Source organism: Malaclemys terrapin, chromosome 2, assembly GCF_027887155.1.
Source record: "Malaclemys terrapin pileata isolate rMalTer1 chromosome 2, rMalTer1.hap1, whole genome shotgun sequence".
Taxonomy (NCBI): Eukaryota; Metazoa; Chordata; order Testudines; family Emydidae; genus Malaclemys; species Malaclemys terrapin.
Window position 1 is genome coordinate 127,802,776 of NC_071506.1, and position 144,179 is coordinate 127,946,954.

The 144,179-nt window shown below is 48.7% G+C and overlaps 1 protein-coding gene across 7 annotated transcripts; it reads right to left on the minus strand.

The window, feature by feature from the left end:
• Positions 1-18,926: 18,926 nt before the first annotated feature.
• TACC1 (transforming acidic coiled-coil containing protein 1) lies at positions 18,927-109,419 on the minus strand. 7 transcript variants are annotated; one of them, XM_054017045.1, is made up of 14 exons: positions 109,275-109,419; positions 69,283-69,398; positions 53,845-54,994; positions 52,005-52,040; positions 46,582-46,642; positions 45,381-45,588; positions 39,871-39,926; positions 33,066-33,203; positions 31,722-31,798; positions 31,025-31,068; positions 30,248-30,408; positions 29,092-29,198; positions 25,378-25,498; positions 18,927-24,364 (listed from the first exon to the last, which is right to left on the minus strand). In XM_054017045.1, exons 3-14 carry the CDS (start codon positions 54,690-54,692, stop codon positions 24,296-24,298), a joined length of 1,926 nt encoding a protein of 641 aa, XP_053873020.1. In that variant the 5' UTR covers positions 54,693-54,994; positions 69,283-69,398; positions 109,275-109,419; the 3' UTR covers positions 18,927-24,295. The 7 variants fall into 7 exon arrangements, with proteins under 7 accessions (XP_053873020.1, XP_053873021.1, XP_053873017.1 ...); XM_054017046.1 differs by lacking the exon at positions 109,275-109,419 and adding an exon at positions 106,770-106,892; XM_054017042.1 differs by lacking the exon at positions 109,275-109,419 and adding an exon at positions 96,399-96,713.
• Positions 109,420-144,179: the final 34,760 nt, after the last annotated feature.

Consider the following 144,179-nt stretch of genomic DNA (forward strand, 5'->3'; position numbering starts at 1 on the left):
TCCACTGAATGCACATTAAGTTAATCAAGTGCTTACACCTTGCACAATCATGGTCTACAGTTGCACCTGACTTTCCTTTAAAATCCACTGATTATATATATATATATATCAACCGCAGAATTTGCAGGTTGCATCTGCAGATGAAAAATAATTCTATGACGAACCAGTGAATCAGACAAGGGGTTCTTGAATCAGGACCCTCCAAAAATTATATAGTACTGTGGTATTGGCTGTCTGCTTGGAAGGAAAAACAAAAACAAAAAGCTGTCTAACATATTACATCAGCAAACTGCCTGTGATGTGATGGCCAGTATTTCCCTAGTGTGGAGTTGAGGACCATAAAGTTTTACTTGGTGACAAAATGCAACTAAAAGCCAAAAATGACTGGGATTCTATAAGAGATTGCTCCACCGTTATAGCTCATGAAAATGGGGCTGGGAAGAGTGAACAATGTCAATATAGCTGGTTGGGTAGCAGTGAAATGCCTAACCCATGATTCACGTGGTCAAACGTCACTTTTAATACAACTGTCTACTGTCACTCGTGTGGTTAATAAAAATGTTGCAAAAATGCAGTTTAGAGTGGACATACCTGTGAAAGCAGTTTGATTCACTATGTTCCTTTAGCGATAAAGTAATAGGCCCATTCCTATTTTCGTGAATCTCACTGAACAAAGCATCCCCCCTCGCCCCCCGAAAGCTTCCCTGTGGTTTGTAAAGCAGAAGGCAATACATCATGTATAAGGCTAGAGCAGTTATTGAGCGAAAGCCTAATTCGCCCTAGATACCTCCTCCGCTATGGCAAATAACCTTTCTTTACACAATGGAATAGATCTGTTACTCAGGCAGAGGGCTCCTGGTTCTGTAACTGCCAGAGTGAACTTGCACAGAAACTGTGAGATAAGTGTTTTCTTTCTCAGTGGAGCAGTTTTGCAGAGACCCAAGTCAGAAATTCTGATGAGATTTTTGAGTATTTTTCCAAGCAACGTAAGTAACAATCTCCAACTCCCCACATCTTACTTTTTTTAAAGAATGGACAGTAGTTTTGAAAAACAATTATGCACTATCTTATTATTACTTAAAATACTTGCTTCCCCCCTAAGCATTTCCTGTGGTTTGTGTCATTTTTAGAACAATTTTTTCCCTTCCATGCTAAAGACATCACCCAACTGCTGTTACTGCAACTGTGTGTGTTCATTGTTGTCTGACCATATTCGGGGCCTGCACTTCCTCTGAGAGGCAGCTAAAAACCACATTGGCTGCAATGAAGAGTGGGCACTGACCCATTGCAGAATACTGTAAAGCCAGGCACAGCAGCACGGGCCCTGTTCAGCAGAGCGTTTAAGCATGTGCATAAGTCCATCCCTATTCAGCACCAAGCATGTGCTTAAAGTTAAGCACGTGCTTGTATTGAATAGGGATGAACTGGGTATCAAATTCCTGCAGAAACATATGCCCTAGTCAAGCTCTTGTAAAAGAAAGCTCTTTTTGCAGAGACCCAAGATAACCCCCCTTTATCTCTGGCTGGGTGAAATAGACCGCCAGCAGACGAACAGCACATGTCTAAGTGCTACTTAAGACTTCCACCTCCGCACAAGGTTGCACCCAGGGAGCCCAGCCGTGTTTTCATAGCCTCCTTTCAAACCACACATTACATGAGATTATATGGAACATGCAACTCCTCAGCAGTTTCACAGTCCCAGCCATTGATACTGGCTTTTGCCTATTGGCCATGGCAAAGCCTTCAAGCAGTGAGTTCCTCTCGATGCCCCTTCCAGGGGCAGGAGCTTTTCCTTCCTGGTTTATCATCTTGACGCTTCCAGCCTGTCATAAATATTTTGCCGTTGAGATAGAGCCCTGCCCCAGACTCAAAAGTCTCATGGAAATTGTAACCCAAAATGTGTTATTACGTCAGGAGAGAACTGCTGTGCTCCCTCCCCAGCTGTCCCTCTCAACCACCCCAGAGAGCTGCTTGCAGGAGTGCGGGATCCTAGATACCATTTCTGTGTGCTTCAACACTGTTACACCAGCCTGGGATCTGGGCAGAAGGATCTGTTTGTCTGTGTGCAATTAGAGAGGAGTGGACGTCTGAGACTAGGGGCAGTGATCAGGCATTAATCATGCCTCAACAAATCATTCAAAGAACTGTATTTTTTCTCCTTGCTTCCCCTAGCTGGCTAATTCATGTCTACCTCTGGACATCATCTCTGCTGGTGACAGTAAGAACGAACCACCCCTCGCCTACCTCCTCCCTCAGTAAAACTCAGAATCATCATCAGGGTTTGTTATTGCAGTAGCCCCCCAGAAGACAGCCCTTGCCCCAAGAAGCAGTGTGAACACACAGATATGCACTGACTGGATGTACACTGGTGGGCAGATTCACTACCTGGGACAGTCCAAATACAGTCTAAATACTCCAGTCAGGTTCCATGGCCTTTTTCTCACAGCAGGTTTCCTTAAATAACAGAAGCCGCAAAAGTCTCCAGGTAAGTAAAACAGCACATTTAGCAACAGAGACTTACCCCACTTTCTGAAAACTGAGGCGGGCACTTCCCTGCCCAGTAGGAAACCCTTCCCAGCCATTATAGGAGACCCCCTTCCATATCCTAGCTACATCCCCCACTATTGAGGGTAGGCTGCCTCCATTTATAGCAGGCATCACTTCCAATCTGGAGTCACATGACCCCTCTGTCATGTGCTCCCTGACCTCATAGACTTTAAGGTCAGAAGGGACCATTAGGATCTTCTATCTAGTCTGAGCTCCTGCACCATGTAGGCCACAGAATCTCACCCACCTGCTCCTGTAACAAACCCCTAATCTATGTCTGAGCCATTGAAGTCCTCAAATCGTGGTTTAAAGATTTCAAGGTGCAAAGAATCCTCCAGCAAGTGACCTGTGCCCTATGCTGCAGAGGAAGGTGAAAAACCCCCAGGGCCTCTGCCAATCTGCCCTGGAGGGAAATTCCTTCCCAACCCCAAATATGGCAATCAGCTAAACCCTGAGCATATGGACAAGACTCACCAGCCCAACACCCAAGGAAGAATTCTCTGTAGTAACTCAGATCCCACCCCATCTAGTGTCTCCTCAGTCTCAGAAGCACAAGCCTTAGAACAAGAGACCTGTGCACTGTTACACAGGAGTCAAGGGGTCTGGGGCTCCATTGCCATGCACCTTGTATGGTCATTCACAACAAGCGCAAAGTGGGTATCAGAGTCTACCAGGGTGACTGGGCAGCCTTTTACACTCCCAATGCTCCGGGGCACATGGCTGTGCAAGGTACAGAGCAGTGGAGAATCAGGCCCAAGGTTTATAGGGGACAGTATTGCGTCACGGGTTGCAAAAGGGATAAATACCCAAGCCATCCTGCCTCGTGACAAGCAGGTGACAGGTTTAGAGGCACTTCATTATACCCTTTAAAATGTCTTTTTAGATCGGTGAAAGGTGCTGCAGCTTCAGTTACCCTCTGCTTAGGTGGCTCCTTTTTAGCTCACAAGGTCATGTTTCCTAATCAGCCAGTCACTAAGGTGTGATTGGGTGCATGGTGGTGAATGCAGTTTTTATCATTTCTGTCTCTTATATTCACTTTAAAATTCCTTTTTACCCAGAACATTTTTGGGCAGCTCCTCCAGCCCTGGGAATGGCCAAGCACATAACGATAACTGTGAGTTACACATAAAACTATGCATGTGTTTACATATGAGCATACGGTAAATATCTGCAGAATTATGATGTAAACACCTATAAGCACATCTGCAATCATAAATATGTGTGCATAATGCAGTGGCAGTATGCAAACTTTCTTTGTAGGAAAAGAGTTGGGTGAACTAGTCTCAGTACCAATTTATCTGGTGAATGGAGCCTCTTTTTCTTTAAGTGAATTATCCACAGATGGATTTGGATTTTCACAGCTATTTTTCTTATTTTGAATGATTTAATTGCTAGTTTATGCTAACGTATTTCAGCCTGTTGGCTGCTTGCAAGCTATTTGCCATTTTGTATAATTGTTCACCTAAGTTACATGGGGCCAGATTTTCAAGATCTCAGCTCTCATTAAGGCACCAAATTAAGTGGCCAGCTTTGCAGAAGAGTTGGGTCCTGAGGCCTTTTCAAAACCTAATTCTGGGTGCTAAGCACTTGAAAATATGTCCCATGCTGTTGTTCCTGCTTTTTGACTGGCTGTCTCTCAAGTTGCCTGGGAGATTCCAAGCCAGTTGCTGAATACATCTGACAGGAATACTTGTGGTCTTGTGCAGAGGCACATTTACACGAGTATTTACGATCCTTCCCCTTTCTGGGAATAAAATGGTGCTTGCACAGATGATAGATAGCAAAAAGTAAACAAGTCAAATAACACCCTCAAAATAAATTAATGCCTTTTATTCAAATGAGACAAGGAGGGTGAGGTTATATCTTTTATTGGACCAACTTCTGTTGGCAAGAGAGAGACAAGCTTTCGAGCTACACAGAGATCTTCTTAAGGCCTGGGAAAGGTGCTCAGAGTGTCACAGCTAAACAAAGATTACACAGATAGTTTAGCACAAGGAGTTAGGGCAGGGGTAGGCAACCTATGGCACGCGTGCCGAAGGCGGCACGCAAGCTGATTTTCAGTGGCACTCACACTGCCCAGGTCCTGCCCACCGCTCTGGGGGGCTCTGCATTTTAATTTAATTTTAAATGAAGCTTCTTAAATATTTTATAATCTTATTTACTTTACATACAACAATAGTTTAGTTATATATTATAGGCTTATATAAAGAGACCTTCTAAAAAGGTTAAAATGTATTACTGGCACGTGAAACCTTAAATTAGAGTGAATAAATGAAGACTCGGCACACTACTTCTGAAAGGTTGCCGACCCCTGAGTTAGGGCATATTCTAAACATATGTCTACACAGCTGAGACAAACCCGCGGCTGGCCTGTGCCAAATTAAGTGGCCAGCTTTTCAGAAGGGGTCAGTATATTGCGTCCTGAGGCCTTTTAAAATGACTCGGGCTCGTGGGGCCCAGGCTAATGGGATGTTTCATTGCTGTGCAGACGTCCGGGCTTGGGATGGAGCCCTTGCTCTGGGACCTTCCCACCCCGTAGGGTCCTAGAACCCGGGCACCAGCCCAAGCCTAGACATCTACATAGCAATGAAACAGCCCTGCAGCCCAAGGTGGCTAGCATGGGCCAGCTGAGGGTGTCTAGTTGCTTTGTAGACACATGCACCCCAAGAGACCAGTCTAACTACTTATGCTAAACTATCCATTTGATCTTGTGTTTAGCTGTGACACTCTGAGCACCTTCCCCAGGCCTGAAGAAGAGCTCCGTGTAAGCTCGAAAGCCTGTCCCTCTCACCAACAGAAGTTGGTCCAATAAAAGATATTCCCTCACCCACCTTGTCTCTCTAATATGCTGGGACTGACACAGCTACAACACCACTTTTGTTCATATAAACCTATGTAACAAAAAGTTAGACCTCCCAATCTGGGCTTTTTCATTAGTCTATCCAATGAGTTTGTCTCTTCTAATTATTCTCTGCTTTCCACTCTTTCGGTGTGCTTGCTTCCCCCCTGGAAAGTCCTGGTTGATGTCTGTTAGTATTTCAGATACTGTGCTGGTTACACTTAGCAGGACTGTCTTTGGGACAGACACAGTGCTCTGCCCTGCTAAGCAAAGCTCTGATCAGCGTTCTCACCCAGGCTGACACTTTCTGCTGGATTTCTCTTTCAATATTTCCACATGCAGCACAGAAATGGCATTTTTCACCGGCGCACGCTCAGACTACCCCGCCAACTCTTTTTTCCTTTTTCTTTCTGGCTACTTTGCACCGATTAAAATGTTCCATGGAGTATTTTTAGATCGGGGCATCTTTTGCAGACCTTGTGACTGCACTAAGGCCTGGGTCTGAAACAGCTCTGTTTTCTACTAGCACAGTCACATGGGAGCAGATCACGTGGGCGCTCCCGATATAGTTATAGAATCTGGTGCCTTTTCTCTTTTGGCTCATATCTGATAGATTGTGTTGCCAGTGCGGCTTGCACAAACTCCCTTTGGAGAGTGGGATAGGATCAATGATCCCATCGCTGTACCAAGACTCAGATCCCCCAGCTCCCCTTTCCAGCCACTGGGGCTGGGGGAAGCAGAACAGGAACTCCCTGATGAGGGTGTTGTGCCAGCCCCCTGGAGCAGCAGGGACTCCCTCAGCAATAGCTGGGATCCGCAGCAAGGCAGGGAGAAGCCCAGCCAGAGCCCCCTGCCTTCCTCAGCACTCTCAGAGATGGCTGCCCCCCTGGAGACACCAGGTCCAAACTCCCCATTCCTCCCCCCTCCCCACACACGGATCAGCAGAAACAGAACTGGGGGGTGGAGGTGTTGGAACCTTCCTCAGCAATAGCCAGGAGGAGCAGCAGGGGCATGGCAGGGCAAATCCCAGCTAGTGTGGCCTACCTTCTCCTTCCACTTTCCCCAGGCCTTCCTCGCCCCGGGGCACCATCAGACTCACGCTCCAGCTGGCTCAGTGTCCTGTCTGCAGGCGAGAGTGGTCAGCACCACATGCTCCAGAGGAAGGTGCAAGAACCCCACAGTCAGCAGATGTGCAATCTGTCCCCATCCAAACTCCTGATAGACATTGGCGTAAGCCTTGGAGCAAGAGATTTTATATCCCTTCCAAATTGTTTATTAGCATTAACTGTTATAACGCTGGATATTCTTGTTAGCCATATAAGTGTTCAGTTCCTCTTTGACTCTTGCTCAGTTCTTGGCCTCAGTAGCATCACGTGGAAGTCAGTTCCATAGTTAACTGTGTTGTGTTAAAATATTTTCTTTTCTCACTTTTGCATTTGCCACTTTTCAGTGTCAGTGCATGTCCCCTTGTCTTGAGTTCTGAGGCAGGGAGACTCATTACAGACTTCATTACAGTCTGAGTTCTGGACATGATCTTCTGTTGGCGGATTGCTATTCTGCCCCAAACTCTACGCCCAGCCTCCCTTCCCCTGCCCTCCATGCTCCCCCCACCATTATTATTACTGATTATTTGTATGATTAGAGCACCTACAAGCCCCAGTCATGGACCAGAACCCCACTGTGCTAGGTGCTGCACAAACACAGAACAAAAAGACAGTCCCTGCCCCAAAGAACTTATAGTCTGAGTCTAAGACGAGACAACAGCTGGATACAGACAGACAGGGGAGTACAAGGAAACAATGCGACACTCTTGGGCAGCGGTCCAGCTTACCCTCTCGCTTTTCTCCCTCTTCCCTTCCTTGTTTTTCAATTTGCTCCTACTCATTGCCTGTTTACCTTATCCCAGTCCCATGATACAAAAATAATGACAATACATATTTTAATTAAATACATACAGTCATAAAGAAACAAGAAATGGATCTAAGAAAACTTACTGCCATTCCAGTAGTGCCAACTCCAAAATGTTCACTAATCATAAGTCCGCTTTCACTTCAAAATCATGAATCAGAGCCCAGCACCATGAGATTGGCTTAAATATGATGGGATTTTAAACAATAATAAATGTGGGGGGTCTGTTTGTTTGCCTGCTGTCCCTTTAGGGTTCAAGTTTTCAATCTTTTCCCCACAATCATGATGTCTAGAAATGCCCCCCCTTTTAAAGAGCAGCTGAGATTCTAGGCTAATAACATGACTCCAGGATCTGGAGATTGGGGATTAATACAATCCCCAAAATCACATGTGTTGGAACCCCTGCCATTCTCCCCCAGTCACTTTGTTTGCATGTTGTGCTGCTTATCTCCACCATGGGTTGGCTGTTTGTCTCTGTACACTGTAAGCTTTTCAGGGCAGGGCCTACACCGGCCTATGGGTTTGTGCAGCACCCAGCACAATGGGGCCCCTGATCCCAATAGGGCATTAAAATACTACCACAATAAAATACATAATAAAATACATAATAATAACCACATGCTGCGTGCAGAACACACCCTTCATTATGGGTTCAAAGGCACAGCGTGGTGGGAAGAGGAAAAGCGAGATCTCCCAGCAGGGCTGACTGTAATAAGCAGAAGCTGAATTAGTCACTGTGAAAGTTTAATCTGTTTAGTCTCTGTGGACATACAAAGTGCTACTTGTTCAGGGCTGTGTAGCTCATATGACCATGTAACATGTGCTAAGAACTGATGCTTCACGCTCCTTGAGAAGAACAGCGTCATCCCTGTGGAGCCATTTGGCTCTAGCTGGGTGAGGGGCACAGCAGGGTCACATCCTCTAATGCAGCATACTGTGATGGGTGTGCCCAGAGCAGACTCAGGGGCCATGATTAGTTCATACCCAGCTCTGGGTATATTTATAGTCTAGTCCAGGCCCACATCTATACAGTCAGGGAAAGAGAAACCAATCCCCCAAATCATTGAGTAAGCCTAAAAGAACATCTAGTTCTGCATTGGGTTGGCTAGTCATTGGGGGCCAGGGGCATCACCCCAGTGAGACTCACCTCCCCAGCAATGCCCAAGGCCCTTGCTGTCCCAGGCTGACATTTGTCCTTTTTATTGATTCGTTCTAGAGGAAGGATGTCCAGTGGTTAGGGTACAAACTTAGGACTTGGGAGACCTGGCTCCAGTTCCCTGCTCTGCCAGACACTCCCTTTGTGATGTTGGGCAGCTCTGATGGTATAAACTGTGTCCACTCTAGGGCTGCTTTTCTGGCACAGTATATAGTGTAGCACTCCTCATATAGACCTGGCCTGGGTGAGCTCCTAGTTAGACAGGGAGGGTAGGGAAGCCACTCAACAACTTACTCAGGACCTGTTATACTGCTAGCTTAGCTGTGAAATGAAAAGCAGTATCTTTGATGTGCTTTTCAACTGCAGAGTTTATTTGACTTATATCTGGCTTGGTCTCCTGAGATTTAAACAGAAAACAATCTGAGACCCTCGGACTCTAGTGCAGAAAGAAATGAGGGCAAACGTATGAGCTGCTAAACTGTTAGTTTTAACAACATCCAGCATTACAGTATTACAGCTAGCAGGTCGCTGGTTTAACAGCTACCGGTGTATTTCACATTTCCTCTCTTGTTGTAACAGCTGAGCTTTCGTAATGAAAAGCATGACACTGCGCAGCATCACGTCACAGGGAACTCAACAGCAACTTCCTAACAACAGCCACTGCAATGAAGATGGTAAAGTGAAACTGTGTTGAGTCCCCTGCGTTCCTCGTCCCAGGGCTGGAGCCTCTCTGGGGCCCATTGCAGTCATCACTGAAACAGCATTCCAGGGTGGCCCCGCTCATACTCCTGTACCAAGCCTGGTCACAGAAGGACTTGTAGGAACAAGACTTAATGACGCTATCTGAAAAGAAACACGCGTATAAGCTGTTACATATTGACATGGCAGTAGGCTACTGCATTGAACATCTCCTTTTTTCCTGGGTTACGCTGATCTGTCGAGTCCCATCACTGAGTGAGCTAGAGACCTCCTTTATGCCAGAGATGTGGTGTAAAAACACCCCCTTCCCTGCCCCAGAACTGACTCTCCACCAGGAGATACATTGGCTGAGACAGCTGAACAGCAATGCAGTGCTGCACAGTGAGCCTGGGGAATAACCCACAGAATTGATATGGGTTCAAAGCCCTCCAGAATCAACTCTCACCATCCCACTGTGCAGTAGGTGGCTAAGTATTGTTCACAGCCACATTGTTTGAAAGGTCAAAGCTACACAGTAGAATTCCGGCCCATCTGCCTTCCAACCCTGTGCTCTCTGTCCACACCACTCTGCTGTCTTTCAGTTCCTGGGTTGGAGGGAACTTGGTCTTTCTGGTGTCAGGCTGTTGTTTCTGGAGGACCAGAACAGTGCATCGTAAAGAAGGACTTTCTCTGGGGCAGAAAATTCTTGCTGTATATCTCAGACCAAATGTGATTATTTTACAGGATGTCACTGCCCTGTGCATCCACTGCTGAAAGCAGAGAATGCCACCAATACCCACAAACCAGAAGTCAGCATCAGAGCTGCAACGGTGGGCAACAATTATGGAAACTGCTGGGAAAAATCCCAGTTGCACAAAAAGCAAAACGTTTTGGAGTTTTGCTTTAATTTGATCTTTACTGCTTCCTACAAACCAACAGGTGATTGCACACAATCAAGACCAGCACATCTCTGCCTGGGATACAATTATGAAAATGCATGAACTATGGAATTCTTAGTTTCCCCAGAAGAAAATCTGGGGGGAAATGGTGAGATTTTACTTTTGACCAAATTCTCATTAAAATCTCAGTTTCTGCACACAAACATTCTCCAAGTGAGGATGGATCATTTTCCCCAGCTGCCCTCAGGTGACCTTTAGAAAGTCCTATGGCTTTTAGGCTGCTTTCATGTCTAAGTATTGGAAACATCACCACTTGAATTAAACTGTACATATTTCTGCATAAGCTAGCGAAAAATAAATACATTCATTCCTTCTGCTCAGACTGTTAATGTTTTCATAGCTGGAGAGGAATCTCCTTGAGCCTGGACTATTTTATGTATTTTATTTATTCACCTTTATGTTTTCCTGGAGCTCTCATTGCTGTACTCTCTGAGCTCCTCAGATACACTAATGGAGTTTTCTGCACATCTCTCAAGAAATACTTTCTCCATTAAACTGAGCCACAGCGAGGGTAAGGCCCCGATCCTCCAATGTACTGAGGTACTTAAATATCTTTGAGTATCTGGGCCTAGGCGACTTGCTGAAGGTCCAGCAGTGAATCAGTGACAGAAATTGGAATGGGGCCCAGCTCCGCCAAGTTCCTTACCTGCAAGCCAGCCCATCCTTCCTCTCACTGGCTCGTTGAGCTAACAGTGTTGCTTGATTGGAATGGCTCCTGACAAAGGCAAGTCCCAGTAGAATGGTATCACATTGACAAAAGCGTCCAGTTTTTATGCACAGTTCAGTAATGGGAAGTTTTTTAAACAGCCAGGCTAATTGGCCATTGGTAAACCTACTTACCTAGGGATGTGGTGAATTTTTTATCACTTGGAGTCTTTACATCAGGAATGGATGTCTCTCTAAAGGAGGCCTGGGCTGGATTCAGGAACCCCTGAATACAATTCTCTGGCCTGTGCTATGCAGGAAGTCAGCCAAGAAGCTCAGAACTGGTCCCTTCGGGCATTAAAAATCTCTGTATCTATGAGTTTTGGCTCAGCGTAAATGAACCTGCTGATTGAATGCAGACCAAGCCTCATCCTTGTTATAGCTGAGCTGTGAACTAACCACAACACACTTTTACTACCTATAAGCCGGCTCACCATTCTCCTTACTTACCCTCTGCAGTGCACGGAGTCTAAGGCCCCTGCTGAGCCCTCTGCTTACTCCCTACTGGCCTAGGAAGCCACGTTAGCTGTTAGGTCATTAACACTTCACTATATTGCTTCTTAGTGGAAACAAAGTCAAGCCAATTCCAGTGCTGTTTCTGGCAAGTCTGCTTAGCCCCAAGAGACTGGCTGTTTGTTTGCTGTAGCATTTCTCCAGCTTGAACATTGACAGCAACTAGACATTTATTTAGACGTCTCAAACAGGATTTATGGACTTCTGGGATGGGCCAGGACCCAGGACTGCTGTTTTCCATTTGGCTTTCACTGTGACTTCTACTCAAAAGCTTGGAAGCCTTTGCTGAGTCCTTCCTGCACGGCTGCTGACACTGAACTCCCGGTGCCACAGGAGCAGGCTCTGCCAAGCCTCAGTTCTTTGATCTTGCAATCTGGACGAACCTTCCTGCTAAGACTGCCTCTGACAAGCCCTTTCTGTGCACCCCCTTCCCTCTCAGCAGCAGAGTCAGGACATCTGCAGAGAATCCCCTTGGGGAAATTGCTGCTTCTTTTCCTGGAACCAATTGAAACCTAAAACGGACATTTTAAACATAAACTCGCTAGGGAAGTTTTCCCCTGCTCCGTTTCTGAGCTCTTCCTCCTTGGGTTCTGCCGGCGACCCTTTCTCCTCTATAGCATGTATCCATTATTCTAGCTTCTGCTCATTTTGTGGGGACTATTTTTTCTCTGCCCAGAGTCATCTCCATTCTCAGTTACCTTTGCTGGCCTCATAACCGCAACCCCCCCAATTCTCCCACCTCCATCTACTGCTACCTACTCTCCTCATTCTCAGCACCGTCTGCCCGTCCCATCTTACTCCAAATCCAATTCAGAATTGCTCTAATGGCTTTGGAAACACTCTCTGCCTCACTCCATAGCCACCTGCTTTCCAACGCACTTCTTCCAGCCTGGATCCATCACCCCTCCTTGCTAGCTCTCCACAGGTGATGACTGCACATTCCTGAGTGCTCCCTCGTGTCCCTAAAACACACTCCTCTTCCTCCAAGGTGCTGTCTTCTCCTTTTAAAGTCACTTTTCTCTTTAGCTTGCAGCTGACTTTTTTAAAGAAGTAATTGATGCTGCTGTATGTGAAGTGTTATGTTCCTGGTATATGCACACAGAGAAGTTAGATAAAAATATAAATGCTCTTGCTGGAAGGTTGCAATGTAACATGACTTTATGTCTTAGAATTTAGAACAATAACACCCAAGAACCAGAAAACAGAGAGAGACAAAGCAGGCTGCTCCCTAAAACACAGAGGCACAGCTCACTCCACCTTATCTTAGGCTGGCTGCCAGCAGACTCCTGCTGGTAGGCCCAGATCTCACACTTCCCTAAAGATCCCTAAGCTGTAAGCAGGCCCAGAACCCGCCCTACACTTGGCAATTTAAAGTGACAACCTACAATTATAAACAGAGTTTTCAATACACCACATGAAGGTCACATTATAGAAAAAATTTGTGCTACTTTATGGAACATGCCTTTTGGGCCTGATTGTGTGCTTGCTCCCCTAGACATACATTCACTAGCGATTGCTTGTACTTGTCAATAGGGACTTACCTGTTGCAACGATGGTGGAGCAGGCATCTGCATAGTGAGGACAGCTGTGGGATCCTTGCTGGTTGCAATCATCCTCATTCGATGCAATGCAGCTGTGGCACTTTAGAGCCATCCCTTGGCAAAGAGGACAAGAGAAGAGCATGAGTGGAATTGTGCTGTGGAATTCACCACAGTGAATTTATGCGGTAACCTCATTATCACACAAAACTGGGCCCATAGTAAAGACAATTCTCTCTGCTATGTGACGGGCTTAATTCTGTCAATCAGTGATTGATTGGGAAGAAACACCTGACTGGTGCTTGGGCTAATTAACTGTAACTTTCCTTTGCAGAACCTATCAAAGGTGCTGCTCTCAGGAAGCAGTAAAGGGGAGAAAGTACAAAAGATCATTTATAGCACTGTTAATGCACAGGCCGTGTGGTCCAGTGGGTAAGGGCCTGGCCTGGGAGTCAGGAGATGTGGATTTTAATCCTGGCGGTCAGTGAGTGACCTTGAGCATGTCACTTCACCTCTCTCCGTGCCTCACTTTCCCCTGTGTGTGCGAGGGGGAGTGCTTTGAGCATTGTGGGTGGACAGCTCTAGATCAGAGCCAAGTCTCTCTCAGACATGCAAAATATATTCAAAATCTTCCAGAAGTGACTCAAGCTGATGAGACCAAAGCTAAATCGGACCCTCCGTTCTTTCCCAGTTCTTGTTCTGCAAAATCTTCCTGACATTACTCTTTCCCCTATTCCCTTAATCTTACAAATCACCAAAAAGAACATTTTAATTAAAAAACCAATTAAAATAACCATCTATAACGCTCTGTGGCTTTTTGTGCCAAATTCCGCTCTGATGCAACTGTTTATGGTGGAGTTTTCAGATACCATGGCAACAGGCACACTATACAAACCTGTATCCAACCAAGTGGGTATTCACCCACGAAAGCTCATGCTCCAATACATCTGTTAGTCTATAAGGTGCCACAGGACTCTGCTGCTTTTACAGATCCAGACTAACACGGCTACCCCTCTGATACTATACAAACCTGAACAGCACAAACACCCTTGCAACCAGCAGTTTTAGCAGGAAAATCACGGCAGAAGAACTGCTGTGATGTTGCCATGGCTTCTGCTGTTCTCATAGGAGAGTAATAGCTGTAAGAAATGACTTAGCAGGGGACACTAGGGCAGTTCTGGTTTCCAATGCAAGTGGCATGCTATGGGAAAGGCCCCAATGCCACACAAACTACTCAGGAGCCTGAAGATATGGGTAAATCCAGCCTGTTAGTATATAAGCATGTCAACGTGGACTCCGACACTGGGGAGACCTGTCCATTACTCTAACACATCTCTATGAGCTCCTGGGACAATCCTCCCACGCATCACTCTCAGGCTTTTACATGGTGCCTTCCCCAAAGACCTGAGAAGAAAGCCTTGTGCTAGAGTAGGACATGCCATGGGTTGAGGCTCTTTGCTTTGGAGATAGGAACAAAGTCCCTCAGTGCTTCACCCAGCAATCGGTGGTGCTCCAGTTGCAGCTTCTCTGACCTCACACCCCCGCAGAAGCGCTAACCTCTACCTCCAGAGTATTCTCAGCTCCTGCCAGCTGTGCACACAGCAGTGTGTTTGGAGCTTAAATCCATAACCTCAGGGTTGGCCCAACCACGGACATGCTTGCATTAGGACATACGGCATGCACATTGGATATGTTGTGCATTTGAATGAATGAAGCTCTGTCGCATGTAGCACCTTGCTTATAAGCTGCATCCTAGTGTGCTGTACAGGAAGGGATTAAACACAGGGTTAACATACAAAGTAAACGGAGGACATGACATTAAGAGGCAAGGCACAACAGTGGTCTTTCTGTTTTGTTATGAAGAGGGCCTGCAGAGTTGATGAGGTGACAGATGAGGAAAATAGCCAATTATTGGCTGGCTTGGGGCTCCATTTATCTGGGCCGATAATGTCAATAGTAGCTATTTGACCCACTTCTTTCCCTGAGAGAGAAACTGTGTGATTGCAGAGCATGACCTGCTCACACAGACCCACTGAGAAGGTGCTAACATGTTTGTGTCACTTGAGGACAACAAGAGACTTTAAAGCACCACACTGGTTTACAACACCTGCAGACCAAAAACCTCAACAAAAACTAGAGAATCTCATTTGTGTCTAAACCTTGGTATCTACGGGTGTTTGATATTGAACCATCCCTACCGAGATATCATTTATGTGGTCGGCTGTGCCTCATGTCAGTACCCACGTTCTCAGCTGAACAGAGCCCTCTCGTGGCCAGAAAAAGAGCTCTGGATACCGCTAGGAGAGCAGCTGGGTTTGAATAATCTTGGCTGCCTATTCTGTTGTTGCTGCTACTGCTGTGTTACGAGGTTCACCTCAAAGGAAGTGAGGGACTGGATTTCACAAGGGAAATGGGACTGTAACGGGGCCAAATGACAGTAAACACTAGCCATTCTTTCCAAGAAACAGTATAGTCCAATTCATAAAGCCCTGGCTTATTCTCTGTAGTGCCAGTGCAGTGTGGGTGAGTCCTAAAAATCCAACTGTTCTGCATGGAACCACTTGGAGGATTGGTGGTGCCACCCTCCTGTGAAATGGCAGCATGTGCACCCTCTCTGTCGTAGAGAGATTCCGTAGTCAGTGGGAGCGTGGCTTGTGTAAAGACGGGGTCAATATTGAGTATGGACATCAGGATTTGGCCTTATAGACATGGATATGCCCCTGGCCAGTGCACCTGGCTGTATCCTGGCCCCCGTATATGCACTGCCCTCCCCTCCCCCGGCATGTGCACCTGTCTGTATCCTGCCTCCTCACCCCCGCCTCCCAATATATGAACAGATGGATACTCCCCTCCCGCCCCCTCACCCCCCCCGGTATAGGCATCATTCTATGCTGGTCCCACATACTGCACAGAGATCTAACTCCCACCTATCTGTGAGAGAGAGGAGAACATTTTAAAATATCAGCCATTGCAAATCACAATATCTCTACAACTTAGTGCACAACATGAACGACCGTTACGGCAGTAACAAGTTTCCATCTGTAGTTCCAGCCATCCCTTCTGAACACTGCAGTGTGAATCTGGGTACGTTTACAGAGGCTCTTGCCTCATTGTTTTAAGGTGTCACCCGTTCGCAAACCAAACAGCTCCTTGGTTTCTGAGTATCTAATTGTATCTCACCAGGACATCAATGTAGAGGTTCTCCTAGCCCACCGAGATGACTGCTAGCCCAGTCTGGGGAAGCAGAATGAGGTTTCCAATCCTCCATCGGAGAAATGGGCAGATAAGACTCCCCGCCATCACTGCCTGAATGGGAAGGGAGCTGGCAGGAAGAGAGAACTCTCGACAAGGGCCTTTCCTGCTGGGAGGAGAAAATATCCCTGGAAATGGTGCAGAACAGCCTCTAGTGAATGAATAAAAAACGCCAGCATCTGTTCTGCGAGATTGTCTAATAGCTCGTCGTACCCTTCTAGCCTGGTTGCCTTTGGTTTTGCCGAGAAGCAAGTCATAACGCTGCACTAGACTATAGGACCCGTAAGTCTATATAACAATACACTGTACACCATGGTATGGAACCTTCAGCAGCAAAACAGCTTCTCTGACTCCCTGCTTCAAAGTAGCTTTTCAAAGGAACGATACCAAAGAGCGAAGTTTTAAACTTGCAACCAACATCCTAGCAATGAAAACATCACCCTAATCAGGGAACAACTTGGATGATCCAGATCTCCAAAACACAAGGAACTAGCCATCTCTCTTGGGAGAAGCTAGTTCTGGAGTTTCCATATGGTGCAAAGTGGATTTTACGCTTGCATTTCAAACATCCTGAAGAGGAAAGTGTGAAGGGAGGTTATTTCTCTTTGAGCCCTCTCCAAAAGAGAAGGCACATTCCTCTGAACGAAAGTGAATTCTCTGCCGGGAAGGAACGCACTGTCCGATAGGTGAGGTATTACGCTCTATAGAGATGAAATAACAGGGCACAAGACAGACAGATAAACTGGCAGCTAACAAGCAGTGCAGAGTTATGCCAAGAGCAGTTTCTTCTACCATCAATTTCCACTACATGGCACTTACTTTCTGCTGCCAGGGACATGAAGATGACCAGTGCCAGGAGGGTCTTCATAGCAGACATTTCCTGGAGTCTCTGGAATGTTCAGGACAATTTCTGGTTTGTAGTAAGGTCTTCTAAGTAATCTACCAGAGTGATGGGCTCAGCTGTCCAAGGATAACATACTTAGTGCACAATCTGTGGTTAATACCTTCTTAGCCACATAGGACAGGAGGCAGAATCCAAGGGCACTGCCAGACCTGCATACAGAGGAGGGTTGGCTGTACTCTGGGCATCTCAAGGCATAACTTAGTTTTCAAGGATTTTTTATCCTGTGAAAGAATAAATCAGGAACAGTCAATGACTTACTTAATGTACCACGGGTGGCTTTGGAGGGACCTTGGTTTTAGCAAAGCACCTGACCACAATATTCTTCCATCAATTTAGACGTAAGCTCCTTAGGGAAGAAACTTTGTCTTTGTGCCTGTCAGTAGAATGTCTAGTACGGGTAGCACTATACAAAAAATAAATGATAATGGTATGCCTGGCTTGGATGAGTACCCCGTCCCTGTCCCCTCTAATCTCTAGAAAGCACAATTCAGATACTTCTCCTTTGAGTGAGGAGGTATTGGGTGAAAACAGCCTCATTCAGATGAGCGAGGTCTACTCTCCAAATCACTTCCTATAATCACAATGAAAAACAATCCCACAGGCAGGAACTGAAATCTAGGTTCCCTACCTTTATCGGGGTTACCCCTGGATCAAGGGTCGGAATAACACACTCAGAGACATGCAGCATTGTCTAGTGGTTCATGCAGGCAATTCCGAGACAGAATACTCACAAGCTAATCCTGTACCACTGTGACCTTGGCCAAACTCAAATAATGTCTCTGTGTCTCAATTTTCCCACCTGTTCAAAGAAAAGGGGGACTAGTGACACTGCCATACTGTTGCATTCTGAGATCCTCACACAGAGAGGAAAAGTATCAATGATCATTAAACCCACTTAACATGCACCTTCCCATTGCTCTGGCTGCACATATGAGATTTACTACCCAGCTCCAGCAACTACACAGGCTTGTTTCCAGTCTGGGAAAGTCTAGTGCAAAGGGTCCAGTTATTTGTCAGATGGGGGAGACGGGGGTACACGACTCAGAATGGCAGGGCATTGGGTAGTTTGGCAATTGCACACAGTACTGAAATGTCCTTCTTCCCTTAGAGAGCTGTGTCCTGGCAAGGTGAACGGAGCTGCTGGAAATACAGCGTGGAAGCAACCTGCTGGGGTACAGCACAATGTCCCACTCGTTTTTGCGTATAGAATGCTCCTAGGCTGCTGGAAAACGCTGACGTTGCAGTGGATTTTTAAAACGCTGATTAAGCTGATTGACAGTGCTAAAAAAGGAACCTGCCTCCTCCCATTTGATGGAGCTCAGCCTGGACACAGTTCTCCCATTCCCAAATCTTCCACCTCCATTTACTTTGAAACTCTCCCAGCCTGAGGATTATCAGTGATGAATATTAACACTGAGCATTTACATTGTGCGATGCTTCCTTGTCCTTCACGACCCCGTGGTCAGGCTGGGAAATATCTGCCTTTTTACAGATGGAGAAGCTAAAAAGAGGAGAGGTTTTACATGAGGCCATCAAGAGAATCAGTGTCAGAGCTGGGATTAGAACTGAATCCTGTCTCCTGATCTACGACCACAACCCTCTATTCACCTTTCTGCAGCCAGCCCGCCCAAAGTCTGTCACCATGTAAACCCACAAAATACAGGGAACATCCCCTCAAATTAGCATGAAACTATAAAGCACGTGACCTGAGGGCACTGGAAATTAATCATTTTTAAAATTAATTCTGGGTGCATTTTAGAGTCCATAAAAGCCAGTCTCAGGATTTGATTCTGATCACACGTGCACTGGTGTAAATGAGGAGTAACTGCACTGAAATCAATGGAGTGACACCTAACCCTGAGTAAATGAGGTCAGAATCAGGTCCTCAATACACATACAATGAACTGATACAGGAAAATCATCCAAGAATGGTAAATACAGTTTTTATTCAGGCAATGAAACATGGAAAAAATATATTAGTAATCGTTATTATAATCTCATTTGTGTGAGTATAACTCTTACAAATATTTACCTGACATATAAAAGGGAAATTACTGTACATATAAAATTTATGCAGATGGCAGTTACATACACTGTACAAAGCAATCCTGATAGTAGTCAATGCAAAGAGTTCTTCTTCCTGCCTCTGGGAGGGAAGAGACTGCACGAGGGATGCAGTGGAAACAGATTTGCAGTCAGGATGGTCATTAATTGGCACTTTACTGCAGACAAGATCTATTGCAAATGTACACTTGTAGACGGCAACATTAATAATTTTACAGGCAGGCAACTTTGACAGTTAAAAGGGATGGTGCAATTCTACTGGAAAAAAGAGAGAGATCATGCTTTGAACTTGGTGCATGGCCATTTGCAAGTTTCCGGGTATGAGCGATACATCTTGGCTTATTCATTAGGGAAGGAGTTTTGTGTTCACAAGACACTTGTAAAAATTACTCAGCAAAGCTTGAGTATTGCCATTATCTCTCTGTACAGGAACAGCAGCAAGTTTCAGATCTTCCTGAAAATGCTACTGAATGGCAAAAGATGAAGCGGCATCTTTACAGACCTGAATAGAAGGATCTACAGATGATAATCCAGTCTATACCAAAGCTTTGCTTCTGGGTCTGTACACTATAAAGCAGCATACAAGATAAAACAGTCTCACTGACTTAAAGTTCCATACATCTTCCATTATATATAACTATAACCATTATATATATAACTATAACCATATTATAGTTAATAAATCATTCCTTAGGAATCTCATTTGCCCAAATTCTAACGGCATGCTGAGAGGCACAGAAATGGAACAACACTCAGATGATACAGACAGTGAAAGTGCAATCACTGCACTCTGGGGAACAGATACAAATGGGAAAATACTCTCAAATCAGATTACTACTGAGGGGGAGGAAGGAGCTCTCCGCAGAACTGTCTTGCATTTCAGTTCTCTTACCTTTGGAGGACAGGGAGGTTTGTTAAAGATTTACTTTGTAATTTGCAAGCTGCAGTTCTGTATAGATGCTGAGACTCATGACTGTATTTTATAGAGCTGTGTTCTCTGGAGTTTATCAAAACCTCTCTGCAAGGACGCATCATCTCAGAGCAACAGAAAAAAACCTCACAGAGAGACAGCTACCTCAAAACATGCTAAGATTTGAGGAATCAATCTCCCGGCACCCCAATGCGCTGGATCTCCAGACTTTAGCCCTCAATAAGCAAACCTTTCCTGCTTTTGTTTTAGTCCCTTATGGCCCCAGTAAGATAGCAAATGCAACTATGTTTGCTCAGAAATCTAATTTCGCTTCTCTTAACACAGGTGGAAGTGAACATGAGTGGCATAATATGGGTCAGTGTATCTGAGGGCAGAGATCACATCAAACAACTATTCATAACAAAGAACGAGTGGATCTAATGGACATCATTTACACTCTCTTATGTGGATTTTTTGGGGGATGAGGAGAACCTGTGATGTGACAAGCATAAAAGGGGGTTTTATTAAACACGCTTTATTGAGAAAGCGCGTCTCATTTCTGTGGCAAACTCTTGTTTATTCATAGGCTTTTCTCTTGGGGTAGTAGAACAATGTTTTACAAAAACTCAGATTTGGTTCTGGAGCTGCCAGGCAGGTTTTCAATGCCATTTGATTACTATCTAAACTCTGCTACAACATGGACACTGTTTGCAGAGAGCAGATCAGCCCGGGATCCTGGCTACTCTTTTACAATCTATGAACAGCTTTAGTTAAAACTCAACATTTTGAGCACATTGGGTGAAATTCACACCTGTGCAGAGGACTAGTTCCAAGACTAGGTACCACTCAAGTCTCACCAAAATCATGTGCGACGTGAGTGGTGCATGGACCTCGTGCTAGAATCTTGCCCATTGTTATTAGGGGAGAGTTAAATGGATCCCGATAAAATCAGAAACAACCTGAAATTTGCCCCCAACTCAAAACTAACCCAAAATAACAAATAACTTCTTCTGGGATCTGAAAAAAACTTGATAACTCTCCTCCCTCACACAACATTTTTTCCTCTACTTTTTACCCATCCCTGCTGGGGCTGGAAGTGGAGATGCCGAGCTCCTCCCACAGAATGGTTGCTCTCAACAAGGTTTCTAGCCCAAATCTGCAGACCCCAGAGGTTCAGAGCTGTATCTCAATGTTTGGCTTCTCTCCTTCAGGGGCTCACCTTTGATTCATCTATTTGCCATTGTCCACTTGCAGTAACATCTAGCTAACAACTGCCAAGAAAGAGTCGTTATTATTCAAGAATCACAACACGGTTTAGGTGCGTTCTGGAAACGAGTGAGCTAAAGAGAATGCTCCTACTTCAGTCTGACCACACTCAAACTATGGTATAACCCAGGGGCAATCAATTATTTTTTGTCAAGGTCCAAAATTTCTTGGTTAAGGTATAGTCAAGGTCTAGACTTCAGAGAAGATAATTTAAAAAAATAACAATAATGATGATAATAAATAAATTAAAAGATTCTGGCATCCGTTCTAAAGCATCTGGTCATCCGGATTTGGCTACCTCTGGTGTAACCTGATCACTGAGGTTGACAGGAAGAGCAGCCTCGTGACCCCATGCTCTCCTTTGTCTGTGGTTCGCTCACTTACTGCCTGGACAGAGGTTGCCCGTCTCCCTCTGTAGATCATCTGATACAAGCTTTCTTACCAACATGCTTGAGGGCTGTGTAACTACTCCGCCCGGGGGAACAGCACAGGAATGGGGGGTTTCCTTTCCTGCCACCACAGAGAGCTCAATAGTCACAAAAACGCTGGGGTCCATATCCCATCAAGGGAACTACCCCTGGGCTAATTTCAGAGGGACCTTCTCCAGTGCACAGGACACTACTTTCAAAGGAGGCATGCTAAACTAGTCCCATTAGCTAGTCATGTGCTAGGGGCAGGGTGTCACCATCTTGGTCTTGTTCAATGTATAATAATCATCTCCCTACAGAATACATTTCATAAAGTATATTTTAGAACAGACGTGTGCTCTGCATGGTCCATGTTAGGAACCAGAAAATAGAAGAGTTTGATTTTGGTATGAAACGATAGCAGCCAAAAGGCTTGCTAAACTTTTACATCCGCCACTAGCTAGGGCTCAGTTCCAAAACAGCAAATCCTTCCCTGGTTTGATACTTCACCACTATCCACTCAGGACTTTAAAATCGGATCCACTGCCACCCCAGCTGTTGCCTAGCACAGCCCATGTTTTGTTCTGGAGTTACATTTCTCTGTCTGAAGGGCAGGAGTGCTTTGCACAAAAACTCAGACAAATGGTTCCAAAGCGCAAGTCTCTGACCAAGAGAAATTAGCATGGACAGAACAGTTCATACAGCTTGTGAGCATCACTGCTGTCAGGCTAGGGGTACTGCACCCTAGTGAATGCCATATGGATGAGACCAGCTGCAACTCTGCAGGGTGGGAAAGCATTGCCAATGCGCAGACAGGTAAAACTCATTGCTAATGTTGGCTCATGCAACACCATTCCAAGTATGGTACAAAAACAATCTACATTCATTTAAATATATGTCACCCTGCAGAATTTCTGGGTCGCTACTGCAGTATGAAAGGTGCTTCAGCAATTCTGCATGAAATTGGCTTGGTCCAAATAAAGGGAAAATCCACACTACAGTTCCACTGAGTGGTTTGCTTGCATAGCTAGTATGATTCGGTTTCCTGCCCATTTGTACCTGCAAGTTTATTTAACAGCTGTTTGCAGCTGACTTTGCTTGTACTAGTTTCTGGTTCTTTTAGTATTCATAAAACTGCAAAGGCATTTCTGAGAGCAAGACACGGTCCAGAGCATTTTGCATAATTTTAAATGGCATTGTGTATTGACTTGGAGAAAAGGATTTTAGGACATTCACCATATGCACAAATTAGGGCCTGCTCCCTTCTTTCTGCAGTCCCCAAAGGGAGCGGTCACTCCTCTAATCTCACAGTAGCATTTTGAACCAATACCAAAGAGCTTTGCTTTGCATATTTTGAATTACTATTAAAATACTACTAATCAATGCCAGGAAATGATGGTGCTGGAGGGCAGCACAGGGCAAGTGGTACCACCCCAAGAGGAGATGTACAAAGTAGGTAACCAAATATGCACGCACATTTGTCTGGATGGAAGATCCAGCTATGCAGCTGTGAGGAAGGACCCACCAAGGCTGACAAGAGAGAACAGAGAGCCCTAGTGCAAGGACAATAAAGTGCACTGACCAAGGGTACCTCTGCACTGCAATCTGAGGTGTGACTGCAGCTCAGGCTGAAACACCTGCGCTATCCTGGCTAAAGGCAGCAATGTAGATGCGCAGTACAAAAATGCCAGGGACCCTGGGTACCTACGTGCATTGTTGAAGCCCATGCTGCTGCATCTACATTTCTATTTTTACCCATGCTAGCGCAGGTATGTCAGCCTGAGCTGCAATCACACCTCAGAGAGCAGTGTAGACATACCCAGAGAAACACGTGGGCTTCCCTCCCTAGCTGCTGGCAGGGCATGGGATCAGGACTTGCTACGACATGTTACATGAATATACACTTGGATCAGCCTATCAGAAATGAATCAAACCACTTTCAGGCAAACCAGTTCAGCTGTAGGATTAAGCAGTTAATCAAAATCACATGCTGTGGACACCGTGTGTGAGTGTGTGTGTGTGTGGGGGGGTGTTTCCTGTCAGATGCCCCTGATTTTAACATCATTACCTCCCTATCCCAGACAGTTCTACTGAGACCCCACAGTGCCTTCCTTTCTCAAGGTACCAGTATTGCACTGTCAGCTCTCGGCACCTGGGTGTGGGCTTAGCGTCACAACTGGGACCTCCCCATTGTTTTTAGGCGGAAAATGCCAACTGGTTAGGTGCTCGATAGATGTAACCAATAAAAATCCCAGCTCTCATATAGGTACAACTCACACCAGCTCTCTAGCTGCCAGGAAGGGACCCCAGAAAGTGTCCGCAGGCCTGACTGAGGTGCTGTCTGTAGGGGTGGGCATGTGGCTGCTGATGACACCAAAAGAAATGCACATGTCCTGCTGGATTAGGGAGAAACTGAGCTAAGCCCTAAAAACCTGGGGCTGCAAACCCTCTGAAACGATCAGCCTAGAACCCTTTGAGACGCCAGCTTTGCCTCTGGGGTGATGGGATCCTGCAGTCAAGTGGGGCAGGCAGCTGTGCGCATGTGCTTTTCTCTGCTCAGGGGAGATTATTCCTGGAGACTAAGGCAAGGTGCGCAATGTTACAAAAAAAGCAGCCAAGTGCAGAGTGTTGGACAAAGGGTGGCGAGGCTCAGTCAGTCTTTCCCATCTTTGCAATCAGCTCGTCACAGATCTTGGTCAACTCTTCAATTTCTTGGTTCTGAAAGACAAACGGTCACATGGAGATGAAGAGCTGAAGTTCCCTGATGGCCACGGGTAACCAGTGAGTGATCAATTCCAGCCCCTTTCCCCACCGGTAATACAAATAAATCATCAATCATCATCATCATCATAAAAGGAAAGGCATGGCCCCTGGGGGTGGAAAGGGAAGCAGAGCCAATCTGCTTCCACTGCTGACCCTCTGCAGGGACTGGGGCTCTATTGCATGGCGAGCGGGGGCCAATGAGATTGCTCTGCAGTTGGCACTGTAGTTCAGGGCATTCACTTCTGCAAACAGGATTATGGCTACTAATCCCTTTGTAACGCCATCCATTGCATTTCAAAGCAGCTATCCTTGTAGTATGCAGGCACTCTGGCATGTGCCAGCTGAGTGAATGGCAGAGAAGCATGTAGAAAAAGAGACTCGCTATCTGCGCTGATCTCCAGGAGATCTCCCTAGAACGATGCCCAGGGATCTGCATTCCAAGCTAGTCCTGCAGGATCTGCTGTCTACGCTGATCCTGGGGGATCCTAATCACAAACTATCGCTCTCCAGCTCCGTATAACTGCCCACCAGCCCAGGTCCATGTCTAGGGGCACAGTCCTGATACAACTCAAGGTGAGGATCAGCTGGGACACACATTCCATGGTGTGCGGGGATTTAACAGCCGCATGGAGACACCCTGGTATCATTTATCATGGATTTCATGTCCCCAAGTGGACGGTGCAGCTTGAAATGCAGCTGTTCCCAATAGCCACACCAATATTTCAGAGTGATGGTAAGTGGATAACGGGCAGAGATTTAAAGAACAGAATTTATATTCCTCCCCTCCTCACTCTGCCTGGCTGCAGGCTAGCTTTTCTGAGACCCTCCCTCTCATGTCGGCTGTGATCTGAGGAATGATCCCAAAACAAGTAGGAGACACTTTAATGGCAACTGTTTCCACTGAAATCAATAGCTAAACAAACACCACTTCAGGATCCAGATGGGGGTGGTGGCCGAAGGGCCTTTACCTTCTGTTGGAGGGCTCTCTCCAGTGATTCCACCTTCATCTGCTCTTTGCGCAGCCCAGCATGGAGAGCTGCACTCTCAGCTTTTGCTTTTGTGCGCACCTGAGCAATTTCTTCATTGGCTCTACGTGGGGGTTCAGAGAGAGAGAGAGAGACAGAGTGAGAGAGAATATTTATCACATGGGCCACAGCCCAACAGAGTAACATTACACAGTGCCACAGCGTACAGTTATCTAAACGCCTAACAGAGCAAAGGATAAAGTCACCTGTTAAAGCAGCCAGTAACAGCTGCACTTGTTGTGCTGGCTCCAGTTCTCCTCCATGTTTATGAGCAATAGATTCTGAGGCTGTCTCTACATGGGGAAGTTGCAACGGTGTAACTTAAATTGGCTTTTAAACTGGTTTATTTAAGATGGGGCAAACCCGCGTGGACACACTGCTTTCAGTTTCAGAGCAGCTTTTCTTGGGGTAGCTTAAGTCAACTGCAACAAGTTTAAGATGAACAAAAATAAGCTCCTTATACCAAAATCAGACTGTCGACACAGGGGTTTGACTGGTTTAACTACATCAGTTTAAATTCAAATCTTCATGAGCTAAACAGTTCAAACTAAATGGAAGGATAAACAAAAATAGATCTGTGAAGAGGGTTTTTGATTCAAAAGGGCTAACTTAAAAAAATGAAGGAAATTAGTTAGGGAAGTGGATTGGACTGAAGAACTTGTGGATCTAAAGGCAGAGGAGGCCTGGAATTACTTCAAGTCAAAGTTGCAGAAACTATCAGAAGCCTGCATTCCAAGAAAGGGGAAAAAATTCATAGGCAGGAATTGTAGACCAAGCTGGATGAGCAAGCATCTCAGAGAGGTGATTAAAAAAAGCAGAAAGCCTACAAGGAGTGGAAGATGGGAGTGATCAGCAAGGAAAGCTACCTTATTGAGGTCAGAACATGCAGGGATAAAGTGAGAAAGGCCAAAAGCTGTGTAGAGGGGAGGGAATTAAAACCAATAGTAAAAGGTTCTATAGCCATATAAAGAAGAAGAAAACAAAGAAAGAAGAAGTGGGGCCGCTAAACACTGAGGATGGAGTGGAGGTTAAGGATAATCTAGGCATGGCCCAATATCTAAACAAATACTTTGCCTCAGTCTTTAATGAGGCTAATGAGGAGCTTAGGGATAATGGTAGGATGACAAATGGGAATGAGGATATGGAGGTAGATATTACACATCTGAGGTAGAAGCCAAACTTGAACAGCTTAATGGGACTAAAATCGAGAGGCCCAGATAATCTTCATCCAAGAATATTAAAGGAACTGGCACATGAAATCGCAAGTCCATTAGCAAGAATTTTTAATGAATCTGTAAACTCAGGGGTTGTACCATATGACTGGAGAATTGCTAACACAGTTCCTATTTTTAAGAAAGGAAAAAAGTGATCTGGGTAACTACCGGCCTGTTAGTTTGACATCTGTAGTATGTAAGGTCTTGGAAAAAATTTTGAAGGAGAAAGTAGTTAAGAACATTGAGGTCAATGGTAATTGGGACAAAATACAACATGGTTTTACAAAAGGTAGATCGTGCCAAACCAACATGATCTCCTTCTTTCAGAAGGTAACAGATTTTTTAGACAAAGGAAATGCAGTGGATCTAATTTATCTCGATTTCAGTAAGGCATTTGATACGGTTCCACATGGGGAATTATTAGTTAAATTGGAAAAGATGGGGATCAATATGAAAACTGAAAGGTGGATAAGGAACTGGTTAAGGGGAGACTACAACGGGTCATACTGAAAGGTGAACTGTCAGGCTGGAGGGAGGTTACTAATGGAGTTCCTCAGGGATTGGTTATGGGACCAATCTTATTTAATCTTTTTATTACTGACCTTGGCACAAAAAGCGAGAATGTGCTAATAAAGTTTGCAGATGACACAAAGCTGGGAGGTATTGCCAATACCGAGAAGGACCGGTATATCATACAGGAAGATCTGGATGACTTTTTAAACTGGAGTAATAGTAATTGGATGAAATTTAATAGTGAAAAGTGCAAGGTCATGCATTTAGGGATTACTTACAAGAATTTTTGTTATAAGCTGGGGACGCAGCAGTTGGAAGTAACAGAGGAGGAGAAGGACCACGGAGTATTGGTTGATCACAGGATGACTATGAGCCGCCAATGTGATATTGATGTGAAAAAAGCTAATGCGGTCTTGGGATGCATCAGGTGAGGGATTTCCAGCAGAGATAAGGAGGTGTTAGTACCATTATATAAGGCACTGGTGAGACCTCATCTGGAATACTGTGGGCAGTTCTGGTCTCCCATGTTTAAGGAGGATGAATTCAAACTGGAACAGGTACAGAGAAGGGCTACTAGGATGATCTGAGGAATGGAAAACCTGTCTTATGAAAGTAGACTCAAAGAGCTTGGCTTGTTTAGCCTAACCAAAAGAAGGCTGAGAGGAGATATGATTGCTCTCTATAAATATATCAGAGGGATAAATACCAGGGAAGTAGAGGAATTATTTAAGCTCAGTACCAATGTGGACACAAGAACAAATGGATATAAACTGGCCATCAGGAAGTTTAGACTTGAAATCAGACAAAGGTTTCTAACCATCCGAGGAGTGTGGTGAAGTTCTGGAACAGCCTTCCAAGAGGAGCAGTGGGGGCAAAAGACATATCTGGCTTCAAGACTAAGCTTGATAAGTTTATGGGAGGGATGGTCTGATGGGATAGCCTAATTTTGACAATTAATTGGTCTTTGACTAGCGGTAAATATGCCCAGGGGCCTGTGATGGGATATTAGATGAGGTGGGATCTGAGTTACTACAGAGAATTCTTTCCTGGGTGTCTGGCTGGTGAGTCTTGCCCACATGCTCAGGGTTTAGCTGATCACCATATTTGGGGTCGGGAAGGAATTTTCCTCCAGGGCAGATTGGCAGAGGCCCTGGGGGTTTTTCGGCTTCCTCTGCAGTGTGGGGCACGGGTCACTTGCTGAAGGATTCTCTGCACCTTGAAGTCTTTAAACCATGATTTGAGGACTTCAATAGCTCAGACATAGGTTAGGGGTTTATTACAGGAGTGGGTGGGTGAGATTCTGTGGCCTGCGTTGTGTAGGAGGTCAGACTAGACGATTATAATGGTCCCTTATGACCTTAAAGTCTATGATTCTTAAGTCAAACCCAGTGCAATTTTCTCATGTAGCCAAGCCCTGAGTGATGGGTAGGGTTTCTCTGCCTTTCCACTTTTAGAACAAGAGGCCCCAGTGTCCCTGATATTCTCTGCCTCAGGACTTTGGGAAAGCCAGTCAGCATGTGCTGCCCCTTGATGACACTTTAAGTAGTAATGGTATCTCATCAAAAGAATTGCTAATAATATTGTAAATAACCAGCAGCCTTATAACCATTCTTAACTCACAATCTCAAATATTATAAGAGTACAGTTATCACCCAGGCCACCTCGCTATAAAAGCACAAATGATATAGAATGGTAGATTTCATTTTGCAAACTCTGTTATACAGATTGCTTTACCCTGCAGGAGTTCAAATTCCTCTAAACAATGAGCAGGACCCTTCTCAAGGTTACAGATTCTTTCAAAGATTCTGGTATGAATCTAATTTTTTATTTATAAACCTGGTTGAAAAACTGAAATCAAAGCTCATTCTTGTTTCTCCCAAAGTTCCAGACTCAGCCTGCATTCCGCAGAGCCCACATCTGGGATTCTTACTTGTCTAATTTTTCTTCTGCATGGATTTTTAGGGCTTGATACCGCTGCTCTTCCTGTTTGACCCGGGCTAAGTAATCCTGAGCACATTTTTTCAAAGCTTCTTCATTCTGGAAGATAAAAATTGCAAAACAATGGTGACTAATTTGAAATGGAGTTGAGCATGTCACACTGTGCTGATACGAACTACAAAACTGACACCCAGATGGAAATTGAGGTTCACAACTTGAAGTATTTTTTATTCTTCCGACAGATTGCTCATTTATGCTATGGCCTTTTTACACCACTCTGATAATGTTTTTATAATCCCTTGCCTTTGCTCCAGCCCTTTGCTTGGATCCCTCTGCTACTTCTGATGTCTATTGTTCACAGAGTACAGGGAGAACGTGACTGTAAAATCTATAAAGAGGAACAGGCTCCCTGCTGCGATCAGCTCCAGCAGCTCTTATCACTGGCTTCCTGTGACATTTACAACCCGGACAGGTACCCCGCTTATTCATCCCAATGCTGACATATAAACACAAGCACCGGAAACATCCTTCGACTGAGGGCAAGGTGTAGAGCTGGGCAATTTTTTGACTTGTTTTTGGTGAAAAATGAAGATTTGGCGACATTAGAACAATTTGCAAATTGGTATCAATTTTGCCAAGTTGTTTCAAATGAAAAAAAAATCTGAAAAAAACTAAACATTTAATTTCAACGTTTTAAAAATAAACCATCCTGATGTTTTTATTTGAAATGACTTTTAGCTTAGACATGTCCTTTAATTTTATTATTAAAAATGCTCCATATCAAAACAAAACATTCTGGTCACCCTGAAATGAATTCTTTTTACTTTCTGATTTGCTGAAAATTTCTAAAAATTTCATTTTCAGTTTGACCCGAAACAACTCCGTCCCCCACCCCACCTCCCTGCCCCGAAATCTTGGCCTTGCCAGTGTATTGAGAAATCTGTTATTTGCCCAACTCTACCAAGGAACATTGATTCAAAGTGGTGTTGGGGACATAGGACGACTAGAACAGTATTGGACAAGAAACAATAATAGCCTGTGTGCTTCTATAACCCCTTAACCAGAAACCATTGGACAGGACATCACACAGGCAGCACAAGAGGTACAACAAGGAAGAGGAAAGCAAGTCTCCCAAGAGAGTAAAGGACCTTCTTAAACCCTTCCAGAATGCCCTTCAGGTTCTCGTATCTCCGAAACAGATCCGACAGGGACCTTTCTACGGAGTTCAGGTCTGCCAGGGCCTGTTCCTTTTCCATCGTGAGCTGCTGAAGACTCTTCTGGGAGGCCATGTTTGTCCTCTGTTCATCTTCTGTGAATTAGAAGTAAATTATATTTACATCAAAACTCTCTTTTTCTGAAATGGAGACTGCTGCAGCAACGGCCCTGGGGTTATCGCTCCAAATTGCCCCATGACAGCCCTGGCTTGGATTCCAAGCGCGAGGGAGTGTCAGGAGCAAGCAGGGATGAAAGCACAGCTGCCGTCACTGCAGTGGTCCTCACTGGCCAAGTTCGGATGTTGCTGATAGCTCTTCCAGGGGAGCCTCTGTCAGCCCACCTTGACTGGACGATACATGGTCATGGTGGAAAGCCGGGGTGCGGGGAGGGAGGGGGAGGTGTCTAATGGAGAGGAACCTCAGGGCTATGGGAACACGTGGAACCTCCAACTTAGAAAACCTAACTGTCATTTGTCAGGATGGAGAGAAGCTGGTCAGGGCAGCTGGTGGAGTGGGAGTAAGGGATTCTGCTTCATGCTCCTTACGGAGGCCAGTCCTGGTTGTAACAGCAGATGAGCACTGAACTAGGGGAAGCAGATGAAACTGGGTCCATTTTTCTCTGTGTTGTTACTGTGATCAGCATCCCACAAGCCATCCCGAGGCCACTAACTTCCTAACGCTAGTGACGGCTGCCACCCAGAGAGATCTTACCTATCATCTGGGCAATGGTCTTTTCATATTCAGCCACGATTTTCCTAGAACGAAAGGGGACAGGGGGCATTTACACAGAGTCTGGGGTTTTGTTTGTATCTGTGAAGCTCTGTTGCTGGCAAACTGCAGCTGATATGTTGTTGCCAAGCCCACTTCTTAAGGCTTTGGGAAACAAAATGACACCAGCCAGTTCCAGAGGCAGCCTGTGTGCACAGTCTGAAACTATACGTATAGTCACTGAAACAGACTAGATTATAGTTCTGATTCCTCTCAATCACCTCCTCTTTTCTCCAGTAATATCTCCCATCCAGCTGACCTGGCCTTCCCCTGGGCTCTCAGGCATGCACAGTTAATAGGATTTTACTCTTGCCACAAAGAACATGACGGACTTGTTACAGTCTGAGCATGATGAGCTCACGGCTTGTAACATGTTCCATCCTGAGCATGGCTATCCATGATATCTTATTACCACCAGGGCGAACTAAACCACAAGAGTCACAAAAGAAGAGAAGCATGAGCAGCTTTTCAGTACCAAGCAATTCAGCACCCCAAAATCAACAGCTTTTGCTTCAATATACAGTGGCTACATGGAAAGTCCCCCAAGAGTCAGGCATGATTTGATCTGTAGCTCTGTGTGGAAATGCTAACGGATAATGTTGGGAGGGGGGGGTGAACACCTGAGAGCTCAGATTTTTACCTCATTTCCAAGACTTCTTGTCGGCTCTCTTCATATTTTTTCTTCCATTCATTTGCTTCGATCTCCTTAGTGATTATCTACATGGTAAAGGAAACAAAATGCAAACTCTCCACCTTCAGGCATACAAGGGCTGTCTTCCAGGAGGTGGATCCCTACACCCAAAGCTCAGCTTCAGACTGTGAATTGGGAATGTTGTAGAGGATAGTCAGAGACATTAAATCCAATCACTAGCAATGCAAAACCCGAACACTTTGATATTAGCTGAAGACAGCTCTTTAGAAGATTACCAGCAATAGGTAGAGATTTAATCTAGATTCCAGTGCTGGCTCCAAATGTTTGGAGCCTCTAATTGCAAACGTTTATGAAGCATTTCTGCTGAAAATTACATGCTTATGCCACTTGAAAAATAAATGTTAAGTGGCAAGCTTGAGGCATGAGGAGATGATTGCCCCAAAGCCTGCCACTGCACATCAACACAGGTGCTCAGCTGGGGTTTTACAGTAAGGGACCTGTGCAGATCTTAGATAAATTCATGGCTATAAAACTCTCCCCTTTTGTAAAAAGCAACAAAGAGTCCTGTGGCACCTTATAGACTAACAGACGTATCGGAGCATAAGCTTTCGTGGGGAATACCCACTTCGTCAGATGCGCCGAATATGTCTGTTAGTCTATAAAGTGCCACACGACTCTTTGTTGCTTTCTACAGATCCAGACTAACACGGCTACCCCTCTGATACTCTCCCCTTTTGGAGTCTCGCTTTTGCCACAAGACGATGGAAGTGTGAGAGTGGGGGGATCTGCTGCTATCTTCTTTGCAGGCACCTTCTGCAGGCTAGGATAATTGCTGGCCAAGCAGTAGGAGGGTACCCAAGAGGAACAGAAAGATTACAAACTACAAAGATTCTCCAGCACTTGATGATTTAAAATCCAGACTGGATGCCTTTCTGGAAGGTGTACTTCAGCCAGACACAAGATTTTGGGCTCAATATAGAGTAATGGGGTGAAATTGTAATGGCCTTTACTATAGAGGTCAGACTAGATCTACTGTTCCCTTCTAGCCTTAAACTCCATCCCCTGCCCCACCGTGTCTGCTGAGAATGTCACCCCCCAGAGCATCTCTGCCTCTGGGAGGCTAGTTCCCACATCCTGGATACACCTGTGATGTGAAACCAGTGGGGAGCAGTATTATTAGCGTGTGGTAGTCCCTAGAGGCCCCAATGGAGATCAGGGCCCCATGGTGCTGGCTGCTTCACACACACAGGCTGAGATGAATTCCTGCTCTGGGTGTACACATTTTGCTGTCCTGAGCAGGCACCAGCCCCGACAGTGCTGAGTCACCATTACCTCTTCTCTTATTAAAGTGAGCACGGCTGTTTTGTCAGATTCACTGAGGCAAATGCTTTCCAGAGGACTTTCACTTCCACTCGCTCCGGTCATCATGGCCCCAGGGGCTTTGTCCTTTGAGCACAGTCCAGAATCGCCCTGCGGTGACAAGAATTACTGCTCAATGATACATTCGATCTGCAGCTTTTCTGCCCAACTGCCTGTATTTGGGGTATGTCTCCACATTCTAAAGTCCTTCCTTCACCCATCCTGTATTTGTACACTGAAAATTCAGAGGCCTGTCTCCATTGTGGGAAGGAAAAGGTGCAGTGTCCGGTCTGGGTACAAACCCTATCATTCGGGTCATGCCCTGTCCCCTTCAGGTCCCATTGTCTGTTGAGGCTGGATGAGTGGTTCCCTCCAAAGTCACTTGAAAATGCAGCTGTCAGACTGGCATACGGGCACACGCTTCCATTGCAGAGTGAGGGGTTTGATGCATGCTCTAGGAGGAGCAGGAGCTCACAGGATGTGTGCACAGTGAAGCGAAAACAGGCCCTAAGGGAAGTCTCTTGCTAATGCATCTGATGGGCAAAGGTTTGAGTCCCTTCCAGGTCAGCCTGGCCTCTGTCTCTAGGCTACCACCCTTTAGAAATCCAATAAACTTTGAGGCCTGAATAGGATGCTAGATTTAAACCAAACGTAGAAATGGCAGAAAACCCATTTCCCAGGACCTATATCAGACAGTTTCTAATGAAGATGTTGCCAGAGCCAGATCCCACAATATCATCACACTCCCTTTGCTACATGCCCCGTGCACGTGAGCTTTGCTAAGTGTTGTTAATTGCAGCAGCCTATGTCAGGGCCTGCAGGAGACAGCGGATCCCGTGCCAGTCACCTCCCATTTAATGGGGGATTCGCTACAGCCGGCAGCAGTTGTATAGAGGTTTGCACAGCCTGGGTTATTTTGCTGGGCTTCACAAGTGGTTGTAGGGTCAGACAGCCTTCATGCAGGAAGCAGTGTCGATTATCTGTCTCCGCAGAGCAGCCATCTAGCTGACACCCCTGTGCAGACAGGCTCCAATCATTGCCTCCCTGATTGGAGACAGATCACCGTCCCCTTCCCTCTGTATTAGCATGTGCTGCAGCAGCAATCTCCTCTTGGAGCAACTGGTCCAGCGGGGTATTTAACACGCTTCCTTAGAGCAGGAGGTCATCAGATAGGGCCATTACAGTCGGTGTTCTCTGGAACGCTTGCTGCATATTCTCTGACCAACTACTCAAAGCAGCCTCATCCGGGACACACCCCATGAAAACCAAGAGTCTCTCCTGCCCGGGAGAACTTCACAATCTAATACCCTGATCTGGATATCAATGCACCTTTCACAGATTTCCCCTGCTACTCTTACTAATGAGCAAAGTCACAGGTGCTCTACCTTGGGACTTCTCCACTCAGAACCCATCTCCTCTTACTTGAATCTGCAAGGAAATCACAACACTAAAGCAGACTTTGACTCCCTCAGGGAACAGATGGGCAGGATCCCCTGGGAGAATAACATGAAGGGCAAAGGGGTCCAGGAGAGCTGGCTGTATTTTAAAGAATCCTTATTGAGGTTGCAGGAACAAACCATTCCGATGTGTAGAAAGAATAGTAAATATGGCAGGCGACCAGCTTGGCTAAACAGTGAAATCCTTGCTGATCTTAAACGCAAAAAAGAGGCTTATAAAAAGTGGAAGATTGGACAAATGACCAGGGAGGAGTATAAAAATATTGCTCAGGCGTGCAGGAGTGAAATCAGGAAGGCCAAATCACACTTGGAGTTGCAGTTAGCAAGAGATGTTAAGAGTAACAAGAAGGGTTTCTTCAGGTATGTTAGCAACAAGAAGAAAATCAAGGAAAGTGTGGGCCCCTTACTGAATGAGGGAGGCAACCTAGTGACCGAGGATGTGGAAAAAGCTAATGTACTCAATGATTTTTTTGCCTCTGTCTTCACGCACAAGGTCAGCTCCCAGATTGCTGCACTGGGCAGTACAGCATGGGGAGAAGGTGACCAGCCCTCTGTGGAGAAAGAAGTGGTTCGGGACTATTTAGAAAAACTGGACGTGCACAAGTCCATGGGGCCGGATGCGCTGCATCCGAGGGTGCTAAAGGAGTTGGCGGGTGAGATTGCAGAGCCATTAGCCATTATTTTTGAAAACTCATGGCGATCGGGGGAGGTCCCAGATGACTGGAAAAAGGCTAATGTAGTGCCCATCTTTAAAAAAGGGAAGAAGGAGGATCCGGGGAACTACAGGCCAGTCAGCCTCACCTCAGTCCCTGGAAAAATCATGGAGCAGGTCCTCAAGGAATCAATTATGAAACATTTAGAGGAGAGGAAAGTGATCAGGAACAGTCAGCATGGATTCACGAAGGGGAAGTCGTGCCTGACTAACCTAATTGCCTTCTATGATGAGATAACTGGCTCTGTGGATGAGGGGAAAGCAGTGGATGTGATATTTCTTGACTTTAGCAAAGCTTTTGATACTGTCTCCCACAGTATTCTTGCCACCAAGTTAAAGAAGTATGGGCTGGATGAATGGACTGTAAGGTGGATAGAAAGCTGGCTAGATCGTCGGGCTCAACGGGTAGTGATCAATGGCTCCATGTCTAGTTGGCAGCCGGTTTCAAGTGGAGTGCCCCAAGGGTCGGTCCTGGGGCCGGTTTTAATATCTTTATTAATGATCTGGAGGATGGTGTGGACTGCACTCTCAGCAAGTTTGCAGATGACACTAAACTAGGAGGCGTGGTAGATACACTAGAGAGTAGGGATCGGATACAGAGGGACCTAGACAAATTAGAGGATTGGGCAGAAAAAAAACTGATGAGGTTCAACAAGGACAAGTGCAGAGTCCTGCACTTAGGACGGAAGAATCCCATGCACTGCTACAGACTAGGGACCGAATGGCTAGGTAGCAGTTCTGCTGAAAAGGACCTAGGGGTCACAGTGGACGAGAAGCTGGATATGAGTCAACAGTGTGCTCTTGTTGCCAAGAAGGCTAACGGCATTTTGGGCTGTATAAGTAGGGGCATTGCCAGCAGATCGAGGAACGTGATCGTTCCCCTTTATTCGACATTGGTGAGGCCTCATCTGGAATACTGTGTCCAGTTTTGGGCCCCACACTACAAGAAGGATGTGGAAAAATTGGAAAGAGTCCAGCGGAGGGCAACAAAAATGATTAGGGGTCTGGAGCACATGACTTATGAGGAGAGGCTGAGAGAACTGGGATTGTTTAGTCTCCAGAAGAGAAGAATGAGGGGGGATTTGATAGCAGCCTTCAACTACCTGAAGGGGGGTTCCAAAGAGGATGGAGCTCGGCTGTTCTCAGTGGTGGCAGATGACAGAACAAGGAGCAATGGTCTCAAGTTGCGGCGGGGGAGGTCCAGGTTGGATATCAGGAAAAACTATTTCACTAGGAGGGTGGTGAAACACTGGAATGCGTTACCTAGGGAGGTGGTGGAGTCTCCTTCCTTGGAGGTTTTTAAGGCCCGGCTTGACAAAGCCCTGGCTGGGATGATTTAGCTGGGAATTGGTCCTGCTTTGAGCAGGGGGTTGGACTAGATGACCTCTTGAGGTCCCTTCCAACTCTGATATTCTATGATTCTATTCTATGATACACTAAAATCATTTAGAAAAGGCCTCATATACTGCACCCCGAGGGGTTTATTCTCCACTGTTGCAGCCAATCTAGCTTTAAACATCTCCAATCCCTTCTCTTGGGAGATTCCTCCACAGCCTGACAGATCTCACTGTTAGAAAATCTTTCCTGATAGCTAGTCTCCTAAAATGTCCCTTTCTTAATTTTATACCACTAATCCCAGCTACACTCCCTTCCCAGTTATCTGCTTGGCCACAGCATTATATCGAGGAGTTAGTCAAAGTTTGTGCAGCGTTTTGTAAATGAAAAACAGCCTTTCTCTGAGCAGTAAGTTCTAGTGTTTTTCAGTCCCAAGTCAGATGCAGAATCTTGTTTGGTTAGTGAAGGTGAAAGTTCTTATTATGCAGCACAGCGGCAGGTGAGTGAACACAGCAAAGTAATGGGAGCATCAGCTGCTCTCAGCACAAATGCTCTGAGATCCCAAGCTGGTGCAATTGGAAAAATCTCTTTAATGCAACCCCTGCCCATGGCCACGCAGTGCACCAAGAGAGGAGCTCCTTGGGAGTAACAGCTCTGGGCATAGCTTGGAGACTTCCTGATGACACCCTACACTAGGGCACATACTCCTGAGTACTCGGCAAGTAACAATCCCCCATGTTTCCCGCTCCCCAAATCAGCCGCTCCCACTTCCTGCCAAGCTCCCAGTTCCAAGGAAGAAACAAACTGCCCTGGACACTGACCATGACTTGTCTGACTGAGCAGAGGGTCTCCCTCTAATGTGGCCCAATACCCGCCTGAGCCCTGCATGCCCATGTCCACCCCAGAGCCTCCCTGTAGCAACTAATGCATTACACTGAACCGTTAGAACAGCTGCAAGGCTCTGGAGACCTGAGCTGGGAATCCCCACAGAAAGCAAGTACTTTCCCCTTGGTTTGCTTTACTAATGTCCTTCGGAGGCTTAGGATAGTGAAATCTGTCCCAGGGAAGCTGAGCTGGCTGCTGGGGTTAATCTCATTGTCATCTGCCTGCCACCTTCCTCTCTTAGCTGTTCCAGCCGCGTGGAGCTGAGCTGGCGTAGCATGTCCCCTTGTCCACAGCTCTGTCGCAGTAGGGAAGGGATTTTATCTACACACCGGTCACAGCTACTCCGACACTGCTGCCTGGCTCCCAGCAGTGCACGAGGCTGAGATAGCAGGACACAGAGCGACTGATGGGAGTACACGGAGTTGCACTGGCAGCAGCAGTGCTCTCTCGATCACCAGGGCTGTTTTATCTCCTCCTCAGTGGACACCATCCTGGGAGCGATCAAGCTGGCTTCCAGAAGCAGAATTTGGGGCCCTTTCCTATAGAGTGTGAGAGCTCACTTCCCCATCGCTATTCACTGTGATTGGTTCCAGAGAGGCACCGGATTTTTATTCACTCCACCAGTCTGTGTTTTCTGTTTCTCTCTTTTTCTCTCTTCTCCCATCCCCATCAGTCCCAGCAGCAGACACTGCAGCGGCACGCTACCCACGACCACTTCAGCGCCATGCATCGCCCAGCAGAGGGAGCCGTGCATGCAGCCCATGGGGACAGCAGACTTGCTGTGCATTGATGGGCACCGCCGGCAGCGTCCCACCAGCTTTCAAAAGAGTCTCTTGCCACATGAATCCAATTCATGTTGCAAGGGGATTACACAAAGATTTGAGAATGTTTGTTGTACTAGTAGTACAAAAGGGGGGGTTGTGGAAGCAGAGAAAGAACTGACAGGAAGGGGATGCAATGCATGACAGTTCGTTAGCAAGAGTCAGGCTAACTGTAACCCTAATAACGCGAGATTTGTAGAAGCGAGGAATGTGTGAGGCGAGTGGGAAAGAATTGTGTGAGAAGTTGTTGCGACCTTGTGTAGATAATATGGACTGTAGACTAAGAGTCTACAGTAGTGAGCAAAACAAGATATCAGAATGACCTACGTATAAACAAAATGCAGCTGTTGCTCATTATTGTCTGTAACAAAAGGTATACATGCTTGCTGTAATTGTTTACCTGTTGAGAGACCTGTTTAGCTCTCTCCCTCTATGCAATTGATAGAGAGAAAATAAAGCATCTGACTTGCTGTACCCAAACAAAAAGTGAGAACTGTGTTTTTCTCCGACAATGATACCACATGCCAATTTCCCCAAGCACATGGCAATGGGAAGGCAGCTGGCAAGGACACAGAGACGGTCTGCAGGCAAACGCAGCAGCTGTCACTGCCAGCACCTCACAGCCACCGTCTGTCTCTGGGGAGAGTTACTGCAGCTATCGGGCTGCACTGCCTGCTTTTCACCAGCGGCTACCACAGGATGCCACGTGATGGGGACAAGACTCTCCCTTGTCACTGGTCTGGGCTCTATCCCCCAACTTCTCCTCTTCCACTTCATTCAGGCTGTAAAGCTTCATATCTGGGCATCTTAAAAATGCTCTGACAGCATCTGCGTATGTCTCCACTGCCCATCTGACTCTGGGGATCACAAACATTCACTTGTCCATCACTCACTCCTGACCACGTGTGACTCACACACTCCCACCTGTCCTGATTCCTCATGGGACTCCTGGGTGTACAAAGTACCATCCTCTCTGCCGACAGTTCATGTGCCCCTGCCTTTCCCTGCCCATCAGCCTATTCCAGCACCATCCCATCTGCCTGCCTGGACAAAGCTTTGGGCTGCACGCACAGAAGGAAGGCCTCTCTCTAGAGTGCACTTCAGGGGCTGCTGTGAAATCAGGATTGGTTAAATCCCCAGTTCACAATTTTAAATACATTAGCTCCCAAAGCAGCTTTCTCCTGAGGTGCTTTCAGAAAGACTGCCCACCACTGTGAGGCTGATCCAGAGCCCACTTGGCCATTTCTGCAGCGCCCTGGAGGAGTCAGGCCTGTATCAGGGAATGTGGGATATTAGCGGTCAGAGAGCAGGGATTTGGGGCGATCACTTAGTATATTCAGCATAGTCTCCCTCTTTTCACTGTGCCTGCAAGTGTCTCAATATGCTGGCAGAGGCCAGCTCTTACTCACAAAGAGCACTTCTTTCTCATGCAAACAGCCCTGTTCAAGTCAAGGAATGTGAGTAAGGGCTGAAGAATCAGGCCCGTAGTGAATCACGGTGTTTCACGGGGGAGTCACTGGCACAGGAGAAGCCACAGGAGGTCAGAGTAAAGGTGAAGCTGCACTTACCTGGGTGCTGCTGGGCCCATCCTTCTCCTTCTGTTTGGATGTCTCTTTTTCAAACCCTAAAACACAGGGCACAAGGTGTTACAGCCGCCTTGAGAGCATGACTGTCACCCCAGCAAAGAGACTTCCTGGAATAGAAGAGTTTAAGGCCATCTCTTACAGTTCCCCGAGGCTCAAGATTCCAGGCTCTGTGGGGTTACTGTCCTTACACAGATGGACAGTTTTATTTTGGGTCAGCACATGGCCTGTTTTCTCACACACAGGGACATGCCCACCCAGGGGGGAACCCTGACAGCAGCAAAGGAGCAGATTTTTTAGGCTTTTAAGGTCAGGTTTGACAAAGCCCTGGCTGGGATGATTTAGTTGGGGATTGGTCCTGCTTTGAGCAGGGGGTTGGACTAGATGACCTCCTGAGGTCCCTTCCAACCCTAATATTCTATGATTCTATGATACCAGCACCTGCTTTCCAAAGGAGCTGGCAAAGTATGCGGAAGACAATGTAGCAGCTCTGTGTAGGTAGGGGTGCTAAACCATACTGACATTGAACAGGGACCCCAGGGAGGATCAGAGCCCAGAGCAGGAATGATGGGCTAGGGGTGAGGCTGCTGGATTGAAACTCAGGAGACCCAAGTCCAGCTCCTCACCTTGGGCAAATCAATTCTATCCTGTGCCTCAGTTCCCCATCCGTACAATGGGGATGAATGATACCTCCCTACCACATTCGAGCTGTGGGGATACAAGCCATTAATGACCAGGAGACGCTCAGATACTATGGTGAGGGGGCCATACAACTCCCCAGATAAGCCGCGCTAGGTGCTGTACAAATGCACATGAAGATGAGAGCTCAAGCTTTTCCTGTTTTCTAACAGGATTTATTTGAGTGTCTACAGTCATGGTCATTATCCATGTACTCTGTAAACTTTGGGGTGTTCTTTTTGGCTTGGGAAGTGTCATATCAATGTAACATAGAATCTCAGAATTGTAGGGCTGGAAGGGAGCTCGATAGGTCATCTAGTCCAGTTCCCTGCACTGAGGCAGGACCAAGTGTTATCTATCCTGGAAGGTGTTTGTCCAACCGGTTCCTGTCAGGGATGGTTCGAAGATATTATTAGAATTAATAGTCCCTACAGGATAATAGTCCCTACAGCATAGTGGCAACTGCCCACCCTGAGAGCTCTGGGGCAGGCACAGAGGTCTTGCTCCAGCCCTGGGGCTCAAGACAGGAGTAATGGATGGGCACAAAGGAGATCAGAGTTAAGGGGAAACCCATCACGTGATGGAGCTTAGAAGGGATGAGCTGCTTCACTCATTCAGCATCCTTTGCAGGCCAATCTGTAGAGAGGTCCTGTGGGAGGCAAGGTGGTGCAAGTCTCATTCATTGGGTGTGAGACTCACTCCCTAGCACGCACTCTCACTCTCACACACACTCCTAAGCTTATCACACTCATTTTAAGTAAAAATATAGAGATTAAAAATATTTTTACTCAGGCACTGCAAGAGACAACAGTAAGCTTGGAAAGATGCTTCCCAAGCTTGTGTACTGCAGTAACCATGGAGATTACAGGCCCTTGTGCGATAGGTGTGAGAGAGGACAGAGGAGGCTATGCGGGGGAAGGGGGAGTTGTTTGTGTGAATATTGGACTGTCAAAAAAATATGAATTTGCCCAAAAAACAAGTAGGATTTGATCAAAAGTTTGCGGGTTCTGCAAAATACAGTTCCAAATTTAAACTGCACTGAGCAAATTCACATCCTCGGTGATCTCCAACCACCCAAGTTTTTGTTCCAAACAATCGTTTTGATTAAAATCCACCAGTTTGCACTGCATATAGAATTCTCACATGCCCTAGCCTTTAGTGTGAATTAGGACAATGAAGTATTAGAGGGGTAGCCGTGTTAGTCTGGATCTGTAAAAAGCAACAGAGAGTCCTGTGGCACCTTTAAGACTAACAGATGTATTGGAGCATAAGCTTTCGTGGGTGAATACCCGCTTCGTCAGACACAAGGTATTGACGAAGTGGGTATTCACCCACGAAAGCTTATGCTCCAATACATCTGTTAGTCTTAAAGGTGCCACAGGACTCTCTGTTGCTTAGGACAATGAAGCGTTTCCTATGCAATATTTAGCAGTATACATTTTAAAACTATTAAGTGCTGGCTGGGTTAAACACCTGGACTATTGGATGTCACCAAGGAGCAAAGACAAGAGACCCTGTCTTAAGCAATGACCTAGCACACTTCCTGGAAAGTGTCTCTCTTTGGCCTTGACCCTCACTCTTAAGGACAGCCAGCCCTTGGCATCTCTGTACAGGGCTGGTGTCCATATGCTCGATGGGCGTGAGGATAAAGGGATCCACGCAAGTTCAATCAAGGGAGTGGGGACTCTTCCCCTCCAAATGAAAATCACTGGCCCGCTCCCCACAGGGGCACCCAAGAACAAGAGCGGCAGTGAAGCGGTGGGCTTGCTGATTCAGCGATACCCACCCTGCAGGGCTTCCCTTCTGCTGCACTCAGAGCAAAGTGGGGAACAACGCTTTTGTGGCCATGCCGCAATGTGCCTTTGTCCTTGACAGGTGCCATTCACATCACTCCCCTCGGCTGCTGGCTCCTGACCTTGGCAGTGACAAGGTATTTTCAAGTATCAGAGGGGTAGCCGCGTTAGTCTGAATCTGTAAAAAGCAACAGAGGGTCCGGTGGCACCTTTGAGACTAACAGAAGTATTGGGAGCATAAGCTTTCGTGGGTAAGAACCTCACTTCTTCAGATGACTTGCATCTGAAGAAGTGAGGTTCTTACCCACGAAAGCTTATGCTCCCAGTACTTCTGTTAGTCTCAAAGGTGCCACCGGACCCTCTGTTGCTTTTTAAGGTATTTTCAGTGGACCTCCCAAGTTTCCAATTTACCCCCATCTGCATCATACTGTTGGTAAATGTAGGGAGACTGTAGGACATTTGAAAAAGACATAGAGCAGTTGGGAGTTGGGACCGGCCGTGAACAAATTTTGCCTCTGGTGTGTGTTCATGGGTTTCCTCTGACTTCCCGTGCCCCAAGGCACACGTCCTCTCACTGTGCTTTGGCCTCAAAGCCAGCTCTGTCCAAATAAGCATTTAAGGGTAGGGTTTTTCCCCACCTTTGTCCTTGACAAGACGCTGCCCTGATGGCCCCTTTTCACCATCACCACTTAGAGTAGCAATGCTGGTTGGTTTCCTAGAGGAGGGCGGGAGGTGCCCACCCTGCCTCTGCCTCCCATACTCTCCCCTGCTGCTGCTGCCCCTTGGAGACATCGTCACACACCAAGAGGAGGAAGGGCAATTTCAGTCCTCCAGGGGGCTGCCTCTGAGCGGTCTTGACCACAGCCACTGACCTTTCCAGAACCACACTCAGTTTGGCATGTGCACAGGATCCTCCCCCATCTTTCCCCCACTCTCCAGCTCCACAATCTGGATTTGCACAACCACCGGCAACAAATGTGAGGCTGAATAGTGATTGGGTGCAAGATCCTTCATTCCCTGTGTGTTACCAAACAGGTTCGTATATTTTCTACAGCCAGAGAAGCCCATTGTGCCCCTCCAATCTGAGTTCCTGTAGAACACAGGCCATAGGACGGCCCGAAATTCATTCCTAACTAGAGCAGCTTTTAGAAAAACATCCAGTCTAGATTTAGAAATGCCAGTGATAGAGAATCCACCACAACCCTTGGTAAACTCATTCCATAGGGTTAATTACTGGTGCTGCGTTCCACCTCAGAGGTGTCTGCATTTCAGTGATGGTTGCAATGACTCACACATATATAATCTCTGTAAAGTGGAGGGATCATTTGGGATGAAAGGCTGTTGATATTGCAGGTGGTGACAAGCAACAGCTGTTCCCCCCACTCTGAATAACACAAATATAAGCCTCACACCAACTGGCCTCGATGATCTGTCAAGAGAGTGGTTCATGTGTCCCTTTCTATTCTCACCAGCAGCAGAAGAGAGTAGATAAAAGCTGTCTCCTCCAATAACTGATGTCTGTGGATATCCTGCAACTCTACATGACTCCAGTATATAATTTATGAACCCTATGTTCCTAAATTACACTGTGGTGCTCTGTGAATGTGACTGGCAAAAGCATATGTATCATCAGAATACAATTATGACGGAAAGCAAGAAGTGAAAGGGCCCACTCTCCACTGCTACAAATTCTGGTTCATTTTCTCCACTTGGTCTATTGTTATTTTTTATTGTCTAGATTTTTAGTAGGCCTGATTCTGCATTGCCTTGCACCGTGGCCAATCTCTTCCCTCAGTGCAAAGTGAGCGCAGAATGCGACCAAATCAGAATGATGGAAAAGACGTAAGTTTTGCACTGTGACACATGGCTACCCAAGGAGCAAGGCACTGGGGAATCAGGCCCTGTGAGTCTACAGGAACAAATATGTGAAATAAAAGTTTTTCTCCTTAAACCATGAAACCTTTATTTCCCTGGAATACTCAACAACTTGTGGCTCAGTTAATTATCAACGGTGACCTCCCATGTAGAGAGAAGTAAGAATTCTCTCCTCCAGGAAATATGCCCACAGAGACTATTACAGCTATTTCTCACATTTCAGGAGAAATGATTAATGTGTAGGAAATAAAACTGGCCAGGAGATGGCTGCAAATTTTCAGTGTGGCAGTTTTTTGCCATTCTCACCTGTAACTTTGACATTGATTTAACATCACCCTTGCTGACTTTTAATTATTTCAAAATGGATTGGCTGGAGCTGCAAATTCAATAGAAGACAAAATACCACCACAAGGTTTCTACAGAACTTGCTTAGCAAATCCAAATGTCCTTACAGGCACATATCCAGAACAGTTTTCATTTATACGACTCTTTAATATACAGATCTACATGATCTAGTAGATCCACACATTACCAACTCTCAGTCTCCCCACACTCACACTGGGCAGGTGTCAAAAAAGCAGTAGAGCACCCACAGGAATTGATTTTTGATTCACATTTGATTGTTCTGAAAGAGCACAAGCCGGTTTGCAGCTTGATAAAAGGTTGGCCCCACTTTACCCCATTGGAGTCACATGACAGAACCGACTCCTGGCTTAGATGGGGACTTTGCAGCAGCAGCAAGGCAGCAGGAGAACTAGCGTTGTGAGAGAGGGGACAGTTTGTGATCCTGGATTTATTCTGTACATCCATTGTCTGAGCCAGTTTCAGTCAGTGGCGATGGAGATGAACTTTCTAATGTAATGCCATGAGCTTCTGTACAGCACTAAATTAAAAAGGGCCTATATAAAAACAATCTACAATCACGGATTTTTCGTAATGTAAATAATACAGATGAACAATTGGAGCCTTTAACTAGAATATACTGTAGCTTCCTGCCCAATTAATGTAAATAAGATGCGGGGTGCTGCTGCTCACATGGCTCTGTTTGCTGTTAGAGGTTATTTTAGAGGTCACTTGGATTTCTGAGTCTACATGCTGTATATGTCTATAGAGTTAGAGAGAGAGATAAATAGAGATATGCTTCCATACCTGCTTCTGAGGATGAAAACGCATGATTTATGGTAGACACGGGAACATTGGAACATTCAAAGTACTCCAGGTCGTCTTCTGGCTCACCTTTCACCTCTGGCCCGGATGGTTTCTGACTGGAGGATGTAGACGCCAGCTTCTCTTCATCAGTAGCGTGGCCATCACAGTTTGCAACATCTGGGATTTTTGAGATCAATGCTCCTTCATCCTGTGGGATCAAGGCAGGCAATTCAGCAGGGCTAAACTAATCCATAGGGATCAAGCTAATGCATCATCAGAACAGCCAATGGAAAACAAAAGAAAACTCATCAAGTGGGCAAGACGCTTCTATCAGCATCTCAGGAAGGTTTTGGAAGAGAGAAACACATGGCAGAAAGGAATGGACAAAATCCAGTAAGCTGTGTGATCACAAAACTTGGCACCTCACCACGGCCCCAGAAATGGACAGGGGACATAAGAACATAAGAACCGCCGTACTGGGTCAGACCAAAAGTCCATCCAGCCCAATATCTTGTCTACCGACAGTGGCCAATGCCAGATGCCCCAGAGGGAGTGAACCTAACAAGTAATGATCAGGTGATCTCTCTCCTGCCCTCCATCTCCATCCTCTGACAAACAGAGGCTAGGGACACCTTTCCTTACCTATCCTGGCTAATAGCTATTAATGGACTTAACCTCCATGAATTTATTCAGTTCTCTTTTAAACCCTGTTATAGACATTTTCAAGGCATTGCCCTGGTTCCCTCCTATGAACTACAAAGAAATGTAGAGACCATGGGTTCATTTATTGGCTGAAAAACTTAGCTGGGCAGGGAGGGGAAGGATTATCGGATAGTTGCACATAAAACATCTCCATCATGGATTCTTCCAGCTCTTCCTCATGTTGTTCATCTCCTCCCAGAACCCAGGATTTGGCAATGTAGAGAGAGATTTTCATTGGAGAAGGGGGATGTAGTGCAAACTAGTGTTTTCCGGGACATCTGCTGGCTGGTTCTGGATTGTTACAGGTAAATATCAGTTTAAAGCTAAACCCTCCAAGCTCTTCTCATGATTATGTCCCCACTACATCAGAACAGTATTCAGAAAGACAGCCCCGAATCAGGATTGCAAGTCCTCCTCCTTCTCAACATGCTCACTTCCCACACACAAGCACCTGCTGGCCTCCAAAGAACACAAGTAAGTGCCATTTGCTTAAATGTACCTGAGTGCAAACATCCAGGACCAGGGATTGCATCTCATATTTCTTCACCTTGCAGCCACTCCTGCAACAAGAAAGAGAGACAGATTCAGACCCAGCTTTGCTGTTCTCACCGGGTGGAGGACAGGTGGAAGGAGAAGCATGTGCAGAGAGAGGCTGAAGCAAATGAAGGGCAGCCCCAGTGTAGCACTGCACTCTGCTGATGGGACAGGCCCAAGCACTCATTTGGAAAATATTACGGCAAAGCAAGTTCTTAAAACAAAACAAAAAAACAACCCAAACCAACCAACCAACGTTGTTTTCTTCAGAATATTTATTCCTCTGCAAAGGTAAAGCCCAGAGGAAGCATCTCCAGTCAGCTCTTGCCTGCTGATGGAGAGGATTACAACCAAGAATAAGCTCGGTAAGAAAGGTTTCTCTTACTAGGTCATTGCCCTGAATCTCTAAAGCTTTATCTGGAGATATTATCCAGGGGTTTAACATGCATGTTGGCCTTCCAGCAGGATGAACCGTTCCAACAAAGAGACCTTCCACAAGCACCAGTGCACGTCTCCTGAAGCCGTGTGTTACTCTGTTCTATCTACCTTGCGGTTCCGCAGAGCGCTCATTTCCATAGTAACCGTGCCTTTCCTAGCAAGTCAGATCTGCACAGCCAGGCCCGGACAGACTTTATGGAGTCTTCTGCTCTTCTCCCTTCCCTGGTCGTAGTGCACTCTGCTTGGTTTGAAGGGCAGACTCATTTCATTCCTTTGTATTTTAATGATCTATCCAGTGACGGTGAAAACGACGTCTCAAAGAGAAGCGTGCTGCAGCATGCCCTAAAGAAGGCTAAGCTCGGGGTGACTCTGAGCGATTCTTGTGGCTCATTCCAGACATGGATCCCCTCAAATGAGAATGCTCCATCTCCAGCTCTCAGGCATTTAGTCCTGGGTTTTGCAAGCTGCACTGTCCATAGTAAGTCCTGGATGGAGATGTGGTTATAGGCGTATCTGGGTCCTAACACACTGATGGCCCAGGCCTTGAATTAACTCTGGAAGCAGACCGACCAGGAACCAGTGGAGAGACCATAGCACGGGGGTGGGGTATGGTAGCTTGGTACATGTTCCCAGTTGTCAGCCCACTGAGGAGCTGGGTAGCTGCATTCTGCCCAATCTACACTCACAGCCACAATCAGCGAGTGTGGCTTCACTTTCCCACCAGGTTGCATCCTTGCTTTAGGCCCTGTATTGAGCTTTGCTTGGATTAAGGGTCTGTTTTTCCTTGGACTCCGTGTCGATTCATTTCAACCAATGTGTTAAACAAATCTAGCAGACAGCACCGAGCTCCAAAGGCCGGATCCAGCAGAAAATAACACAGGCTCTCTGAACTGCGCAGGCAAGCATGCAGGGCTGAGAGGCACTATCCTCATTCTGGCATTTGGCAAAACAGACTGGCCATGTCCCATGGACCTGGAGCATGCACCAAGGGATGTGGAGGCAGGAGTCTCTGGGGCACAAGAGGAAATGGAGACACCTGCCTTGCAGCAGGATAACATGCACAAGTGCATTCATCTCTCTCACACAGCACTGGAAGTCACGTTTCACCATCTTGGCAGGGAGCAAAGTTTCACCACCACCTCACTGCCTCAGTTAGCAACCTACTGTTCCAGAGCTTGGTTTTTGGTTCCCCAGAGGACAAACATTTGCTGAGCTTAAGACAGACAGGGCCGGTGCTTCCACTAGGCGACCCTAGGTGGTCGCCTAGGGCAGCAGGATTTGGGGGGCGGCATTTTGCCATCCCCGGTGGCAATTCAGCGGCGGGGGTCCTTCCGCTCTGCGTCTTCGGGGCGCTTCGGTGGCAGGTCCTTCACTCGCTCCGGGACCCACTGCCGAAGCACCCCAAAGACGTGGAGCAGAAGGACCCCCGCCGCTCTGAGTAGGAGCACTGCCGCCAAGGGCGGCAAAAACCCTGGCACCGCTCCTGAAGACAGATCTTGTGAGGGTCCATTACAGACATTTATAGGAAGGCTCATTGCCTCCTGCTTTCTCAATGCTCCTTACCAGCAATTTTGCAATGGTGAAGTATGAAAAGATTTGCATTGAGGCCCTACTCCATAATAATCCCCTTCTCCTCCCCTCAGTTCACTCTCAAATTGCCCTGTTCTGTTTTCGTGCCTCTGCCCATTTTCCATCATGCACACGCTCCATGCAGGGATCACTAGTGCCCCAATAGAGCACAATGAAATCCATCATATGCTGGCCCATGAGGGAACCTGATTTGGAGGCTAACATTCACATCTGTGTCTGCCTCAAAACCCCACTCAACTTCACTTTTCTTCATAAGGTTCTAACACAGTTGAATCTCAGGTCCAATGGGGTGTGGCAGATAGCTCTCTCCTTAGGTACAGAAAAGGGCCACCATGCGACTTGCTGGGGAGAGGTTTCTCATACCATCTGGTAGCCAGTCTGATCAGAGTACCCTATCCCTTGGTATGCTATCCACAAGCTCGGGGGAAGGAGAAGAACCAGGCTAAGCTGCTCTCAGCCATAGGTTGCTATTACGCACATCCCACTAGCCAGCTGAGTTTTGCTTCTCTCTGCTAGACACATTTGTGCTCTTCTGCTATTGTTCTAATCCTGGAGCATGAATATAAAGTGACCTGCTTCAGTAACCTCCTGGGCTTTCAATCAGCAAATCCTGAGGCTACCAGAGTCAACAGGGATATGGGATTACAGGCCATGAAATACCCTCTTTCTACAGTGTATTGGGTGCCAGTACTTAGGACTCAAACTAAAGCAAAGAAGGTTGTATTCAGCTCAGGAAAATGCCTGGTAAATGGATTCCTAAAAATATGTACAATAGGAAGATCCCTAGTCCTGATTAAAAAACAAAACACTAATAGTACAGAAAGCCTGGTCAGTTTTCAGTCTGAAGGCAAATGCCAACATTTGCATTCAGTTTTGCTGAATATTGTTCAGTATTGTACATACTGTAACTGACCCTTTCACTGCTGGCATCCCCAGCTGAGAACTACGTAGACAATAAAGGCACAAATGGGGTAACATAATGTAAATAAAGTACTGGTAAGTCTCCCGTTCCAGCTAGTTCTGAATTTCCCTAAATCTACCAGCATAACCTACATGAATCCTATCGCCTCTGCTGCTCTCCAGAGTGGATGATGGGCGGCGTTACACAGTCACGAATAAGATGAGTCCACCTGTTCCAGGAGAGTAAAAGGTCCCTAGAACCTGGTGTCAGACGATCTCTGCTGCTCTCCTCCTTACTACAGGAAAGCACAGGGGAAAACGCAGAACTTCCACAGCAACAGCACCGGGGAAAACACAGCTGGGGGGGAAATACTTTCCTACAAGAACATGCAATATTTCACTGGTCCATTGTGACCGGGGTGCTCATGCAAAGTGCTCTGGCGTACGTGCCTAGTTTGTTATGGTCAGGCTGATCACACATGCAGGCTGAGCGCACGGGTATGTTACTGTAGGGGGCTGATGCATGCTGGGTGGCACACGCTAGTTTACTATTGTAAAGTTTTGTGATGGGTCCAGATGAGGCTTAGCCAGGTGAGGGACAATACCCCAGCATGTTTCAGTCTAACCGGCTGCTCTAAGCAGGCTTTAGGGGCTCAGTTCAAATAAGTAGACAATCAAAAAGGTGTCGCCCCAAGGTGAGAGCTGAAAACGAGGAGTGCAGACAGCTGCCCCTGACCAGACACTAAGCAGAATTAACCAGCAGAATGGTTTTGTGCCGTCAATGTTTAAGTCCATCAAAGGCAGGATTCTCTCCTCTCTCGCAGCAAGCCTGGGCCCAAATGCCAGCTAGCTAGCTCAGACTCTTCAGGGCACATTCCTCTGACAGTGTGGGGTGTCATTCATCACAGCCAGCTCCTGAACAGGCTGCCTGATATTCTAACTGAACCCTAAGATAACAAGACAGGGCACTGGCCTGGCAGGCAGGAAACCTGGGCCTTATCCCCGGCTCTGCCACCGACCTGCTGTACGACTTTCAGTTACTTGTGTTTTCTGTTTCTCCTGTTACCCTTTGTCTGTCCCGTCTATTTAGATGGTAAAATCTCGGAGGCGGGGACTGTCTCTTACAATGTGTCTGTGCAGCAGCTAGCACAACAGAGCCCTGATCGTGTCTGGGCTGTAGGTGGTACTGCAGTACAAGTAACTAACATCAATCTGTGCACTGAGAGCGTTCGGTCTCCACCCTGCCTTGCCAATCACTGGATAGGGCCAGTAGTAGTAAATACATAATGCTAATACTTCCCTTGTTGAAGATTGCTATTCTTTGCACTAGATTGTGGTTTATTTTATTGTGCAGGAGATCTGCACTGAGCCAGGTAAACCCTCCCCAAGCCCTAAAGACATTACCACAGGAAGTTATGAAAAAGAAACTTAGGCTTAACAAAACCCTGGCTGGGATGATTTTGTTAGGGATTGGTCCTGCTTTGAGCAGGGGGTTGGACTAGATGACCTCCTGAGGTCCCTTCCAACCCTGATATTCTATGATTCTGTGGTTTTTGAGTCCCTGGGCTCGGCAAAGCCTCTGTGAAGCTATTTCAACACGTTCTGTCCATCATCCTATTCAGTCTCCTGCCCTTGGAGCCATTCCTTCAGTATACGCTGCCTGCCTCACTACTTTACAAAGGCTAGTCAGGTGGGGAGACATCCCCCCAGGGGAGAGAATCACCTGAAGGACAAAAACAACATTTGTCTCTACAATGTATGGATCCAGAAGATCCCCCTAACCCAGTGGTTCTCAACCAGGGGTACGCATACCTCGGGGGGTACATCAACTCATCTAGATATTTCCCTAGTTTTACAACAGGCTACATAAAAAGCACTAGAAAAGTCAGTACAAACTAAAATTTCATACCGACAATGACTTGTTTATACTGCTCTATATACTATACACTGAAACATAAGTACAATATTTATATTCCAATTGATCTATTTTATAATTACATGGTATAAATGAGAAAATAAGCAACATTGCAGTAATAGTGCACTGTGACACTTGTTTTTTATGTACGATTTTGTTTTTAAGTGAGGTGAGCCTTGGGGTACGCAAAATCAGCCTCCTGAAAGGGGAACAGTTGTCTGGAAAGATTGAGAACCTCTGGCCTAACCAACACATTGATTTCATACACTTCTATGTCATCAAAACACACTGGAAGTTGACATGCCATGGGAGCAAGCACAGACACACACCTACAGTACCACCGCCGTCTCCCTTTCTCATTTCTTTGCACACAGTCCATCACAAGGCTAAGCTGTCTGATGAAATAAGGTCTGAGAGAGGTGAACACGAGTCAGACAACGGAACTCAAAAGGTAGGAAGGAGCCTGCATGCCATGGAGAGAAGAGGGGTTGGAGAATGCTAATAAACATTAGAAACAAATCAAGAAAACAGAAGAGAGTACTTACAACAGAAAACAGAGAAATTTCACTTGTTCAGTAGTCCTGATGCATCAAATAATAGACAGGAAAGAGAGACAGACAGATGGAGAAAAAAAAAAGCATGTGAAACGACCTGGATATTATCTCTCATTTGAATAAATGTAACGAGTTGCACAGTTCTCTTTCTTGGGGAGGAGCATGCAGATAGGTGACAGTCCAATTCAGTGTTTATTATTATTGGAGAAGAAATGAACATTCATGCAAAAATCCAAAATCCCAGGGACCCAGGTGCCTGGAACTGCTTACTCTGCTCCTAAATAAAGAAGAGATGGAACCTGAAACTTTAAGTGATATTCCATTGTCTACTAATTCTTAACCACTTCAGAGTCAAACACAGAGGAGCGCTGGGGTTTAACAGATCCATATAGATTCCTTGCAAGATATTTCTAAAAGATGTCAGAAAGACCAGTTCATTCAGGCTTGCCAGGTTTTCTCCATTCTCTCTCAGTTAAAATCCATCCTCCAGGTTTCCCCCCCTCATTAAAATTTCACCTAGACAACCTGTGAGCAGAATGGTGGCTTGTTTCATTTTTAATGTCAATTCAAGCACAAAACTGTGTGCTTCCCAAACTTCCCCATTTAACCTGTTTCCTGCCTCTCCTTTTTCTGCTGGTTCCACCTGCCCCTTTGGCCAGATGAATGTCAGTTAATAATTACAAGAAAAAGGCCCAAATATTTAGTATGAAATGACTCTCTTATAACAATCCTTTCTGCCTTTCTACCTGTTCACAAACTACATATTGGAGTTATATCAAAAGATTAAACTGTATTGTGACATTTTGTTTCTGGTGTTTTGTATGTTGCAACTTCAAACTCTGGGACTCAAGTCACCTGGAGACATCAATAAGGCACAGTCCCTGCTCGGAAGAAACCTGAGATACAACGGGTGAAAGGCTTACAGTGACATATGCACTCTCAGAGGGTGGATACAATTCAGCCTGCATTCCCAGTTGGCACTGTGAAACCTCAGTACTTACATGACCATTTTAAATAGCATGCTTTAAGAACTAAATATGTATTTAAAGAATCCCACATGTACGTGTACCAAAATAGTCCTGCAGGGGAAGGCAAACTGCATGCCGACTGGGCAGATGTGATACAGACGACAGAACGAATAGCCTGACTGTTTAACCATACTTCTCTGCATTAGCTATGAAAGAGGAAGTTCCAGGATGACCTGAAAACCGTTTCAGCAATATGTGATGAAAGAGACATCCATCTGTGTTGAGTGGAAGAACCACAGAGCCCGCGGTGCACCAGCAGTTGGAAAGCCCCCTCCTGCCCAACCCTCACATTAAGGATTTGTTTTGAATAAACCATTTAACAGCAGGGGATTTTAAACTTCATACACTGGAATCTCAACCACCTGTTCACTCTAACATGCCAGGATCTCAGGTGATTTCTTACAACCAGGTCCCACTAAGAGACACTAGGCTACTTGGCTCTTATGACTAACACACGCATTGCTGAGTGTATTTGGCTTGCTCATCCTGTCAATTCATGAAGAACCACTGGATGAGAGAGAAAAAAAAAAAAAAAAGACAGCGACCTGTGTGCAAATACAGCAGGGCAGGAACAAAATATAGTGACACTGCAGAATCTGGCTGCCTGCCATAGTTGTCTGTCTTGCAGCTCATTCGCCAGCAAGACTAGCTTGGATGAGAACAACGGGGCAGGAAACAGGAGTATTGCTGCAATTACTCCCAAGGCATCTGGGAAACAAACAAGCAGGCTGCCATCCCACAAAGCAAACCTCCGGCTGCCTGACCCCTAGAGAGCAGCCAACCCAGCACGCGGCATCACTCACGTTATCAAGCGCGACTTGGCCTTCTTCGGAGAGGCTTTGCCTATTGTCAGCTCCTCGCCCTGAACCTCCAGGGTCTGAGACTCCAGAATTTCATTGAGATTGTTATCAGCTCTGGGGCAGGAGTCAGCAGTTGTGCTGGCTAAGCTCTTGGTGGGTTTAAAAGGATCCACTGTGTCAAAGTTGTTGGGGTCAAAATGATAGGAAGCCTTTGGGAGGGGTGGGGAGTTCTGCAAGTTCGAGCTGCTGCCAAAAGGGTTGAAGTTAGGGTCGTCCCACTGACTGGGATCCACCGGGTACAAGGCTTTGGGGAGAGGCACCTCTGCTGGAGCCTTTTCCACGCCATCAGCACTCATAGGTTTATTAGCAGCTTCTCTTTGTCGTTTAGGAGTTAGTTTGCTGGCAGGTTTCCTGCCAATTTTCTTTGGCAAGGCTTTCTTGACCTCTCCGTTCTCCGCCCCATCTGTAAAATCAAATTCCAGCTTCAGAGCATGGCTCCGAGACTCCTCAGCCAACTCCACCCCGGAATCATTGGTGTCGCTGTTTGAAGCCATGAAGGTTTGCTGAGCAGCAGGAGGAGAGTTCTGTATTTTGGAACCTCCCATCACGAAGGGGTTTATTTTCTCATCATACTCAGCTGGATTGAACTGATAAGATGCTTTGGGGACAGGGATGCCCTCCGTGGCTGTTTCTGTTTCTGGGGTCTCTCCAGCTGTTTTCTTCCTAAGAGAAGATGGTTTCACTTTCTTGAGCTTGCTCTTGCTTGGCACTGACTCCAGGGCAAAAGTTTCAGCCTTTGGCTCAGCATCAGCCAACCCTTCAAGAGTGACCACCATGTCTTCTTCTGACATCACCCACTCTTGGGTAGCTGTGGGTACATTGGATGGTAAAGTCTGGTCTGGAGCCGACACTACTGAAGATGGAGAATCGGTTTCTTTTGTGAGTGCCGAAGAAATATCCAAAGGCGGCTCCGTTTGTGGTGCAACTTGTGTCACTGATGAATCTTCATCAAGTTTGCAGTCAGTTTCTGCTTTAGAATTCTTGTCGGCTTGAAGAACTGCAAGAGGCGATTGCACTTCATCCTCGGAGTGCTTCTGGGGTACATATGTCTCTGAAATTTCAGCTACCAGCTGTTCATCATCTTCACGTAATTCTAAAATAGATAAAAGCAGCTATTAAAACCATGCCTGCTCTACAGCATTCTAGCATATTCTGCACCTAGACATCAGCTGAATGAGTTATGGATTGGCTTCCCTACGATTTTCCTCTTCTCAAAGCTGCTCCAAGATTCATAGACACAAAGATCAATGTATTTATTTAGATTTATAATCTATCCCCAGCTGCAGATACGTTCTGTAGAATTTAAAGTACACAATCCAGAATCTGAAGGTCACCATGAGAGAGAATGCCCACACACAGACCAGAGCTACTCACCTACCAACAAACCTATAACGTCCTCTCCCTATGACCTACTACCACCCTAATGCCCAAGAAGAAAGATGGGCGTTGCAACTTGATTGGAAAATTAACAAATCTGAGTTGCAGAGAACCTAACCCCTAGCTAGGACTGATCAGATAGTGTTTATTGTGACTCCCAAGTATAAAATCTAGGTTGCAAATGTAGAATAAAAACAACAAAACGCATTATTGCCCCTGCAGTGGGAAGTAAAAAAGTCAAATCAGTCTAAAGCAACCACAACTTGAGAAAACAACCTAGAAGTTCATTTGAAATAACAAAATTTTACTTTATTTCACAGACAGCGGCAAAAGGGGTAGGTCTCTAGGGATAAGTGGCAATACAGATATTTTTCAACTACCGTAGTTCTATTTTGTCATTGAGCTAATATGTGACAGGGAATTTTTTCAAGTCCTGCTACAAACTACCACACTGTTATTCCATGGCCCTAGCTTGACACGCATGAAGTGGCTTGTTTAAAAGAACACCAGTAGGAGCAGCTATGTAATTTGCCATTTGGACACAGACAGTTAACATTGCTGCCAGCAGCCGTCTCATAAGCTCCATGCCTTTCGCCACTTCTTTACTTCCCATCCCAATGAGGGGAAGTGTCCTGTCAATGGAAGAGGAGTATGGTACAGTACTACACCACCTTCAGCCTAAGCACCATTTCACCCAAGTCCGTGGGATTCGCTTGCGTTTACACGGAGGCTGGTTACACCGCGCCGGTGTTCAATTATATCCACTTGAAGGCCCCATTACATTGCCAAAAAGCTGTCGAGTGGCCTCAGTGTAAAGAAAAGTAGTCCCAGTGTTTAAAGGACAAATTACAGGCTGCAGCTTGGGTTGCAGGGGCAGCTGTGCAGAGATGAACGGTGCTATGGCGATCTGACTGCGAGTGCACATGTGGGTGTCCATACTTCACTGGGGGGGGGGGGGGGGGGTGTTAACTGCAGGTAGTGTATGGTACACAGTTATTTACCTTTGTACAGTTCCACTTCGAGCAGTAAATGTGTTAGGTACCCAATTCCCTACGCCCCTTTGAAAGCCACAACCTGGTGTCTCTCCTCTATGGCAGCCTTTGTTGGGTGAATGCAGATTTTAGGCAAAAAACCAAAACCAATAAAACAAAACCAAAAAGCAGCCAGAGGAAAGAGAGCACCCTAAAGTCAGTGTTTGCAGTGCAGTCTGCGCATGCCCAGCCCACAGAAGCACAGTGTAACGTCCATGCTGGGTTGGTCTCACGATATTCAGATGCGACATTCTGAGTGAGTTTCCCAGGCCTGAAGAAGAGCTCAGTGCGAGCCCGAAAGCTTGTCTCTCTCTCTCGCCAGCAGAGGTTGGTCCAATAAAAGATATTACCTCCCCCACCTTGCCTGCATTTCAGCATTCCTGCAGGCGAAGGCGCTGTTCACAGCAGACAGGGCTAAGCCTTTGAGATGATGGTCCCAACTTTAACTCCCATGGATTCCAGTCCTCTCGGCTCTACGGCCATGCTTAAAAGTATCCTGCAAACTTACAGGGAAGCTCTGAACATGATGCAGCCCAAGGAAAATCCCTTTGTCTGTAGGTCTCTAATCTCCAGCAATGACCAGTGTGTAACCACGGCACACGCCTTCCTGCAGGGTGAGCGGTGCTATGCAACTCCCCCACCCACTCCAGCACAAGGAAAAGGCATGAGGAGGCCTGAATTTGTCATAGTGACACCAGCAAGGGGGATGCTCGTTTAGGTAAGGCAGCACCTGCCCCGAGTAAGGGTGGCTGGATCAGGCGCACAGTAAACGTCTAAAGGTTTCCTAAGGACTCGTATGCTGAGCCCCGCGGCGCAGGAGTTTGTTTGACAGCGGCTCTGCTTGCTTCTGACATCCCTGCGTTTGCTCTCCACAAACTGTTTTATTAATACTGACAAGCACAGCAACCACTTGGGGGCTCATCAGCCACCAAAGAGCCCTCCTGTTGCATAACGCTCCTGACATCAGTGTGGTGGTTCTGTGCCCCTTCCGGAAGCAGCGCCGATCCAAACCAGGAAGCCACGCCAAGCTGAACTGTCTTAACCTTTCACTTGCTGTCATTTATTTTATGTTCCCATTTCTCTTTGAAGGATTCTCTATCTTCCTGATAGTCATCTCCCTGGGAACTGGCTGTAAGCTCAGAAACACAGAGTGGTCCCCTCACAAGTCAGGTACTAGGGAAGGCGATTATCTGAAGACAGTTTTTGCAAACATTAAAATGCTGTGTGTCTGAATCAGGAAAGGAGACACATGACCAGTCAGTAGGTCTTCCGGTTAGTATTTTAAACATCTGCTCTAGCTATAGAAGCCCCATGCCACCGGTTCTCTTTCATTTACACAAAATACATGGCTAACATCACTGAGATGTATAAATGTGAGAAGCCACAGTGCAGTGAAAGCAGACAAGCGTATATGCTTGAGGGGAAAAAATACAAAAAGCAGGGTCTGTTAAAAGAACAGAGGGTGTGTTCAAAATGATACATTTAGCTCACAAATAGGGTGACCAGACAGCAAATGTGAAAAATCGGGATGGGGGTGAGGGGTAATAGGAGCCTATATAAGAAAAAGACCCAAAAATCAGGACTGTCCCTATAAAAATCGGGACATCTGGTCACCCTACTCACAACCAACCAACCCAGGAATATCTCTGAGTTTTTCTATAAGATTCTCTCTCTTCCCATCCCTGGAATGTTGCTTAATCTCATTCTCACGGCAGCAAGCCCCCTCTGCAGAAATCCTGTCTACGTGTTCATATTGTGCTCAACACTGCGCTATCTGAGAGCCTTAATCCCGGATCCTGACCCATGACTTCATCACTGCCGGCCACAACTACTGCAGTTCCCTCCCTCCATTCGTCTTCCTAAATCCTTGACTTTTTAACCTTTTCTTCTCTTTCAGGGGATCCTCATCTGCTCAGACACCTTGAAAACGACAGCCGTCAAGTGTCTAGATGCAGAAGGGACGGTACAGCTGTGAGCTGGGCTGGGAAGGGAGGGGGAAATGCCTACAGTAATGAAAGCCCATCCTCAACTCTTCTGCATGCCTCTTGCATTTTGGCAAGGGGCATTTGGCCAGATTTCCCAGTACTCAGCACCCATAATTGAAGCCAGAGTTTTAAGTGCTCATCTCCCATTGTAACCCCTATGGCAACCCCCCTGGATGCCTCTGAAAAAATCTGTCCTTGGCTGTGGCGTGCAGAGCTTGTTTGAAAATCAGTAATCGCACGGGAGACTTCAAGGCGCAGCGCTAGTCCTGTGAAGCCAGTACCACCGTCTGTGATTCTGTCTCTGGCCAGCTAGCGTAAGCAGTTCAGCATCATGTCTGAAATAATGCAAATGTTAATACACTTTCACAAGGGGAATATGAATTATGGTAGGCAGGACAGCCCATCTGGCCTGCTAAACACCAAAGCACTCATCTTCGTAAGGACTTTATGTCTATCAAAGTGAGTCTGTGACTGTTCCATATTTTCTGGCTCCTGAGTGCACTATGGATCAGCAAAGGAAGGTAAACATGGAGCAGAGAAACATCCACATTCCTGCACTAATCCAGGATGCTGAACCAAGACTGACTCAGCTGGTGGCTTTGATCTGCATAATTGATCCTCAATATGCTAAAAGCCATGGAAATGAAGCATGAAGGACTGTCTGTACCCCAGGCTGGGGAGGGAATGTCCTCCGCTAGAAACTACCTTCCTGCCCTTGTGGAATACATTACCAACCACAACCACAACGAGAGGACCTTTGTGAAGCCGTGACTGTGTAGCTCTCCAAGCCAGCACTGGAGAGGGTCTTCCTCCCACTTGTTAACAGGAAAACTAACCCTTCTTAACAAAGTCCACAGTACTTTACTAGGCCTGTTCTATGATGTAGTGTTTCAGGCTACTGCTGTGGTACCTGTTCCTAAGGGAAGATCTGACCCTAAAATTAAAGGGTCACAGGACAGCCACATTTTATACCCCGGGGCGGTGCATTCTCCTTGTAGCCAACATGCTGACAGGCATAAACTTAAATCAGTCTAAATTCATCTACCTTGGGTAAATAAAAGAACAAGCTACTCCATCTCCGTGGAGGTCGCCTCTCTGACCTCTGCTGTGACCCACACCCCTGTGTGAGAGTTGCACGCGGGTTTGGGCTCTGCGTATGAACAACACTGGTTACCATCATTTTGAGCTTGGATGTTGAGATTGGCTGGTGCTCCCTCACGGGAAATACTGGTGAACTGACTCTTCTGGGAAGGCACTTTGATTTTGTAATTTGCTCCCTCCTGATGCCCGCCAGAGCCCAGACTTGCTAACCCTTCAGGCTGTGGCAGAGCCCACCTTTGCCCCAAGCACCTGGGGAGCTGGGTTATACTGGAAACAGGAAGTGTGCATTCGGGATGCTGACGGGCTTGCGGCAAATTCCAAATGGCAAGAGATGATCACCGCAAGGCACTGATCATTTGGGTGGAGGACTGTCTTAACTTGATGGGAGGGACAGCGGTCACTAAAATCTAAACAACTGCAAAAACAAACGCAGGACTGGGGTCAGAGCCCCCAGCACCTGCAGGGCAACAGGGGATGCAATGCTGGGTCTGGGGAACAGCCTATGTAAGAGAGAAAAACCAGTGGGGCAGTAAATAGTCACCTTATCTCTTATTCAAAAATCAGTCAGAAAACACTTCAACCTCCCAATTACAGACCTAAAAGTTGCAATACTCCAACAAAAAAACTTCAAAAACAGACTCCAATGAGAAACTGCTGAATTGGAATTAATTTGCAAACTGGACACCATTAAATTAGGCTTGAATAAAGACTGGGAGTGGATGGGTCATTACACCAAGTAAAACTATTTCCCCATGTTTATTTTCCCCCCCTACTGTTACTCACACCTTCTTGTCAACTGTTGGAAATGGGCCATCCTGATTATCACTACAAAAGATTTTTTCTCCTGCTGATAATAGCCCACCTTAATTGATTAGTCTCGTTATAGCTGGTATGGCAACACCCATTTTTTCATGTTCTCTGTATCTATCTATCTATCTATCTATCTATATATATTCCTACTGTATTTTCCACTGCATGCATCCGATGAAGTGGGTTTTAGCCCACGAAAGCTTATGCTCAAATAAACTTGTTAATCTCTAAGGTGCCACAAGTACTCCTTGTTCTTATCTCTGCAGTAGAAATCCCCTCTTCACATTCCCCGAATGCGCATGCCACCCCGCCTCTGAGGTAATCCTGGATTCCAGGTCCGGGGTCTGGCTACCTTGTTAATATCCCGCAGGGGACAGCGGTAAGACAGCAGACGATCCTTGTACACACAGTACATACCCCCTGAGGCCCGGAAAGGCACAGTAGGGCTCTGGCCCTTCAGAACTTGCCCACTCTCACAGCAGCTTTGACTCTCACTGCTTCTCTCCACAGTGTGTCTGACGGGGTGTGAGGCTCCGTGCTGGTTACGTGATAGGATTATTTTACACGCCATCGGTTTTCCCACATCACGGCCAGGCTGTACACAGCCCCCTGGTGGATCCTAGGCCCACCCAAACCGCTCCAAGGGGGTGCTGTCTTATCCCCAAAGACCTGTAGCTGGGAGGAGGCCAGGATGGATAACATTGCTCACCCAAACAGCACTAGGGTTACCAGACAGCAAGTGTGAAAAATCGAGACAGAGGGTGGGGAACAATAGGATCCTATATAAGAAAAAGACCCAAATATCGGGACTGTCCCTATAAAATCGGAACATCTGGTCACCCTAAAGAAGCACTGTGTAAGGACAGGGAGTTTGAAAATGCCCCTCCTTGAACCTAGTGGGCCCCTCTCCACAAGTGTCAAATGGCAACATTATCTCAAGCGTGGGGGTGTTTTGCTGCCATGAGCCATCGGGAAGGCAATTCTCCATGGCGTGCTCCCCTGGGCAGGATGCATACAGGCTTACTATTCAGCAGGGTGTTGGCTGCATAGTTCAAATTCCCCTGTGTAGCCAGTTCATGGCCAGAGCCCACCCTCCGCAGGGAATTAGTCAGAGGCCGGGGGAGAGGCTTAGTCTAGAGAGTTTTGAAATGAGATGTTCCAACAACAACGAAGCCCAGCAGACCCGATCCAGGCACTGCTCAGTACAAGAGCCCTCTGCTAAGCTCCCAGCACCAGCCAATTTCTCTATTCTGCTTCCACTGACTTTATCTGGGTTGGCAGGGAAGAATAAAAAAACTAGTCTCCCAACACTTCCTACCCGGCTATGCAAACTGGGCCAAATTCATCCCTCTGGCTTTACTAGCCACTATGCAAATGCACTGCAGCCTAATCTGCCTACCCAGTGGGCAGCCCAGCCAGAGAGCCCTCCTCCCCCAACCTGGCAGCTGCTCTGCCTCCTCCCTGCATTTCCTTTGACTCCAACCGGCTCGCTCATCAGTGGTGCGTTTTTCTGGAACAATGACACAGGATGCAAAATGCAAGTGACCCACGGGGCCTTCCCTGCACTCCAGAGAAGAGTCACTGCAGCAGCAGATGCACGTTCCTGGCAGTCCATCTATCCCTCCAGCTAGCCTGGGAATGAGCCATCCCAATTGCTGCAGCAAATGCAAGCTATTCCTTTTGGGAATGCTTTCCAGCACTGCCCCGGCGTGTGCTGCTCTGCTCCTTACTCAGAGGCCTGTGTGTGCATTTACATTCCAAAGAGAGTCTCTCCTGCCACACAGCCACCCCCACGCTGCTGCTGCGTGAGTCATGTTTGGAGAATGTGCGTGCAGGCTGTGCAAAGCCCACCAAGCTCCCCTTCCCTCCCGTGTGCATGGCAGAAGAGCCCAAGTGCGGCACACTCAGCCGATGCTCCTCAAAGCCCAGCTGCTTCACCAGCCTGACTGCGTAGTGCTGGTTTGTAAACTCTACCAAACGCTCTAAAGTGACTTGGAAGGAAACAATTTTACGACTGACAGGCTGCTCCCAACCCGAGCCAGACGGCAGCGCACACTGACCTGCTGAATGCAGCCAGATCACGACTGCTTTGGGACAACTCTTCTTACTGACTTTCTTCGCTGGCTCCTTTGATCATGAAAAGGGCACCCTAACTCTTCTGTACAGCACGTCAGAGACATGGCCATGCCCCGCAGCCCCATTGTGGGAACAGGCCATGCAGTCTGTGAGCCATTCTCTGTGGCTCTGGAATCCACCGCGGGCCTGGTCACTTTCACATTGCAAGGGAAGATGAATCATTTTGTTCAGGCTTTTCACCCGCCCTCCTGCGGCAGTCAGACCCACGGCTAGGGAGAAAGGCTAGTCTTGGGATTGAGGCACAGAGCTGAAATCCAGGAGATGTGGGGCCGGACTCTCCACTGCCCTGCACCTTGGAAACTGGTGGCAAACATGTTGCCATTCTGACATGAAACCATACCATGTCCTCATTGCACTGGTACAAACCACTGCACAAGGTGCTGGGCAGTGGAGAACTGGGCCCCTGCAGTTTATCTCCAGTTCTGCCACTGACTTCCTCCGTGACCTCTGGCAATTCACTTCCACTCTCAGAGCCTCAGCTTCACCATCTGCAAAACGCAGCCCCTGATACTCCCCAGCTCACGGGCATAAGGGCTGGAACAGTTTGTACAGTGGGGGTGCTCAGAGCCATTGAACCAAACTAAACCCTGTGTGTGATGGAAACCGCTTCAAGCTGGGGGGTGCTGCCGCACCCCCAGCACCCCTACTTCCAGCACCTATGCTCACTGGGGCAGTGAGGCTTAATGCATTGGGGTTTGGCAAAGCACTTTGAGTCCCCCTTCCTCCCCCCCGATGGAAGGGGATATAGAACTGTAAAGCATTTTGTAAAGCAGGGTTTCCCCAGCTTTTTGATATCAGGGACCCGCTGGCTGCCTTCCTAAAGGGTGTCAGAGAGACCAGTGCCAGTCCATGGACCGGTCATTGGGAGACGCTGATGTAAAGGATCGGCTGTGGGGGTGATGAATGCTGTGCACATGCCTAGCAAGGCTGCAGCGCTGGTCCTGTCAGGGTAATTGGTTTGCAGGATGGAATTGGTGAGCAGGTTCACCTATTTTATACTCCCTTGAACAGAACGTACATAGAGGGGACTGCAGTGGTGGCCACCTTATACACACGTACAATAACAACAGTACTCGCTAGTCTAGAGAATGAAATGCAACTACTGACTAACCCAAGCACAGCCCCCAAACCCCATCCTCTGACATTTCCAAATGAGTCAATAAAAACTGGCAGCAGCAACACGCTGCAAAGACCTTGTTCCCTTTTTATTCTACACATTCCAGCCAAATGAACCAGCAATGATTCCCCACAACCCTGCATGCCAAGTGCCTAGGAGAACAGCCCTTTACTATCTATAGCCTTTACATTTGACTCATTCTTTGTATGCTCCATGTGTCACACATGTCCCTCTTCTTTGGCAGGGCTCAGACACTGAGCAAGCCCAGGATATTTGGACTGCAGACTCAGCTCATACTTTTAAAGCTAGACTTTTCTCTGCTGGTTTTTCACTGTTGTTTAACAGACACTGGTCTGTTTTAAGTCAATTTTGCTGTTAAGCATTAGGATACTTGTGAATGGTGCTTTACAAACCAACCAGTGATAATGCTGGTAATATACAATATAACATGAGCCTGAATCACGGGTAACAAAAGTAAACGCTGGTGAGAGCTGCTACAATCCAGGATCTGTTTTGAGTCCTTCTGCTGTATTCCTTGTGAAAACTAACTCTGTAGGAGAGAAGAAGGAGGTGTCTTTAGAGAGAGCAGGGCAGAATTAGGGTCTCTGTAGTCCTGGGTGATAAAGGAAAAGAGTTAAGAAGATTTTGTGTGGGAAGAGAGAATGAGCCAGTGGCCTGGCCTGACAGATAAGTGGGACGTTCTGTATCTCTGACAATGCAGGGTGCAGTGTATCTATCCATAGTTGGACTGTCTGTGCAACAGGCCTCCCCCATTCAGTGCTTTTGTCCTTACAGGTTTCGTAACCTAATTTTGTTTCTACATACTGATGATATCACAATTTTACGTGGATAAATTAGTTTCTAGTCCCACTAACCCATCTGAGCACTGGGAACGGCTGTGGCATGTCTGTGCATGAAGCCTTCTCCAGACAGCAGCCATTTCCCAAACACTCCTGGCACCCTGATCTCGCTGTCCCTGATACCTCTGTTGTTTAAACACTGATAAGCAGCAATTAAACTGGATTGACTCCTGATTATTGTATCAATGACAGCTACCGCAGCTCTTGAGCGCCAGGCAGCTCACGTGCAGACTGTGCTAAGTACACTGCCCTCCCAACCTCCCGGGGAACCAAGATGCATTGTTATGAGGAGGGTTTAATGTATGCATTAGCCAAGGTCCAGTAGCCTTATATCCCAGGAAGCCTTCCGAGCATAGTATATGCATCATGAGTGACCTCACTCCATCGTTTCAAGAAACTTTGCTGGAGGGCAATGGATTGAGCCTCCTAACTGACTGTTTTTCAGCTGTGATGTTCAATGTGATACTAAGAGCTTATCCGGAGAGAGATGGTGACTGCTACCACTGCCGTGAACTACCGCAGGCCTGTGCCTGCCTCACTCCATCAGCAGTTCCAAATTGCTCCCTGGCCAAGAGCTCCAGAGACCCAAGTCCCCGTGGCTGGAGTTGGGTTTGTGTATCCTGGTGAGGTTCGTGTTTTCTAATGGATCTATTTCATCGAGAGCCTGAGGCAGACACAGCTGGCAACAGCCGAACCCAACAGAGACTACATTTGTCCTAAATCGGTTCCCCTGCATCCTGCCCTGGGGATGTGGTCTATCGGAAAGGGACAAGCTCACCAGGAGCCATCCGTACGAGGTGACCTTCCAACAAGATCTTGGTCCATGTGCCACTCATGCAATTTGCCGCGCATGCCCATGAGGAGCTGGCTCTAGCGGCCAGTGGCAAAACCCCTCCTGTTTATCAGCAGCAGCATCGGTATGTAACTCACCCTGGACATTCAACGGTCAGTAATGAGAGCATAAATACACTTCCTAGACAGTGCAACTGGTTACCCTCCCTTCTCAGCAGCCCCAGCCCCATGCCCTGCAGTACAGCCCAGGAACACTGCAGCCTTTGTCCGGGATACCATGAGGAGCCAGTTCATTTGTGCACTGAATTTTGGCCCGGGCAGTAGTTTTTAGGAATAGTGCTTCCCAGGAAAATCAGTTGCAAAATGCTGTTCTCTGAGACATTTAAAATGTTTAAGTGTCTCCCTGAGGCCTTGTGCAATGTGCTTCCTTGAGCCAGTCTTTGCAGAGATGATCAGAAACCTTGCAAAGAAAATCTCCTGAGAAATCCCACCCTCTGCGCCCCAGAACATCAGCCTACAAACGGAGTAACCTCTGGCTTTTCTAAAAAGCAAAGGATTGCGCTGCTAGCCCTTGGCAGTAAGAGTGCGCGGACCTCTCCACTGAGGCAAACAAACAGCACCTGCTGCCAGTCTAGCACTAGGGTCTCTGCCCCAGCAATAGCAGGAGACCAGGGTCACTAATGATGGATGGTCCCTCCACTGAAAAGGCCTGGCTGCTGACCCCAGCGCTGACTGCATTCACTGGGTACTGGGGTCCGATGGTGGGCCGGAGTACAGGGAACATCACAATAAGGAGCAGCTCCAACTCTTGAGCTCGACGGAGTCACAGCCTAGAATGTTTCCACCAGTCACAGTGCCCCATTGCCTGAAACAACAACCTAATGGAGCAGAGGTAACCAGCTGCAGCTCTGAGGAAGGTGAATTACAAACCCAGCATAATCAGACTGAGCAATCAGCAAACGCCTGTGAGCTAAACACCAGGGCAATGAATCCCTGTTGAGTGAGGGAGGGCAGAGACTAGATCAGGTCACCAAGCCAGCACTACGTGCCCAGTGAGAGTGGCTAGTCCCAAATTTTATTAAGATGATGTTAAAAAAAAATTGTGAACAGAGTTTGAGCATAGAAGTTTCTGGTTATCAGGGAATAACATACAGATTATCGAGGGTGCAAAGTTTGGTTTAAGATAAGGTGGCATGAGGAATACATAATCTGCAATATCCCCGATTGGGAGTAAAAGGTTGATGGGTCAAAGTACAGACATTGAGATATGAGGGTTGAAGTTCATAAAGTGGCTATGTTCGGGTGTGGAGTATAATGAATGGATATGATGATGAGGATGGATTGACCCTCATTTGGTGAGATTTAATGTTCAGGGAGTTTATGGTTCCAGTTCATATAATCCAACGGAGAAGGTCACTTGGTCCCTTTCTCGTAGTGGGAGAATGATGTCACTCTGGCTCACGCCTCCTGGTACTGTCGGTGGCCGGTGATGTGCTCGATGTAGATGTCCCTGGACCATCGGATGGCATCTGAGACCATGAGGCGCCGCATGAGACGTGCGTAGCGTTGACCGATCCCGCAGGTCTGCAGCACACGCTCGTTACAAGGGTCCCAAGCGCCCAGGGCTCCGACAATCAGGGAGTCCATCTGCACCTCATAGCCCTTCGCTCTCAGGGTGTCAGCCAGGGGGGCGTACTTTTCCAGCTTACGACCTCGGGCTTTGCAAAATGCCGGAGTCCTGTTCTCAAAGGAGACCGTGACATCGACGAGGATGATCTTTTTCTGGGCCTCGTCAGTGACGACCACATCAGGTCGTAGCTGGCTGTCGGTACCGGGGATGGTGCAGTTCACGGAGATCTCCCCCAGGCGTGGCGCGATGGCTTTCACCAGGCGGTTCTGGATGGCATTGTAGCGCAGCTGCCAGGCTCTGGAGTGGGGTTTGCAGGTGCACAGGACGTGGGGCAGGAGCTCGTTGGGGTAGCCGCACTTCCTGCAACACTTGTCTCGGTTCCCGTGGTGGATGGCTCCGTTGAGTAGGACACAGTTGAGCCGGGCATGGTGGATGAACTGCCAGTCAGCGAAACGGGTGAAGCCGCCCCCGGCGAGGAAATGGTTGCTGGCATCCCACTTGCTGGTCAACTCAAAGGCTTTACCCTGGTCTGGTTTACACTTCAGGGTTTCCACGTACAGCAAGCGGAAGGCGGCCTATTATCAACCTCCCTCCCCCCAAAAACAAAGAACCAAAAACCCACCCCCAAAGAGACCCACGCTCTGGAAAGCAGACTGCTGAAAAAACTCACAGCAGAAAGAAGGCGGCCCCAGCTACCCTCTCACCCAGAAACACTGCACTGGGCCATTCCTACCCTCCTACATATGGCCTTGGAGATCTACAAGTCACCATGCTCTGATATGATTCAATCACCTGCCCTGCAGATTGGATGGATGAGTGGGGTGTTTGGGGAAGGTCCCACTGAATCCTTTTCACAGATAGCCTTTCACATGGTTTACAAAGCCACCACATTGCAACAAGAAGCAGATGTAGACATGGGATTTGACAACAGCACCAAGTCTCACGGAGGCATTAACCCTGATTTCCACTTAGAAATTCGATCCGGGAGTGTGAAGGGCTAGCAGGGCTGGCTAGCACCCAGTAGTGCAGGGTAGCAGTGTGTGGGAGAGAGCAGATGACTGGAATGAGATGCAGTTATGATACCATTGTATCATGGGATCCTGGTTGATAGCAGCCATAGAGACAGGAGAACCTGACTGGGCAAGGAAGCCCTTGGTTCTCTGCAGCTCTCGCTGGCTGTTTTTTAAACAATGAGGATCAGAGATTTTAAGTTTCTAAAATTTTAACAGCGACCATACTGGGGAGAACTAAAACTATTAAAACCGTTAGTGCATGAGAGGTATGCACATTCCAACCCCTTTTAGGGCCAGCATTTGAACAGAGGTAAATTCAGATAGGATTCCTGGCATTCAGAACTAACATGGCTGTTACTCTTTTGCAGTATATTCAACCTACAGTTTCCTGTCAGAGCAGTGGATTCTGGCTACTTCTGCACACAGTTTATATGCAATACCATCCGCACAGCGTGAGATTCCTTGTACAGCTCTGCCAAAGCCCTTCAATGCTGGCCGGTCGGAGCCCCTTCTATTTCAGTGTTAATTCCCCACACCCCACCCCAGCTCTGCCAATACACCTCAGCCGTCACCTATTATTCTAGATCTGGGCTTACAATGCACAGGCTATCATGTCAGATTGTCCAGCTGTGCTTCTGTTACCAGGACAAATGCCCAGGAGCAACTAAAGTGAGACACCCAAATCCACTTAATTTGTGACTCAATCAGTCCCGGGTATCCAGAGGTCAATTTCTGTTCATCTCTGCACCGTGCCACTGAGACTATAAAATCCCCTTTCCCCATGCAACAAAATCTCAGCTGCAGACGGTAATGAGGAAGGGTTGAGGGATGAAACATCGCATCAACTACTGTGAAAGGGGGCGGAGTAGTGCCATTGCAAACGGCAAAGGGCCTGCCCGCTGTATGGCACCCATCAATCAGCTGACTATCAAGTGACTCCCCAAGCCAACAAGAGACATATTTACCCAGGCGGGGTTTTCAGGAAGATGTTAGGGAGGGCACTTTGAAAAAGAAGAGTCTGAAAATACCCTTTGCTCCCTTCCATTAGACTGAGCAGCTTCTGGCTGCATGCTGTGCTCTCCATTGTGCCATGGGAAAAAGCCTCAGCTCCTTGGGGTAACTCACAAAACTGGATCTCTAGACATCTTCGCCATATTGCCACATTCCCACTTGCTCTTTATCTCCGCTCCGGGGTAGCGGGTGGGTGTGACCAACTATTGCAAAACAGCCTGATTATAATTGCGCACCACGAGGGCACGAGCTGGGAAATCGAACTGACTCTGTCACATGTCAGTGCAGCCCTTGGCCCCTCAAAACTGTTCAATAAATCAACATTTCACTCAACTTAGAATGGCCCTTTGCAGCAGGTGCATAGCCTGGAGCATCTGAATTTAAACTATCCAGCCCAGGAACTGCAAACACCTGGCAAGCATTATTCAAGAGAACAACTTCCCCTCCCCAGCCCCAACCCCTTTTCTGCATCCAAAGCAGAATAAAATGAGATCAGAAGATTCATGGCATCTCTTTACCTTGGGTCCTGGCCTCGGCTGCATCCAATCCCAGCGATGGGTCACAGATCTCCTTTACAGGTGACCGGATTGGAGTTTCTGCTTCAGGGGTCTCAAAATTGCCTTCGGAATCCGAGCTGCCAAGGAGGGGAAAAGAATGAAGAATTACCACTTTCAAGGCTAGCTCCGAAATGCTTCACATACGTTCCCTAAATATCCAACCAGACTGGATTCCAGCTCCCAGGCCGACCAGCAAATCAACCGATCTGCAGATGACATCCCGTGGCTGGAGTGATTCATTCCCAACACACCATGGTAACGAATGGAAAAGGTAGAGGAGGTGAAACCATGTTACAGTCAATTCCCCTTGAAACTTCCCTTCCAGCCTCCCTCCCCCAGATGCCCATCTATCAGAGATTAGTCACATTGCACCATTACACTTTGGTACCTTGCGCACAGATTGTTTTTATGTGAAATCACACACTGGTTATCTCAGCATGGGTCAGTGACCCCTGGGACATGGCACCTCCGATTGGAGCCCCTTCCTCTAAAGCTTCAGCTGCTCTGGATGTTGGGCAGTTCAGAAAACAAGCCTCTACCTGTGTGTTTCATGTCTGCTAGCATTTGCACTGAGACCAGAGAGCACCATGTCAGAGCAGCTGCTGGGGCCTGCCAGACTGCTCTGCCACAACTCCCTTCCCCTACGATTGCTGCATCTCTGTGGAACTAAAAAGGGTGCCTGAAATCCACGAAGCCGAACGTTTCCAAAAAGGAGCGCAGGTCCCAGGGGGCTGGGAATTAATAACGCTAACACTACACACCGTCTAGGGAGCTGAAGGGAAGGGCCGAATTAGCAAAGGCAGATGCAAATGATGAACATTCAATGCACTGAATAGCCAACAAGCTCTTAAGGGAGAAGCTGACAAGCAGGGCAGACGCAGTACATGGGACTTCACCGAGCCACAGCAGAGCATTTTGTCCCTGGAAGGATGCATCGTGCTCTGAATGCCATTACACGTGCAAGTCAGCAGGGACTGGAGATTAATGGGACTGTGACAAGTTCAAAGGCTGAGTCCTAGCAAAGCAGGGATGCTGCATACTTGCCTGAAACTCAATGATTTGGTCTCTGCCTGTGAGTCGTCCTCCTCTATCTCTCGCTCTACCCCACCATCCTCACCGTCTCCAGCACCCCCCCCTCGCACAGCAGACCACGTCCACTTGGCCCACTGGACTGGGGAGAGGATCTGCCAGGGGCTAAACGCCATGAGAGCAGTTTTCCCAGCTCCGGCTGCCAGGGGATTCTTTTCAAAATGGAGGGAAACGGTGACAAACGCCTGTAAATATTTCTAGCTGAGGCACGGATGTGGTTAAAAGTGAACCATCGGATCCCCGCTCTCGGCAGCTTCCTCTGGGGCAGGCTGCCTGCAGAGCTGCGGAGACTGTTCCAGATGCTGCACGCTCCTGTCGCCGAAACTTAAACAGCGGCGCTGACTTGCACTTCCAAACAACAGAAAGGAGCGATTTGTCCCAGATTTCCAAGGCGCTGCACAAACCCTTGTCAGCAGAACCTGCTCCTCCACCTCAGCCGTCTTCGCTCCATCTAAGCCCCCTGAATGCTAGAATCAGCTGGCTGCCAGATCACAGACTGTACATTCTCCAAAGAGCCTCCCCCTCGGACTGTACTACTCTCGCTGGCAGGGAGGGCGCCTGGCTCTGCGCCTCCCATCCTTGTCGCACGGGAAGCTTATTTCCCCTGCTGCTTGGAGACTGGTTGTGACCGATTTGCGGGGTGAAGTGAGCAGACTTCAGGCTTGCTAAGTTAAAAACACCAAGGGGAGAGGCGAATTCAAAGTAACTCCCCCCACCCATGCCATAGCAACAGAGCATCCGCTCTGGGAGTGAGTAATCACTGCCTTGGATTCGGTCACTATTTATCCTCCCTCTCACTCGCTATAGCCCAGATCTCCTTAGGACCCCAGCTCTTTCAGGTAAATTATAGCTGCACACAGAGACCCCCCCCCCCTCTCCCCCCCCAGTGCACTTCGAGGAATCTCAGGCTCCTCTCACAGTGGCTCTATTTATCTCGGTACCCAGGGGGGTCAGACACAAAGATGCTGCACCCGATGGAGCTGCCTTGTATTTTTTCATGCAATCGTTGAGATGAACTTTCATTCCCGCCCCTTCCCCCCCCCCTCGCTTTCCCTTCTGCTTTCGCTGGGGTTTCTCTTGCCTTCTTGTCGAGCGGGCGTTTCTGAAGTGAGCTGGCTGACTGGTTAAATATCAGCTCCTCTGCATTTCTGATGGGAGTGGGGGAGCAGCTGGGCTTCCCGGTTCTCTTTTCACCATGCGGCATGTTTGCTGCTTAGGGGCTGCTGCTCAGAGCAGTTCACACAGGCACTGCCCACGGGGGGACCGCTACAGTCCTGCAGAGATAGGGTAATGCCGACCACAAGCATGTGACTGCTTCTGAATGTCTCCCGCACGCCACTCCTAGAGCCTGGCTGAACACCAGGGGCCCAATTCCCCCTGGCCTCGCCCCACGTGTGGGGTGTAAAATGCGACCGTTCCGCTCTGATAGCATTTGGCATCCATTTTGCAATGGTGGTAGACAGAGTGCATAGAGGCAGAGGAGGATTGGTCCCAAGGAGCGGGACTCTCCTCTCGCTCACACCAGTCTAACTCCGCTGAAGTATGCCTCATTTACGCCAGCCTGGCTCAGGGGACTCACCCCCGGGCAGTATCTGTATCCTGCCACGATGCAGCAGGAGGGACTCGATGAGCCAAGAGACCCTGCCAATAACTGCCAACACAGCAAACACGGTGCACTCGTGGGCAAGGGAGTTTCCTCCTCTACCCAGACCCATAGACACTGTGGACAAACAGCACACCTGACTTTCAGGAGGCCACTCTCCTGGACAGGAGTCCCCACGCCCCACCTTCTGCAGGGCATGAGGTTTCCCATCCCAGAGGCAGCACAGACCTCTGGGCCTGGTACAGCCACTGTGGCTGCATGTCCTGCTCCAATGTGGGACCTCCCTGGTTTTTTGAGACCTGACTGGCATTTTAACCACCTTTGGGCAGCATAACAACTAGAGATCCTCAGCGGGCATAGGTCCTCAGCAGGCCCTGCGTCTCTCCGACATGCCAAAGAAAATACGGCTCTGCTGCGCAGGAGTGTTAGAGTGGCCCACTTAAAAGAGGTGAAGATGTCTTTGATATCTGAAGAGCAGAATTAATCCTCCCGCCCTCTTGCCAGCCCCCAGACAGATACTGTCTCCCTTCTTGTGCATGCCTAGTCATTGGGAATAGTAGTAGAGGCGAGGTCAGCCTGGCAGCCGTCTCTGGGCTTGCAAGCTTACATGGGGTGCTGACCCTCAGCCATATGCCTGAGCACAGCCCCAGGCCTGCACCTGTTGGCCAAACAAAGAGAAAAGGGTATATTGGCCACGGGCTATTTCTAAGGTTCTGTGCTCTGCCCATGCAGAAGGAACAGCCTTGTGGTCTTACTATCCAAACCACAAGCATGCACTGTACCACCTCTTCAGAAAGCAGACACTGTCCCCACTCCATCCGAAAGGTCACCAGCATGTGGGTAGAGCAGGGAGCTGGGCAGTGGTATCTGAACAGTAACTGGGGCAAACCCCTGCCCTAGACACTTTCCAGGGAAATTCTGGCTCCATTAGCTGGGGTTGATATTTGAGGCTTTTAAAACCTCCCTGGAGGAGACTTCCCAGGGCAAACCATTTATTTATTAAAGAAAGGTGTTTTTAAAGAGATCTCAGCCTCGCCTTGGGATGTGACCAAATTCCCCGCGAAAATAAGCTGAGCCAGTAAACACTAGCTAAACAAATGCCTCTGAAGCAGTCCCTTGGGAATCTTCCCATAAAGTGGGATCAGGCTCTAAGAATCATCAGAGCTTAGACCGACTGTCCTGAGTTCATTACTTCCCACACATCAGCGAGAGGTGGACCAGGTTCCTAGAGTGACCAGATGTCCCGATTTTATAGGGACAGTCCCGATTTTGGTGGCTTTTTCTTATATAGGGACCTATTACCCCCCCACCCTCTGTCCTGATTTTTCACACTTGCTATCTGGTCACCCTACAGGTTCCTGACACCTCCCAGATTCACAAAGTGCCAGGGTGGAATGCACAGGAATTTGGCAGCAGGTTTGTTACAAATGCTGGCATTATCAGCTTTGAGTCAATTGCCGCTAGGACAATCTCAGCCTTCCAGAGCAGAATGTTTGCAGATGAAGATCCAAGCTGCGGGGCGAAATCTTTGCATTACCTTGGAGGAAAGGTTTGTGCTTCAGAGTTGACTTATCCACCTTCTTCCCCCACCACTTCCAGAAACATTTCGGGCAAAGGGATGACAATTGGAACAAAAGCTGTGAAACTCAGCTCAATGCAATGCACAGAAGTAATACTGGCCTTGAACAATTCTACATAGTCTGCATGTGACAGGCCAGGATCACAGATAGCGTGCAACTATTCTGTAAATTAGCAGCTAATTGCAATAGTTAGGAATGCTTTCACATGAGCATAGGAATACCAGATACCACAGCATAGGTGATACCAAATCAGACCAGTGGTCTGTCTAGTCTAGTGACTGTCTCTAACGCTGTTCAAAGGAAGGTGCTGGAATCCCCATTGTGCAGAACTGTCAAATAACGTCCCTAATGCAGCCCCATTGTGCTCGGCACTCTGCGAACATAGAGTAAAAGACTGTCCCTGCCCTGAAGAGTTTACACTCTAAATATACAAGACAGGCAAAGGATGGGCGGGGGAACAGAGGTGAAGGAACTTGTTCAAGATCATGCAGCAGGGCCAGAAATAGAACCAGTCTCCTGACTCCCAGTCCAGTGCCCTGTCCACTGGGCCACACAGCCTCCCATGGGACACTTGAGCCCTACGAAATTTACCCTCCCAACACTCCTGTGATGTAGGACCGTGTAATTATCCTCTCTTCACAGATGAGGAAACTGAGGCTCCAGCGGCACATGGGGCGGTGTGTAGTGTACAAGCACTACCTGTGCTACTACAGGCCACAGGGAAAGCTGAGGCAGTGGGACATTCCACTGCTAATAATTGCAGGGTAGAGTGGGAGGCGCCGCTTGGATGTGTAGAGAGCCGTGTAGGGTACGTACCCTGCGGGTTCAGGTGTGTAGGGTACTCGCCTGGCCTAAGCTGTGGCCAGATGTCCCAATTTTATAGGGACAGTCCCGATTTTGGGGTGTTTTTCCTTATATAGGTTCCTATTACCCCCCACCCCCTGTCCTGATTTTTCACACTTGCTGTCTGGTCACCCTATGTGGCTCCCCATCTACACAGCTATTTATAGCCTTGCTAGCTGAGCGTGCAATGTCTGTACTCCGCATGCTGCCTGAGTGTAGACATACCAGAGGAGTTAAGTGACTTGTTCAAGGTCACACAGGAAATCACCGGCAGACTCAAGAATAGAACCTAAGCATCCTGACTCCCAACACTAGGCTTTAATGACAATACCATCCTCCCTGCTGGCTGGCTGTAATCGGCACCAAAATCAGTTGTTTTCCCCTGCAGTGTGTGAACTTCTGGGCTGCAGAGTACAAGCTGGATTTTGGGGAAGATCTTTACAGAAGCTGATTTTGAGAGATGTGATGATGTTGCATTAGTCAGTCCTGTAGTGCTGCACACTATATCTGAACACTGCCTCCCCTGAATCACTGTTTACCCAAGGACCTAGCTAGTGTGACTGCATTGCTGCATTTAAAAATAGAACATGGCAACTCGATTTTTGCCAGTGGCTCTGCTGAGAAAAATGACAATGCAAACAATGAAGAAGTAAAGATGGCCGGGCTGTCGGCAGTAGGAACACAAGTCCATCTCTGCTGCAAAGAGGAAGTATCTGGCTCAGCAAATTTCTATAAACCTCCACTTGTTGGACGGGGATCAGAGACACGTGAGCCAATCAGAAGGAGGAAATTAACAGCATCCTTCAATTGTGAAGGCTGCACAATCAGTACTGCCAAGAAAGGAGCCTCTCGTCATCCACAGGAGAGGAAGCAGGCAGGGATGGGGGTGGTGAAACCAAACTGTAATGCTTCAGAGGCACTGTAAGAGACGTCAGGCAGGTGGACAAGCTTTGTACATGCAGTGCCTGAGGGCGTGAAGATACCAGGGATGGTTTAAGAGCAGAGTCAGCATCCACTTGCCATTTATTTATGATAGACAATTAAGAAAAAAAACCAAACCAACCCAGCCTGTCAATAATGCTGGCATACACAGAGCAACACCCAAGTGAAAGAGCACACAGCTAGGAGGAAACCGGATTTTGACATGCATCACCAACTGCCAAATGTTGCTCAGCACCATCAGCAGGTGTGATTCCCCACAGCAAAGAGAAGAGCAAATCCGCCGGTTTAAAAGGTGTCTTCCACAAGCCCACTGAGCCCATGACGAGATTCGAGGGGGCACAGGCAGTTTGCAGCCTGTGCCTGGCCTGCCCATCGAGCAGCATCAGTGATTGTATTCACTGTAATGCAGTAAGCTCCTGGACAAGGGCCCCAGTGCGCTAGGCGCTGTACAAACACATGGCAGTATTAGTGCTGTATAGCCTAGGATTACACAGCCCAAGTCTGCACCCGGGGTCACTCAGTGCCTCCATCTGGAGCTCTCCACTTCATAGACACACTCCCGCATCACACCATCCAAGGTCCCACGGTGCCCTGCCCTCCAGAGTTTGTCCTCCACTATTTTCTGAAGGGAAGATCTTCAGGACTGAAGCAGAGATCAGCACTGTCCTCAGACTGTGCCTGAGGCCTTGGCTACACTCAGGACTTCCCAGCGCTGCTGCAGCAGTGCTGTGAAGCGCGAGTGTAGTTGTGCCACCAGCGCTGCGAGAGCTCTCTCACAGCGCTGCAAGTACTCCACCTCTCCGAGGGGAATAGCTTGCAGCGCTGCGAGCGAGCGTCCAGCACTGCAGGCGCTGATTACACTGGCGCTTTACAGCGCTGCACTCACTGCGCTCGGTGGGGGAGGGGGGCGTTTTCACACCCCTGAGCACAGCAAGTTGCAGCGCTGTACAGCGCCAGTGTAGCCAAGGCCAGAGCCTTCTGTTCTTATGTGAGAATGAGCCATGAAGTGTCCTGTTGGCTTTGTGATGTACCAGAGCCCCTGGCAATGCAGGGCAGAAGATTCTGATCATAGTCACTCTGATTCAGCAGTTCCTGGGCCCTGCTGGGTCTCGCAAACAAATGACTCTCCTGGCTAGCTTTATTATTACTTTTAAATGAAAGTATAAAAACCAGAGGCTGTTTCCACACAGCAGCAAAGCTCTGCGGAGGTTTAATATCCATCTATTTAAAGCTCAGCTCCCTGGCTCTCTCTGTTCACAGCCTCCTCACTCGGCGCTTTGCTTCGCCAATTACTGTTAGAGCAACTCATGTGTTCCTTCCACATTACGAACACTGAGAGCTCCATTGCCCCCCTCAGGTGCCCTGTGCAATCTGGTCACTGAAAATGTAATTACAACGTGGCTGCTACTACATCAGTGTCTGCAAGGCTATCGTTTGGTGTCCGCTTTAATGGAGGCAGAAAAGCATAAATATTTCACGGACCGACCTGTTTGGTTTTAAAGGTCAGTCTGAACTGAACGTCAACGCATGCAGCTTGCATCCTGTTATCATGTACTTTAACCAGACTTGGCTGGCTCTGCCCTATCCCTTCCTGAGACCTTTCTTTAAAGTGCTCAACACCAGTTAACACCAGTCTCCAAAGGGGCAGCCTTGCAAACTCCCGTCAGCACACGGTGAGCTCCAGAAGCAGCGTTCACGAATTGCAAATGAATCCCTACATCTGGAGCATGTTCAGAGATGACTGTGCAGATCAGTGGCTCCAGAGGGAGGGTTATTTTAGAGTCTGTCCTGCATTTTGTGCTCCTGCCTGGTTTCCAAGTGCTTTTGAGATGCTACTTCTGGACGGCAGTACTTGCGGGAGGAAGCCCCTCTCAGTCCTCTTCCCAGCCTCAGCTTGCTCCCCTCGTTCTACAGTGGGTTATGTTTAAAAACCCAACACATCACTGCTCCAACTAAATAAGCTAAATGCATTTTTTCCCTTTTGTATTTTGCAAGTGAGAAAGGCGACAGCCTGAATGCCTTGGAGAGCATCTCTGTCTTGACACAGGTGCTGCATGGGCATCAGCAAAGCAGCTTCATTCACACCGCTCTACCCTAAACAAGAAGGATCCCGTCTCTGCAGGCAAGAGGGAAATGGTCTCCATGGCCCATTCAGCCATCAGCCCCTCTGCAAAGTCTACCAACAGCGGGACTACTTAGTTCCAGTTCTTCATGCACAGATTTACAGGCCAAAAGAGACCATGATGATGGCCCCATCTGATCTTTCCAATGGTTATGGTGGTGGCTGGGTGATGGAGCAGGAGTGCATCCACCGACTGGCTGCCAAACAGCATTCAGCCTGTGATGAATTTGGACTGGGACCAGTAATTCAGAGGTGAAAAGGCTCAATGTCTCTTCACCAGCCAGCCAGTCTCCCCTGAAATGTCACTAGTGACCTTATTAACCTGCTCAGGGACACAAGCCTATCTTTTCCATCTCAACGCACCTGCAATCCTTTTGCTTGCAGGATCATCCAGCCTCTTACTACTCTAGCAAATTTTGTGTCCCTGTTGATCACTGGTTTTGCAGCATTTGTGCAGACTCCATTCTAGCTGCTTTCAGGAAGGAAGTGGAGAGCGCACAATGCAGGGCATGAATCCCTTGTTCTGTGACAGCAGCTGCACATACCAAAAGACTTGGAAATCATCTCTAAATTTGTACCTTGCTCTGGCTTTTCTAGCAGGAAAAGTTTCTCTGTTTTCATAGAATCAGAAACGTAGGGCTGGAAGGGACCTCCAGAGGCCATCCCGGTACTGAGGCAGGACTAAGTAAACCTAGACCATCCCTGACAGGTGTCTGTCTAATCTGACGGGGATTCCACAACCTCCTTCGGTAACCTGTTCCTCTGCTTAATTATCCTTAGAGTTAGAAAGATGTTCCTAATATCCAACTTAAATCTCCTTTGCTGCAAACTATAACAATTATTTCTTGTCTTACCCTCAGTGAACATGGAGAACAACTGATCACCGTCCTCTTGGTAACTTTTTTACACATTTGAAGAGTTTCATTATCCCTCCCTCTCCCCCCATCCCCAAAAAAAAACCCTCTCTCTTCTCTAGACTAAACATGTTCAGTTCTTTCAACCTTTCTTCACGGGTCACGTTTTCTAAACCTCTTATTTTTGCTGCTGTTCTCTGGACTCTCTCCAATTTATCCACCTCTTTTCTTTTAAAGTGAGGTGAGCTAAAATAAGGTATTTTACACAGAGCACCACCTAGTGGCTGAAAAGTACAGTAGAGTTTAACATTCCACTACACAGTGATAGCAGCGAAGCCAAGGAATGGAGCATGGGTCTTTTCTCTTCCCTGGAGGTGGCTGCTCCTAGACCCTAAGATCACAAGGGACCATTCATGATCATCTAGTCTGACCTCGTGCATGTCGAAGGCCACACAACCTTGTCCACCCACTCCTGTAGTAGACCCATAACCTCTGGCTGAGTAACTGAATACCTCAAATCATTATTTAAAAAGACATCAAGTTACAGAGAATCCACCATTTACATTAGTTTAAACCTACAGGTGCCTCGTGCTCCGTGCTGCAGAGGAAGGTGAAAAACTCCCAGGGTCTCTGCCAAACTGACCTGGAGGAAAATTCCTTCCCAACCCCAAATAGGACCCTCAGTTGGACCCTGGGCAGTGGGCAAGGCTCCAGGTTAAGGCTCCTGGACTGGGGCTGGGGGAGCAAATCCATCACTGAATTTTACAAACATGAAATAAAGCCTGTTACAAATAGGGGCCAAAGCTCCAGCTACTGCCAAGGAGCACAAAGCACAGGCAACGGATCCTGGGAGGGTTGCATGCAAAGGTGGAATAACACGCACACTTACACTGCTCCCACCCCAGACAGGTCCCCTGGCATGTGTTAAATAGTCTCTTGGTTATGCAGGATGCAAGTCGCCAAAAATGACATAAAAAATGGCTATATTGGGACAGACCGATGATCTATCTAGCCCAGTGTCCTGTCTTCCGATAGTGGCAGGTGCCAGATGCTTCAGAGGGAATGAACAGAACAGGGCAATTATCAGGTGATCCATCCCCTATTGTGCAGTCCCAGCTTCTTGCAGTCAGAGATTTAGGGACACCCAGAGTGTGGGGGGGTGTTCCTGACCTTCTTGGCTTATTTTCATTGATGGACCTATCCTCCAGGAACGTATCTAATTCTTTTTTGAACCCAGTTATACTTTTGGCCTTCACAACATCCCCTGGCAATGAGTTCCACAAGTTGACTATGTGTTGGGTGTAGTACTTCCTTGTGTTTGTTATAAACCTGCTGCCTGTTAATTTCATTGGGTGACTCCTGGTTCTTGTGTTAGGTGAAGGGGTAAATAACACTTCCTTCTTCTCTTTCTCCAAACCATCTATGATTTTATGGACCTCTATCATATCCCCCCTTAGTCATCTCTTTTCTAAGTGGAACAGCCCCAGTCTTTCATCTCTCCTCATACAGAAGCTGTTCCATTCCCTAATAATTTTTGTTGCCCGTCTCTGTACTTTTTCCAATTCGAATACATTTTTTCTGAGTTGGGTCGACCAGAACTGCAGGCAATATTCCAGGGGAGGGCGTACCATGGGTTGATATAGTGGCATGATGATATTTTCTGGAATCTGAGGAAAGCTATGCCCACACTCCTTTCTTCAGGGATAGTGATGGCATAAGAGCCTCTCCAGAGACTCAACGCAGGCCGGGAAACCCCCTTCCTTACACTGGGGTGATCCTTCCAGTTCCCTCCAGCAGCGCCACACTCAAGAATCAGGCTCCAGAGCTTTGCATTCCTCAAATCCTTCCGCAGCTGGCAGCCTATGAACACTCTGTGCAGGACAGTAAAATAATCATCATCATGATATCATTTCTTCAGCGGCCTCTGCTCCCTAGCCAGGAGCAGGTACCTCACCGTGCAGTGTGTAATGCACACACCGCTTTGCCACATTTCCAGCCTGTGGGTCTAGCCCTGCAAACTTGCATGGCCAAAGGTAGCCCTCATTGAAGCAGACATTCTGCTGTGCTCAGTGGGGCTGCGTGAATGAATAAGGTTACTCATGGAGCAAGGGTCAGGCCACAGGACATTATTTCCTTCAGCAACTGCTGCATTTTCCTGATTGCTGCAGTCTTCTTCCTCCAGGAAGGCAGCTGGAAATGCAAGTCTAAAAGCCGACCCAGCATGACCAGTGTTTGTCATAGTTTAACCCGAGATGCCCTGGGTTGGAGAAAGGAGCGTGTCTGGAATATGTATTTTGGTCCCGGTGTGCCAGCTCTAGGAAGCTGTACGTCTTGTTTTGATCTTTTTCAGGAGATGCACTGTAAGTCGTCAGTGGATTAGTTTCTGGTGCACACATGGCCAGTGGTCCATGGCCATCATTTGTACTTGTCATCAGATTTTCCTTTTTCTCCTTCAGCTGTTCAGCTGACTGAGAACGATTTCATTTTAACAGTTCTGTTCCTTTGCAGCCTTCAGTTAATTGGTTGCATTGTACTGAATTTTCTCCAGCTGTGATTAATGCCCAACTGGCAATTGCAGAAACTCCACTTTATATAATACACTTCATTACCAATAAACAACTATATAAACCTCCTGGTTTTCTGCACAAAGGCTGAACAATCCCAGAGCCCATGGTTTGGGTCAGGGAACTTTAGGAACTTCTCCTGCACAAGAAGTTACATGATCAAAGTTAACTCTTAGGAGTCCGGTTCAGAAAATTACCAGTTTAGACAACTGAAAAGGCTCTGCTCTGCCCTGGAAAATGTGCCTAAGCAGAGCAGGGAGACTGGGGTGGGTACGTCTCCATAGCCCGCGGCAGTGAATCCCAGAACCTGGGCTGACACACGCAGGCTTGTGGGGCTTGCACAATAGCACTAAAATCAATTGTGTAGATGTGACGGCTTGGGCTCTGAAGCTCGTCCCTGTCACTAGGCTTCAGAGTCCAAACATCCCCACAGTTACGTTTTGTGCCACAGCGCGAGCCCCGAGACGTGCTGCCGTGGGCTGCAGTTCACTGCGTAGGCGTAACCGGGGTGTGCACAGAGCTGGGATGAACTCCAGAACATCATGGGGGCAGTTCACTATGGGTGAAGCTCATTCCGGTATAGAAGGGCCATGTGACACTTAAACCCTATGCTGAGGGCCTAAGCGGGATTTCAATGGTGCAAAGACCTTATCTCGGTGCTCTGCACCAGCATTAGCTCCAGCTCCACCCCACGATAGCCTGGCTCTCCAGGAAGATGTTTTGCCTCAGTAGCAGCAGCACACCCCAGAGACCGAGCCTTGCTAATGAAATCCCTGCTACTGAGCTCAGATGTTTCCTCCTCTATGTGCAGCCAGGCTCCGCACTGAGGCTGCCCACACAGACAGCGGCTTTATCCTCAGTCAATGGCCCCATTTGCACAATGTGCCCGGTCTCCGATCTGAGGGTGATGCCAGCGTGTGAGCGTATTTCCTATGGCCTCTCCATGGCAAGGATGGACAGACACAGTTCACGTGGCAGCCCTGGCCCCACACTCATCACTCTTCAGCCAGGGGCTGTTCACCCATGCCAGGTTTCCCTGGATTCGCTCTGCACTTTTCATAGAAGTTCAGCTCTAGTGAGGACAAAACAAAAACGTCAGCAACTCATGAAATGCTGCTGGCAGCACTGCAGGGCCCTTTTGCTGGTGGTCTGGGTGCAGAGGCCCAGGCCAGAGGGAATTCCTCTCTCACACTAGAGTCGGCCCCTCCAGATCAGGTAGGGTTACCATACGTCCTCTTTTTCCCGGACATGTCCGGCTTTTCGGCACTCAAACCCCCGTCCGGGGGGAACTGCCAAAAAGCCGAACATGTCCGGGAAAATGGCAGCTCTGCTCCTCCCCGACTCTTCGGCTCTGTTTAAGAGCCGGGCTGCCCGAGCGCTACCGGCTTCGGCCAGCCCCCATGCCTCCAGACCCTGCGCCGCCGGAGCCCGGGAGGGGAAGTGCCCGGCCGGCGGCTGGGGTCCGGAGGCAAGGGGGCTGGCCGAAGCCGGTAGTGCTCGGGCAGCCTGGCTCTTAAACAGAGCCGAAGAGTCGGGGAGGAGCAGAGCCGCCGCACCGGGAGGCTCTGCTCCTCTTCGGCTCTGTTTAAGAGTTTAAGAGCTACCAGCTTCGGGCAACCCCCGTGTCTCCAGACCCTGCGCCGCCGGAACCCGGGAGGGGAAGTGCCCGGCTGGGGGCGCAGGGTCCGGAGGCATAGGGACTGCCCAAAGCCCGAGCGCTACCGGCTTCACGGTTTGCTGGGCAGCCTCCAGACCCTGCGCCCCCGGCTGGGCGCTTCCCCTCCCGGGCTCCAGCTGCACTGGGGAAGCGCCGGCTGGGGGCGCAGAGTCTGGGGGCTGCCCGGCAAACCCTGAAGCCGGTAGCACTGGGGCAGCCCTTTCCCCCTGGCTGGGAGTGGAAGGGAGGAGGGGGCGGAGTTAGGGTGGTGAAGGGGCGGGGCTGGGGCGGGGCTATGGGTGGGGAAATGGGCGGGGCCAGGGCCCGTGGAGGGTCCTCTTTTTTTATTTTTGAGATATGGTAACCCTAGATCAGGGCAGATACAGTGGGGTGCTGGTCTCTTCCCTCGCTTGCCCATCAGGAGCCCAGCGCGTTCAAGGGCAAGTGGTTGGGCTTAGAGATTGCTTTCACCGCAGCCCCCTCAGTCAGGAACAGGAAGGGGCTTCTCCAGTGCACCGAACTGGCCCAGTAACCTGCGGGGGAGGTCAGATACGGTGACATTTCCCTGGCCCTAAACTGATGAGTTGTCCCTTACCCTGGAGAGCTCCAAGCACACAAAGTGAAGCTCTCTGTAGATGGGAGCCTGGCCAAGAGGCCTCAAAACGTGCGCTGTTGTTTCACAAAATCCTGAGAAGGGCCTTTCCCCATTTCCTTATCTGAGATGTCAGTGTTGCCAGCTCCCAGGAGTCTCCTGAGAGTAGGCATTTTCCTAGCAGCCCCAGTGCCCGAATTCACAGGGAGAACACGAGAACGTCAGCCTTCCTTTAAAAAATAAAGTACGTTTCTAGCCTTCCTGGTTGCAGAGAGAAACCTGAAAACATGACCCCTGATGGCTCCAACAGCAGGAGGTAAACAAACAGACCCCCAGCATTTTATCTCAGGATTGTGGGGGGCTGATTCGGGATTTCTGAGCTCCGGAGGGATACTGGACACTGCATCTGATCCTCTGCCCAACCCCACCCACCTGCAGGTGCTGGTGCAGCCCAGATGCCAGCACAGCTGTTGCTATGGTGATGCTGTTATCTGTGGATAATGGGGAACAAAAGTCTCTGATTTTCCCAGTAGGTGCAGGGGATTTGGGTACCATGCAGTCAAACCAGAGACCTGACACGAGGTCAGAGCTGAGCTGCTGTCATTTAAATGCTGATGAAAGGAGTCCTTCATCTAAGCAGCAGGGCTGAATGGGGAGAGCACATGAGAAATCAGCGACGGGTTGCTTTGATTCTGGGAGGATTGTTGGTGTGGGAGCTGCCAGCTCTGGCCGCACGTTTACCAGGCAGGCTTCCTCCAATGCTCTGCCATTCAGATCAGTGGGGACCTGAAAGGACCCATTAGCTGAGCCCCGATGACCCCACAGCTGAGACTGCCAATTGTAAGTGTGGTGCCAATGTACTAGTCCATAGCGTTCCGTAGATTTATGACAGCTGCAGAGGTGAGACCTAAGTTCCGCCTAAGCTGCATGGCTGCGCAGCTGCCTACTAAGCTCCGCGCAGGGGCTCAGGGCTGCGGCGGGGAGAGGCGCCTCTCCCTGCTGATCCCAGCACGGACCTGCTGCACCTCTCCCCACCGGCCCCAGCACGGACCTGCCCCGGACTTGCCCCGGCTGGGGGAGAGACGCCCCTCCCCCGGCCCCAACCTAGCCCTGGGCATGGATATGCTGCAGCCCGGGAAGAGGCACCTCTCCCCCTCCCAGCCCAGTGCTGCTGCAGGGAGAGAGCGCTGGGGGGAGTCCTCTCTCCACGCCGTAGCCCCCAGGCAGCCGGCACCCCAAACCCTCAACCCCGGCCCCTGCACCACCAGTCAGAGTCCTCACCCCCCTGCACCCCAAACCTCTGCCCCATCCCTAAGCCCCCCATCCCTGCCCCCCCGAGCCCTCAATCCTCTGCCCCACCCCCACCACATGAATTTTGTTATGTGCACCAACAGGGAGGTGACACACATCACCTCCCTATTGGTGCACATAAGAAAATTCATTCTGCACATGGGTGGGAAAAATTAGAGGGAACACTGGGTGAGACTCCTAAACTCAGTTCTCAGACAGTTGCAGACCAGATTTGGACTCTGTTCCCTGGCCAGTCCTTGGCTCCGATAATGGCTTTTGATAGTACTGACTTGCCAGTTTCAGATATAGAACCGAAAGAACAGAGAACCAACATATGGCCAAAGGTGAAACTCAGGACACAGCAGGTTATAGCACTGAGGGGATCGGAGATGCTTTAGATCAAGACAGTATTTGGTCCTGCCATGAGGGCAGGGGACTAGACTCGATGACCTCTCGAGGTTCCTTCCAGTCCTAGAATCTATGAAAAAAATATTCGGCCATAACTGGTTATTACATAAATCACCCAAGGTGCACAATACACCTCTACCCCTATATAACGCTGTCTTTGGGAGCCAAAAAATCTTACCGCGTAATAGGTGAAAGCGCGTTATATCAAACTTGCTTTGATCTGCCAGAGTGCGCAGTCCCGCCCCCCGGAGCACTGCTTTACCGTGTTATATCCGAATTTGTGTTATATTGGGTCACGTTATATCGGGGTAGAGGTGTACATTCAAACCATTCAATTTAAACAGTTGTGTGAGGATATATTTACTTTACAGTGGGTGAGGGACTTCACAGAACAAACAGGAAAAGGCTGGATTTTTGTGCCATGTTCCTGTATTTATCATCAGGCGGGGTTTTTTTCTGTTTTAAAATGGGTACCTTTATCATAGTAGAATCATTTATTAAAAGCATGTAAATAAACATGGTCTTTATCGCTCCATTGCAAAAAAAGCAAACCTTTGGGAATGGTCTTAGAAGAGAATTATTCACAGGAGGAAAAAGCTATTTAAGTGACAGGTGCTATAGAAAGCACTGGATAGACAGTTACATAGAAGGTTTCATAACAAAATTTCCTGACTTCTGTTGCGACACCAAAGAGATGAATGTTGGATAACTCCTGTCTGCCACTCACCTACAGATGGTAGAGAGAAAATTTAAGGAAAGGCTTAATATAGTTCTTTCACTGACAATCTGCCTAGTCTAGATAAGCAGCATGGACCTAGGAAAGAGTGAGTAATGGAAAGATTCAGAAGGCTACTAGGAAACAAGAATAAAGATGGAAAAAAAGACCACAAATGTATCTCATGGAAAACATTCTGCAAGCAGGAAGGGGAGAAGGAATAAGACAAAGAAAATCAGGGGAATAAAGAGATATGACTTAAGGGAGGGAAAGGTTAAAAAGTCAGGAAACGAGAGATGGCCATTGGTTCATAGCCTGCAGTGAAATTACCGTGTGTTCTGATACTCTTACACGGTAGATGAGGTTGGGCTGGGTCACTGCTTGGATGGGAGACCTCAAAAGAACTCTTAGGAGCTTCAAGAAGAACAATGTTTTGGTGATTCAGCAAGGAGCACTGTGCCCTGTGAGGCTGTGCCCTGCCTTGGTGCTTTCAGAGATGTAAAACTAGGGTCCTGCCCACCTGCTGTCCCGAAGATCCCATTTTCTATTGTGTAAGAGCAGGGATATCAGTCCCAATGGCGTGGAAAAATTCCAGCTCAGATGCATTGCTAATTTACCCCCAGCAATCCTCACTTCCTGCCCTGAGGTGCTGTTGACATTAAACAACTGCTGTGACCCACCCCAGATGTGGGTGAAATGACCCCCTTGTGTAACATATGGAAGCATGCTGCCACTGTTTGCTGGGCAGAAGGCAAGAAGGCGCTAGAAGAGTCCAACAGGCTAGGATAGATTGAGGTCTTTGCTGTGTTTTGGTTCATCCTGGAAAGGGAATAATTCTTCAACAGCTTCATCAGTCCTGTTGTTCTTACCAGCATCCTGCAAATCCAGTCCACATTGACTAGGCTACTGGTAACATGGGCTTTGTCGTGAAGGATGGAGGAATCACAGAAATGTAGGACTGTAAGAGACCTCGAGAGGTCATCTAATCCAGTCCCCTGCACTGAGGCAGGATTAAGTATTATCTAGACCATCCCTGACAGGTGTTTGTCTAACCTGCTCTTAAAAATCTACAATGACGGAGATTCCACAGGCTCCCTAGGCAATTTATTCCAGTGCTTAACTACCCTGACAGTTAGGAGGTTTTTCCTAATGTCCAACCTAAACCTCCCTTGCTGCAATTTAAGCCCATTGCTTCTTGTCCTATCCTCAGTGGATAAGGAGAACAATTTATCATCCTCCTCTTTATAACAACCTTTTATGTACTTGAAGACTATGATCATGTCTTCCCCCCTGCTCAATCTTCTCTTTCCAGACTAAATAAACCCATTTCTTTCCATCATTCCTCGTAGATCATGTTTTCTAGAGCTCTAATAATTGTTGTTGCTCTCCTCTGGACATTCTTCAGTTTGTCCACTTCTTTCCTGAACTGGACACAAAACTCTACTTGAGGCCCTATCAGTGCTAAGTAGAGTGGAAGAATTACTTCTTGTGTCTTGCTTACAACGTTCTTGCTAATACATCCCAGAATGATGTTTGCTTTTTTTGCAACTGTATTATATTGTTGACTCAGGTTTAATTTGTGATCCACTATAATCCACAGATCCTTTTCTGCAGTACTCCTTCCTAAGCAGTCATTTTCAATTTTGTTTTTGTGCAGTTGATTATTACTTCCTACGTGTAGTACTTTGCATTTGTCTTTACTGAATTTCATTCTGTTTATTTCAGACCAGTTCTCCAGTTTGTCCAAATCATTTTGAATTCTAATCCTGTCCTACAAAGCACTTGCAACCCCTTCCAGCTTGGTATCATCCACATACATTATGAGTGTACTCTATGCCATTAACCAAACATTTATGAAGATATTGAATAGAACCAGACCAAGGACAGATCCCTGTGGGAGCCCACTCGACATGTCTTTCCAGCTTGATTTTGAATCTCTGAACTGACTACTCTCTCAGTGTGCTTTTCAAACCAGTTGTGTACCAACCTTATAGTTGGTTCGTCTAGGCTATATTTCTCTAGTTTGTTTATGAGAAGGTCATGTGAGGCAGTATCAAAAGCTTTACTAAAAATTCAAGATATATCACATCTACTGCTCCTCCCGCCCCTCCATCCACAAGGCTTGTTACCCTGTCAAAGAAGGATATTAGGCTGGCTTGACAAGATTTGTTCTTGACAAATCCACGTTGACTTTTACGTATCGCCGTAGACTTACTTCCCGTGGAAACTTACCTACCAATTCTATGAGTTTGCTAAAGTCTGCCTTCTTCAAGTCCATTGTTTTCCCTCCTACCATTCCTTAGAATCATGAACGCTTCTCATTTCATGATCATTTCACCCATGCTGCCTTCTGCCTTCAAATTCTGAACCAGTTCCTCCCTGTTTGTCAGAATCTAATCTAGAACAGCATCTCCCTTAACTGCTGTCTCCAATGCATTGCACAAACTTGTTGGATAATCTGGGCCCTGCTGTATTATTTTCCCATCAGAGGTCTGGGAAGTTGAATTCCCTCATCACCACCAAATCCTGTGGTTTGGATTATTTTGACAGTTTAAAAAAAAAGCCCCAACCACCTTTGCTTCCTGGTTAGGTGGTCTATAGAAGACATCTACCATGATATCACCCTTGTCTTTTACCCTTTCAGCAGGTCTGCATCCCACTCCTATCTCAACCTCAGGGCAAGAGTTTACATCTTTGATATACAAAACAATATCTCCTCCATTTTTTCCTTGCCTGTCCTTCCTGAACAAGCTGTAGCCCCACAGGCGCCAATTTTTCAAAGTACTGCGGGATGCTTGACCCCTGGCTTCGCCCCCACTCCACCCCTTCCCCCAAAGCCCCACCCTGCCCCGCCTCTTCCCGCCCCACCCTGCCCCGCCTCTTCCCACCCAGTTCCACCCCCCCCCCCCCCGAGCGCACCACATCCTTGCTCCTCCCTGTTCGCGGCGGGCGGGAGGCGGAAGCACTGATCCGCGGGGCCCGCCAATGGGCAGAGGTGCTGAGGGGGTGGGGGAAGCTGATAGTGGGGTTGCTGGTGGGTGCTCAGCACCCACCATTTATTCCCCATGGGTGCTCCAACCCCGGAGCACCCACGGAGTCAGCGCCTATGCCCTTCTATACCAATACACCAGACATATGAATTATCCCACCAAGTTTCTGTAAAGTCAATTATGTTGTAATTGTTATTATTCACTAGTATTTCTAGTTCTTCCTGTTTGTTCCCCATACACTGAAAAGTAGCTTAAAAAATTAAGTATCTATTGGGAACGTTAGAAGCAATAACCACTAGAGGGCTCCTGAGGATGGCTTTTCAAATGAAGATGACTGAGTTTAACACTTTGGCCCCCTCTTCCCGCCACCCACTATAACAATCGCTACAGGCATGTCTGGGATGCAGAGTACACGAGAGGAACAAGTTATTCCTCTTACGGTATAGCCAGCACTAGCCAATGGGTGTGAGGGGAAAGGCTTCAACACTCGTGTATGATTTCCTGCTTTGAGCACCTTTATCTAACTGGATAATTTATACCAGTCAGAAAGCTCAAAGCAACTGCAATCACCGCAGAACTCCCTTCTCAGAGTGAGTTTAATTTAAAGTGAAAAGCGCTGGTTTGGCAACCCTGGAGAGTGAATTCCTCCATTTATCCAGGCAAGAGCGATGCCAGCTTCTCCACCGCGCTGCCAGTGCCTGACCTTGACGGACCACCTTGGGGAGTGAGATGGAAGCTCAGGCTGCAGTAGGGTGACCAGATGTCCCGATTTTATAGGGACAGTCCTGATTTTTGGGTCTTTTTCTTATATAGGTTCCTATTACCCCCCACCCCCTGTCCCGATTTTTCACACTTGCTGTCTGGTCACTCTAGGCTGCAGGAACTCTCCGCTGAGACTGCCAGCTGGGGGCGTTTGGGGGTGGACAACTGCCCAAGATGTCTAAGAGCAACAAATCGCCACTCCCAGAGGCGGCTCTATGTATTTTGCCGCCCCAAGCACGGCAGTCAGGTGGCTTTCGGCGGCATGCCTGCAGGAGGTCCGCCGGTCCCGCGCCTTCGGCGTACCCGCCGCCGACTTGCCGCCAAAGCCACGGGACCGGCGGACCTCCCGCAGGCGCGCCGCCGAAAGCCACCTGCCTGCCACCCTCACGGCGACTGGCAGGCCGCCCCCCGCGGCTTGCCGCCCCTGGCCACACCTAGGGCACCCAACTACTTCCAGGCTGGAATGTCTTTCATTCATTTCCTCCCTGCACCAGACTGGCATCCTGAGCTACAGGCAAATCCCATCACTGAAACTCTCAAACAACCTATGTTCTAAGCACAACAGTCTAAACCTCTGCGCAGTCCATTCCTGCGTTTTAGATCCTTACCCAAAATTTTCTACCCTGGTCCTTTCAGCCTATAATTAGGCCTATTACTAAGCACCTCCTCAAGAGCGGAGTTGTGTTGTAACCATAGTTCCATAACATTTTGCCGTTGCTAGGAAATGTGCAGGGGCAAGCAGCTCTGACGAAGCCCTGAGGAATTCTGCAAAAGAGTGCAGGAGGGGAGTGCTGTTCCTGCTATGCTGACAGCTGTGCTCAGGGGCATCAATATCTAACCCTCGCCCCGTCCCAATAGGATGGGATGCTGCTTTCGCAAATATCTGACGTTTGCCAGCCAAGATCTCTAAAAGGGAATGACTATTCTGCGTGTGACGTGACCTCTGCATCTATTTCTTTGATGATAATTTCTGGCTGCAGAGAAAATGGCAAATAGAAGCCACAGCTGTTTTCTAGGTACAACGCTGTGGTGCATTTCAGTTGTCACAGGAGTTCTCAAACTTTAGCAACCTGAGGACCCCCATTTTGATTTAAAAATTTTTGCAGACCCCTAGCCCCACTCTCAGCCCCAGGCCACGCCCCCACTCCACCCCTTTCCCCAAAGCCCCACCCCCACTCTTCCCACCTCTGCCCCACCTCTTTCCGCCCCCCCCCCTCCTCCTCAGTGTGCCCCGTCCCTGCTCCTCCCTCTCGGCGCCTCCTGCATGCCACTGAACAGCTGTGCCGTGGCGTGCAATAGGCACTGGGAAGGAGAGGGAGGAGTTGATCAGCCAGGCCGACGGCCCTGGACATGACTCGCAGACCCAGTGAGAAACCCTGAGCTATCACAAACGGCACCATGGGCTGCATGGCTTCCCTCTCACTACCAACTGCCTCCATATGGAGGGAATGCCTAAGAGGCAGAGATTATTCTCCAGGGGCTATGCAGCCATTGAGATTGCCAACATGAGACATCAGATGGGAACAAGGACTCTTTATCACAACTGATCTGGACATATTAATGAAGGTAGACGGTTCCATCTCCCATCCTTAGTCCCTTGGACTATCTGCTTCCCTTACTCTTAGCTTTATACTAGTTCAGTAATTGCTAAATACTGACAAGGCATACCAACAAAGCCAGTTCATCATTTGGCAGTCTATCAGGCAGAGTCTGGCAGCAACACAGTATTAAGCGTCAAACCAAGTGCTTTCCAACTTGTTGTAGGGTGTGAAACCTGGACCTGCTACAGGCATCACATTCAGCTTCTAGATAAGTTCCACTTACAACATCTGCGTGCCATACTCTGCATCACATAGCAAGATAAAGTTACCAATAATGAGGTTCTGGAACGTAGTCACTCTGCAGGGACTGAAGCCATGCTCATCACATCACAGTTACGCTGGGCTGGACGTGTGCTGAACAACAAATTCAGTATCTGCCTTAGTCTCGCAATCGGCTGGTTGATACAATTACATGAAAATATCAAGCGCAGAGAGAGATTTGGAGAAGAAGCAAAATCTTGGCTGGAGGTTTTAAGACGCACAACTGAGGTTTCAGATTCAGTGAAAACTGATGTGTGCCTACTTTCCATACGGCTCCACAGAAGATGAGAACAGAAGGTCACTGGCTTAAATTAATGGCAGGTAAATTTAGACCAGACACTAGGAAATACTCTTTTATGCAGCATGTAGCCATCCTGCAGGGCTCCCTGCCACGGGAGTGAAGCATTGTATTACAGCGGAAATGCTAAAAAGGGACCGGGGATAAAGTAACAACAACCCGTGTCATTTTGATGGGTAAGATAAGGGTAATCAAATCACATGCTCCAGGATAGAAGCCGCCAGAGGGCAGGAAGGAATCCTACACTTGATGTACAGCATTACACAATTGTTCTAGTATATATTATGGCAGTTTGCCACTTTCCTCTGAGTTGTCAGGGTTAGGCCATTGCCAAGGGAGGATGAAGAACCTGAAGGACAGGTCTGCTCTTCTGTGGGAAAGTTTGTGTGTTTCCGCAATGCGTATGAAAGACGCATTCTAAACATGGACCATTTGACTCTGAGAAATCTAATGAATACTGCCCTGGAATTCGAGGCAGGCAGAATGCAATTTCCTCCCTTCTAAACTCGTTATCACCATGCCCTCGTTGCCAGGAGACGGCGGGAATCTTAACTCCATGGGGCATACACGATGCCCAGGAGAACCCAGAAAGGATATTCTCTGTGGCCTTGAGGAGGTACGAATGAAATGTTTCAGCCCATTGTTACTGGTCACTGCTCCTTGAGGTGACATTTGCCAAGTGTCAAGGTCCCATTGAAAGATCATTTTGCACAAAATGAATAGGTGACCACTGCCAAGTGTTGTCAGCCCAAAAGGCCATCAACCAAGAAACAAACCAAGGGTACATTCTAAATATCTTGTCCTACCATTCTGATACCAAGACATTTAAAAAATAAATCACTAATGTTTATGTAGGACCTACACAACAAATGAATGTGCCTGCTGCTTCTGTTGCTAAAGTTCACACACACAACTCACTCTGTGCTGACATTGCTAGTGATGGGATTAGAAGATGCAGTGTGGTCCAATGGGGAGGATACAGCACTGGGATTCAGGAGAACTGGGTTCAAATCCTGGTTCTACCACTGAGCTGTTGCATGAACCTGGGCAACGCTCTTTGTCTCTCTATACCTGTTTCTCCTCTCAACCTTTGTCTGCTAAGAATTAAGCTCTTCATGACAGGAACTGTACCTTACTCTATATCTGTACAGCCCCTAGCACAATGTGGTCGTGATCCACTTAAGGTCTCTAGGTGGTTACTGTAACACAAACTGTACATTAACCTCATCCTAACCGCAGAGGGGAACAGAATATAAGGATTTCGGTTAGAAATCACTGGTTCACAAATGGATGAAGGACAACAGCAGCAGTGCCAGGGAACATGGCTAGGTTACATTTGGAATTTTACAGCAGGGAGGGGAGAGAAACAGTCTGCCTAAGGTGACAGTGTGTCTCATGGACACCAGAGGCAGGAGGGTGATGATAGTCACTTCTCTCTGGCCCTCCCTGTCTCTTGCTTGCTCTCCTTGGAGGCTGGTTTGGGAATTGGGCAAATGCTCTAAAACTAGTTTTGCTGGCTGGCTCCGGGCTTATCAGAGAATTAGAATAAGAGGGTGTCTGAGTTACAGCAGCAGGAGAACTCCATTTCAAGGATGATGAATTAGGGTGACCAGACAGCAGATGTGAAAAATCGGGACGGGGGTAGGGTGTGAATAGGAGCCTATATAAGAAAAAGATCCAAAAATCGGGACTGTCCCTATAAAATCGGGACATCTGGTCACCCTATGATGAACTCCTCAGGGCATGTACATTTGTCAAGCAAGATGCACAGTTCAGGCGATCCAGACATTTTAGTTATTCATACAGAATAATCATCAATAAACGAATCTTGCCAAGATGATGAAAACCCAGCACACAATCCTTAGCACAGAGAAGACCATCAGACTACCTAGAGATAGTCAGGTTACATCAGGTAAAATAAGCCAATACATTTTCTTCCTAGGTCAGTATGATGTACCATCCCATCATGGCAGCACCTTCCCTCATACAAGGCTCCATCCAGATCAGTTTGCCAATCCAGCTCCTCTCCCTCCTTTAACAGTCATGTACACTTCATCTTCTTATTTCTTTCTTTCCCAGACTCCGGTTCTCAGCCCCCCAGACATTCTATCTTGGACATTAGCTGTTGTACTAGAATCATAGAATATCAGGGTTGGAAAGGACCTCAGGAGGTCATCTAGTCCAACCCCCTGCTCAAAGCAGGATCAATCCCCAGACAGATTTTTGCCCCAGATCCCTAAATGGCCCCCTCAAGGATTGAACTCACAACCCTGAGTTTAGCAGGCCAATGCTCAAACCACTGAGCTATCCCTCCCCCTAAACTAAGGGATTTGTTTTTATAATAAACTGTTGTGCCAGGCTTTACTCAGTTTGGCTGGTTTTTGTCACACCCTTGGCTGTTTATTAAGCATCTTTTGCATCTTCCTAAGGACTACAAAGCAAGCAGCTGTCTTTCCATTGCTGTGGCATGTGCTTTCCTCTCAGGATTTTCTCACACACAGTGTTGGCTAATTTGTCTTCAAACACTGCTCTAGCATTTATAGCAAACAATGGTGTGTTCTTCTGTTTGGGATCACCCTCAATTCACATCCGAGAAAGCACTGTTCATGAGATACAGCAAAGACTTTAAAAGCTAACTTTGCTAACTCCCTCTCTGAATCCAGTGTGTTTGCAATGCAAACAAGGACTGGCTTGTAAAATATTTACTACAGGTGAACACCTGCTTCGGGTGTGTCTCCCCTTCCCCCAAACCTGGCAGAGACATTAACACACTACGGTACACATTTGCATAAAATGGGCACTGGTTATCTAACTGCATAACCAAGGCCCTATCAAATTCACAGCCCATTTTGGTCAATTTCATGGTCCCAGAATTTTTAATGTAGTTAATTTCATGATTTCAGCGATTTAAACCTGAAATTTCAGGGTGCTGTAATTTTAGGGTCCTGACCCAAAAAGAAGTTGTGGGTGGGGGTCAAAAGATTATTGTAGAGGGGGTTGCGGTACTGCTACCCTTACTTCTGCGCTGCTGCTGGTGGGGTGCTGCCTTCAGAGCTGGGCACCCAGCTAACAGCCACCTCTCTCCAGCTGCCCAGCTCTGAAGGCAGCACCCCACCAGCAGCAGCGCAGAAGTAAGGGTGTCAATACTGCGACCCCCCCTAAAATAATCTTGTGACCCCCCTGCAACTCCCTTTTGGGTCAGGACCCCCAATTTGAGAAATGCTGGTCTCCCCCATGAAATCTGGTCTTTTGTGTGCTTTTACCTATACAATACAGATTTCATGGGGGAGGCCAGATTTCATGGTCCGTGACCGTGATGCGTTTTTCATGGCTGTGAATTTGGTAGGGCCCTATGTATAACCAAAGCCTTGACTTAATGCCTGGTGTATCCCACATGCCTCATGACTTAACCCACGGCTATATTCTCATTTTAAATCTTTTTATAAAAGCAACATACTTTATAACATGCGGATATTCCAGGGGTGGGGAATGTAGCAGACAACTGGCTTATTCTTTTAAAGTTTCTCTGAAAGTTGGATTTTATGATTGGCAGTATCTCTTCTTCCTTGCAGATCATGTAATAATGTGGTTTTGCCTCTATTTACAGATTTCAAACTCTGCTGTCTGAGAACAACGTGTTCTGATCTTACAACCTACAAAACCAAGTCTTGGTCCAACTTCTGTGCTATCTTTTCTAGCCACAACTGACAGACAGCAGTGCTCTATGGCAGGATCCTTAGGCTTAAAAGATAACGTTTTATTCTCAATAGCCTGGGATCTCTTTGTGAGACTGTGATTTTATCGAGTTGAAAACTTTCAGGATTATACTGAGAGATGCAGAGTTGAACACGCTTTTGTTCCGTTCCCATCACTGAAACAAACAAAAAAAAGTCCCAGCAAGGCAGGGCTGTTTCATGTGCCAAATCAGATTATTTCTTAAGGGCAAAGGCATTTTGAGGTCACAAGTTTGAAAAATGGACCAGACTTCTTACCCACTTTGAGAAAAAACATATAAACCTCTCTCTCTCTCTCTCCTAACTGTTCTAGCCTGCTCTGGTATCACCAATCTCCACTTGTTATAACCTGCTTTATACTCACGGGGGTCACTTTATACCATTTAACTTTATAATTAAAGTTCACTCCTTGTTGTTTTCATTATGACTGGGAAATATAAACAAAATGGCAACTGTTGATTTTTACTTTAAACCTCAGATAAAATGGGAGCACTACAGAATAACATAATCTGGAAGCTGCAGTTTCATCATTAGCAGCAGGGAGTAGCAGTATGAAACAAACACAACACTCCACAGCACTAGATCAGGAAAGAGAAGGTGTCTAGCCAATAACCAATCTCATAACCTCTTTCTAGTTTATACACATACTTGCAAACCATTTTTTCCCTGCATAAAACATGTTTCGGAGCTTTGAATGTCATCGTGTAAGTTCTTTCCCACATGAAAAGAATGAGCAGACATAGTCGCATCAATAAGATGCTTCTGGTGTCATACTAAATAACATTTTTTTAAACAAACCACTAGAAAACTCTCCAGTTCCAAGAAGCCCCAATATTACAGACTTTGAGTCACTTTCTTTGGTCAGGGACAGCATCCTCTGCTGGGAACCCAGCCCCCCTCCCCTTCTGCACCACAGAGGGAGCGCTCACAAGGAGCTGGGTGGTTCATGCCTGGGGAACATGGACGGGGGAGAGTCACAAGCCTCATATGCCAGGCCAGGCCAACTGAAGCAACGCAGCACAATGGGACCCTCTCCTGCGCCCCCAGCCTCAGCCAGTGAGTGCAGGGACCAGGAAGGGTCACAGGGCAGGTGCTGAGAGTTGTGGTTACGAGTCCCGCGCCCCTGCAAGTGTAACCCCGAGTGCTGCGCCTTCGCGCCCCCCGGGATTTACCTGGTCTCCTCGCGCCCCAGGGGTCCCTGCCCTGCAGGCGGCTCCCTCTGCTTCTGGCTCTGCGCCCCTCCCATGGTGCCTGCGCCCGCCGGGCTGGGGGCTGCGGGCTCAGGGGCTGGGGCCCCGCATTGCTGCCGCGCAGCTGCACTAGTCGCTCGGGACCGGGCGCTGCTGAGCCCCCGCCTCCGCCTCCGCCTCTCCCGCCGGGCTGGGCGGCTGCAGCCCCGGGGCTGCCGGGAAGCGCCGGGGCGCAGGGTCCCGGGCCGGGCTCGGCTGGTGGCACGGCCCAGGGGGCGCCCCGGGCGCGCTGCACCCGGTCCCCTCTGCTCCCCGGGCAGCGCTCGGACTCGTCCCCGCTCCAGCCGGCCGGCCCCTGCGAGCAGCTGCTGCAGCAGGGAGGGGTGTGGAGGGGGCGAGGATGCCCTGCAGAGGGGGCAGTGAGCGTGTGTGGGGGGGGGGCTGTATGAAGGGCGGGTGAGGATGCCCTGCAGCAGAGGGCAGTGGGTTTGCATGAGTGGAGAGGAGTGCCTGCAACAGGGAGCTGGGGGGCCGGGTGCCCTCCCTGCAACCCCCCGAATCCTCTCTTTATTTCAGTGTGAGATCACGACATTTCACACTCCGTTCAGATTTCACTGCAGAGAATGGTGTGTGCCGGCCAATGTGCAGAATAGGAGTCAGACACCTTGGGGGCTTAGGAAAAGAGACCACTCAGTGCTCAGCCAGGAGGGGAAATGCCTGCAGAGCCTGGGGCTTACATCGTTTTGTGGGGGTGCACCTTCTGCATTGTTTAAAGGAGCAGGATGCAGTATACTGCACATGCACAGACACCTACAGCTGTTCCTGATCCACAAAATTCCTCCAGACAGGTCCCAAGCTCACTGGGCATTGAGTCTGGGCCAAAGCCGATGTTTTACATTTACATTCCTTGCCCAAGTAAAAAAGAATAAGAACTAAACCCCAGCAAACTGGTGACATGCTATTTTTCCTTGCTCGCTGTGACAGGTTGGATCACAGAAACCCCCTTGGGAGCTGCCACCCGATGTGCAAAGACTACCCCTGCTTCTGTTTTCCCTGCCAGCTCAGGACTCCAGCGCCCTGTGTTGCTGAGCCAGACACTCCCGTCTGCTCCAACACAGACCCAGGGTCTGAATCACTTGTCCCAGAGCTGCAAGTTAACCTGAAAACAGCTCCCAGAAGTGTGCTTGTCTTTAGCACTCAGATGCCCAACTCCCGATGGGGTCTAATCCCAGATAAATCCGTTTTACCCTGCATAAAGCTTATGCAGGGCAAACTCATAAATTGTTCGCCCTCTATAACACTGATAGAGAGATATGCACAGTTGTTTGCTCCCCCAGGTATTAATACATACTCTAAGTAAATTACTAAATAAAAAGTGATTTTATTAAATACAGAAAATAGGATTTAAGTGGTTCCAAGCAGTAACAGACAGAACAAAAAGAACAGGAGTACTTGTGTCACCTGTTCTTTTTGCGGATACAGACTAACACGGCTGCTACTCTGAAACCAGACAGAACAAAGTAAGTCACCAAGCAAAATAAAATAAAATGCACAAATCTATGTCTAATCAAACTGAATACAGATAATCTCACCCTCAGAGATGCTTCAGTAAGTTTTTTTCTCAGGCTGGACACCTTCCAGGCCTGGGCACAATTCTTTCCCCTGGTACAGCTCTTGTTCCAGCTCAGGTGGTAGCTAGGGGATTCTTCATGATGGCTCTTCTCTTCCCTTTGTTCTCTTCCACCCCTTTATATACCTTTTGCACAAGGCGGGAACCCTTTGTCCCTCTGGGTTTCCACCCCCCATCACTGGAAAAGCACCAGGTTAAAGATGGATTCCAGTTCAGGTGACATGATCACATGTCACTGCAAGACTTCATTGCCCACTTGCCAGCACACACATATACAGGAAGACGAACAGGTAAACACAACCATCTGCAGACAATGGTCCTGGTTAATGGGAGTCATCAAGATTCCAAACCATCATTACTGGCCCACACTTTACATAATTACAATAGGCCCTCAGAGTTATATTTTATATTTCTAGTTTTAGATACAAGAGTGGTACATTTCTACAAATAGGATGATCACACTCAGTAGATTATAAGCTTTATAATGATACCTTACAAGAGACCTTTTGCACAAAGCATATCCCAGTTGCATTATATTCACTTATTATCAAATCTTTATAAAACTATCCCAGTTACATTATATTCACTTATCATGTTTTTATAAAACCATATAGACTGCACAACGTCACGAGCAGGATGCAGTATACTGCACATGCACAGACACCTACAGCTGTTCCTGATCCACAGAATTCCTCCAGACAGCTCCCAAGCTCACTGGGCATTGAGTCCAGGCCAAAGCTGATGTTTTACATTTACATTCCTTGCCCAAGTAAAAAAGAATAAGAACTAAACCCCAGCAAACTGGTGACATGCTATTTTTCCTTGCTCGCTATCTCTGAATTATCACAATGTCAAACATCCCAAACAAACTCACCTAGCCTGTCCAGTATGGGGGGGGTTGTCATTTTCAGTCAGTTCTGAGGGGCAGATTTTCAAAAGTGCTGAGGTCCGTTCTTCCTTTTCTAGGTGCAGTTGCACCTACGGTTGAAGGGTGGGTGCAAATCTGGGTGCTTGCACCTCTCGCTCCCTGACTGTGGGTGCAACTCAGGCAGCTGGAGCTGCAGGTGCTTTGATTTCAATGCATTCTGCAGGTACAAATTGCAAAGGAAGAGCAGGCCTTAGCCCTGTTGACTATTGCCTCACACCCGTCTAAAAGCGGGGGCATAGAATTAAAGGGCCACCTGCACCATAACAGCAGCACCACCCGAGCAGTCCTGTAGCAAAACTCTGTGTCCCAGGGGTTCATAATATTTGTGTCCAAGTAGGAGATAAACAAACATTTTATAAAGACATTTTATAAACATTTTGTAAAGAACTAGCAAACAGCCAAACAGAAAATACCAGCAAATGGTTTAAAATGCTCCAATTGGAACAAAACCAGCTTAGTTTTTTTAAAAACCTTCCTATAATCTGGACAGCATCTCACACACAGGCATGGGAGACTTTCATCCATATAAACCTGGCCCATAAAAAATTCTTGTACTAACAAACTACTGAAACAAATTGCAGTGCGCGCTTGGGACCCAACTATGTACTTCCAATGCCAGACACTCTCCCAGAGAAGCCAGTGGGTGTTTTCATGCATAAAAGACACGGCATTGGGCCCGTGGTGATGGTCGTACAACAGGAAGGGATGGCAGCTATTGTCATATGAGGTGTACATCTACAGATATATTTTTAAATTATGTTGGTAAATACATCATTATAAGCAGGGCTGGCTCTAGGATTTTTGCCGCCCCAAGCAAAAACAATTTTGGCCGCCCCCGTTTTTTTCTTACCCCACCCCTGGTCCCGCCTCAACTCCGTCCCTTCCCCAAATCCCCAGCCCTGCCTCCCCCCCCCCAGGCTCTCAAGCCTAGGAGGGAGGGAGGGAGAGGGAGAAGCAGCGCGTGTGCTGCTGCCACTTGGGGTCTCCCCCTCCCGTCCAGGCTCTCAAACCTGGGAGGGAGGGGGAGATCCCGAGCGGCCGCGGCGCGCGAATCCGCTGTTTCACGCGCCGCAGCCACTCGGGGTCTCCCCCTCCCGCCCAGGCTCTCAAACCCGGGAGGGAGGGGGAGATCCCGAGCGGCCGCGGCGCGCGAATCCGCTGTTTCACGCGCCGCGGCCACTCAGGATCTCCCCCTCCCTCCCGGGTTTGAGAGCCTGGGTGGGAGGGTGAGCAGCGGCGCGCGAGCAGCAGCAGCGGAGGTGAGTTAGGGCGGCCGGGGCACATTTTTAGGGGCGGCATGGCCCGCGCCAGAATGCCGCCCCTAAAAATGTGCCGCCCCAAGCACCAGCTTGTTTTGCTGGTGCCTAGAGCCGGCCCTGATTATAAGAAACAAACATGGTACGGGAAGGGGATGCTGAGAAGATCCCGTTTTTTGGCTGATTTGCAAATGAGCCTTCAGATCACCCTGTTTGTGTACAGGGTGCATGACTGTTGCAGTTGGTATGTAGTGGTTACTGGGCAATCGTCAACCATTCTTCAGCACTAGTGATTTTCATTTTTATTAACAATGACAAGCTGTAATCTGGATGTGCCTCTGTGGTTAAAATAACAGCCACGTATGGGTGTAATAATACAGAGTTGTATCCTATTTTATTGAACTAAACATTACCATGCAAAGCTGTATTTAGAGATGCAGTATTTTACCTTTTGCATAGAAATCACAATCATTTGCACTTTTCTGGAGCTTTGTATCTGAGGATATCATTGACCTTCACAGTCATTACGCCAGATCCTCCGCTGGTATAAATCACATAGCGGCACCAAACTCAATGGAGCTACAGAGTCACCCAAGCGGAGGATCTAGCCCATCATGTCTAGTCCATCTGTCAGGTGCCCATCACTGTGTTATCTGGTCACATTCATTAATCAACCCTCTCAGAGCCTCTGTAAGGAGCTGTTAGCTCCATTCCACAGAAGAAGCTGAGGCAGAGACTTGCCCAAGATCGTGCTGCAAGACAGTAGCAGAACCACAGACAATATCCAGGAGTCATGATTCCCAGAGGTTCGGCCTCCGAGCTCCTAACTAGACGCACTTCTCTGCTCTCACCACCAGATCCATGTGCTGCCATTGTATTGTAGTGGTGCAGAAGATCCAACACTGACTGTGTTTAACTGTACTACTCTCGTCCATAACATTATTAATTATACCACAGTGGAAGTCTGACATCAAAGTACCAGTATCCAGAGACATGAATCAAGTCCCATCATGTTTATGTTGGAATTGGCTATTTTCCAGGGGGGGGTGGTTGGGTGAATTTGAGGGCTGTACCCTTCTTATCTCATATGTAATGCACTAAAGTGTACACTGGCAGAATGGGAAAGGCCATTGAAATTCCATCTACACAGCAGGACATGTCCCGAGACTAGGGTTCTTAATGTTGCATTTTAGGAACAGACGTAAACATAATGGGTGGATTTTTGTGTGTAACAATTGCAAAGTCTGATTCACAGCTGCTGACAAATAATCTCCTCTTGAGTTTGTGTCAAAAGCAATCACAGGCTCAGTGGCTCTTATCTGGGGCAATCAGGAACCCAATCAAGGAGTTCCTGATGAGGCAGATATTTCCATCAGCGCTGTGTTTCCCTGAAAATAGCCTCTCCTCCTGGAGAAAACCATTCCACAGGAGTGCTGCAAAAGATCTGGGGGTTACTGTTGATAAATTGAATATGAGCCACCAATGTGATGCATTTGTGAAAAAGACTAATATTCTGGGCTGTATTAACAGGCGTGTTGTATGTAAGACACGGGAGGTAGCTATCCTGCTCCACTCAGTACTGGTGAGGCCTCAGCTGGAGTACTCTGTCCAGGTCTGGGTGCCCCACTTTAGGAGAGATTTGGATAAACTGGAGGGTGTTCAGAGGACAGCAACAAAAATGATAAACGGTTTAGAAAACCTGACCTATGAGAAAGGTTAAAAAAATGGACATGTTTAGTCTTGAGAAAAGAAGTCTAGAGGGAGGGGGAACCAGAGGGCTGGTGTAGGATGTCGATCAATTGTTCTCCATGTCCACTGAAGGTCAGACAGGAAGTAATGGGCTTAATCTGCAGCAAGGAAGATTGAGGTTAGATATTAGGAAAAGCTTTCTAACTCTCAGGGTAGGTAAGCTCTGGAACAGGCTTTCAAGGGAGGTTGTGGAATCCACGTCATTGAGGGGATTTAAGAACAGGTTGGACAAACACCTGTCGGGGTGGTCTAGCTTTACTTGGTCCTGCCTCGGCACGTGGGACTGGTCTTGATAGCCAGCATTTGAAACACATAGAAGACGACATCACTGGTTGAATGTTTTCATTTGAACATTCCTTTTTTTTTTTTTTTTTTTTGGACAAAAAGTGGCTTTTTTGACAAGAAAACTTCTGTGGTCAATTCTGGGCATTTTTGTCAAAAAACTGAAAACTCAAAAACTGAAAAATGTTCAGTTTGGGGATTTTACTTTTTTGTTTGACAAAAACCCAAACATTTTCAAAGAAAAATGTCAACACAAAGGAAAACTCTTTTCTGTTTTCTTTTACATTTTTTCCCCCCACAAGAACAAAAAATCATTTCACCACAGCTCTATTGCTGGGGTATTTCCTCGGGGATTGGCCTGACGGGGTAAAATACTTGTTACTCATTTGGATGAACTCTGCGCTGCACATACCCACATATACATACAACACTGAAAGATGCCAGATGTTGTCCACATAAATAGAGACCCAGAATTCCTCCCCTCTGCATGCAAAGGGATCACAGACGACAGCATTTAGGATGGTTCTAATCACAGGAGCATGAAAACCATCCCAAATTCCCCAGAGTCTAAAGAAAGCATTTTAGACAAGGGAAAATTACCTTCTGTGGTTCAGTTCTTTTCGGGGAAAAGTCTGATGGTCCGGAGGCTCCTGCTACCCTGAGTATCACCCAGAAGAAAGCCAAGTCAGGTGAAAGTCATGTGGGCACTGCAGTAGGTCTCCTACCCGAGTGCACGCAGTCTATGAATAATCCCTAGGATGTGGCTAAAGCCAGCTGACGTGTGCAATGTCCCGTGTCAATGGCTGAGCAGTGCAAGCAGTTCCCAAGGCCCCCTTGACATGCAGGGGCATTGTCTGGGTTACTTATCAGTAGTAACTGCCAAAGAGTGGCCTCCAGCCATCCGAGGCGCTTATTGTTCATCTCACTCAAGGGTTTGATGGGTGGGGTGGGGTAATAACCCAAACAGCCATTTGTCCCTGAACAATTAAGAGCAGGGCTCAGAGAATAGCCTGGAAAGAGCTCCCTTAAGAGTCTCCAGCACGGCATCTGCTAAAGAGACATGGCAGGACGGTGTTTGAAGGACTGATTGCACTGGTGCAGTTGTTAGATGACCACTTGCTGTCTGCACTGGCAGTGGGATGATGCTAAAGAGGATGGTTCTTAGCCTAGCTCAGAATAAGTGCAGGCACCTTGGTGGAGTGAAAGCCAGTGTGCTGCTAGACAAAGCTGTGCGTGGGGACACGGGATGCTTTGCAGACAGGCTAGATGGTAGCCCTGGGAATGTTCTAATGTAGGTTGAAGAGATGGCCTGACGGGCTCTTTACTGGCTAACACCTGCCTTTTGGTGGCCCTGCGGCAGGGAAACCCTAGCAGTAAAGCAGAGCAGAGGACGGCATTCCGCCTAGTGTTCCCAGCTGCAGAGGGGAAGCACAGAGCCCTGATCTCAGGTCTTGGCAGGCAAGTGAAGAGGGAATGATTTTTGATGCCATTGTTTCTACCTGTCACTTTTAAGCCTACACTTACTGTACATTCTGCTGCTTAGCTGGGATCTTAAAGAACTGTTTTGTAAATAAATCTGGCCAGTTCCTGTAGTGTGTAGGATAAGTAGCAGCACTTTAATAGCTTGTAAGCCCCTCTGGCGGTGGTACCTGTATTCTTTGTGTTAGGGGCAGTCTGTATGTAGCTAAACTTCATGTTTGTATTTACTATTTTGTGTTTGTATTTACTGTTTAATAAACACAGTTATTCAGGACCCAACTGTGGTCCTGCAGTTGCTGCATATATATCTTGTTGTGCAAAGAGTAAAAGAAACTCCAACTCCCCTGGGCTGAGATCAGAGAAGATGCTCTCCTGACACTGACAGTCCCTAGCTATGAGCTGGGGGGAGTGCAAGCAGAGTGTTTTCAGATGGGTCTTTAGCCCAGGAGGTTTGTGTTGCTCATTGTGGGCACCTTAATGCAGCACCTTCAGGGCCCCTCACCCACTACCGGAGCCAACGTGCGGAGCTCCATTGAGCCTGGCCCCGATGTGGGTGCTGAACCGTACTGAAAAGTCCAATGTCATGTGCCCAGATGCCACATTTTGGGAGCATCACATTAATCAAACAACAGGTGACATGTTTTTAAGCCCTGAGATTTTTGGATCGACTCCATAGAACACAACGACCCCAGAGCCAGGCTTTCCTGGGGGTAGTGTTGCTGGATTGGGAATTATGAACACCATGCTGGGCATTCGCTGCTCCCTGCATTATTTCTGTCTCTTTCACTTTGCAGTTGTGGGCTAAGTATTGTCTCTGCCTCACCCACGGGTCTGACTAATACAGAAACAGCTGGAAACAGTTTGACATTCACGAGAAACTGGCCTTTGCTCAGCCATAACAGATCCTTGCACTGACGTGGTGGGAAGGAAAGTTACAAGGGCAGGGCCCCGAGACCGGCAGGGCTCCTGTGGGCCAAGAAAGCTCTTTAATTTTGATGCCTCTGGTTTAAAAATAACTCCCAGCAGCTATTTTCATTTAAAATAGCTTTTAAAGTGCTGTTGTTCTCTGCCTCGGTAACAGGGCTGGCTCTGGCTTTTTTGCCACCCCAAGCAAAAAACACCAGGCCGGCCAGAGCAGCAAAGGGGTGGGGGGGAAGAGAGGGGAGGAGGAAAACAAACCTGCCCCCGGCCGGAGGGGCGAAGGGGAGCGGGAAACAAACCTGCCCCCGGCCAGAGCGGCAGGGGAGGGGAAGAACAAACCGGCCGGTCGGAGCAGCAAAGTGTGTGTGTGTGTGGGGGGGGAGACGGACAAACCGGCCGGCCGGAGCGGCAAAGGAAAGAAAAAACAGAAACAAAATATCTGCGGGGCAGCGGGAGCGTGGATGCAGGGGGACTCCCGGCCCTGCAGACCCCGGGCAGTGGAGTGCACACCCTGGCTAGCAGGGGGAGAGAGAGAAGGGGGACCCCCAAGGCTTCCTTAAGCGGGGCACTGCCACGCGGCCCCTACACGCGCACAGCCTGCCGGGAGCGCTCTGCGCCACTCCGGTCGGCAGGCAGGGAAGGACGCAGGCTGCTCTCCGGGCTTGCTGCAGGGTGCTCGTCCTCCATGCTGCCGCCCCCTACAAGGCAGTGGGAGCAGCAAACCAAAAAGAAAAAACCTGCAGGGGCGGTGAAGCGCAAAAAAAAGAAAAAGAAAAAAAAAGAAAAGGATTAGATGGAATGCCGCCCCTTGGAATCTGCCGCCCCAAGCACAAGCTTGCTCCGCTGCTGCCTGGAGCCGACCCTGCTCGGTAAAGCCCAACATGCCTGCAGATGCAAAACACTACCATAACTGGATGCATTTCAACTTAACCCTGCCACCTTGCCTCCCCAAGCAGAGTGAAGGCAGCTTGTTGGCTCCTGACCTCACTGCAGGGCTGGGGTACTCTATCCGGGCTTCAGTGATTTATCTCACAGATGTGCCTTCACCAGGCATCATGAGACAGGGAGTGCTGCCAAGCTGCAAGAAGTCAATATTTCCTAAGAAGTCTGTCCTGTCAAAACAGCCATCTGACCTTAAAGGGTGAATCCTCCCATAACACATACGGGCCATCAGCTGGCTCGCTCCTCCGTTAGATGGGCTGCGATGCAGTCGCTGTCAAATGGAGCCAACACTCACGCAGCATGTGTGCATTGGCAAATGAACCTCAGTGATGTGGGAAGGGGCCAGGCTGTTCTGTACTGGACGCTGAACGAGCAAAGGGGACATGCAGCCTGGGTGCCGCTGTCTCAGCCTGCATGTGGGCAGAGCTCCTTCGGGGTTCTCATTATGGGGCTCAGGGCTATTTCAGTCACATCTGCAGACACAATGCGCCGCTGGCAAAGGGGTCCCTCCACGCTACTGATAAACAAGTGCCGCCATCACTGTGCTACTGTCAGATACGGACACACACACATGTGTGCATTCACACACACACTTGCTTAGTTGACAATTATTTAGCTGTTCATGAAAAAATAGAGCTCTCGACACCGAGAATCTAAACACGGCGCGCTCTCATATCACCTCACCCATCGGTAGATCTCAAAGCACTTGACAAACGCTAATTAAGCCTCCCAACCCCCATGAAGTAGGCCAGGATTATTGTCCTGTTTTTCAGATGGGGGAGGTGCAGACACAGCGAGGTGAGATGACTTGTCCACTCAATAACACCCCTCCCAGAGTCTGAAAATGAACACAGGTCTGTGAGTCAGGACACTGGGTTCATTTCCAGATTGTGGAAGGTATCACACGACCTATAATGTCCATGCACAGCAAACAAGCCCTTAGCGTTTCAGGCCCATCTGAAAGCATTTAAGGCTGGCTCCTGAGGCTGTGTAGTGCATGCCAGCAATCCAGTTTCCCAGAGGAAGCGACTGGCTGTCCTTGGGATCATCAAGAGGCAGAAACACAGCAGGCGTGTCCTGCAGAGAAAGTTAGACAACATCCGACCTTGCTTACAAAGCAGCCAGACGCGGTGCCTGAGCACAGAGAGCACTGGGAATCTACTCACTCAAAGGGCCGCGGAGAAATCCACTGCAGAGAGTCCCTGCTCCTTCCCGAGAAGTTCAGAACAGCTTCCTGCCGTCGGCCGCAGCCCCACAGCCTTCGGGCACCCTCAGGACCCACGTGCGTGAGCCGGCCTGTAGTGGCTGCTGCCAGCAAAGAAACAGCTGGTAATAATTAGCCAGAAACTAATTCCATGTAAAGTTCTATGTGCCTGGAAAAAGAGCACACCAAGCCCTTGCCTTCTGCCCTGGAGCTCAGGTTTTATGTTTTGTTTCTGGGGAACATGACTAAGACTATGCCTGGCTGTCACATGGAGTCTGGCTTAAATGCCTCCTTGGAGCCTCCTGGTTCCACGTTGAATGCTACACAGGCTCCAAACCTGCTCCAAGCACAGCACTTGTGGGGGCTGACGGGACACCAGAGAGTGCTGCTGCAGAGGCCACAGGGTGCTTTACTGCTGCTAGGAGGCTCTGCCCTCCCAGCTGTCTCACACCCTACCTTGCCTATGGAAGAACATAAGAATGGCCCTACTGGGTCAGACCAAAGGTCCATCTAGCCCAGTATCCTGACTGCCAACAGTGACCAATGCCAGGTGCCCCAGAGGCAATGAACAGACCAGGGAATCATCAAGTGATGCATCCCCTGTCACCCATTCCCAGCTTCTGGCAAACAGAGGTTAGGAACACCATCCAAGCCCATCCTGGCTAATAGCAGGACTTATCTAATTCTTTTTTTGAACCCTTTATAGTCTTGGCCTTCACAACATCCTGTGGCAAGGAGTTCCACAGGTTGATTATGTGTTGTGTGAAGAAATACTTCCTTTCGTTTGTTTTAAACCTGCTGCCTATTAATTTCATTTGGTGACCCCAGTTCTTGTGTTATGAGAAGGAGTAAATAACACTTCCTTATTTACTTTCTCCACACCAGTCATAATTTTATAGTCCTCTATCATATCCCCCCTTATTAGTCTCTTTTCCAAGCTGAAAAGTCCCAGTCTTATTAATCTCTCCTCATATGGCTGCCGTTCCCATACCCCTAATCATTTTTGTTGTCCTTTTCTGAACCTTTTCCAATTCCAAAATATCTTTTTTGAAATGGGATGACCACATCTGCACACAGTATTCAAGATGTGGGCGTACCATGGATTTATATAAAGGCAACATGGGAACATGCAGCATTCCTGGCTACCTGCAGCAGCCTCTGAGAGAAGGGATGCTGAGCCAGGGCCCCTATTTCTGCCAGAATTAGGCGCTGAGGGTTTCTAGGCAGAAGCTGAAAACATCACTAACTTTAAGGGGGACCTTTGTGTCTGGGGAAAGGTTACTGCCCCCTGACTTCCATGGGCAGAGACGCCCTGGCACATTGCCCTGCTGTGGCTCATGGCTAGTCTCCCATTGAGCCAGAAGGCCATAGAGAGGTTGTTGGTTGCCACAGGTGTCTTAGGGCTGTTGGGCCCAGTGCTATAAAAGGAGAGAGTTTAAGTGCTCTGTCAGAGACACTGACCTTTGGGAGAGATGTCCTGTCTGCCCATCTCTGACGGGTACACCCATCCCCAGTGCTAGCAGGGCCAGGTGGATGTTAAAATTCTCAGGGTACTTTGGTGAAGTTAGGGATAGCTCCAGGGTTCCACCCCATTTCTTCTCTTCCTCGGGATCTTTGCACAGGGCTGAGTGTGAGTGTGTGCTGAGCGCAGGGTGTCTGCTGCATTGGCCTGCATGGCCCCTGCACTGCCAGCACCAGCTCACCACTGCACAGAGTGCCCTGGGGATCAGGAGCGTGATGGGTGCTGGAGAAAATCCAGCCAGCTCTGTTCTCCTTCAGGGAGAAAGGGAGGGGTCTGGGATCAGGGGCCGTTAGCTCATGGGGATGTTACTGGATGCCCCAATCTCTGCCTGGCTAAGAATGGAAACTTTAGTTCTCTGACACTTGAAAGCAGCCCTCACTCATAGCCCTGGCTGCAGCTGCCTTGTGACAGCCCTGTGCAACGTCTCTTCCCCGAAGCACCTTCCTACAGCACTCTTCCAGCTGCTCTCCCCCATCACCCCACCCGCAATCCATGCACCCAAGTTCCCAAGGCACTTCAAAGGAGCACCCAGGCGAGGAGTGTGCGGTGCAGGAGGGTCTGAGCAACTCTCGTCCGCCAGGAGCTGGCAGTTCTAGGAGTCCATTCCCCATTCTGAGGGGGAAAACACCCATTTCCAAGGGCAGCGGGACAATCCCCCTGCTGTGAGCAACATGAGATCATGGATAAATAAAGCAATTCTCTGTCACAGCAGCTACCTCTCAGCCCTGTGATGGGGCCACAACCACCTCCCCTCCCAGTCAGGCCAGGCCCCATCCTGCTCATGCCGGAGTCAACAAGACCCATGCCACTGGTTTCCCTGGGAGCAAGACTACACCCCAGCTCTTCTCCTAGGAGTACGCAAAGGTGCAGGGAAAGTAACCCTGGCTGAAACGTGAATTGCTGCCAGCCCCTTTCCCCTTCCGAGAGCTCCCTTTCCTTCCCTACCTTTCCAGCTGCAGGCTTCTCCCGGGTTTCTCTGGTGCTTCGGATCTCACTGCGCTACCTGCCCCTTGCTCCTTGGAAAGCAGCGAGCAAGCCCTGCACAGGGGAGGAACTGTGGGGAAGGAAGGGGACGGCCAGCAGCAGAGTGGGACAGACGGGGTGGGGGGGGTATCTTTCCGAAGGCTACGAGCTAAAAGGAAAAGGATGTTTTGTAATATTTGGCCAGCACTTTGCAGGCAGAGAGAGGAAATCAGCTGTGCCCTAGGGAGCGCAGAGGCAGACCGCTCTGGCCGAGACTTACAGATCAGCAGCTCCCGAGCTTGTCTGCAATTGAGTCTCGCGGTTTAAAGTCCCGTCCAGACCTTGTACCTTACTCTCTCCCCCCCGCTTTAATTATTTTTTTTAGCCGAGGCCCCGTTGGCGTCATGCCATAAAAATGTGCTCGTGGGGAACTTGGCAGGCAGGGCCTCTCCCCAAGAGAGAATTTCTCCTCTTACAGAAGAGACGTGTCACGTGTTCGCCCGCCTCTGGCTGTTGAGGGGAAATAAGGGGGCTTCTGTGAGGTCTTTCCTGAGTTTGTGTGGAGTTGCCTTGGTCCAGCACGGGTAGCAACGCTGCAGGCCTGGCCCCTGCTGCCCCACCAATGGGCCTCATGGAGCGAGGGGGAGTGGGGTCTGCTCAGCCTTTGGTCTCTCATCTGAGACTGACAGCAAAAGGGGTAGTGGATCTCTAGATTGGGGGCAAGGGGACCTGACGTGATGAATCCCCAGGGTGAGCGGTTTGCGGTTGCTGACCCGTGCCAAATGTTGTGTCTGGCCTGCTGCCAGGCTCCTTGTGCCTGGATGGCAAGGGGCTCTGTAGTGCAGAGGATTCACCCAGGAAGGGGGTAATTGGAGATCTGGCATTGTTTGTCTGCTCCCTGCTCCCCTCCGCCAGCACATGACACAGTCTGTCCACCTCCCCTCACTCAGTCCAGGGGCTCCAGACGCTGCCCCACCCACCCACCCGTTGGCTTGACTCCCTGTCAATGATGAAGGCACCTGGACTCCCACCAGCCTGCAGCCCAGCATCAGGACAAGTTACCACAGAGATACGGGGCCAAGCTCAGGCCTGGTGTCAGTGGTGGCGCTGATGGAGCGGCACCAGCTCCTAGCAGGTCTGAACTTGGCCCGTTAGTGTTAACCGTGGTAGGATTTGGAAGGGGCCTGGGACAGACAGAGGCAGGTACACTCCACAAAGGAGTCAGGATGACCCTGTCACTGCTTCTGTGCCTTGAGGCATCAGCTGGGAGGCTCGGGGAAGGACTCCCCACTAGGGGAACATATCCTACGCTGGCCCAATGAGTTATGGGTTGTTGTTATTACTACTTGGGGTAGCAGCAGCCACTGTCTGCCAGGCACTCTCCAAACATGACAGGACAGTCCCACGCGTAAGGCTGCAAGTTCCTTGGAAGCATCAAATAAGAGCTGCACAGTAGAGTACAGCTGAGCAGGACCTGCTGGCTACTCCGGTTCTGCTTCTCAGCTGGGAGACAAGTGGCAGGGAGCTAAGGGAACTGTTCTCCGTGTTATGGCAGAACCAGGGCCCTCAACCAGGTCAGGACCCCCCTGGGCAGAGCACTGCTCAGACAGATAGTAAGAGACCCTGCACTCTACATTGAAAAAAGAGCATGCTGGAGGTTTGCGTTTCTGAAGGGGAGGCATCAGGATCCTCCGAACACAGCCCAGGGCCCGCCCTTTTGGGGCACGTCTGCACTAGGAAAAAGGTGTGTTCTCACCTCATAGTAAACTGACATTTGGTCAAATCCTAGTGAACACAAGGCAGTGTGTGGTTCTCCCAAGAGTTCACAGGTTGAGGTAAAGTCTACATGGGAGCCTAGGCTTATTTGGAACTGAGAACTCATGGGAATAACCACAACCTGCTTTGAGTGCACCAGGATTTTACCTAGTGTTAGTTACATGTTCACTACCAGGAGGATAGAGCCTTATATCCTAGTGAAGACGAGGCCTGGCTAGATTCTTGCGCAGCTGAGGGGATGACTTGCTCTGCTTGCTCTTCTGAGGTTTTCCCACAAGATGGCAGCATTATTATTCCAAAAGGTATCCCTGACCGAATACTGGCCCCTTTCCAGCAGGGGAGGGCTGAGTTCTGAACAGCCCTTTAAGATCTCCCGGTTCGATGGGGCTGGGCTGGCTCTGCATCCGCGTCCAGTCACTCTGCCCGAATTTTGGAATTAACTCTCGCTCTCCCATAGTTCCAGGGCCCTGTGCAGGGATCTCCTGCTGGTGGAACTGGCATTTCCTGGACCTAGACCAACACTACAGATATTTAACCGTAAAATAAAATCCCCAAGCTAGAGGTGGAGCCCCATAAGTATCGATTAAAAACGAGTGCCCTGGGCCATCAGCTCTTTCTGTGATGGTGCTGCGGGATGGCTTGGCTTCCACACCCATTGTCCCCTTTGCACTGTTAGCCTATTGTTGTTATTTGTCTTGTGGCAGTACCTGGGAACCTCAGTCAAGGAGCAGGGCCCCTTGTGCTGAGCACAGAACAACAGAATGTAACAAAATAAACAGTCCCAGACACAATATTGCCAGCCCCAAATGTGAAAAAAAATCATGGGTCAGCCCTCCCCACCCCATGAGATTGGCTTAAAAATCATGAGATTTCAAAAATCATCATCATCATGGCTGGGCTCTTATTTCCTGTTATTGATTGTGGATCGGGTGGACTGGAGCAACATGCTCGTCTCCGTAACCACAGGCTAGAAATGTCCTTAATTTTTGAATGAAAATGGAGAGTCTCATGTAGTCACAGACTCCAGCAAGTGCAGCTCGAAGGAAGACCCACATATTGTGACACTCAGCCAAGCCACACCCTACCTATCATCTCTCATTTGCTACTGAGATATCAACTTCGTCTCCCCTGGGCCCCCGACACCAGTCTCCATCCCCCACTTGTTAAACTTTCAAACGAGCACTATCCTGCTTTCTCCCACACTGCCCCAACTGCTTGGGAGGAGCTCCCTCTAAATAGCTGCAAAGCAACCTCACGATCCACCTTCAAACGCTCCTCCAAACTCTCCTCTACTGTGATGTCTACATAAAACGTGACAATTGGTAGGCTTCTGGTGTGCTGAGACCACTGCCTATCATGTTGTCATTCTTTCTTATCCTTCCCAGTCTGTCTGTATGTCCAGCTGGTGTCTCTTATCTTAAGCTTAGTTTTGTAAGCTCCTTGGGCCAGGGACTGTCTTTTTGTTCTGTGTTTGTACAGTGCCTAGCACCAGAGGGGCCTGGACTAGCACCTAGGAGCCTTCTCGTAAGATAAGTAATCAATCATCATCATAGGCAACTCTGAAGACAGGAGGCAACAGGTGAACAAAAGAGACAAACAAGATGGGAGGCTGTGGGGATAAGACAAGTCGACCAAAGTTTCAGCCCCCAAAGTGAATATTTCAGAGATCTATGAGCATGTGAAACAAAGCGTTTTGCCCCTCCGTGCTGTGTGCGTAAAGTAGAGTGTGATTAATGTAGGGTGACCAGACAGCAAGTATGAAAAATCAGGACAGGGGTGAAGAGTAATAGGAGCCTATACAAGAAAAAGACCCCAGTGCAGAGGCAGAGTGTGCCAGGAGCCTGCAGAGGGAGCGCAAGGAGAGGAAATGAAGGAAGCTGGGTCTGCGAAGCAGCCATTTCAGCTTGGCAAGGACAGTTGCTGTGGGTGGAGAAGGGGAAGGACCGCCTGCCGGGGGCTGTGGGGTCATTGCTTTGGAAGGAGTGAGAGGAGCGGGTCGGGGAGAGAGGCTGCTTGGAATGGGCCACACACGCTAGGGGCATATTTTTTTCAATTGGGTTCCATAAACATGAGATGAACTGAGCTCCCCTGGAAGTTGCTCTTTCCAGATTCTCTCTCCTGTGTGGAATGGGGGCAGGAAGGCTGCACTTGGCGGGGGTGGTTCAAAGCTGCTTTTCTCACCACAGCTGCTAGGAAAAGGGGGGGGGGAACAGTGCATGGGAGAGGAGTCGGCATCCTCTGGCATAGCCAGGGGCGGCTCCAGGCACCAGCGCACCAAGTGCGTGCCTGGGGCGGCAAGCCGTGGGGGGCGGCCTGCCGGTAGCTGTGGGGGCGGGAGGTCCGCCGGTCCCATGGATTCAGCTGCAATTCGGCGGCGGGTACACTGAAGCCGCAGGACCGGCAGATCACCCGCAGGCATACCGCCGAATCCGTGTTACCAGCGGACCTCTTGCAGGCATGCCGCCAAAAGCTGCCTGACTGCCGTGCTTGGGGCGGCAAAATACATAGAGCCGCCCCTGGACATAGCCATGCCACGCCCAGGAGACTATACCCTGCCCTGCCATCTTATCACTGCGCTCTGCTTCCAGCACTATCCTGGCCCCACCCAGTGCCGCAGAACCTTTCACAGGCGGGCTCTCCCGGCCGGCGGACAGGCACTCGTTCACCCCAGCTCACGTGCTGCCACACTGGCTTTAACAGCAGCTTGGATAAAACACGCCTGTCTGCCTCATTTGGAAGAGTCTCTCGTTCATCTATGCTCTGGTGGCCACATCCTGATAACAGCTCTGTCTATCTTAGAGTGCCCAACACCACCGCAGCAGGGCGCCTGCCACACCAGAAGAGTAAGCCAGACACCTTAGTCAGTGGTACCAGCAGCCGTAGACACGTTACGCACGGCGTGTACCATTGGCAGGGACAGGGCTGCCGGGAGCGGGGACACAAAAAAGGAAGTTTGCCCTTGGCCCCCAGATGCGAAGGTCACCAAACTGAGTGGCATTGCACCTTGCATGTTGGGCTGCAATGCCGCTCCCAGAAATTTGGCCTGGAGGCCCCTCCGTCACAGGGGAGGAGCAGCTGGGCCAAACCCGAGTGGCGCCAGGCTAAGTTATAGTGAGAGTGACGCTGCTGCACATACTGTATGAAGAATGCCTGAGGGTGCCCTACCTTAGTAAAGGTCGGGGTCCTGACTGGAGAGGGGACTTTGGCATGTGTGTAACAAAACAGGTGAGCACTCCCCCTGAATTCACTGGAACTACCCAGCGGCTGAAAGTCACAGAAAGTATCCTTCAAACTGCACTCTAATTCTGTCCCACTTTACCCAGATAAAAGCTCTTCCTGCAAGCCACAGGAGGAACACCAGCCCACCCCAGCTGAGGATCTGGGCCACTGAGCATGTGCATTGCCAATGAGGGGAGTATAGCTGGGCTCAAGAGAGTGGATTGTTCCAGCCAGAAACCGCATGTTAAAAATGAAACTGGTTTGGACGAGCCAGGTCTTGGTTAGCAGCCCTGTGTGTGGAGTGTCTGTATGGATGGCCAGCACTGGCTAGCCTCACCCAGGTGCTGCCCCGGCTGCCCCTACAGCCCAGGCATTTAGCAGCTAAGCTAGCGGGAGCCAGGAGAGGGAGGGGGCATATGTTCCAGCAAGTGTCCCCGTATGGTCTCTTCAGCAGAGGGCAGTGGTGTGCGCACGTGTTCGCTTAATTACTGGCTGGCTTCCAGCGCCTAGAACGTCATCCCCAATCTTGCTCTTTCTTTTCATCTGAAACTTCCTGTTATTTATCATTTTAATTCTTTACCTCTTCAGCAGTGCAGAAAATTGGCACTTAATTTGCCCTGGGAGCCAATGCGAGGTAGATTAATTGACCCTTGTTGTATCCCCCATGTAACGTCTCGGTTAGTAAGCTCAGACTTGTGGCACATTCATTTCCTGTCCACTCATTGTCTTATCTGCCCATTCAAGAGACCTTATTTGAGTTCAGCTCAGAGCCAAGAGTCCCAGAGAAAAAACTCAGCTGCTGGGGATGACAGGCAGGGAGAGGCCTGAACTACACAGCTTTGCAGGCTTCAGTGGAGCTGGCTTTACAAACAGGCTTTCCTGCAACCTCAGGTCATTCACTGTCTCCAAGGAGCAACAGTCTGTGCATCACCCGAACACTTGTGAAGCCCGGACTCCCTGCAGGCGAGAGCTGAGCAGTTCAGAATTCCCCCTCCCTGCGAGCTGCACTCCGGCCAGTCTGAGCTACTCTCTCTTTCTCTTGGGTTGTTTTCACTTCTCTTCCTCCCTGAACCGCCCAACAGACAGTTCTAATAACTGCCACATTTCAGTGAGCTGCCTTTGGAATAACAGATCCCAGAGTAATGTAATTACCAGAGCCGCCCACGCGTTCGGCAGGAATTGCTCCAAACTCAGAGCATCCTGCCACAATCCTGACTTTCCCAGTCGTTTTCCAAGGGCTGGTCCCAGCTGTTTGCCTTTGTGCGCGCTGCAAGGACCTTACAGCGAGCGTGTTGTTTTAGGCTGGGGGAGTGCAGAGTGTATAGAGCGAGCACGAAACTTGCAATAAAAGCAAATGTATCACGATCACCCAAATACACTCTCGGCTTCACTCCATTTGCCTTTCTGGATCATTTGGACATATGTGAGGGAGGTGCAAGTGCAGCAACCTAACAATGCAATTCAGAGCCTAATACAACTCGATGTGTGGCTCATGACTCAGACAGAGCTGCATTAGCACCAGGATCTAGCAGCAGACTAAGATTTTCCAGGAGAATTAGGGCAATGTAGTAGGGAGAGGAAAGACCGAATTCTTCTTTCTTGGGATTTCTGGAAAAGGCCCATTATGACAAGTGCATCTCCCTGCAAGCTCCGGAGACTTTTCATACTGTTTATTTGGGTATGTCTACACTATGGGATTAATCTGAATTTATATAATTCGAATTTGGGAAACAGATTGTATAAAGTCGAATGTATGCGGCCACACTAAGCACATTAATTCGGCGGTGTGCGTCCATGTACCGGGGCTAGCGTCGATTTCTGGAGCGTTGCACTGTGGGTAGCTATCCCATAGCTATCCCATAGTTCCCACAGTCCCCCGCCCATTGGAATTCTGGGTTGAGATCCCAGTGCCTGATGGGACAAAAAACATTGTCGCAGGTGGTTCTGGGTACAGCCTCACCCCTTCCTCCCTCCATGCATGAAAGCAACAGACGGCAGACAACCATTTCGCGCCTTTTTTCCTGGGTGAACACTGCAGACTCCATACCACGGCAATCATGGAGCCCGCTCAGCTCAAGACAGCAGTCATGAACATTGTAAACACCTCGCACGTTCTCGTGGAGTTTATGCTGAGCCAGGACTAGAAAAACGAGATAAGGAGGCAGCGGCAGCAGCAGCACAGCGACAAGCGTGATGAGGACATGGACATGGACACGGACACGGACACAGAATTCTCTCAAACTGCGGGCCCCGGTGCTTTGGAGATCATATTGTTAATGGGGCAGGTTCTATCCATGGAACGCCGATTCTGGGCAAGGGAAACAAGCACAGACTGGTGGGACCACATAGTGTTGCAGGTGTAGGATGATTCCCAGTGGCTGCGGAACTTTAGCATGCGTAAGGGCACTTTCATGGAACTTTGTGACTTGCTGTCCCCTGCCCTGAAACGCCAGAATATCAAGATGAGAGCAGCCCTCACAGTTGAGAAGCGAATGGCGATAGCCCTGTGGAAGCTTGCAACGCCAGACAGCTACCGGTCAGTCGGGAATCAATTTGGAGTGGGCAAATCTACTGTGGGGGCTGCTGTGATGCAAGTAGCCAAAGCAATCACTCGGGTGCTGCTACAAAAGGTAGTGACTCTGGGAAATGTGCAGGTCATAGTGGATGGCTTTGCTGCAATGGGATTCCCTAACTGTGGTGGGGCGATAGATGGAACCCATATCCCTGTCTTGGCACTGGAGCACCAGGGTACCCAGTACATAAACCGCAAGGGGTACTTTTCAATGGTGCTGCAAGCAATTGTGGATCACAAGGGACGTTTCACCAACATCAACGTGGGCTGGCCGGGAAGGGTTCATGACGCTCGCATCTTCAGGAACACTACTCTGTTTAAAGGGCTGCAGCAAGGGACTTACTTTCTGGACCACAAAATAACCGTTGGGGATGTTGAAATGCCAATAGTTATTCTTGGGGACCCAGCCTACCCCTTAATGCCATGGCTCATGAAGCCATAACAGGCAGCCTGGACAGGAGTCAGGAGCTGTTCAACTACAGGCTGAGCAAGTGCAGAATGGTGGTAGAATGTGCATTTGGCTGTTTAAAAGGTCGCTGGCGATCGTTACTGACTCGCTCAGACCTCAGCCAAACCAATCTCCCCATTGTTATTTCTGCTTGCTGTGTGCTCCACAATCTCTGTGAAAGTAAAGGGGAGACCTTTATGGCGGGGTGGGAGGCTGAGGCAAATCGCCTGACTGCTGATTACGCGCGGCCAGACACCAGGGCGATTAGAAGAGCACACCAGGAAGCGCTGTGCATCAGAGAAGCTTTGAAAACCAGTTTCATGACTGGCCAGGCTACAGTGTGAAATATCTGTTTGTTTCTCCTTCATAAAAACCCGCCCCCTTTATTGACTCATTCTCTGTAAGGAACCCACCCTCCCCCTTCCCCCAGCTTGCTTTCAAACCAAATAAAGTCACTATCATTTAAAAATCATGTATTCTTTATTAATAGATTATAAAAAGAGGGAGGGAACCCGGGTGGGGTTTGGGAGGAGGATCGGCGGGAAGGAAAAGGCCACTAAAAAAAGGTTAAAAAAATGACAGCCTTTTGCTTGGGCTGTCCACTGGGGTGGAATGGGAAGGTGTACGGAGTCTCCCCCCCCCCCCCCCCCGCGTTCTTACATGTCTGGGTGAGGAGGCTATGGAACATGGTGAGGGGGGAGAGGGGCTACACAGGGGCTGTAGCGGCGCTCTGTTATCCTGCTGCCATTCCTGAAGCTGCACCAGACGCCGGAGCATGTCTGTTTGCTCACGCAGCAGCCCCAGCGTTGCATCCTGCCTCCTCTGATCTTCCTGCTGCCACTTCTCATCTCGAGCGTCTCTCCTCTCCTCATGTTGGTCCCTCCTGTCCTCACGTTCACTGGCTTCTTTCCTATACTTTGAAACCGTGTCCTTCCACTCATTCAGATGAGCTCTGTCACTGCGGGTGGATTCCATGATTTCTGCGAACATATCGTCTCACGTCTTCTTTTTCCGACACCTTATCTGTGATAGCCTTCGGGATGGAGGAGGGAGGCTTGAAGAATTTGCAGCTGCTGGAGGGAGGGGAAAAAAGGAGAGAATTTTTTAAAAAGATACATTTTGCAGAACAATGCTTATACTCTTTCACGGTGAACAACACTATTCACATTACATAGCACATGTGATTTCTATGCAAGGTCGCATTTTGCCTCTTAATATTGAGTGCCTGTGGCTTTGCTGCTAGAGATCACAGACACAAGTCCGGGCAACAGAATTCGGCTTGCATGTGGCCATGGTAAGCCATTGTCTTTCAGTTTCTGCGCCCTCCTTTCCCACATACCAAGCAAAGCCCGTTGAGTGCTGCGGTTTTCCTGTTAACCTTCAGCAGCAGAAAACAAACTAGCCCCCCCCCCATCCAATTCTCTGGATGATCACTTTATCCCTTCCCCCACCGCGTGGCTGGTATCAGGGAAGATCCCTGCTAGCCAAACACGAAAAGCTCTGGGCCAATTCCCCACCCCTGTGCTTGGCTAACTGCAGGGAAAGATTTCTTTTCAGCCACAGGCAAACAGCCCAGTAGGAACGGCCACCTCTGTCCCCTTAATTAAATTCCCGTATTTCAACCAGGTTACCATGAGCGATATCACTCTCCTGAGGATTACACAGCAAGATACAGAATGGATGTTGCTTGAATGCCAGCAAACACCGGGACCATACGCTGCCAGGCTTTGTCATGCAATGATACCAGATTACTTGCTGCAAGCATGGCGCGGTCAAGTGTCCTACCATGGAGGATGGAATAAGGCTGCACTGCCCAGAAACCTTGTGGCAAGGCTTTTGGAGTACCTCCAGGAGAGCTTCATGGAGATGTCCCTGGAGGATTTCCGCTCCATCCCCAGACACGTTAACAGACTTTTCCAGTAGCTGTACTGGCTGCGAATGCATCCCAAGTCCTCAGGGCAAAGTAATCATTAAAAATCCTTGCTTTTGAAACAAGTTTTATATTTTAAAAGGTAAACTCACCTGAGGTCCCTTCCATGGGGTCGTGGTCTTGGATACTGGCTTGGGAGGGTTGGGAGAGTACTTCAGTCAGGCTGAGAAAAAGATCCTGGCTGTTGGGGAGAACGGAGTGCTGGGTGCTCTCTGCAGCTCGTCCTCCTCCTCCTCCTCCTCCTCTTCCCCGTCCGCAGAATCCTCAGGTGTAGCTGATGAGATTATCCCCACCTCGGAATCAACAGTCAGAGGTGGGGTAGTGGTGGCGGCCCCCCCTAGAACTGCATGCAGCTCGGCGTAGAAGCGGCATGTCCGCGGCTCTGACCTGGAGCGACCGTTTGCCTCCTTTGTTTTTTGATAGGCTTGTCTGAGCTCCTTGACTTTCACGCGGCACTGATCTGAGTCCCTATTGTGGCATCTCTCCATCATGCCCTTGGAGATTTTTTCAAAAGTTTTGGCATTTCGTCTTTTTGAACGAAGTTCTGCTAGCACTGAATCCTCTCCCCATATAGCGATCAGATCCAGTACCTCCCGTACGGTCCATGCTGGTGCTCTTTTTCGATTATCGGCCTGCATGGTTACCTGTGCTGATGAGCTATCTGTGGTCACCTGTGCTCTCCACGCTGGGCAAACAGGAAATAAAATTCAAATGTTTGCGGGGCTTTTCCTGTCTACCTGGCCAGTGCATCCGAGTTCGGATTGCTGTCCAGAGCGGTCACAATGGTGCACTGTGGGATAGCTCCCGGAGGCCAATACCATTGAATTGCGGCCACACTAACCCTAATTCGAAATGACAAAATCGATTTTGGCGCTACTCCGCTCGTCGGGGTGGAGTACAGAAATCGATTTTAAGAGCCCTTTATTTTGAAATAAATGGCTTCGTTGTGTGGACGGGTGCAGGGTTAATTTGATTTAACGCTGCTAAATCCGAATTAAAGTCATAGTGTAGACCAGGCCCTAGTTAGAGGTGCACTTACTAAATCAGTGATTGTGTTGCTAAATATACACCATACTGCACACAGGATAGGTAGCAGGGCTGCAGGAACATTGCTATGGTGCCATCAATTCTGTACTGTGCATCTTGAAGGTTGCATGAAGGGAGAGTTTTTTGGACTGAATATGTAACTACTCATTGTGCACAGGACCCTGGAGTCCTTCCAACAGTGGGAGTACAATGAGTTTTATATCATCCATGCCTAAAGAGTGCCAGTTGGGAGCATGTTGGGACCAGATTCATGTGTGTGGAGCCATGGAAGAGACACTTCAAGGAGTGACTGGAAAGCTAGAATCCAAAGCTCAGTGACTGAGCTGCATCTGTAGCGGCTTGAATCTCTCTTCCCAAACGATCACAACTTCCAGATCCTCCTTTTAACTTTCTCTTGTCCCATGGATTTGCTTCACTGTGTTCTCATGACTTGGGTTCTGCATGCCAAATGGAATCCTGTAGCATGTGCGCCTCACTGGATGGGCTCCAGATGCAATGTAGCGAATCCATTTTTATAGCTGTGAGCAGGTGTCTCATGCGTCACAAGTTGCTTTTTTAAACATCAGCCTTTTCATTTCGCTATACGAGTTGGGCATGCGTGGAGACATCAGCCAGTACTCCATGTCTGATAGCACCAAAAATGCTCTTCTGGCGTTCAACACAGCCCCGCACCATCATCTCTTACCCCACCCAGTCTGGGTGGAGTGGCTTTTCCAAGTATTACTGGTGAGCAAGTGAGAAATTTGACAATAGATGGAATTAAACTCTGGAGTCCAGATGGATCCAGAGTGGCAGGACTGTATGCACCAAGTCAGAGAGACAGAGGTCTCTGTTACATACCATGACTTAAGATTTTTTAGGCTCTGGGTTACACCGCACATAAAAAAATATGGTGCTGGATCCGAGCAGTGAGTGGCCCTGGGGAATTCACGCAGCAACCCCAGAGTCTTTGGGCTAACAGTGTCTGGGCAGCAGCCAAGTGGACTGCCCAGCGATAGAAAATGTACTGCTGGGTGTGTGAAGGTTGCGTGTAATTAGATGCCTTTTTGTTCCTAGCATAAGTCTGTTGAGAGGTGGGTGTGCACTGGCACCCTGCTGTGAGTGTGGCCATTGCTGTTTGGTGAAAGGCCAACTAGTTTGGGGGAGCACTCTCTTTCATTTCAATCTCTCCGTCCCAGACTGGGGAGCTGGGACTACAGACACCACCCTGACTCGCTCACTCCCTAGAAGGAAACAAGCACTTAGAGGAAGCATTCCAGCTCATGCCTGGTGCTCGCTTTCTTTTCTTCTGGCTGGAAAACACTGGGATGAGGTTTGGCTCTTAGAAACCAACGTCTCCAGAGAAATACATGGGATACAGAATTAGAGTGGGCAGGCCAGTGGAGAAAAGCCCCCACGACGGGGAGGGGAGTGGGCCATGCTATTGGGAGCTAACAGGCAACTTTGCAGGACAAATAGGAATCACTGCAAACATCAGCAAAGAAAAATAACCCGGGGAGTCCAGGGCAGCGTTCTTAGGGGCTGTACTGAGCATTGTGGTTAATGGTAAGAACTGCAGAAGCAACCTGTCCTGAAGGTGAACGGCAGGATGGAGGGGACTAGCTGGCTACACAGAGTTCCTCCAGATGGCAGCTGGAGTGAAACATTAGAGCCCTTCCTCTCACCTCCCCTGGCCCTGGGATTGCACTCGGAGAACAAACTCCTTTCAAAGTCTATGGGCAGAACCATGGCTGCTTCCTCACTTTTCTCTACTAGTTCAAGGTCCTTCTGCACCTAACTTTACCCCACTGCAACAATCTGGCTTCATATACCTACTTCCTTCATGCATCATGAGCACAAAACCTGTGGAGGAACAATGTGATTTTGGTACATGCACCCATTATTCCCTATAGATCTTAGTCTGCTCTCACACTGCACCACCCCAGCTCCTAGCTGCATCCTCACCCACAGCAACACAAATCTGGTTGTATACAAAACTGGAAAGCTGCCTATTTTGCAGGAGAATGTGCCTGTCCCTTAGCATGGGAAGGAGGAAGGCGTCATCTGCCAAAGCGGACCTTAAAGGAGAGGAGACGGAGAGCCGGTGCTACCCAAAGGAGATCAACTTGAAGGGCCAAAATGAGCAGTTTTAAGAGCTCATTTTAAAACAATGGGTAAAATGCATACCTGGTGTGACTCCACTGACAGCCATGGCCCAAGGGTTGTGTGATTTTAACTAGAAAGGTTTAAGTGTTGTGTTCACTTGTGGGAGTTGCCCAGGGTATCATGGTGTGTTGCCAGTAAGAAGTTTCGCTGCCCTAGGATTTGGAAGGGGATACCATGTTTCATGGAATGAGGCCAGAGAACTCCGGCCGGGGGGCTGGAGCCAGGAGGAACACTAATGGAGCTGACACGCCAAAGAGATTCTCGCCACAAACAGGAATAGGAAAACTCTGTGCTGATGGCACTGTCGGTGCCCAGAGGAAGGAAGGGAAACAAGAGTCTGGGAGGGGTTTCTCCTCAGTCTGTTCAGCAGAGGAGGAGAAAAGGGATTTGAAACTCTTCCTGGAACGGTCTTGTCACACTAACAAATCCATCTGGGGACCATGAGAAATTGGATTAAACTGTGGAGACAAGAGCCAAGTCCGGGACCCTCTCTTCAAAACAACACCCGAACGGGCAAATCCAGTTTAGTGCTTCGACCAAACCCAGCAAGAGAGGCAATGGCAGAGCAAGGCCAGTGGGCAGAAGTAGGGCTGGGCATTGGGGATGGAGTGGGGCAGCACCACCTGCTGACTGAGCCCTCTGCTTGGGCTAGTTCTTCTCATGCGTGCCAACCTGCCCCATTCCAAAGATCACCTCCCCTTTTCACTTAGCTGAAGGCACCGGACCCCTCTGGCCCCCATCTAGCTCTGCTCGGTCACCCACAGTCTAACAGTGAGCTGTTCCAGTCAGCTGGCGTGCAATAGAGCAGGCATGGTAGAGCAGGGCAGGGCCAGTAACTCTGAAGAGAACCCCCTCTCTGCCCTTGGACATTTCACTTCCCGTAGATGAATGAGCTCCTCAGAACAGAGAATGTCTCCCTCTTTCTGTGTGTAAAGCACAGATTAAATTTATGGCACCATACACATGTTTGTTATTAATATTTGCTGTCTTTACAGATACTGTAACAGTAGCCAGCAAGCACTGGCCTGTGACTCAGGAATCCTGCTATTGGCCTGCTGGGTGACCTGGGGCCAGTTCACAGCACTGCTCTGTGCCTCAGTTTCCCCATATGTAAAAGGAAGCTAATGCTACTGACCTGCTCTGTAAAGTGCCTTGAGATCTACAGATGACAAGTGCTGTAGAAGAGCTCAGTCTTAGTCTTATAACTGTGACCTCAGGCACGGCCAGGAGGAGAATCATTACCTGGGCAAAATGCCTTTCTGCCTGTGAGAGCTGCTGAGTAAAAGGCCAAAAGGGGTGTGCTGGTCATTTTAAAACCACAGCAGTGTGGGAAAGGACCCTTGGGTCAGTCTCTCAGGAGCCATTGGTTCTGTGTGAATAATCCAACAGAGGGGACTTTGTCTCCACGGATCCTGCGGGGCACCTGAATGAAATAGGAATGTGATTTTTAGCAGTTTATTAGTTGCCTAGAAGTCACCAGTCTCTCCTGTGACTAGGCCTTCACCTAGTCATTGGGACACTCAGCAGGGCAAACTCAAACACTAAATAAAATAAAGAAATACTAACCACCCTCTAAATTCACTTGGGGGGAAAAAGAATGAACTCTATCCTGACGCCAACTGTAAGTGCCTGGCTTTCTGGAAGAGCTATAACCACAGGCCTTTCCTGTTGTGCTGAGTGCAGCGGTTTATGAGATGACTTGGAGAGAGGCTTCAGTGGAGATGGAGTAGCTGTTCAAGAGGCCACTAGGCTATGTGGACGGGATAGCATGGATGAAACAAAGAACTAAAGCTTGTTTTGGCCACCCTGAATTTTTCTCTTCCACAGATCACCATTTAAAATACTGTTTTCCAAAATGAGTGGCTGGCCAGATCCTGCACTTGTGTTGCAGTGAAAATATTTCTTTTACTCAGACCCTGCCTGGGTTTTAATAGAAGTCTAGGTTCAGTTTCTGCTTAATGTGCCATGCTGTATATTCAAATTACAACTTTTTCTGGCATGCAACGTAAATTTCAAATGCCTCTTTTAAGACCCAAGCGTTGTGCTGCCAAATAAGTGCTGTTTCAGCTGCGTTTTTTTCCAAGCCCCCAGTTTTATCCACTGGGTGGTTAATTTCACCACAGGTGTGCGTCTGTCCCCCAGGCCCGTTCCAATAGCTCGCTGGCACCATCAGTTATTTAAGGTTGAACCTTTCACCTTTATGGCCCAAACTGCAATGCATAAATAGTATGTGTGTGTGTGTGTGCCAGGCTTGGTCTGTGCCTGACCTGGCTTGCTCGTTTGTATAAATGCTCTAGAGAAAAGCATTGCCTGCTTTGGGATGCCACAGTCTGAATTTTTCTCCAGAGCGGTGTTCTAGACCTGGGGTATTAAACTGCGTGTGGCTTCAGGTCAAAGTTCTAAGGTGTTTTTCTCAGCATTGGCTTTATAATACTGTGGTGTAATGTTCTATCCTTCAGTATGGCATCATGGTAACGGCTGTCATAGAAATAGCTAAGATTAGATCATGGGTTCTTTGGGCCCGGTTCTCCTCTCACTTATACAGGTGTAAGTCAGGCGTAAGGTCAATTGTGTCAGTAGAGTTTCTCTGGTGTAAGGAAGATGAGCCAGGCCCTGTGCACGCTGCCCCTGGGGAGTTACATTTTGCCATGCTTTAGAGGTAGCTGTTTTTCCTCTAAATTTCCACGTAAATCTCAGGATGCGGTTGGCCTTGTCCCTGTGCCAGGACTGCCTTCAACGGCAATCTCTTGAGAGGCTAATTTGAATTTAGGAAAGGAAACTGAAGAATTTCCTTTTCTTGCTTCAGGGCAGAGCAAATAATGGGGCCTTTATTCCCTGATAATTAACTTGCTTTTTACATGGCTTTACCTTTGCTCCAGCTCCAGCCTTCAATGTGAAAAGAAGCCTGTTACAGGAATCCTGGCACGGAACGACTTCCCCCATGAATTCTAGAAGAGCGTGATAACTGCAGAGATGTAGCAATACGTTTCCAGAAGGAGAGGAATGGCTCCAGGGAGCGCTTTCCAAACGGACAGCGGAGCGTGTTCCACTGGAGGGACCCGAGAAAGGCGTTCAAACGTTATAAAGGGCACACCGAGTAATGCCACTATTGTTCTGCTGGCAGATAAACAGGGTGGATAAACAGTCAGCCATAGACGGCAAGCATTCCCAATCTTCATCCTCGCACAAAATACAAACCTTACACCAATGCCCCTGCCAGCCGCAGCATCCCAACCCCCTTGATTTCAATGCAAACTTTCAGTGGGGTTGCACTGGTGTAACTGGACCTTTCTGCATCAAGGGCATTGAGGTCTGACAGCGGCTCAGTGACCTTGTGAAACAGGGTGTGGGGGGGCTCAGTCTGGGGTCTAGGAGGCAGGTACCAATCTGTCAAAAATTGCCATCATAACTGGGCCCTATTCGGGCAGCCTCAGCAGAGAAGCCAAATGTGAATAAACTCCCTTTGTGCCCTTCCAGGGAAGAGGCAAGGCTCTGGCAGGGGCAGCTTGCGTGAGAAGTCTGTAGCTATTCAGTCGCCACCACTCTCACCCCGGCATAGGCCGAGGAGTGGGACAGAAAGTGACCGTCTTTGCCTGTCCCAGGTTTCTCCCATTCTTATGGGGTTTCCTGCAGGAGGGTTGGGGTGAGGGTAGGGGGACTGGTTTTGCCCCCCTTTAAAACTGTATGAAAGCTAAAAAGGCCGGACCAACTAGCATTTTCAAAATTCAGAGCGTGCGTGCGTGCGTGTCGGGGTGGCCCGTCCGTGCTGGCTTTACCACCACCTGACTGAGCAGAGAAGGGGCGGGGGGGAAACGCTTGTTATTTTTTAATAAGTGCCAAACAGATGGAGCAGCAGCACAGAGCGTATTAATGGGGAACTATGTACCAGGGAAAATGGAGCTTTTGTGCACTCACCGTCCTCAAGGACTGGAAGCCAGAGTGGAGGGAGATGGTGGCCCAGCTGCGTACAGCTGGGATTCTCTTTGAGCTGATGACTTAATACCTGTGAGTGGCTCAGACACTTACCTCCCCTCCCCCCCCCCCCCCCGCCAGTCATATTTATCCTGCCACAGCACCTAGGGGCTCTGAGATGCATTGGCACTCATCCTCCGAGCCTCCTCACACCTACTCCCATGCCCCCACCTCTGAACACAGCTGCTGCGGGGCCCGTTTGGCCCTTACAGATCAGAGAAAGTTTTGCAAAACGCCATTTATATTCTTGTGCTGTTTCGGTTAGAGAAGGACCCAGCAAAGCCCAGCAAACCTCCAGCACAAAACTTTGGGGGAGCGATTCAGATGCTTATTTGTCACGCTATGGCAGGAAATGATGCAAGCCTTTTAAAAATCTCCGTACAGCTGCATTGCCATCAGCTGCTGAGATGAAGTTCCTTCCCACTCCTGCCATATGAACAATAACCCTCCCCCACATCTTCTGTGAAGAGCAGGGCCCTATGAACAACACGAGAGGAGATTATATGAAGTCCAAGGAGAGCCATCTGTTATTGGAGTGCTTTACGCTGTCTCAGAAGCTACAGAAACTTTCCACAGATAAAAGTAGCACATCTGCCTCACCCTGCAACCTGCCTCACAAACCTGTCCTGAATTAGCTGGACGTAGCCGACAGGCATGGTTAGTGCCTCAGGCTCTGGGGATGTGGAACCTGTCCCTCTGAAACACAGAATCGCAGCTCTAGCCCCTCGGCTCGGCTAGCCTGACTTGGCACTCACGAGCAGTGCCCAGATGGTTTAGGGCGCCAGATCCTCAGCTGGTCTGAATGGACACGGCAGCTCCACCAACGTCAGTGGAGTCACTTGGAAAAACAATTGGCATTTTTCAACTAGCTCACAGAAAATGGTGCAAAATATTTTTCCTTCAAAATTGCCTGAAAAGTCTTTTTTTTTTTTTTTTTGCAAAAAGACAGAATTGAAAAGTGATTAAAAACAAAATAAACCCCAAAGAGCTTTTGGTTTGGGTTTTTTTTTGATGACACCCCACCCCCCCACCCCACAATTTCAGCCAAAACTGGAATATTTTGGTTTGGTCAAAAAGCTATTTGTCACTGGAAAAGTGTTTTTGATATAAAAATTTCAGCCAGTTCTAGAGTCATGCTGATCTATACCAGCGGAGGAGCTGCCCAGAGTTGGCTTCAGTAGCCAACTGGAGCTTCCATTTTTATAGGGAAGCCCATCAGGGGAACAGAGATGTCAAAACCATCTTTACCCACTCCTCCGCCCCCCGCAAAACCTAGCACAGGAGGCATTTGGAGGGGGGGCTGAGAAGAGGGAACCATGTAGCTGGCTGCAAATTAGAGAAGCCCTGAGACTGCTCTAACTTGCACCAGGGGCCAAACTACCTCAGGATTGGGGGGAAAGAAATAAAGGTGAGCAGCAGCCCACTAATGATCTAGCCCCTTTAATCTTCAGGTGTAAAAAAATCCCTATTACATCATCTAGTTTATCCCCCAGCTGGGAAAGGGTTGTTCTCTATTGTGTTTTGTCCAGTCTAGTTTTAAAATCCAAAGTGATGTGGCTTGCACCACTGCTTCCTTGGGGAGACAGTTCTGCAAACGAAAAGATCGTGTTCTCAGCAAGTTTCTCTCCTGGGTTGAAGTCTCTTTGGTGTGGGAGAACCTGGATCCTATTACAGATCACTTAAGTAACTTTGGCTAACTTCATCTAATTAAATCAGTTTCCCTCCTATTCCAAAGCCATCAAACCACCACTGAACTCCCAGGCTCGCTGTGCAAATTAATTAAAAGAAATGCTACCTTGGCAAGGATGGAAGAAGCAGCGTCTCAGTTGTGAGGAACAAATCCAAGAATGTGTTCTTTAAGGCTTCTATTCAGCAAAGCACTTAAATGTTAAGCACGTGCTTAAATACTTTGCTAAATCAGGGCCTCAAAATACACATGGAAGGTAAGTGTAAAAGTGTAGCATATGGCAGGGAGCTGCTGATTTTCATATAGAATAATAATAATATTAATGGCTGGCTTGGAAAAAGGATGGTCTCTCCATGTTTAGGTTAGAATTTCCTCCTCCAGGGGGGGAAAAAAAAGGGTGGGGGGTGGGGAGAAAAAGATTCCTACAGCTCCTCTGAGACTGGCAGCGAGATCGCAAAACAACGGTTATGCCTACGATTTGCAAAGGGAACCTTCACTAACAGGTAAATTCAACGTCAAGTGCAATCAGGACAACTGCAGTCTGGTTGCTGAGAAACTCCAGAGCAAGGTACCGACAATGCACTTAAATACACAGAGATTCTGCCCATTTTAGCATCAGGACACCAAAGAATGTTGCCGTAATGGACACGCATAGTGGAAGAATGACTCTTCCTCCTAAGTGGAAATGGCAAATATGATGAACATAAGAATGGCTATGCTGGGTCAGCCCAATGGTCCATCTTGCCCAGTATCCTGTCTCCAGCAGAGGCCAGTACCAGAACTTCAGGGCAAGTGTACAGAACAGGGCAGTTGTCTTCCCCTCTTGGCAGTCAGAGGTTTAGGGTCATCCTGAGTGAGGTGTTATATCCCTGGCCATCTTGGCTAATAGCCGTTGATGGACCTATTCTCCATGAACGTATCTAATTCTGTTTTGAACCTAGTTATACTTTTGGCCATCACAATATCCCCTGGCAATGAGTTCCACAGGTAAGTTGTGCATTGTGTGGAAAAGTACTTCCTTTTGTTTGTAATTCCACCAGCAGCCTATTAATTTCATTGGGTCACCTCTGCTTTTTGTATTGTGGGAAAGGATAAACAACACTTCTCTATTCACTTTCTCCACACCAGTCATGATTTTATAGACCTCTATCATATCCCCACCTAGTTGTCTCTTTTCTAAGATGAGCAGCCCTAGTCTCTTTAGTCTCTCCTTGTATAGAAGCTGTTCCATTCCTTTGATCATCTTTGTTGTCCTTCTCTGAACCTTTTCTAGTTCAACTATGTGCTTTATGGGATGGAGCAACCAGAACTGCACACAGTATTCAAGGTGCAGGCATACCATGGAGTTATATAGTGACATTATGATTTTTCTGTCTCTCTTAGTAGTTTCTAACATTGTCAGCCTTTTTGACTGCTGGTGCACACAGCGCTGAAGTTTTCAGAGAACTAGCCTTGATGACTCCAAGGAAACATGGACTTGGGAGCTTTGGAGATAAATGTAGAAGATACAAACAGGCCTAGGGACCCTAGAAGTTAACTCCAGATCCGTTTTGTCCTACCCTAAAGATGCAGCAACAGGCTGCCTGATAAACCCAAAGCAGAGCCGTCTCCTCCAATGCCTGCCATTCACAACAGGGGAGTCTGAAAAATATGTGGGCTGGTGCTTTGCCAAAGGGGGGATTGATTAGACTGTGAAATTCAGGGTTTCACAGCTGACCAAACTACTCAAAAAGCTCAACAGTCATTTCTTCCCATTCAGAGAGAGAGTTACATCTCCTGGTTCCAAAGCCATGGCAAATGCAAAGCAATTCCAAGTATTCACCCCTCCGTTTACAGCTGGGAACGCAGAGAGCAGTGGCAACCAGCAGATCTCAACTAAGGACTTGACTTTTAAGGGGAAGGAGACAGACCGGCTTGCTGGGCTCTGCAGAGCCTTCTTGTACAAGAGCACTCTACTTGTAGCTGATAGAAAATGTTCCCAGAGCCGGTGCTCAAGACGATGTAGCAGATTCTGGGTTTGGAAGGGCCCATAAAGCTTGTGGTTGTTGTGATCTGTAAGTGGCTTCCTTTGAGTGGTTCTATTCACCTTCCAACAAAAGGTCCTGGTCTCAAAAATATCCCAGGTGCCAGTGAGGAAAGACATTGCCACCTGCTGACGGCTTCTTGGCCTGTGTAAAATGAGTTCCATTCCCAATGCTTCTTCTGTGAAATGGGTGCACTATCACCTTCGGCACTAATTGTTCCTTCAACTGGCAATCTTAACAGAGAGGCCAACGACTGAATGGGCCAATGGAGGCAGAGGTCCCCGGTCTGGCCCACTGGGATCCCTACAAGATAAGGCTAAGGGACATTGGCAAAGATTCGTCGAGGGGGGTAAGTGGGCATTTCTGCTCCTTGTATTGCATCCTATTCTGTTAATAAGTCATTAGAGCAGGAGACTGCAGCCCAGGAGAAGCAATAAGACACTTTTCACTAGCACCAGCTACAAAGGAGAGTCACCAAAACAGCTCTAACATATGCTGCTGTCCTTATTATTAATACTCATTTGTATTACAGGAGCACAGAGACCCTAACTCAGATCAGGATCCCATCATGCTAGGCGCTCTACAGATATGCAAGATGGCCCTCGGCTTGAAAACCTTACAATCAACATAGAGGAGACTGAAACAGGGTGGGAGAAAGGAAGGATTATCCTGGTTTTATAGGTGGGGAGCTGGGGCATAGAGCGATGTGGGGCCAGATTTCCAGGTGCTCAGCACCCTATCAGGCACCCAATCAGTGGCTCACCCAAGGTGACAGCTACAGCAGAGTTGGGAACTGAGCGCAGATCTCCTGAGTCCCAGCCCAGTGCCTGAGCCACAAGCCTAGCTTCCCTCTCCCTTTATGTGATTAGACAATGAATGGACCCATGTGGGAGCAGCTGGAGTTCTCTAATATTGACCTGGAGTTCCCTTTGCTCACGCTTTCCCTTGATATAGGAATAGAGACTGGGTTTGTGGGGTCTGGGGGTGGGAAGCAAAGTGCTTTTGGCAACCTACAAAGGGAAGCAAGAAAGTGGAAATATGTCAGGCAAGAGACTTGTGGGTAATTTCTCTAGCAGGGTCACCAGAGGGAGAGGAACAGGAGCCAACCCCTGCTGAAGAGAGAAACGTATGGAGCGGATTGTTCTACAGAGATGTGCACTGAGCAGAAAAACCAGCAGCTGCTCAACCTGCAGCAAGATTCCAGCCTGTTCCAAGGGACTCTAGTCTCTAAGGTGCCACAAGTACTCCTGTTCTTTTTGTGGATACTGCTACCCTGAAACATCTCTTGTACTGACGTTTCTCTGCTGCTGCAGTCGTGGGCTCAGGGCCGTAAGCTTTGGAATGAGCATTATGAAGAGGGAGATGCTCCCAGGTTAGCTGAGGTTCGGAATGTTGAGCGGACTTCAATTTCCTGTGTGCAGACAATAAGTCCCTGCAAGGCCCTTGCTCTGTGGAGTTATTTGGCTGATGAAGTTCCCTTAAAATATCTTCACTTAGGGATGAAATGATTCAATGTGCACGTGCCTTTCATTAAGCAAAAGCCCTGGCAGCAGAGCTCAGATGATAAGATGATGACTTAACACAACCTCTACCCCTCCCCCAGCATTACTTAAAATTGTAACTTCTATTGGCCGCAGTTTGCATCCATCTGCAAAAACACATTAAGGAGAGAGAGCAAGAGAGAGGTTGGCAGCTGACTGCAAAGTTATTCCCTTGAGTGTTACTTACCTGACTTTAACCAGATGCTGTTTATCAGCCTGAGTGTATGCTTCATGCCCAGCGTGACAAAGACAGGAGAAATACAAGAAATACTTGTTATGCTCTGGGCTTATTCCCCCACCCCTACCCCCCACCCCCAATATCATCCTAGGACCGGATATACAAGTTCCAGGAGAGGAATGTGTGTCCCTGGAGTCCCACGTCTAATCTGGAATTCATGTATTCTGTAGATGTACTTTATTACATGCAGGCATCAAGAAAGGTTTTGGAATTATTGTACTGGAGAGCTGGATTGTGTAGTTAAGGTTTGAACATAAGGGATAATTTTAGACATGTAATGCAAACTGTCAACCCCATGGAAAATGAGGAGTGGCATATTTTGGCTTCAGGTTTTTTTCCCCCTTTATACACCCAGGCAGTTGGTTCTGCTCCAAAGCCCTTTGAAGTCAAAGGAAGGACTCCAGTGGGGTCTGGACGAACCCTATGAGGCTTGATCGGGCTCCCATTAAAATCAACAGCAAAACTCTCTGCCTTCAATAGGAGCAGGGTTGGAGTTTTGGAATGCAGCAAGCCTGGCTCGCCAGGAGGTAACTTAGAGGTGGTGCGCACACCCGTGAACTTCACCAGCGAGAGGACAAACACCTAGCAGGAGTATTCTGAAACCAGAACGACTAACAATCCCCTCTAGCGAGGACCCTGGGACACTGTGGAGCTGTAGTGAATAGTCCAGACTGGAGCCCTCCTAAGCTAGTGCTGCAGGGGCTCGGTAGCAAAGAGCGTGTACAAACTGATAGGATATCCAGGGTCATGCCTGGGTTTGTCTGGATGTTACCATGTGCATCTCCTTTATACTTCCTGCACGTGTCTTACTGCCCCTGGCATTAGCTGCTGTACCATGCCAGAGTCTGGACACTCATATGAGAATTTACTCACAGACACCATGCTCTTCACTGCTCAGCAAGCAAACATTTTCCAGGCCTAGGAAGCAGAGACCTGAAGGATTATTCTGTCCCATTGAAGGTTAGACAGTGGTAAATGAGGGCAGGCAGAATTCATCCCTTCCTATCAGGCAGCTGGACAGAGTGAAGAGGACACTGAATTCAAGACAGCTTTGCATTAGGCAAACAGGTAAGAGCAACTCGTGATCTGACAGACCAAAGAAGGGGCTGGACTGAACTTGTGTGTTTATATATAGGGGAGAGAGAGAGAATGGTAGATGGATATGAAGGATGAAAGCTGGAAGACCAGAGTCTATTCTCCTTCCAGGCCGTCTGTGGCCCATGTCCCTGTCCCTCGGTCCCATCCTGCAGAAGCAGTTCTGCACTTCACACATTGTTCTGTAACTCTCTCTTCACTGTGGACATGTGGTAAGCTACTGCTGAGTGCTGGACAGATGAGCCCTCTGGCTATGCATCGTGGCTGGCTCACTAAGCTTTCTGGATTACTGTCTCAATGATGTCGGGCATAAAGAACTGTTTGTAATGGCCCCTCGAGAGGCCACCAGAGGAAAGCAAGGGGATGGTTTTCATGTTTTCCTAGCTCTGTGAAAGCGCTAAGTGGAAGCCAGTTGCAGGCTGTAGCCCCACCATGCAGAGCTCTGCTGAGGGCGGGGCTGCTCAAGTGGGCCACTCAGCACACAGTTCATCCTTTTACCCACCGGATTATTAAAGATCTGGAGACCCAGCAGTTTATTTTCTTCTAGAAATTGTTCTGAGAAGTTCAGGCCATAGAATGTCTGTAAATAACAATATTTAACACTGACCTACACCTCCCACCCCCCAGCTTTTCATCCATAGATCTCACAGGGCTTTGCACAGACAGGTGAGCATTATTAGCCCCCTTGTAGCGATGGGGAAATGGAGGCACAGAAAGATGATGACAGAGCAGGGAACAGAACTCACAAGCTCTTGACTTCCCATCTGATGACCCACTGCTTCCTACAGCAGCACATGCAAGTGCAAAAGAACTATCAGAAGACGACGACTAAATTTTTTTGACTCAGCAACTTCCTCTGGATTATTACACGGGAGTTATGGATAGTGTTTCTTGTCTGAGCTTGAAACTGGAGTTTAATTTTGCAAAACACTTAGGTCTGATTCTCATTCACACTAACCGCTCTGGCAGCATATAGGTGCCTTAAAGTGAGGTTACATTTACACTCACTTTTAGACTTCTGCTAGCACACAGCTGTGGTGCAAAGCGGCTGTAGTATGAGTGAGAATACTCATTGCTGCTTTCTAAGTTCAGTGAAGCTGATGCACACAGGGTAGGGTTACCATACGTCCAGATTTTCCCGGACATGTCCGGCTTTTTGGTCCTCAAATCCCCGTCCGGGGGAATTGCCAAAAAGCTGAACATGTCCGGGAAAATGCTTTGCTGGCATCCCTGTCCCCTGCTTACCTTAGGCCTGGTCTACACTATGGGTTTAGGTCGACTTTAGCAGCGTTAAATCGAATTAAGCCTGGACACGTCCACACGACGAAGCCCTTTCTTTCAACTTAAAGGGTCCTTTAAACCGGTTTCTTTACACCACCTCCGACGAGGGGATTAGCGATAAAACCGGCCTTTGCGGGTCGGAATTGGGGTAGTGTGGACGGAATTCGACGTTATTGGCCTCCGGGAGCTATCCCACAGTGCTTCATTGTGACCGCTCTGGACAGCACTCTCAACTCAGATGCACTGACCAGGTAGACAGGAAAAGACCCGCGAACGTTTGAATTTCATTTCCTGTTTGCTCAGCGTGGAGAGCACAGGTGACCACGCAGAGCTCATCAGCACAGGTAACCATGATGGAGTCCCAGGATGGCAAAAGAGCTCCAGCATGGACCGAACGGGAGGTACGGGATCTGCTCGCCATATGGGGAGATGAATCAGTGCTAGCTGAACTCCGTAGCAGTAAAAGAAATGGCAAAGTATTAGAAAAGGTCTCCAAGGCCATGAAGGACCGAGGTCATAACAGGGACACACAGCAGTGCCGCGTGAAAATTAAGGAGCTACGGCAAGCCTACCACAAAGCCAGAGAAGCAAACGGAAGGTCCGGGGCAGAGCCGCAAACTTGCCGCTTCTACGCGGAGCTGCATGCCATTCTAGGGGGTGCAGCCACCACTACCCCAACCGTGTGCTTTGACTCCATCAATGGAGAAACACACAGGGATGACGGTTCGGGGAACGAGGAAGATGAGGATGGAGGTACTGTAGGTAGCTCACAGCAGCAAGAAAGCGGAGAAACCGGTTTCCCCAACAGCCAGGATATGTTTGTGACCCTGGACCTGGAACCAGTAACCCCCGAACTCACCCAAGACCCTCAGGGCACACAGGAGACCTCTGGTGAGTGTATCTTTGTAAATATTTGTAAACATTACACATGGTTTAAAAGCAAGCGTGTTTAATGATTAATTTTCCCTGGCAATAGTGGCCAGTACATCTACTGGAAAAGTCTGTTAACGTGTATGGGGATGGAGTGGAAATCCTCCAGGGACATCTCCAGAAAGCTTTCCTTCATGGAGAAATGGGGTGATTTTATTAAGGGGACATTCAGAGGCGCCCGTTCCTGCTCTTCTGAACAGAAATGTTCCCTGCTGTTAACCACGCGGTGGGGGGAGGGGTGAAGTGATCATCCCAGAGAATCGTGCGTGTGTGTGGGGGGGTGGTTTACTTGGGTTTGTGCCGCATGTTAACCGGGAAACCGCAGCCCCTCCTTTTACATTAAAAACCCATTTTAAATGGACAACCCAATTCATCCTTGATATGGGAAATGCGCTGCTGTTTGAAACCTTTCCCACATGTTAAGAAGGTTAAAAAAGCCAAAACACTGTGGCCTACCATGGCTGCCTGCAAGCCGAAATATGCGACCTTGTAATGAAAGAGTGTACCCATTGTTCTCTAAAATGTGTCTTTTTTAACCACCTCTCCCTTCTCCTCCACCAGCTGCAAATGTTTCTCCTTCGCAGAGGCTAGTGAACATTAGAAAGAGAAAATGTAGGACGCGGGACGATATGTTCACGGAGCTGCAGATGTCCTCCCACGCTGATAGAGCACAGCAGAATGCGTGGAGGCAGTCAATGTCGGACATGAGAAAAGCACAATATGAACGAGAGGAGAGGTGGCGGGCTGAATGGCGGGATGAAAAGAGCAAATGGCGGGCTGAAGACGATAGGTGGCGTCAGCTTGCAGACAGACGGCAAGAGTCAATGCTCCGTCTGCTGGAGCATCAAACTGATATGCTCGAGCGTATGGTTGAGCTGCAGGAAAGGCAGCAGGAGCAGAGGCCGCCGCTACAGCCCCTGTTTAACCAACAGCCCTCCTCCCCAAGTTCCATAGCCTCCTCACCCAGACGCCCAAGAACACGGTGGGGGGGCCTCCGTCCACCCAGTCACTCCACCCCAGATGATCGCCCAAGCATCAGAAGGCTGGCCTTCAATAAGACTTAAAGTTTTAAAATGCAGTGTGTCCTTTTCCATCCCTCCTCCCCCACCCATCCCAGGCTACCTTGGCAATTATCCCCCTACTTCTGTGAGGAACTAATAAAGAATGCATGAATGTGAAAAAACAATGACTTTATTGCCTCGGCAAGCGGTGCTCGAATTGGGGAGGGGAGGGTGGGGTGGGGTGGTTGGTTTACAGGGAAGTAGAGTGAACCGGGTCGGGAGGGGGGGTTTGGAGGGTTCATCAAGGAGAAACAAACAGAAGTTTCACACAGTAGCCTGGCCAGTCACAAAACTCGTTTTCAAAGCTTCTCTGATGCGCACCGCGCCCTGCTGTGCTCCTCTAACCGCCCTGGTGTCTGGCTGCGCGTAATCAGCGGCCAGGCGAGTTGCCTCAACCTCCCACCCCGCCATAAATGTCTCCCCCTTACTCTCACAGATATTGTGGAGCGCACAGCAAGCAGCAATAACAATGGGGATATTCTTTTCGCTGAGGTCTGAGCGAGTCAGTAAGCTGCGCCAGCGCGCTTTTAAACGTCCAAATGCACATTCCACCACCATTCGGCACTTGCTCAGCCTGTAGTTGAACAGGTCCTGACTCCTGTCCAGGCTGTCTGTGTACGGCTTCATGAGCCATGGCATTAAGGGGTAGGCTGGGTCCCCAAGGATCACGATAGGCATTTCAACATCCCCAACGGTTACTTTCTGGTCCGGGAAGAAAGTCCCTTCCTCCAGCTGTCGAAACAGACCAGAGTTCCTGAAGACGCGAGCATCATGTACCTTTCCCGGCCATCCCACGTTGATGTTGGTGAAACGTCCCTTGTGATCCACCAGGGCTTGCAGCAGCATTGAAAAGTACCCCTTGCGGTTTATGTAGTCGGTGGCTTGGTGCTCCGGTGACAAGATAGGGATATGGGTTCCGTCTATGGCCCCGCCACAGTTTGGGAATCCCATTTCAGCAAAACCATCCACTATTGACTGCACGTTGCCCAGAGTCACTACCCTTGCTATCACCAGGTCTTTCATTGCCCTGGCAAATTGGATCACAGCAGCCCCCACCGTAGATTTGCCCACTCCAAATTGATTCCCGACTGACCGGTAGCTGTCTGGCGTTGCAAGCTTCCACAGGGCTATCGCCACTCGCTTCTGAACTGTGAGGGCTGCTCTCATCTTGGTATCCTGGCGTTTCAGGGCAGGGGAAAGCAAGTCACAAAGTTCCATGAAAGTGCCCTTACGTATGCGAAAGTTTCGCAGCCACTGGGAATCGTTCCATAACTGCAGCACGATGCGGTCCCACCAGTCTGTGCTTGTTTCCCGGGCCCAGAATCGGCGTTCCACGGCATGAACCTGCCCCAGTGACACCATGATTTCCACATTGCTGGGGCCTGTGCTTTGTGAGAGGTCTATGTCCATGTCAATTTCCTCATCACTCTCTTCGCCGCGCTGCAATCGCCTCCTCGGCTGGTCCGGGTTTCGCCTTGGCATGTCCTGGCTCTGCATATACTCCAGGACAATGCGCGTGGTGTTCATAGTGCTCATAATTGCCGCGGTGATCTGAGCGGGCTCCATGATCCCAGTGCTAGCTATGGCGCCTGGTCAGAAAAAAGGTGCGAAACTAGTATCTGATGGACCAGGAGAAGGAGGGAGGGCGGGAGGGAGGGAGGGCCGAGTGATGACATGGCGTACAGGTACAGGAACAGGGAATTAAAATCAAGAAAGGTGGCTGTGCATCAGGGAGAAACACAAACAACTGTCACACAAAATGGTCCCCCCAAAGATTAAACTGAAAACCCTGGGCTTAGCAGGCCGTTGATTTCACGGAGGAAGGGGAAGCAAATGAATATAGAACAAATCTATTTTTTACATCTTAAGCTGGCAGCCGACTGTGCAGCATGAGTGATAGCCTCTGCAGTATGATGACGACGGTTACCAATCGTAATATACCATCGTCTACCAAAAGGCAAGGGGCTGCTGCTGTGTAGCAATGCAGCCCCACGTCTGCCAGCCCCACGTCCGCCAGCACCCAGCATCGCCCTCGGCCTCTTCTGGGTGCTTAGCAGACAATACTGGGCAATTGGCAGAAAATACTATACTACGACTGGTAGCCATCATCATCGAAACAGTAGCATGTCTGCCCAGGTGGCCATGATTGACAGCCACTCCAGTACGACGATGACGGATACCAGTCATAATATACCATCTCCTACCAAAGGGCAAGGGGCTGGTGCAATGCAGCCCTACGGCTGCCAGCCCCACGGCTATTACTCATGCTACACCGTCTACCGCCAAAAGGCAGTTAGCAGCTGCTGCTGTGTAGCAATGCAGTCCCACGTCTGCCGGCACCCAGAGGACATATGGTGACGGTGAGCTCAGCTGAGCTGAGCGGGCTCCATGCTTGCCGTGGTATGTTGTCTGCACAGGTAACCCAAGTAAAAAGGCGCGAATCTATTGTCTGCCGTTGCTGTGACGGGGGGGGGAGGGGCCTGACGACATGTACCCAGAACCGCCCGCGACACTGTTTTGCATCATCCGGGCATTGGGATCTCAACCCAGAATTCAAAAAAAAGGTGCGAAAGTAGTATCTGACGGACTAGGGGAAGGAGGGAGGGCGGGCCGAGTGACGACATGGCGTACAGGTACAGGGAATTAAAATAAAGAACGGTGGCTGTGCATCAGGGAGAGACACAAACAACTGTCACACAGAATGGTCCCCCCAAAGATTAAACTGAAAACCCTGGGTTTAGCAGGCCGTTGATTTGACGGAGGGAGGGGGAAGCAAATGAATACAGAGCAAATCTATTTTTTACATCTTAAGACAACGGTGCAGCGTGACTGATAGCCCTCAGCATCTTTCTGGGTGCTTGGCAGCAAATACTGGGCGCTTGGCAGTTAGTGTATTACAATGGCCTTCAGGCCTATTGCACAATCTGCTGCTCAGGGAAGACTCTGCTAATGTGCGATGACCCAACTTGTAATAGGACGGTTAACAGTCGTAATACACCATTTACTGCCAAAAGGCAAGGGGCTGGTGCAATGCAGCCCCACGGCTGCCAGCACCCAGATCGCCGATGAAGGCTACCAGTCTACTGCACCGTCTACCGCCAAAAGGCAGTTAGCAGCTGCTGCTGTGTAGCAATGCAGTCCCACGTCTGCCGGCACCCAGAGGACATATGGTGACGGTGAGCTGAGCGGGCTCCATGCTTGCCGTGGTATGTTGTCTGCACAGGTAACCCAGGTAAAAAGGCGTGAATCTATTGTCTGCCGTTGCTGTGACGGGGGGGGAGGGGCCTGACGACATGTACCCAGAACCTCCCGCGACACTGTTTTGCATCATCCGGGCATTGGGATCTCAACCCAGAATTCCAAGGGGCGGCGGAGACTGCGGGAACTGTGAGATAGCTACTCATAGTGCAATGCTCCGGAAGTCGACGCTAGCCTCGTACTGTGGATGCGGTCCGCCGACTAGAGCACTTAGAGCATTTTATGTGGGGACACACACAATCGGCTGTATACAACCGATTTCTATAAAACCGGCTTCTATAAATTCGAACTAATTTCGTAGTGTAGACATACCCTTAGAGTGGCTCCGGTGGTGGCGGCGGCTGCTGCTGCTCCCCCCAGACACCTCAGCTCTGTGTAGCTGAAGAGCCGAGCTACCCGAGCGCTACCGGCTTCACGGTTTGCCGGGCAGCCCCCAGACCTCCAGACCCTGCGCCCCCGGCCGGGCACTTCCCCAGCGCAGCCAGAGCCCGGGAGGGGAAGCCGGTAGCGCTCAGGCAGCTGTTTAGCATGGCTGGGAGGGAGGAGGAGGGGGAATGCGGGGCGCTCAGGGGAGGGGGTGGAGACTTTGGGGAAGGGGTTGGAATGGGGGTGGAGTTGGGACGGGGCTAGGGCGCAGGGAAGGGGCGGGGCCGGGGCCCCATGGAGTGTCCTCTTTTTTAAATGTTTTAATATGGTAACCCTAACACAGGGGCCTGAGTACCTGGTGGGCTGGGGCAAAGCCGCATGGAGAATTTTAAAAACAAGGAGAGAAATTTTGACCTGCATGACTAACTGAACTGGGACCAAGTGGCAGGAGGGGGAAGGAGGGAGCAGAACAGGGCTTTGGAACAAGTTTTATAGTGGGGGGGGCGGAAAGTGGAAGATATGTATTTGGTTGTTATTACCACTTCCTGCCCGGGGGTGCTACTGCGCCCCCAGCATCCCTCATTCCAGCACCCCTGGAGCAGACCATTGCTGTCCATATGTTTTCACATGAGAGGGCGGGAAGCAGCATTCTGAACTTGGGCTGACTTTCAGAGATACCGAGAACCCACAAACCCAGCTGCAGTCAGTGGGACCTGGCTGAAAACCAGGCCTGTGCTGATGTCTGGAGAGCTGGGGCCTACAGAGGCGGAGAGGAGGGAGGTACAGAAGTCGGGGCAAGAGGGATTCAGAGCATGGGGATGATCCAGCCTGAGCGAGGTTCTGCTGTCACTGCCAGAAGAGGTGGTTTTAGAGTGAGGTAACTGTAGCTATCCCTTGGTGAAATCCTAGGAGACACGGTGACACAGCTAGTTTCACCACAGCATAGTGAGGGGAGGTCAGTCGTGGGCCCCGCTGTATAGAGCCCCACCTCTTTTAGCACAGAAGCCATAGCCCGAGCACGGGGACTTGTGGAGGTGAGAGAGAGACATGGGGCGCGTTTGAATTAAATCCTGATAACTCTAGAGGGAATCTCAGACAAACCAGATCACAATGCGCTGGACTCCAGCACACTGGCTGCACGCTTAACCTGGGCTCTGACCTGGGTTTAAGCCCAATCTCCCCTACCATCTACACAGAGAAACCTCTGATCTGGGTATGGAGGTGTCTTCAGCCTGGGCTACTTTACCCAATGGTGGGGGAGGGGACCTGGATGGAGCAGGTTAAATCACAGGAGTGCCAACAGCCCTCCAATGCCTCCTCACAATCTCCCCACAAAGGGCCGCCAAGTTCTCCCGCAATGGACTCCCTTGACTAGGGAAGAACCCAGCAGCCTCTCAGCAAAAGGAACCATGGTACGGACATGCCCCTGGACACACAGGGGTGAGCGCAGAAACAGTGGGGGACACAGTCATGTGGGCTGAGCTTTGCGGCGGGGATGCTCACACACAGGCTAGGCTAAGCCAGACGCGGGTGCCAATCACCTGGGTTAGCTGCAGTGAAGACGGACTCTAAGCTTCTTTCAGCTCTGGCATCCCAGGCCATGTTTCCTTGGGTTGCACTCAGCCCCTCCCCCTTGCTCATTATGCAGTGGTTAACCTCACTGCAGCCTGAAGCTGGCTGCCTAGGTTCCTGCTAGTAAACACAGCGCTGAAGAAGGGGGTTGTCTCCTGTGCTGCTGCCGCACAGTGTTTTTATTCAGCAGGCTGCAGCGTCGGCGAAGGAGGCCACCACTCCAGCTGACCTGACTTCCAGGAACCCGACACATCCCCCAGGCGGAAAGCACTGTCCACATGTTTACAAGGTCTCAACCCAGGAGATGGGCTAAAACCACTGGAAAGAATTTCCACTCTCTCACGTCAGACACCACAGCTCCTCCATTTCCTCTCCGATCCGGGAGCCAGGCACTTTTCACTCCCACTTGCTCCGTTTTCCACCCAGTTTCTGGCTGGAGCTGTAATGGCAAAAAGCAAAAGGCAGCAGCTGGGTTCCGGTGCCTGGAAGCTGGGCACGGCCATCACATTCTGCGGGGCACGGCTGGGGTTGGCTGAGGCTGTTTGTTTTGGCAGTAGGGACAAGGCACATTAGCAGCTCCTGTGGTCAGAGCAGTGCAGAGGCTGCTCCTCCTGTGCATTCTTGGGGTGCAAGTTGCCCCAGAGAAGATGAGGAGGGCCACTCCCCCCCCCCCCCCATACACACACACAGGCTCTGGAGGGTTTGTGCCTCAGGGGATCCAGCTCCATTCCCTTTGGTTTGCAATTACAGGTTCCTCCTCTTCCCCGCCCTCCCCCCCCCTCCCCCAGGCACAGTCCCTTCTGCAGCTCTGTCCCGCTACAAGCTGCCGCCCAAAAATCTCCTTGAGCCCCACAGCTGCACTCACTGCTGGAAGGAAGGCCACAGTCAGAGATGCCCTAGTTAGGGACAAGCCAGTCTGTCAGCGCTAGGGATGTCAGCGTGGAAACAGGGACCTTGCTTTCCTAAGAGGTCCATCTGCTCCTGCTGCATCCCCATAAGGCATCTGATTCCTGTCCGGGAGGTCACACTGTGTGTCTCAGGCTTGTGGGGGGGCAGTCCCTAAATCTATATGGAGGGTCAGTGCTGGGCCTTCCTACCATGCATAAGGATGCTAATGCAGAGGCACAATTAAGGGCAGTTTTTTGCCAGGTTCACCAGTTACTGCTGTAATAATTTCCAAAGACTGAGCATTACATGAAGGCACGAGGGTGTGCCAGGATCTCAGCTGCAGCCTTTGTGACTGGACACAAAGGCCATGTCTACACTGCAATAAAACATCTGCAGCAGGGGTGGAGGGGTCCCAGAATCAGGGCTGCAGCCCAAACCTAGATGTCTACATTGCAATTGTATAGAATCATAGAATAACAGGGTTGGATGGGACCTCAGGAGATCATCTAGTCCAACCCCCAGCTTAAAGTAGGACCAATCCCCAGACAGGTTTTTGCTCCAGATCCCTAAATGGCCCCTCCAGGACTGAACTCACACCCCTGGGTTTAGCAAGCCAATGCTCAAACCACTGAGCTATCCCTCCCCGCTTAGCCCTGCAGCCTGGGCCAGCTGGCATGGGCCAGCTGCGGGTGTTTCATTACAGTGCGGACATACCCAAAGAACCCCCAGCATGAGAAATGCTACTCAATAATGCAGCAATGAGAGCCTCTGAGGTACCCTGCGGGCCCGCCGCCCAGCCACTGCACTCACCCACCTTGAGACGGGCAGGAGTGTGTGTGTCATTTTTCTTTATGTTTCTTTAGGAATGTCATTTATTTTTAATGTTCACAACTGTACTGTGCTCCCCTAAGCCGCAGACAGCAGGGCAAAGCTGGGGAGCTTACAGGAGAATTAGCTGGAGCACTGGCTCTCTCACTGTCCCGCTGCCCGGATAAAACTCGGTTGCTTTTGAGAAAAATGTAATTGATTTCACCAAACATAGTTAGGCAGAGGCCACTGGAAAAAATTACGCTCTCTCTGCACACGTGTGCCCCCAGGGGCTGATTTAATCACCATGTCACGGTGCCAACGAATACATGAGCACAAGGAAAGCTGTGAGCAGTGGCCTTCTGACTGGTGAGGCGAGCACTATGCACTGGGAGCTGGACCAGCATCCTCCGTTTCTTACAGGAAGGATGGGTGAGAGACTTGCTGAGGGACTCCTGGCCTCCCAGCACTTGGACACTACCTGCCTTCCGTGCATTTTCTTCGCTGATTGGTGAGAACTCATCCTCAGGTGCCTTTTTATGGCACACAAACAGCTTCCCACCTGTCTCCCCCATCCTAATATTTGAGCATTTGACATGCTGCTCCTTTGCTTGCCCAGTGTCCAAATTTGCCAGAAGCTGGGAACGGGCAACAGAGGATGGATCACTTGCTGATTCCCTGTTCTGTTCATTCCCTCTGGGGCACCTGGCATTGGCCACTGTCGGAAGACAGGACACTGGGCTAGATGGACCTTTGGTCTGATCCAGTATGGTTGTTTTTACTGGCTCCCTTTTACTGCCGCGATGCCTCTACCCATTATCTCTCTAGGGACCACTGCTCAGTGCAGCGACTCTCCTGCCTGGCCATTCCAGGTCGGTGCTCTTCCTTTCCCAATCTCCTCCCCTCCATGGGCCCCTGCTCTCATGGTGTGCTGCCTCAAGCGGACAAGGAGGGGAGAGCCTTATAAATTGGGACTCAGAACCCAAACAACAGAGTGCCCTGCCCTGGAAGGGAAGCATCTGCAGCTAGG

Coding starts and splice junctions, on each gene's coding strand:
- TACC1 (XM_054017040.1), bottom strand. CDS start 70,526: ATGGCGTTTAGCCCCTGGCAGATCCTCTCCCCAGTCCAGTGGGCCAAG. Junction 69,399..70,365: donor ACCAAATCATTGAGTTTCAG/GCAAGTATGCAG, acceptor CCTCCTTGGCAG/CTCGGATTCCGAAGGCAATT. Junction 24,365..25,377: donor AGAGAGCCCTCCAACAGAAG/GTAAAGGCCCTT, acceptor TTTGTCTTTCAG/AACCAAGAAATTGAAGAGTT.